This window comes from Emydura macquarii, unplaced genomic scaffold (genome assembly GCF_026122565.2).
Source record: "Emydura macquarii macquarii isolate MOO-44397 ecotype Brisbane River unplaced genomic scaffold, CSIRO-AGI_Emac_v2 contig_1253, whole genome shotgun sequence".
NCBI classification, from domain to species: Eukaryota; Metazoa; Chordata; order Testudines; family Chelidae; genus Emydura; species Emydura macquarii.
This window is the reverse complement of record NW_027131390.1, coordinates 8723087-8865978: the sequence shown is the minus strand read 5'-3', so window position 1 is coordinate 8865978 and position 142892 is coordinate 8723087. Positions and strand designations below refer to the sequence as shown.

The 142892-nt window shown below is 40.7% G+C and overlaps 2 protein-coding genes and 1 long non-coding RNA gene across 6 annotated transcripts; all 3 read right to left on the bottom strand.

The window, feature by feature from the left end:
• Positions 1 to 23614: 23614 nt before the first annotated feature.
• Positions 23615 to 36813, bottom strand: FMR1NB (FMR1 neighbor). The gene is made up of 7 exons (XM_067549673.1): positions 36763 to 36813; positions 35608 to 35685; positions 33509 to 33622; positions 30918 to 31058; positions 28652 to 28748; positions 24505 to 24647; positions 23615 to 23673 (listed from the first exon to the last, which is right to left on the bottom strand). Exons 2-7 carry the CDS (start codon positions 35681 to 35683, stop codon positions 23615 to 23617), a joined length of 630 nt encoding a protein of 209 aa, XP_067405774.1. The 5' UTR covers positions 35684 to 35685; positions 36763 to 36813.
• Positions 36814 to 39825: 3012 nt separating this feature from the next.
• Positions 39826 to 88670, bottom strand: FMR1 (fragile X messenger ribonucleoprotein 1). Of its 4 annotated transcripts, none has more exons than XM_067548094.1 (16): positions 88255 to 88669; positions 76662 to 76714; positions 74995 to 75088; positions 73181 to 73252; positions 72749 to 72897; positions 72131 to 72224; positions 71924 to 72040; positions 67738 to 67908; positions 67558 to 67636; positions 64449 to 64558; positions 62917 to 62979; positions 60228 to 60314; positions 58374 to 58569; positions 55068 to 55247; positions 49128 to 49210; positions 39826 to 41746 (listed from the first exon to the last, which is right to left on the bottom strand). In XM_067548094.1, the coding sequence occupies exons 1-16, from the start codon at positions 88303 to 88305 to the stop codon at positions 41585 to 41587; spliced, it is 1761 nt and encodes a 586-aa protein (XP_067404195.1). In that variant the 5' UTR covers positions 88306 to 88669; the 3' UTR covers positions 39826 to 41584. The 4 variants fall into 4 exon arrangements, with proteins under 4 accessions (XP_067404195.1, XP_067404198.1, XP_067404196.1 ...); XM_067548096.1 differs by having other exon boundaries at positions 41610 to 41741; positions 88255 to 88670; XM_067548097.1 differs by lacking the exon at positions 55068 to 55247 and having other exon boundaries at positions 88255 to 88670.
• A 6714-nt stretch (positions 88671 to 95384) lies between these two features.
• LOC137153066 (uncharacterized) lies at positions 95385 to 98345 on the bottom strand. The gene is made up of 3 exons (XR_010919685.1): positions 98229 to 98345; positions 97451 to 97633; positions 95385 to 97088 (listed from the first exon to the last, which is right to left on the bottom strand). It is a non-coding gene; the product is annotated as an uncharacterized lncRNA (long non-coding RNA).
• Positions 98346 to 142892: the final 44547 nt, after the last annotated feature.

Sequence of the window (142892 nt, the reverse complement as noted above, 5' to 3'; positions counted from 1 at the left end):
GTCTCTCTTTGTACTGGCTTGACTTTCCAACCACTGAAAGCCAAGGAAGTAGTGATTTATTCTCTCTCTCACACACACACACAGCCATCAGCTACAAGACAATACACCAATTTGGTTCCACCCTTGGACACTTTAACAGATTATTCTGCAGTATTGGCAAGTAGCAGCGTAACCCTACAACATAGCAATTAAACAAGGTGTTCTAGCACTGCCATTTTTCTTCTTTTCCACACAGCAGCTTTGTAGTATGCTTAGTAACCACTGTATACTATGCTGCTCATCAGCCTGACCTGGCTTTCACTGAAGTCTGTGGCAAAACTCTCACGCCCTTCAATGGGAAATGCCAGGCAGCCAGCTGAACAGGAGCAGATGCAGGCTAGAGTAGGGGCTGGCTAGAATAGGAACAGTCTGTCTGAACAACTAGGCAACAGAAACATTACCTGCCAGAGAGTGCTGTTGAGCAGACTGGAAAGACAAGATGACGTCCCTTTAGGGGTTTATATCATTACTTTGGGACTAGCTGGGTGAGTCCTCACCTCTGGATTGGCTGAACCCTGGTTGAATGGCATGGAGCCTATCAAAAGATCTGCAAGTAATTGCACACTCCCAGGCTCAGGGATGATTACTCAGGTGTAGCCAGGCTCAGAGGTAACTCAGGGATGACTCATCACACTGAAAAAAAAAATCAGGTCACTTATTTAGGTGCCTAACTTCAGGCATTTTACCTTTGAAAATTGGGTCCCAATTTCTAGCCTTGTTTTTCAAGAGATGTCAGACTTTAAAGTGGTCTCTGGTCCACCAAATCAGGCAAAAATACAGACCACACAGCCAGGCTGATTTTCTGTCTCTGTTCCTAGATCAGACTCTAATCCCCTGGTTCAACCATCTTCTAGCCTTTTTCCTTTGGCTCTCCTTGCTCACTTAGCTGTTTCATCATCTCTTTTCATTCCTACTCAAAGGTTTCCTCCTCCCACCCATTTGCCACTTCATTTTCAATACACTCTTCAATCATTCATCAGACATACCTCTGACCCATGCCCATCTTCCTGACATAGCTAAGTGGCCTAACTTTTTTTGCCCTATTATTCTTTTCACACTTCTTTCACACTACCTTAGCCAATTCAATTATTTCAAAAATGGGTCTGAACCGATTTCAAATCATTTAAAAAATATGATCTGGGATGAAAAACAGCGAACAGTAAATTTAGGATCAAACTGAATTAAAGGCAGAGAATAAATAACTCACAATCAAGGTTATAATAGAAGTGCTGATAGATTCTTATTTGCTGCCCCTCTTATCATTGCTGTCAATACACCAAATTAATCTGCTGCATTAATTGCTTGTCAACAAATGGCTCCCAGAAGACCTAAACATTTCTTAAGTTCTCATACTGCAAAGGGGACCACCTACATGGACCTCTTACTTTCCCTGAATTAAACTCAGTGGTGAGACTCTCTGTCACACCTTTCAGAGAGCTCTCCATCCAGGGGTGGGGCTGTGGTTGCTTTATGTGTGGGCTGCTCCATGGTCCTTTTGTAATTAAGACAGCTCTAGGGACCTGTCCAAATTATGGCAGCCTGTCCAAGCCTAGCAACAGCACTGCACGCTCCACCTCCACACACCATCTCCCATCCACATTCTGCTCGGCAGGCCACCCAAGCCGGGGCTTATAAAGGGGTCCTGAAAGGCAGACTTACCAATTGCCTTCCTCAATTCCTATGCCAGGGGCATCTTCCCCAGGTGCATACAGGACTTTTAGAGCTGCTTTATTGTACTCTGGCCCTTTTGGGTGTAGGAAAAGCGACATAGCAGGGTGAAGGCCTCACCCCTTAAGTTCAATGAGATATGGTCCACACTTATAGATCCCTTTGCAGGCTTATACGCCTCCCAACCATCAGTCCTTCTCAATCGATGAATTTCACCACCCTCCAACTTGCAAAGGGCCAGATCTCAAGTCAGAATTGCTCCCTGGAAGTTCATGGAACGAGTGTGATCTGGCCCTCACACGGTTAAGGCAGTCTTGTTTCCAAATGCTTCTACCTCATGGAACCACTGGATTCCTTTTGAAACCAATATAGGTGTTTTAAACTTCTCAGGCAATATATTATTTTGCAGGCAGCTGTCTAAATGCCATTCAGAAAACCTGACAATGTGTAACTAAACATCAGTCACTCAACCACCCCCGGCGCTACCAGCAGGTGGGACGTGATAGATTGTCTGGGAAATTTAAAACACATTAAAAAGCAGGCATTGTTCCTACTACCAGGAAAACAATTCAGGTTGGGGAATTTACTGCCCAATTATTATGCGTCCAATTACTGGATAGAGTTGACAAATATTTCCTTCACTTTCTGCCGCTCTTCCATTGGCACAGTTACCCGGCGTTTGGAGAAGTTGGAATTCCTGCCAGGCTACTTGGCACTTCTTTAATTGACAATTTAGGGCAGTAAATTAGCAGGGTTTTTCATGTTGTTTTACCTCTAATTTTGTCAGACATACAGCCACTTGGCAAATTCAGCCGCACTCTCTCTTCCATGCAAGTTCACAGTGCCTCCATAAAAATGCCCTCATTGAAATGTAACTTAACTTTAAAAGAGTTACATAAAGCAATGTGCTGACTAAATGTGCTAGTGCGGCGCATTCAGAGACTGTGAATTGCAATTTCAGCCATGCCAGTCATCTGGCATTAAAATATGCACCAGCTGTGAGTGTTTGGATCTCGATAAGTCAGAGAGTGCTGGAAAGCTGACAAGATACTGCTGTGAAAATGTTTTCAGCCTCCTAATCTCTGCTCCGTCTCTCCTTTTTCATATTTTGCTACCCAGGTTGGTGTATAATGTATGAAGAAATAAATGCAAAATCCCAGGAGGATGTGCATGAGGTGACACGGAGTATTTATAGGGCTTGTAAGATAGAGTCCAGAACTGTGTGAGCAGCAACATTGCTTTGATGGGTTCTCTATGGCCATCCTTTATAAATTGCAAATTTATTTTTTCACAAGAGAGACACTTCCTATTAGCAAAACTGGGAGACATAACAATGTCAAGGGAGGCAGAAGTGAAATTCCAAGCAGGGTCCTGAAGATTGGACCACAGAGCTACGGTTGCAATTAGAGGGTCTGTAGGAATTCGTTCATACAGAAAAGGATTTATCAGTAAAACAAATAATTCTGTAAACTCTGTTTTGAGTACTCTCTCTCTCTCTCTCATTTATTCATATCCACATTAATGCTCCTACCCAAGCAGCCAGATTCTAACCTGCTGAGGAGGGCAGAGCTATATGCTTTCCATCTGTTCTACTTAGCCAACAAGATGCTCTGAGCCTTACCCTGCATTTTTAGAATCAAATCTTCCTTTCCTATGGCAACCGTCTTCCTAGCTACGCGATGGGGTTCAGAGAGAGGGGAAAGCCTGCAACTGCAACTCCACAGCACAGTCTGAGCCTTCTGTAGTAGAAAGCCAAATAGAGACTGTTTATATGGAGTGTACCACTGTGATCTTCATGGTGTTTTATGCTGTTTTGGGGTTTAATCTCATCTCAGTGCAGAGGGCCCATACAAGGCTGTCCACACCATTTACCCGTTATGGTTAAATTCTGTGCATTCCTCTGCCAGTATGGAGAGCAGGACATATATGGTCCCACTGGGCTGAAAGGAGGCAGCATTCCTTGAGTCCATCCCAGGAACACATCTTCTTTCCAGCTGCCCAGGTAATCTTTGCAAGCCAGCATGCACAGGAGATGCACAGGAGCTGGGCAATAGAGGATCCCAGGATATTGGTGACTACGTGGGTTATTCCATCCTTCTCTCAGCAATGGGAAAGAATGATGTAGACAGACCAGGTGGCTGGAATAGCTGATGTGGGATCACTTCCATGGCATTTTGCAGCCAAGGAATTGAAGACAGTGGCAGAGTTCCTTAGCATCCAGATGAGTTTCTTGGGGTGAACATTGCAGAGAGGATTTTGGCCATAATACAGGGCTCATTGGATCTTTAGGGATGTGGAAAACCTTATGGGGAACCCCTGTACTGGAGAGAATGCCGTCCTTTAATGTGAACTAATGTAAGGATAAAAAATATGAGTGTATCCCAAAGGAGCAGCCATACACCCACTTATTTATAACAACTCCATGTTATTTCCATGATTGCAGATTTGGCTAGCAAAACACTATTTTGATACAATATTAACTGATATTAAGTAGTAGGAGGATACTAATTACAGACCCTGGCATGAAAGAGAAGCTGTCACAGTATGTCCTTGTTCCCAAATGAGCTACCCTGGGTAAAGATACAAATAAATTAATAAATAAAAATATACCCAGAGAGAATTGTCTGTCAGCCAAAGCACTGTTTTTAAATCAAAGCACCATGCCACAAATGCAAAGATCATCTTACATAAAATTGTGAGCAAAACTAGAAAGTAGTTATTTTATACGTCACGAACAGGAAACAATTTTGTGTTTCAATGGAAGAAAAGAAAATGTCCGACAGCCACCATTTAGAAGCAAAAATGTAATAAATGGCCACAGTTAAATCCAAAGTAGTTTCAAGTCCATGTTGTGGAGCCTTCTATGGAAATCAGAGCAAACTAATGATGATGTAAATCCACAACGAAGGATGCTGATGTAGTGCACAATGGAAACAATAATTTGGGCATTTCCTGTTTATATCAGCAGTGATCTGTTTTATAAATGCCAGAAGTATGAAATTCAGAAATGATAACTTTGATATTCATGAGAAACCTTCACCTGTTAATCAGAGAATAAATTACAGCATTTTCAGACGCATGCCAGCCTCATTAATTAGTCCTATTAAAATGTAATAGATGAGTACGTACATTTGCCTCTTACTTTGGGATGTCATTCCTCTACCTAAAAAATTATTATATATATCGTAGGTGAGGCTGGCAGCACCACCTACTATTAATGTTGCCTGACACTTGCCCATTCTAAGTCCCTGTTTTCAATAGCTTAGAATTTTGCCACACTCACTTTTTGGGGTTAAATTTTCCAAGCTGGATGTCTGCCTCAGGCTAAATTGTTTTGGAAAATTTCAGCCCTTGGAAACTGCTGCCTTTTCAGCTGAGGAGGATTTACCCTGCAAATGCAGCTCTGTGCTGCTGCAGGGCAAGTTGGGTCTGGGTTTGAGCACTGGAACTGTGTGAAGGGAGCCTGTCTTTCCTGCTCTTCACATCCCCTGTGCTGGGCCAAAGCGGCATGGAGGAGGAAGCGGCCTAAATAGAAAGCAGAGGAGATGAGAGATGGACCTTGGGTAGGAGACTGGGGGAACAGGACCCTCACATGGGGTGGAGAAAGGGTACACTTTATCAGGGCCCGGAGGTCCTGGGGGGCCCGGACCATGGGTATGTGTGTGGGAGGGGATCCGTGTTACAAGTTTGTACTGGGTCCAAAAAAATTATGCTTGGGCCCTGTGCGGGAATAATTGAGACAAGAAGTCTGGGGAGATACTGGGACTGGAAGCTGGGAGGAGTGGGGAGAAGGAAGCTGAAACTGGAAGAAGTAGGGAGAGAGAGAGACTGGGAGCTGGGGAGTGGGATGATACTGAGAACCAGTACGATGTAGGAAGGAAATGCGGGGAAGGAGAAAGCAGATCTGATGGGGAGTCAGGATGCATGGGGAGAACTGGGACTGAGTGGGCAAAGAGATGGGACAAGGAGCTGGGCTTTTGGTGTGGGGGACTGAGACTGGATGAGAAGCCTGGGGGACTGGGAGCCAGTGGGGATGAGGAATTTGGAGGAGGGGGAAGAGAAGACATAGACAGATTGGGTGAGAACCTGGGACAGTGGGGACTGGTGCTGACTGGGCAAGGACAGTGGGATTGGGATGAGAAGCCTGAGGAGCAGAGAAGGAGGAACCAGAGGTGGAGAAGACACAGGTCTGGAACAGGGACACATTGGACAGGATGGCGCAGAAGGGGTCAAATTTGAGGGGGGAAAATGGACATACTGTGCCCCCTAGAGAACACTCCCTTCTGGCGTATGAAATGGAGCCCAGGATTCCTGAGTCTCACCATTCCTCTGCTGACAGCAAGCAGGTATGCTCTGTGTACACCTCTAGCAAGGTGTCCCATCCCTCTCTAGTGCAGGTCCAAATAGAGGATGTCAACCTACTACTGCTATCAGATACCATTAGCACAAGTGGCAGACATCTCTCCAGTGGAGCTAAAGGTTCCAACCAGGCTGATGATCCATGTGGGTGTCAATATGAAGCCACATGATGAAGTGTCTGATTTTTCAATTTTTGTTTTTTTTTTTAACCTAGAAAATGATATACAAATAATTGCATTAACAGAACATTATTAAAGTTGCAAAGTGATGCATTTAACACTTAGGAAATGCCAGAACTAAGTTTACGTATGCAACTTTTATTCAGTCCCCTTGGGTGTATGCATTGTGAGACAGTCTTTAATTACACCATCACATCCTATTTTTCCACTAATGTAGGATTTTTTGTGTGTATTATTATATATTAAGGAAAGATGAAGCTTTACTTATAGTTAAAGCTGCATGAATATTGCAAATTGGACCTAAATGTCTAATGATTTGATTGCATTCACAATTCAGGGAGTTATATCAATATCTAAGTGTTACATTTGTACCCACAACAAACTGAAGTGCAAGAATATGGGTACAATTATTTGCAGGCACCAAATGACAATGAGACTTTTGTGCTGAGTCTAGAGGCCTGATGTTTAAACCCCAGCTACCGCCTCAGTGTACCCAAGTTTGTCTGCACACAGTCTTTTATAGCACCAATGCCTATAAATGCCGGACAAGTGCTTGTGCAAGTGCTGCTCCTGTAACAGGGCATGCAAAGTGGAATGTGCACAAATGCAGCCTGAAAGACAGACGTTTATCTGCGTACATGCATGCACGGGGCGAGATCCTCAGCTAAGCTATGCTGATTGACACCAGCTGAGAATCTGGCCCAGTGGCAGCTCTAGGTGAAAATGTTGGGTGTGTTGCTTCAGTTCCATATGTACATAATTAATTCAGGATACTTTTGAAAGTGCCACTCCTGAGTTCTCCAGGGCTGCCGGGTTTTAAATGAAATCTTGCCATTGCTTTGGAGCCCCCTTGTGGATGGTGAGGACGTGCATGCTACAGACAAGTGCTGGAGCAGCTGTCCTTTCCATGAGGAAAGGCAATTCCACTGAACTAACAGCTGTGAATGGTGCAGAGAATTTACTTTTCTCTGACTTTATTTTATGTGACTTTATCCACTTATCTTTATTGAATACGTTTATTTTACTTTGATTTTATTGTCTTGCTCTGAGAGGGAGGCAGTTCCAGGAGGACTCAGTGGTAAGAGTCCTCATTCTATGTATATGTCTCAGATATTCATGAAAACCGAAGATTCAGGCATAGATTTCTTGGTTCTAAATCAATCAGGGGAGTTCTTCTGGAGGGATAAACCATCAGAGCAAGGACCAGTTAGTTTGTAATAACATTAGCAACATAGATTAACTGACAACAGTGATAACCCCAATCCATTGTTAATATACACTGCACATACAAACATTCAGCATGGAAAAGTCAGAATGCTGAGCACACTGCTGTGATATAATGCACTGGCTCCTTGTAGGCTGTCAACACTGTCCCACTTACTACCTGCTGACAAGGGAGTAGCAACTGTAACACTGTGACATAGGAGTGTCAAGATCACTGAAATTAATACTAGCAGGTATAGCATTTAGCTGGTTGACTCAGGTGTGTGTTATAAGATCAGTGTAGTAATAGAATATGGCCAGTATTATTTACCATCAAAGAGAAGATGGGTTTATTTGGTAAGGTCTCAGGCTTTTATATAAGTGTATATACTTTACACTTGCCTTTCATCTGACAATCTCAACTTCCTTTACAAAAGGTTTGCCTGTTACTATTCCTGTTTTTACAGATGGGGAAGAATGTGACAAAGAGAGGTGAGGTGACATTAACCAAGGTCACACTGGGGAAAGTTGCTGATTTCGGAGCACACCTGAGGATTCTTGACTTCCATTCGCCCGCCCTAGCCACTATACATCAAGCCTCCCAAAACAAAACCATTTTAAACCTGTAACAAACCTGTGGCCAGTTAGGACTTCACGGTTGTCACTCTGCTGGATAACATGACCACTCAGAACAGGACTGCGAGGTAGGGGATAGATTCCACATCCTCCTGCACCAAAATACATGCCTGTCTTGCTTAATTGAAAGTAAGACTCTTCAGTAGCCATTGTAAGATTTGTGACACAGCTGAGGAGTTCTGAGTCCATCCAGGAGAGGACAGTAATAGCTACAGATACGCTCCTGTTCTTTACAATACTTTCACCTGCCAGCTTGCTATGGCTTCTTTTGGCAAACACAGAGGTGGTCTATATACGCTATAAAGGCACTGGTATAAGCAGGTGGACGTGAATAAATAAGATGATACTCTAGTCAAATCATTTTAAAAAATAAAATCACATCACTTAACCTGATATACAAAATTACTCGGGTATCCACAGGCCAGTAAGTATACAGAGGTGACAGAGCCACTACATCACTACAGATCAAATCATCCTTACTCAAATTACTCCTATCTTGGGGAGAATACCTCAGAAAGTCTTGACTTGGAGTTTTTAAGTTGATGATTTCCAAGGGAGCCTGGTCTCCCACCTCCCCACAGAACTGTCCCAGGATTTGCCTCACAAAACTCATTCTGAGACTGTGGTGGATCTTGGGAAGTCTGCACTAAGGCAGGGCCATCAGCACAAATACTGTCTGTCTCTTGCAGAAGCTCTGCTCCCATGGTGAGTGGTGTCCCAGACATCACCCTGCGGGAGGTCACAGACACGGGGAAACTGGAATAAGTTAATTCTGACAGGGTCAGCATTCATTTATTCCAAGATTCTCTATGAGGCCGGAGGCAGGTTATTATGCAACAGAGAGTAACCAAACCCTTTTGCCCCATCCCGGTCTCCCTCCTTCCCTGCACAGCACCCATAGAGAGGTTTCCACAAGGGCAGAAGGAAAGGGTGCAGCTTGCAACTGGGTTATCATTAGTCCCTTCTAACACGATAGGCTGCAGGTTCTCATGGAAGCAGAAACCCCTGACAACTCAAAACTGTGTGTCTGGGCCTTAGGGCTCAGTTATTGATCTCAGGTGCTTATATGGCACAGCATCTGAGTGTCTCACTGTCGCTGAATGGATTTATGCTCTCAGCACCCATGTGAGGTACAGCAGAAGGGGAACTGAGGCAGAGAGAGACTAAGTGACTTGCCCAAGGTCACGGTGGAGCAGGGCTTTGCACCCAAGTCCTAGGCTAGTGCCTTAACCACCGAATCACCCATTCCAAGAGCCTGACCCACTCTCTTGGAGTTTGGGTGTGTACGTGGGTGGCTGGGTGGAATACCCAAGAGAGTGTCTGAAGGCATTCAGTGCAGGAAGCTTCCAAGTGGTGCTGGAAGAAGCAGACTCAGCAGCAGCTACCTCTCCGCAGAGCCCTGCAGTTGCTTGCCTAGGAAAAGAAATATACCCACACTCCATCCCTCCAAGACAATCACCCACTGCTGCCAATGAGAGTCACCCCTCTCTGTGACTCAGCAGGCCTCATCCAAAGCTCATTGGACTCAAGGGCAGGCTTTCCCTTGGTTGATGGACAATGGGAGCGCATTACAACTGTCTTCTGTGCAGAAGCATTAACAAGGGCTACTTAACCCTAGCACATCCACGCTGGGGCAGTCATAACCTGACCTGTACAGCCTGATCTGCCTGCTTTGGAGCCAGAGGCAAAACTGCCGTTGCCTCCAGTGAGTGCACGATGGAGTTCCTGAAGCACATGGGAAGTGGTGGACTCAGTTCTGTGATCGTAATCTCACTAAGCTGCAATAGGATTTAAGTGGGACAACTTGACTAAATGCTACAGAAGCACTGGCCATAAGACATATACCTGATTGCCGTTAAAGAAACCAAGGGATAGTGGCACCGATGAACTGATTCATGCTAAATTGTAAGCATGTTTGTTTTTACTCCCAAGAAGAATTCAGAGTGCAAGGTTTTCAGATCTGCCACTGCTGTTGCTTGTCGTTTGGGGAAAATCTGTTCCACTCAAAAACTCCATTTTTGTTGTTGCTTAGAACGGTCTCAAAAACTTTGCCCATGGCATTAAAATTTCTTATGTCCAGCCTGAGCCAAAAAGTTATACCCATTATATATACCCATATACCATACCAGTTATACTGCAATACCCATTCTTATCCTGGGCAGTACCTTACTCCCATTAAAAACAATGGGAAATAAACCTGGTGTAAGAAACTGCTTGTGACCAAAATATCAGAATCCTGTCCACAGGGTTTGTTAAATAAAATCCCAGTGCAGCCATTTTTAAGTTAACCAGACATAGAAGAAATACAAAGTATTTTTCACTTGGTAGGGAATTGATTCATTGTTTCTTTCTTGCATGGATAAAGATCAGGATTTTTTTTTCTAGTTTCATCCTGGATTTCCCTCCCTGCTTTTTCTACCACAAATGATAGAGCAGTGGGATTTTTTTAAAAGGAAAAATGCTGAAGCTTCTTGAGTATTCCAGACAGACAAGACTAGGCTCACGTATTAGCCTTATCCTAGCATGTGTTTATATTTGAAGCGCCAGAAAAGCCATGTTTTAGTTTTAAAGATGTCTCTCTCATAGGGACAAAAGAATCTGAGGTTGTCAGTTATTGTACATTCATGCTACCTGAACATCTTGCTTTTTGCTAAAGTTCTGATGCACAAGCAATATCAACATCTGTTTCAAGGATCTCTGCTGGAATTGCAGCTTCACGCAGCCAAATTGCTTATGCTTCCACTGAGGAAATGGCTATTTATTTTATGCTGCCATCTGGGCTCTAAATAGTATGTTTTGTCATTTGGTGGTCTTGTTTTCAAAGCTTTTTTTAAAGTATAAAATTTGATGCCTTCATAAGTAATTTCTTCTGTAAATGGCATACGGGTTTTTTATAATCAAACTTGTGGATAAATGTTCCAGCAGTGGTTTTCAATGTCAGAGTCAAGTCATAAATATTTTGGAACTAAATTCAACCCTCTAATTGCAGCAGTTTGGATGTTTCACATTTACACTTTGCTGAAAAGCAACTTAAAGTCTGCATGGGCCATACGTAGTTGCCTACATGCTTATTGCAAGAATTTACTTCCATAAAGAGAAAGTTCCCAAATATGCTACTATAGTGATGGCCCTGGTCAGGTCATCAGCAGAACTGAACCCAGGATCTCTGGATCTTAAAATAACAACCCAACACAAGCTGGTACTTCTCAAGCTAAAGGGACAACTTCAGAGCCAAGAAAGCAGTAGCAGGCTCAAATCTTCCTGCATAGCCCAGCCACTAGAGAGGAGGGGAGGGGGCTCACACTCTTAGTTTGAGTCCCACTAGCAGCATGGACACCCTCTAGGCCAACACCACACAATTATTCAGCGCATCAAATCTGCTCACCAAATTGCTTCCAAAAATATTATGTCTTCAGAGTTAAATATCCCAATTCTGGAAGCACCGGGAATCTTTCAAGGCCGTTTACAGATGGCAGGAAGTGCGAAGTTACAAATGAGAAGGGAGGAACCCCCCCCCTCCCCCAGTCCCTTCTCGTGCACACTCATAAATCCCATCATGGTATTTCATACAGCCGGCAGCCGCGCCAAAGAGGCCAAAGATTGGAACCCTCTGTGTCCTCCAACCCAGTCCCCATTCCTCACCGCTGAGTTCCTGCACCCCTGTTGTTGTGTGTGTGTGTGTGGGGGAGGGGAGTGGGGGGAGGAGTGTCTCTTCTTACCACAACCCTCCCCTCCTCTCTATCTCCAGTGTGTGTACGTGGGAGAGCATCTGTCCTCACCCCACGCCACACCCACCGTTCCCCTGGAGAAACTCACTCGCTTCCCCCCTCTCAGTTGGGGCTGCGTCTCTCTCCATATTTACCTCCTCCGTCGGTGACTCCCTGGGGGAGAGGAGGCCAGTCAGGGGTCAGCCAGTGCGGGACAGGCCAGCTCCTCTCTGTTTAATGTGGGATGGGGCAAGCAGCTGGTTAGAGAAGAACCTATGGAGGGAGGAGGCACTGGGTGAGCTGCCCAGCTACCTGGAGCTGTGCAGTGTGTGGGGGGCTGTGGTGGCAGCTTTTCCTGCCCCACCCCCTCCCCCCACACAGCCCAATGACAGACAGCCGGAGCCGTGGTAGCCTTGTTCTGGCTTCTCTTCCCCAGCACGGGCTGTTCCCAGCTGGGCCGCCTCACAAGCATGGGCCCGCAGCGTGGTGGGGAGGCAGGGCCACGGTATGACCACATCCATCCCTCTGCCAAGGCCCTTTATCACTCTTGCTTTTTACCTCAGATTCAAGCTGTCTGTCCTCACTGACAAGCTCTGCTCTGCTCAGCTCAGCACCCCCCCAACTCTGTTCTTGCCCCTTGCTCGCAGCTCCCCCCAATCCGCATGCCTTCACCCAGGCAGCCCCCAGCACCTCGAACTCCCTTTCTGACCTCCACGACCTTCCTCAAAACACACTTCGTCCATGAAAACCTTAAGCCCTGGCCTGCCGCCCCCCCCAGCAATAATTTGAAAACCCCAATCCTACACCCCCCAGTCACTTTGCTTCCGGCTGCCTGAGCTTGGTCTGGACTTCGCCTGTTCAGACAACATTTCTCAGAGCACGGGGTCGTTCCTTCATCCATGTCGGCAATGTACCAAGCACGTAGCGTCAGGCCAGAGTATCTAAAAAATCCCTCATGTGGCAGCACCTGCCTCCTCTACTGCTGGCAACGGGTGGCTTCCACCTCATGCCCTCCATCCTTTATTTCAATTTCCATTCCCCCCCCCCCACCCAGCATCTCTCAAACAACACCCACCTGAAACCCAGCTAGTGGGGGAGGACGAACCCACTACAAACTTTCAGGGCAGTAATGACGAGGTCAGGACCTGGTAGTGCGTTGACGGTGCTGCATTGAGGGGTCCGTGTGAGGCCTCCTGCAGATCTCCACACTGAAGCATGAGTCGTTAGCCCAGTGGTCCCCAAACATTTTCAGTTATGCCGCCCCATACCCAGTCTGCGCCCCCCACCAGGAGCTATGGAGCAAGGCCGGGAGCCAGGGGCTGAGGGTGGGGCTGGAGCAGAGCTGGGGGCAGAGTGGGGCTGGGTGGCGCTCCTTCCCCGCCTGTGGCATAGCTACTGGTGGGCCTGGGTGGCCACTTTGAAAGCAGGCCCACCCAATCAGATTTTAAGCAATTCATCCCGTGTTTTTATCAGCCTCTGTTTCGTTTGTGACACAAGGCTTGTGCCCACCCATGTCAACCACAGGTCCTGCCAAAAAAATCTGTTCTGGCTATGCCTCTGCTCCTCACCCTCTGTGGGGGCTTGCCCGGGCCCTGGCATGCCCCCCCCCCAATGTTCCTCCATGCCCCTTCAGCGGGGCGCACCCCCACAGTTTGGGGACCACTGTGTTAGCCCTTCTTTCATTTTCATGAAAACTAAATTCACTATGAAATGTCAAAAATTCCCTGAAAAAAGAAGTACAAAAGAATGGAAGGTCACATGATTGGGTTCTTCCTCATCAATCAATCACCTTTGTAACTGCCACAGAATCCGATGGCCCCTTCACTAATCTCCAGTGACGAGGAAAACAAGGTTTCATTATTGATTAGACAATGTTTATAAAGCCCGCTGATGAGGTAATGTGCCAGAGAAGGGCTAAGTATTGTTACGATCCACCCATCCTGTTCTTCCTTCTGATCAAGCTGCTGTACTCGTGATAGGCCTGATAATGAGACTGGCTGTGAATTTGCTTCCACAGTTTTTTATGGAAGAGAAAAAGAAGTGAATCATATCCTCAACTGATAGGAGACAGCTAATGACTCACCAGAAAGCAATATGACCAGGATGTCTACAGTGGTCAGATTCCTTGCTGCCTAGAGATGCTATTAAACTACAGAAGACTACATCATTAAAGTAGCTGTAAGGGTCCTGATTTAAACCCATAAAAAGGAAATTCTGAGTTCTAGGTTAACCTCGCTGTATACCCTTTAAATGACACCAGCTGATATGTGGAAATCCCATGTACCGTAAATACCTTGGCACAATATGGTGAATATGGTTTTAGAGCCAACTTTGAATTTTCTGATTTGTGTGGTCTTGACAGACTCTTAATATAGCTGTAAGTAACCGTTGTAGTTTACTTTAATTTTTTTAACTGAATAAAAGAGGGGGGGGAAGGAGTTTTTGTTTTTTTGTTGTTAAATGTACACTATTCTGTTGAAGTAACGGAACATGAGAATTGCCACCATAGATCAAAGAAACTCCTTTGGGTTTTCACTGTGCATGCTTTACTATGCATATACTTTCCCCAATAGACCATAACAGCTCATTTAGACCATTAGGACTGTTGTGTACATAGCTGGGGAAGGGCTCTTTAATGTGTATGTTGTTGACACTATAGACCATAATGGCTGCTTTGAAGCTATTAGTCTCTTTTGTCACAACCTAATTGAGAGATTTTAATTTGCAAAGTCCTAACTATTTTGAGGGCACTTTTTGAACCCAGTAGGCTGCTAGGCTGCTTGAGCCTATGGTTTAGGGGTACTTGGGCATTGCTTAATATAGCATTTGCAACATCATAGACCATAAAGAACAAGACGCCAGGATCTTAAGAACTATAATAGTTCGGGGACCAGATTTTCAAAGTGAATTACCAAGACACCAGTCACATATATAGGGGCAACCGGGCTAGAGGGCAGATGTGCAGGGTTAGGATGAGAAGAGAGAAAAGGATGTCTAGTCAGCCTTGTAAACTCTCTACTCAGCCCATCTAAAACACCTGCAGGATGCACCGGAAAAAAGTCACGCCTTCTAATCATCTCTGCCTGTGAAGACCAAAATCTGGAGTGCTTGGGTGGTGCTCTCCACCAGGAAGACTGACAAATTCTGCCCATGTGGGCATCTCAAGAGAAGAGTGGTTCCCTGATTGGAATGCACAAGTGTGGGTAATTTGCAGACAGGCCCCCTTTTCTGTAGACTCATCCACTGCAACCCATTTAAAAATGAGCCCATTCCTGTAAGATACTGCATGCCCTCCTCCCGCAATGAGCAGGGCAACTTATCACAACTCTCATTAAACTCTGATGCCAGGAAGAGCTCAGCCCTCCACAGGCTAGGGCCCCAATTGTTTCCCTACAGAACAGCCAGATTGCTAATCCTTGTTATGCAGGAGCAACCTACACATTTTTTTTTAACGTTTGTTTTAGCTGGTCCAAAAGGGCTCCGATATCCTTAACTTAACGATAGCCTTGAGAAACATGAGCTTGCCTGGGACGCATGGCAAAGGATGCCAGCCACTGCACGTTTTCCAAGTCATTGCTCTGAGTTAGGTGGAAGTTCTCTGCTGCGATTTTACCCTTACAACTCTACTAACAGTAATGGGGGTTGACTGGCAGACTTCACTTATTTCCAAGAACTTGGGGTAATTGAGAGAAATGCTCAGAAACATCAACTTTCTATGCCCTTACCCCTCTCCTTTCTCAGAATATAATTCCCCTCTCCTTGGCATTCAACTTTTTCCTTAGTAGATGGGGAAAAGTGGCTGGAGTGGGTGGGGGGGGGGGGGGGGGGGGGGGGAGGGCGGAGAGAGAATTTCCTGTTATTGGAAAACTATCCTTCACTTTAAAATATTGCAAAAGGCACCAAGGCTCCCAGAATGATTGTACTGTGTTCCTAAGAGAGTCGGATCAGGCCAGGATTTATTTTGCATGATGCCCTGAAATCAAAAGCAGTTTTTATGTATAATCTCACACTTCCTGATGCAGTTTTGCAAAATTCTACCCACCCACCTGCCCAGAGAAAATAATAAACAAACACATGTGAAGACTTTGCTGGGGAAGGAAGGGGGGGGGGGTCTTGGCTATTTCTCAAACAGAGGAAGGCTTCCCTCCCCCAGGCAAGAAGATAGCTCTTTCAGGGTAAGACCTTTAAACTGATGATTTCAAAAGTTTTTCCTCCTGCCATGCTGCTCTGCTCTCGCATTCCTGCGGTGCGGACAGATGAAGCTGTAAACCTGCTTGCCTCCCTGCATCTAATCTTGATACTACTCAGCAGCAGGGAAGGTGGGCAAATGTTCACTAGCAGTTGCTGGCAAAGAAACGCAGCTTGATCAGAACTGGATGACGCCATTGCATGTGTAAAACAACCATTTGAGCAACTGCTCGTGTGGTAGGATTTTGAGTTGCTGTTAACCTTTTGCTAGCTAACTCTAGCTCCAATGCCTGGCTGAGACGCCTTCTGTGTTTCTGATGTTTGACCAGTCCATTGATAGGAATGATCAGCTCTATCCTGTAGCTTATTGCAAGTTAGCAGGTGACGACGGCCTTTTGAATGTGACCTTAACAAATAAGCAGAGTTCTGCCTCACTTGGCATGATCATTAAATATCTCCTGACATTTTTTGATAAGAGTAAGGATTTCTCCCAGGAGACTGCCTTATACTAAGGCTATCAGCTCCTTATATCATCAGACTAAGATACAGTTTCTTAGGGCCTGTCTGCATTAGGGAAAATTGCATTGGGGTAGCCACACTAACGTAGATACAATGATTTAAACTCCTGATGCAGACAAGGCTTGCAGCACCATAGTTTACTCCAGTAACCATTTTACATCAGTGCAACATGTTCAACATCTCTGGTGCAGATTTCTCAACTCTGAACAGGCCCTTAGTACAGAATATTATCTACACTTCTGGAGTCTTGCCTTGCTTATTCTGCATTTAGGTCTTATGTGCAAGTGCTAGGTCTGGTGCATTGAATAAGAAAATGGAAAAATCTCCAAGAGTCAGTAAGAATTGGCACTGGAATCTGGGTGAGGCTGCAGTGTTAAGTGGCCGGGCAGAGAGATGTATCAAACCAAATTCCTTTTTAAAAGTCTGATTGTTTTATTCATTTCATTTCATCTCAGCTGATGGTCTACAGCAGGTAGAATATTGAATATCTCCAGCCTTATAGACTTAAAATCAGATACCTGGAAATCAAGAAAAAGGCCCGCAGCAGAACTTTTTATCAGAATTGTAGCAACCCCCTCATTTGGAGAGCAGTCAGGAGAGCTGCCACCAACATAACTTGAGTGCCTTGGGTCGCTACAGAATCAAGCTCTTGCTGTAGGAGGCGGAGAAAGGCCACTGAGAAAGCACTGGTTGGACAATTATTGCAGAATGCTGCTCCACTCTGCATAGCTTCCTTTCCATACAACACCTGCAAAAAATCCACGGGGCTTGTCAGACACATGGAAAAAGTAAGCAGGGCGAGGGACAAGTGTTTGTGTTGGAAGCACACTAATCAGGAAGCTCCTACTGAAGAGCTCCTACTGGAAGATCTGCAATAAAACTCAGATAGCATGGCAGTGGGCTGAGAACCAATGGCTGCATGCCTACTAGCCGTGTCCTGCTACTACGGTGAGAGGGTGAGGTGTTGCAGGGGAGCATTCTCTGGTCCCAGCCCTTGGCGCATCAGAACCCCCAAAGGCACCATGGACTGAGGAGAAAGAATGTACAGAACCTGCAGCTGTATTAAGTCTGGGAGCTGTTTGTGTCCCTGGCTATACAGAAGGGAGCATAGCAGTCTATTTCTTCTCTTGGGCTATGATTATTGGGTGGCTTGCCTTGCCAGGGTCGGATTGTTAGTAGCATTGATTGAGGTCCTGGATAAAAAAACATGACATCTCAGGAGAACATATGTCAATGTTCACAAGCAACGTTGCTGGACAACAAAAGTCTAGGGTGTGCTATCAAGGAGGTGGCAGGCTAAATCAGATTTTATAATCTGTGGCTTCTGGAACTGCCCAGGAGGGAGATGGGGGGATAAAGAAGTCGGTCCTATGGAAGTAAGAAAATATCACAGGTCTTAATATTAGTGCTGGCTGAACACGGCAAACATTTTTTACCCATTAATATTTACTTGGGTTTTTTAATGACTTTGCTTTGGCATGCTCCTCTTGTGTTTGCTTCATGGAAACATTCAGGCAATCAAGTTTCACTACCACAAATGATCAGGAAAAAGCAAATTTTAGGTTTGCATACTTACAGTCTTTCTGTGGATGTGCACAAAAGGAACATGATTGCATGTTATGCTCACTCACTTAGGCAACAGAAACAATATCATGTGATTTAAGTGACCAATCACAACCAAGCAACACATCTCCTCTGCTAAATAGTGAGTCATAGAATTAATAAAAAAATTAGGAAAAGTTTAATCAAAGTAATAACCTTGAGACAATTGGAGTCTTTGGAAAAACAGACACATTGAAATAAATTGTAATGAATTATTGTTTATCCTCTAGTTAATAAAAATGAAGGGCCCCATCCTGAAAGGTGAGGAAAACCTGCAATTCCCATGGGATCAATATTTTGTTTGAGATCAGTAGGAGCTGCAGGAACTCAGCCCCTCTTCAGATTTAGCACTAATACGAAGATAATCCAATCAGATTAGCAACTTGTAAAATGGAGAGTCTTGTCTTTTTGAAATAATGTTATCTTCTTTTAAAGAGATACTCATAGACTCATAGACTTTAAGGTCAGAAGGGACTATTATGATCATCTAGTCTGACCTCCTGCACAATGCAGGCCACAGAATCTCACCCACCCACTCCTGTAATAAACCTCTAACCTATGACTGAGTTATTAAAGTCCTCAAATCATGGTTTAAAGACTTTAAGGTACAGAGAATCCACCAGAGAATCTACCAACAAGTGACCCATGCCCCATGCTGCAGAGGAAGATGAAAAAACCCCACTGCACAGCTTTGGTAATTATATTTTAATAAGCTCTTTCTAAGATACCACAGCAGCCACAGAACACACACTGACAAATCCATTTACATTCTCAGATTAGTTGACTCTGAATCAACATACAATATCAATGCATAATTCTGATATCAGGAAATGGGGAAGATTGAAACATGAAAATGTTATGTTGGATCAAATTATGAGTCCATTTTTGGACTCCAGTTTTGTAAATAAGACTGAGGTTTGTTTTTTATAAACCATATTTTGTCATAGATTGAACTCAACGGGCTACTAATTAGACAGGTAGACACAATTTACGTTTACAAAAAGTGATTGTGGGAGCAAACAGAAGTAGTTATGGCAAAGAACGATACTGTTACTCAATTAGCCTTTTACTTTAATATCTTCCCCATCCCACCACAGTTCTCCAAGCTCCACAGGAACCCTGAGAATACCCACCTTTCCCCATATTTCTCCACCTACCCATACAGGCGTAGGGCATGATGACAGTCTGCTCATTGTAGCCCACAAGAGCTCAGCACGCCTGCCCCTAGAAATTAATATCATTCTGGAACCTGCCAGCAGGGTTTTTGTAGAGGAACATTAAGCACTTTGTTCCCACGGGGGCCAGCCATCCCACCTCAGCCTTGCTCCCAGTTTGTGTCAGAAAAGGATCAAAGGGTGGATGGCATTTCAACCTTGTACCCCTTGCTTGGTAACAAGATGGAAATAATTATTTACTGTGTCTTTATGTTGTGCCACTAATTATGTTCTTCTGCCTTATCTGCTCTTTCTGAATTCACATGCACTCCCGTTAGGTGAAATGAACTAAGAAAAACATTCTTTTCTCAGTATTGCCAACCTCAAGCTTTCAAAAACATCAGAAATCAGTCTCCAAAAACCATGAGATTGGCTTAAAAATCATGAGATTGTTTATTTAAAATTGGGTCTTATTTGCCTTTGAGTTAGTGCCTTTTTGGGTTTATGTCTTCCATGTTTTCTCTGCAAGTCTTAGGGCTATGAGTTAGCCCTCATTTTTAAAAGAATGAAATGCTCATGACTCCAGGAGCTGAGCCCTTAAGAAAAGCATCAAACATTGTGAGAGTTGGCATCAGTGCATTAGAAAGTGATAACTTGACTTTGCTCTTAACACTCTTTTTAACAAATTACTTGCAAAATCTTTTCGATTCTCTACACTAACATCAAAAAAATGAGGGGGTGATTGAGTAGACTTGGTTATTGTAAAGTCAGGCAGCTGGCTTGGATGTATATTTATATAAGTTTTGTGAAGACAAGAGGAAATGCTATTGAGAGATGTTTTGTTTTGTTTTGGTTCACCTACGTAGAACAGACAGACGACTTGAAGGCACAAGCAGACATTTGCAAGTCTCCTAAAGCCTTGTCCTCATATGCTGTACTATGTTGTCTTTTTTACTGAGTGACTATTGCACTCCTGTACCCTTTGTGCCTTCTTATGATTTGATGAGCCACAGGGTAAAAGGTAAGAGATCAATAGAGAATGATTTTTTTTTAAGAGCAGCAGCAGCAGCAACTGCTCAAGACTCGCATCATATCCAGCAAAAGAAAAGCCCTTAGAGAAAATGTATTCCTGCAGTGCCATCTCGTGGCTCTTGGTTATTCTAACATCTGAGACTTTTTCTAATGCTTGTAAATTCACTTCATTGAAGCTCTGTGTTCTTGAGGACGACACACAAGATTGTATTTGGGGAACTGTGCACACAATGTTTTACAGCTTCCGTCGCATCCCATCACAGAGGTGTGATGGGGGAGTGAGTCTTGGATGCATGTAGAAAATATTTCCAATCAATAGACGTGCTTTGATTGCCTCCTAACCTGTGCCGTATGCCTTTCTTTGAGGATGTGGAAAGGAAGAACGGGATTCAAGGCTGGTTCATCCCTATGCAGTTTTCAACCTTCAGAATGGCTGGTATTGTTATGAAATAGACCTGCGTTGCACAGAGAGAGCCAAGGATACCAAGATGGCTTAGGGTACTAAGTGAAGTCAGAATTAGGCCCAGACAGTTTTACCATGCGCGCAGAAATGACCCTTACAAAACAGAGTTGTACATTTTGGATAGTCTGGATATTTAGCAAATGTGGGTGACATATAATCTTTGTGACACATAACAGCTGATCTGATTCTCTCTCTGAATGAGACTGAACTTGGTACAGGTATCATCACTGTCGTGGCTGTGAATGAATGTCCTGTAATGTAACATTCAAATGACAGTCCTGACTCTGAATAACAATAACACAGACACCATGACATTTTAGCTACCAATAGCAATTATCTAAAAACATTTAACATACCTGACAGCACAATATTGGGGCTGGATAACTATGATCTAATGTGGTCAAATTAATCTAAAACTTGTGATTCGCTTTTTGAGAATGTTTGTCTTCTCCATTTAGAAAGCCAGGGACCTTTTTAGAGCTAATTTGTAACAAAGTCTTAAACTACATGAAGGGGACAGAGAAACACTGTGTTTGTACAGCGCCTATCGCAATTGGGTGCAGGTCCGTGACTAAATGTGACTCCTCATGGTAGTAAGCGTTACACTGAGTAGGAAGTATTGTAGGATTGAGCCCTAAAAGAGGGGACACTTTGGAGGGCTATGCAATCTTAAAGTCTTTTAAAAATGTATTGCTAGTTACTAGGAGCTAGAACTCACCCATATTACAAAGCAAAGTTATGAACAAGAGAAAAAAATTCTTCTTCCAAACAAAGGCTTTGAGCTTGATGTCCCTTAAGCATGGCCAAGTCCCATGACTTTACTCTCATACATGAGATATTTGAGAGGAAGGAGATTTAAATATAAATTCCCTTGTAAATCTGCAGATATAATTTTACCTCCCATAAATTCACAAGATTAAAACATGAACTTTTAGAAAAGTTGCAAAGTGGACTCTGATAAAAGTAGAAGGTATTCAGCCAGTGCATGTCGGAAATGGTGAACCATCAACAAGCCAAAAATAAGTAGGCACCCCGCAACTCAAGAGGCTGTGAGAGCCTGACAAATCCAAGGGCCGTAGAACATATGAATGGCCATATTGACTCAGACTAATAGTCCCTCTAGCCCCGTATCTGTCTTCCAACAGTGGCTGGTGCCAGATGCTTCAGAGGGAATGAACAGAATAGGGCAATTATTGAGTAATCCATCTCCTGTCATCCAGTCCCAGCTTCTGACAGTCAGAGGTTTAGAGCTAAAACATAAAGAAGCAGGACTGACTTCTTTCTAAAGCTAGATAAAGAAGAAATAACAATGAAAATGACAGAGTGGATTAGAAGGAGTTGAAGAGACAAATTACATTTTTGCGGGGTGGAAATCAAAGAAGAATAGGGGATTTAGCCACACAACTCTTAATTTCAGTGGGAGTTGTGTAGCTAAATTCTCTAGTTGGCTTTGAAAATTCCAGCTCAGATATTTATGGACCCTCATGATGAGTGAAACGTTTGAAGCAATGAGGGAATACATTTACGTTGGCTGAAATGAGACAGCAGGAGCAATAGAGAATGTATGCAGACAATGTGCCATTCACAAGTTCTGCAGCATGTGACTCACGAATGTGACAACTCCACAAGTTGGAATGTCCATCTTTTCCTTGCACTTGCAGTCAATGCACTCTACACCAGCCTATAGTCAGGACAGGGAGAACATAAGCCCAACCGTACCACATTTCCATGCCTTGTAGTGTCTGCCAGTGGACTATATTTTTTGCTTACATTTGGTTTGGTTTGGTGCTGCCAGACATGGTTACTGCAGCTGTGCTGCCTGTTTACTGCTAAATAAAGTTGTTTAATCAGTGTCTCTCTCTTTGTCAAGATGTTATGTGATACTGAAAGCAGCCATACTGCCAATGATATGTAAACCAAAGGAATTTATTACACTTCAAATAAAAATCATGATGCACCAAATGAAAGCTAACTTTCTCCAAAGCATGGTTCTCTATCCCATAATCATCACCAGCCACCAGGGTATATTTGATCTGTCACATGCATATCTCTGCAGTGACAGTGACCCTAAGTTCATGTACAATGAAATTCTTCTTCATCTTAGTCAAAATGCATTTTACCATACATCATAATGCCTGAAAATAACATCTAGAACCAGCAATTACACCATATAGAAGTCAGCATAGATACAACAAAAGCTTGTTCCCACGATTGCACCTCTATATCTAACAACACCTGCACCTCAGGATACACACAGAGCTTAATTAATTAATTATGCTAATCAGAAACCCAGGCCTCATCAGCTAATTTGTCCTCCTAAATCTCCTGATTTCAGGGAAATTTTACATGCAGATTTTACACCTTCCAGTGCAGTCCAGTAAAGGATAATGCATTTAGCTGGCTGCAAAAGTGTAACCTGCTGGCATTATCATCACTGACCTACCATTTAATCAGGATGAGTTTAACTGGGATGTCACTCTGGCAACAAATTTAGTGAATGACAGCCACTGCTTTTTAATTTAACTGATCTCCTCCCTTAGTGGGGGCAGTTGCTTAATGAGAGCTTTTACTTGCCTTGCTCAGAGTTATCACAGTTAAGAGGACTCTACAAAATGATTAATGGAGGACTGGCTTTAACATTGAGTGAGGAACTGCCCCCAGTAGCTTACGCTTTCTTAGCCATGATGTTGCTCCTCCCAGGTGATATTTAAATGAACTGGAGGTGGAGAATGCGATAAAGATCTAAATTTATCAAATATTAAGAATTCCTGGTACAAATACTCAGCATCAGTTAACACAGGATGTTGACACTATACAAGTTTGATACCAAAAAAAACCACCTCGTCTTCATTTTCTGACATACGCTCAGGTTACACTGGCATCCTTGTCTTGCCCATGCTGTTCCAGAGCTGCTGGCATTTTCTCTATAAAGGAAAAAGAAATATCAAACACAGAGTAAAGGCAGATTTAGGGAAGTGTTTAAAATCCCCTTTGCTCTAAGCTACCTGCTCTTGCTTTTAGTGAGTGGTGGCCCTGTTCATGCCCTTCTTAAATGTTACTTCTTATGGGCCAGATGAGAGTGTCCTCACACAGGGGGAGCAGCACTTTACTCCACCATCAGTCCTGCTCATTTCAATGAGGCTACTTGTGAAGTAGAGTGCTCCTCAGTGCAAGACAGGGTGGTAAAATCTGACCCTATGCGATCATGCAAAGACCCCAGAGCTAAATCCTGCCTAGCCTCCTCTATACTCCTCTATACAGGAGAGGATTTCTCAGGCCTTGGCAATGGAGCCTCATGTCCTGTGAGCAGCTAAACCTGACTCCTCGATTGGTTCCTCCATGCACCTAACACCATAGAGTTTTTGCAGAGGAGGGGCTGACTGGGAGGAGGAGTGGGGGCAGGACCAGTGGCTCTACTAGTACAAAGATCCACCTGAAAAAGCAGTGGGGGCTAATGCAGACTCAGGACTGTGGTATTGGACATGGTGAGTCTTCAGTGTCATTTTTCATCCTAGGGAAGATGAGAGGATTTTTTCCTTCTGACAATGCAGATCCTTAGCTTCTCCCATGCCAAAAAATTGGGGTGCTACCTGATAAACTGGGCCTGTTAGCATAATTTATTGGTCTAGAGGCCAGCTGCTAGTGTTTATTACTATACAGGTATAAAATAGGTACTAAGGCAACAATACTAACTGAAACAGCGAGCTAATACTCTAACAATTAACAGTTGATTAACTTTTAAATCAAATTGGTACCTTTCTTCTTGCAGTTGTGGTCCTTAGCATCTTCCCTAAATACATCCAGTGAAGAGCCACCAGTGTTTTCACTTTTATTCGTTTGCTTCTGTACAATTTGCTCTACTTCTTTGTTTGCTCTTAGTAAAGGATTGGCACATGGACTGCAACACATTAAAACTGCAACTGAAATTGGGTGCTATCCACAGGAGGAAAGCTATCACAAAGACCTATGGTGAAATCCTGACTAGCAAAACTCTCATTGACTTGAGCAGGGCCAGGATTTCAGCCTTAGAACTTCAAGACGTTTCAGGCAAGGAAAAGCACCTGGACAAAGTGTTTGCCATCTCTGAGGTTTTCTGTCCATGGGCTTCTCTGCTTTTTCACCGTATATTCCAATCCCCCTTCCTAGTCTTCTCTAAGATCCATTTCCATCAACTACTTTAGGTATCATATTATCTTTGAACTAGAGATGGTCACATTTTATTTCGCATAATTTTGAACCAGTTGGACCAATATGAGTTCAGGAGTTTCACTCAAAAGTTATAGGCTTCATATTTTACTAAGCAGAGACTGAACAATGGAAGCAAAGAGGAAGAAAGAGAAAAAAATCTAATGAAAATGTAGATACTGCAAATACCTCTGCTATCCCAATGCTGAGCATCTCCTGAGTAGACAACCAATCATTTCTAACTATGTCCAAGTGTATGGTGGTTTGGAGATATGGCAGGAACTAGGAAGACAACCAGCAAATTAGTGACCTGAGCTAGAACTGGACCAGAGGTGAAGGTTAGTGTACAAAGAAAGAAATCCCACCCCTTTTTTCTGCCTGTAGATGTGAAGGTCCCTAGATGCAGAACTGGTGCTATGCAAAATAGCCTAATTTGTGTCTGCTGCACTGGATCCATGACCCCTGCATGATGAGCTTAGTTTTGCAGGGGCTCTCTACATACTCTTTTACTGGGAGGTTTGAGGTGGGCCTAGGAGAAGCATGGTGTTTCTGATGAATCCACTGCCTAGTGCTCCAAGAGCTTTGCCAGCAGTAACAGAAGCCAGTTTTTTGTAGCTCAAGAACATAATTATAACTTCCACCCCACCAGCTACATTACAAACAGTGTGAATGTTGCCTGCAGGATTCCACTGACAACCAGGGCCATATTATCCATTAGGCACAATAAGCACAGTGCCTAGGGCCTCCGAAACTTTCAGGGCCTACGAAAAAAAATTTTATATATAGTTTTTTATTTTTATTTAAAAAACTATTTATTAATAGCTTAAAATCAAATTAGTTATTTCGCTCAGGGGGCCTATGAAGGCAAGTGTGCCTACGGCCTACGAAGGTTTTAAAACGGCCCTGCTGACAGCTGTTCTGCCATGTCTCTGGGATGCTGATGAAGCCATCAGAAATTCCTCCCAGGTACCAGGGTTTGGCCCATAAGGAGAACATTTGTCAAGGCCCTCTCCTCTATCAGCAGCCTTCTTAAACTAGCAAACTCTATCAAAGTTACTGTGTTATAGGTTTGCTTCTTTCCTAGAATTCCAATATATGACGCTGGAAATTAAAACCATTTAGCATCTGGTTAATCACCGCATTACAAAAACCCTCTTAGCAAAAGAGCAATATTCCTAGCTAAACTGTATAATGAAAAAGTACAAAAATGAGCATTGAAACATTAACGCGAGTTCTCTCAAAGCAAACAAACATTAATTCATTTTCAATTTTTTGAAGATAATTTCATGCTAATACTTTGCCTCCTGTTTTCAGAGTCACTGACAGCTCAGCGTGGCTATCTGCATTCCGAACATCAGCTGTTGAGCACAGTGTAAGTTGTAATGTGGCAATTTGCACAACAGGATTTGTCTAAATGTGGAACTCCACAGCAAATAGCCATCTGGCGAGCCAGAGCATTAGCGGAGAGTGTGTGCATGTTTGTGTGCATGCAGTGTGTGTCTTTACACATACCCACACAGCCTACTGGTATCTTTTTGGTGCGGCAAATTTCACACTAGGAAAACACTCTTTATAAGAAAAAAATGGCAGTTCTGTCACCTTAACTGAGCTAGTAGTATTATATGAAGTGTTATCCATTCAATATGAATGTCCAGTTTAGGAGAATAAACCGGAATTATGCTAATACATTCCCTCTGAGTTTAACTACTTCAGTATTGCATAGCTTACACTTACCCCATTACCATAACAGCATATATATTCTGAATCACACCATAATATCAATACTGTAAACCGTTCACATAACACTCACTTCATGTTTCATACACATCAACAAAACATCTCACATTAGCAGCATTAGAGATATTCTTCATTCACTTGCTCCCCACAATATGCTCCTAGCCCTTCTCACTCTGCCTCACTTCCCTCACGTCTAACTGCTTTATTTTAGCTTTCCCTTCAATCCTGAAACTTATTATATCATTTCAGATTCATTCTTCCATGTTGTGCATTTCTATTCCTCCCCCGCCTTTCAAATCACTCTCTCTTTTGTTTTATCTCTTTCATGTGACTCCTGATCCACATCTGCATGTCACTGCCTGTGCAGTAGCCATTTTTCTACCCTAACTAACTTCACCATTTTGCAGAAATGTCCTTTAAGATCAGGGTGAAAGAAAAGGTTCTGCCTTCCTTCTACCAGTGACTGGAGAGAGAGGGCAAACGTGAGGCTGTTTTCTTAGTTCCTTCCACTTACCCTTATATTATAAAGAGAGATCAAGTGCTCTTACCACGGGGAGAGTATTTTTCTCCATCTTTGACTGCTGTTCTGAATTTTCTCTGGATCTAAGATACCTGCCATGTTGGACCACCACAGAGACACTGGCCCATGTTGGGCTGGGCAAGTACTGAGTGGGTGTAAGGGTTGGGTGGGCTGCCAGTGCTGCGATTCATGCCTTCACCCCAGCTGGTGCCAGACATGCAACGCTGCAGCGTCCTCTTGAAATAACCACGGCACTGCCAGACTAAAACCCAGATTGCCCAAGTTATTTAGGCACCTGACGCCACTGATTTCAATGGAAGTTAGAAGCCTACGTATCTTTGTGAATCTGGGCCTAAGCGGCCGTTTGGTTTGTTCTCATTTATGTTTGTCAGCTTTGTGTTCATGAACGGTGCTTGTTGGTGCCCCTTTACTCCTGGGTCAGGGAAGGATAACGGGGGCAAATTTATTTTAGTGGTTAAAACAATGGGGTTCTGGGCTGCGCGAGGTGGGTTGCCTGCCACTGCCTCCCCATGGCACTCTCAGCCCTGCCTATGTCCCAGAAGCGCCCCCATTGCTGTGCGCGCGCTTCTGCCGGGCGAGGCCGGCAGGCAGTGGTACAAGGGGCAGGCTCTGGGTAGCGGAAGTGTCTGGAGTCAGCAGGGAGGGGCCGGATGGAGCTGCAGGAGGGGGCAGGGCTGGGAGAGGAAGGGCAGTTGATGGAACCGAGTAGGGGCTGGAGAGCTGAGAACGCAAGGGCCCGGGGTGGGGCTGGGGAAGGCAAAGGGGAAAGCAGGGGCTGGAGTAGCTCCTGCTCCTCAGCCTGCTCCTAGCAAGCAATAGTAGTTTATACGTATATATAAAATGCCCTGGGTAGGCCAACTTAGTAAAACGTTTGGGACCCACTGGGTTAAAAGCTACATCCATATAAAAGTGGGAGGAAGGACTGATTCGCTGAAATGAAGGGGCAGGCGTGGTGCCCACTCAAAGTCGGTCTCCAACCTCTCAACAAATCTGATAAGGTTAGGAGTCAGTTCTGCTCAGAACTTAGCTTAGACCATGATCCAGACCCCGACCCTGCACTGAGATCCATGCAGGCAGACCACTGTGCCTCCTCAGAGCCCCCTTGAAGTAAATGGGTTTCTGCACTGGCGCATGGATCTCCCCAAGCAAAGCCAGTTGCAGGGTTAGACTGTAAGGCTACAAAACTGGGTCTTTGGAAGGGGTGACCGTGTCCATAGATATTACCTGGAATTCATTACCTGAACTTTTCCCAAGTCAAATTATTTTTGACTTTTTATGGAGGTTTTAAAATAAAAGCATTCTTTGTGGATGTCTCCACAATAGACTTTTGACTGCTTTCTGCCCTCTTTCCCCTTAATGGTTTTAAACAAGCCCAGACTTCCAAGCTACCGCGGTACTGTGATATGTATCTAGTTCAGTGTCACACAATATTTTCTTACCTCTTCTGTAAATATGTACAGCAGAAAAGTGGCAGACACCCCATAATAATCATCCCTCCTATTCCAAGTCCAAACAGTCGCAGCATCAGCTGAAGTCCTGTTCGTTCAATAGAAGTATGTATTAATTATGTGAGATCGAGAGAGCTAGATTCAAGCATACTTGATTGATGCAATAGAGAGAAAACATCTAAGAAAGCCAGATGTGTTTAAGTAGTCCTGTTCTATGAACAAAACAAGCAGATGTTAGAAATGAATCCAGATTTAAAAGATCAAATCTGGAATCTGATCTCAATCCAAACCTCACAGATACTTGATAGGTTCAGATGGAAGCCTCCATTTTTTAGAAGTAACTTGCGATTGTGTGTGCCCAGAGCCTGAAAATGAGGCTCCTTTAAAGGTATCTCAAGTTGAGCACCCAAAAATTAAGACACATAAAATCACCAGTCAGTCATGAAAATTTAGGCTGCGGTTCCAGTTCATAGCCACCTTTGCTTGAAAATATCTTTCACTGCTGCAGTATTGAGGTCCGTAGCTTTTGCAACATTTTCTTAAGGCTCGAGCCTGTTCCTATTAAAGTCAATGGCAAAACTCCCAAGATCAAGCCCTTGACTCCTCTATAGAAATGTGAGTGCTCTGAGTTTAATGTCTGCTCGGTGTTTATATTTTGTCAACAGATGGTTATGATGTACATCTTGGACTATTCACAGAGCTACTGAATCTACAAACAGATAACTAGGTAAAATATTAGGCCCTTGATGTTTACTTCCAAACAATAAAAGCTTAAGTTAAAGGAGGAATCAAGCAGTTGCAGCTGAATAAGCATATTTAATTTTAACGTTCACTTGAGTGCGTGTCCTAAACTGAGCTGGAGAGCTGTAATTCACTGTATATCTTTTCTCTCCACTATAGCGAATCATCTTTTTACATGTAATATAGCCAAATCGTAGAATGAATATTATTAAAGACTTTATGACTGTGTCACACTTCTTAGTAATGGGCAGATTCTGATAGCCTGACTCACGCTCAGTAGTACCTTACTCTATGAGTAGTTCCCCCCGGAAACCTGTGGAAGCATTCCTGGAATAAGGTGCTACTAAACTGGACTAAAGGTATCAGAATTTGATCTTTGGTTTGCTGTTTCCATTATTGTGTGCTCAAATAAATGGAAATTGAACAGTAAATATGTTAGCTTATGAACATTTCTTTGGGGTTTCATGGAAATATGAGGCCAGATCTTCCGCTCATGTAAATCAGTGTAGCGGTATTCAAGTCAATGGGGATATGCTAGTTTACATGAGATAAAGAGTTAGGCCAGTTTTCCATTCAGACCCACCTCAACTAGAAATTATCTTTCACTGTAATACTGATGTCTAAATTTTGCAGAGTTTTCTTAGAGCTTGATCCTATTCCCACTGAAGTCGATGGCAAATGTCCCAGAACCACTCTACTCTAGTATCTTGTCTTTGACAGTGCTCTGGATATAAAACCATCTCCATAAAAATGTCCAATCGTCTCTGAAGAAATAAGAGTATCCAATTTCCAGTAACTTTCATGTATAAGCAAAAATGAGATTGATGAAGACGAAAAGTAACAACAATTGATTTCAATAGGAGTTATGTACCTAATACCTTTGAGGCTCAGAGCCCTGGAGTCTTTCACTCTCAGGCCTGTTTTCCAATCTTTTCATCATTCTTGTGGCTTTTCTGTGAATCCTCTCCTTTTTTTCAACATCCTCCTTGAATTGTGGACACCAGAACTGGACACAATATTCCAGTAGTGGCCACACCAGTGACAAATACAGAGGGGCAATATAACCTCTCTACTCCTTCTCAATATTCCTCTGTTTATATAGAGTTAAGTGTTGATACATTAACTCTTTTGGCCACAGTGTCGTACTAAGAGCTCATATTCAGCTGATTATCCACCATGAACCCCCCATCTTTTTCAGAGTCACTGCTTCCCCCATCCTGCAAATATGGCCTGCATTTTTTGTTCTTAGATATATGATCTTACATTTGGTTATATTGAAACACACATTATTTCCTTGAGCTCAGCTTATGAAGCAAACCAGATAATTTTGTATCAGTGATCTGACCTCTCTATTACATAATATGCAACCATGATGACAATGAGCTATAAGCTTACCTGTCAGAGTGGCACACTGTAAAGTTAAGGGAATAAACAGAACAGAAGAACACAGAATCTGAGCAGATGATGCATTTGGCTAAGAGAATTCTGCAACAATTTACTGAACATGCTTACTTACTGTCTTTGAGTGGGGTATAGCACTTCAGTTCACTGCTTTTTTTTGAAGAGTGACAACATCTATTTTTCAGACAAGTGGTCTTGTTAATACTCTCTCCTGCGTGGCAAACAACTACTCTTTGATCTTCTTTGGGACGACATGCTTTCAAAAATTAAATAAAGCATGATGTTTCAGTTCTAAGAAAAATGCTCAATCAAATAATTACATACTAATGATCATTTTAGTTATTTAATAATGATATATTTCTATATATTTAACAATGTGATGATAATTATATATGTTCAGTATGTTTTGATGGGTACACATCCAAGGGAATGGTATAACTGATTTCCATAAATGATGAATTTTTGGATATGGAACAATCTCTCCATATTAGATTGTAAGCTCCTTGGGGGCAGGGACCATCTCTTTGTTCTGTGTTTGTACAGCACCTAGCACAATGGGGTATCGGTCCATGATTAGGATTCTTAGGCATTGTGGTAATAACAATAAATAATAAAAATAGTAACTAAAGCTTAAGGCAAGCTTAGATCATATAACTTAAGACACCTTGAAAGGGCTCTTGATGTTTCAGGGACAGAAACATTAATATTATATTTAAGAAAAGTATAATCTAAATAGCACAGTGTTGTGGTTTTCTAATTTTTAAAGTTTTGAAGAACAACTAGAAATGGAGATTTAGCTTTCTGACTGGAGATCTTCTCATAAAGAAAAAGCAACACAAAAACCCTATTCAGTTTTAATTCCAGCTTATGGTTTTCTGAAAGACCCACCACACTTTATGTTGCATCTACCTCTCTCTCAGGATTTAATTGTATGCACTTCCTGGGAAGTCATTTTCAGCTGGCAGGGACAAAAACCTAAGAAAATATCATCCAGATGGCTACAGTAAATTTGAAATATATTTAAAATTTGCTATTTAATAATGAATTTATTCCAAAATGCTGTGCAAAGCTCTAAATGTATAAAATATTTATGAATAATGGGATGTCTCCAACATTTTATCTGCAGTTTACTTGTCTGTAAAACTGGTATTTGCAGTATTTAAGAAAGTAACTGTATTTCCCAAACAAAACATATATACTTTCACATAAAACAGTTAGATACAAATATAAACATTAGAAATTGCTAAAGAGGGAGTGGGGAGAATAGGGCATTCAACAGAACTATGTGCCTTCCCTTGGTTATATGATGCTTACACAGCAATTGTGGGAGATCATATAGAATCATAGAAGATTAGGGTTGGAAGGGAGCTCAAGAGATCATCTATTCCAACTTCCTGCTTAATGCAGGACCAACCCCAACTAAATCATCCCAGCCAGGGCTTTGTCAAGCTGGGCCTTAAGGATGGAGATTCCACCACCTCCCTAGGTAGCTCATTCCAGTGCTTCACCATCCTCCTAGTGAAAAAGTTTTTCCTAATACCCAAGCTAGATCTCCCCCACTACAACTTGAGATCATTGTTCCTTGTTCTGTCATCTGCCACCATTGAGAACAGCTTAGTTCCATCTTTCCTGGAATCCTCCTTTCAGGTAGTTGAAGGCTGCTATCAAATCTCCCTTTTCTTTTGCAGACTAAGCAAGCCCAGTATCCTCAATCTCTCCTCATAAATTGTGTGCTCCAGCTCCCTAATAATTTTCGTTGCCCTCCCCGGACTTTCTCCAATTTGTCCACATCCTTCCTGTCATGGGGGGCCCAAAATTGGACACAATACTCCAAATGTGGCCTCACCAGTGCTGAATAGAGGGGAATAATCACTTTCTTCAATCTGCTGGCAATGCTCCTACTAATGCAGCCCAATATGCTGTTAGCCTTCTTGGCAATAAGGGCACACAGTTGACTTATATCCAGCTTATATATAGATATAGATCCTGCTAAATTCATTTTTACTGCATCCTTGATCCTGTACCCATTGAAGTCCATGGTAAATGTCCAGTTTCGTTAAGTAATGCAGGATCAGGCACTTAAACTAGTTACTCAGTTATCATGTCTATGGGGCTAGATCGTCAGCTGGTATAAACAGGTGTAGCTCCAGTGACTTCCAGTGAGGTTATGTATATTGACACCAGCTGAGGATCTGCATACCTATAGTGTTACCCATAGCTGTTTCCCTTTTCCTTATTGCTCTCAGATCTCATTATGGAACTACTCTTTTCCTTGCACATCTGAAAGTCCTATATTGAAATCAAAGGAGCACTGGGTGAGTGAAGAATGCAGAATCAGATCTTTCAGAATCAAGTACATGTAGTCAACATCTATAGCAATAGTTATGGATACGTCAGATCACTATGTCCTTTCACACATGGCTCGGCAAGTATCCAGCATTATATGGCATGAATATAACACTGCAAACATGAATATAACATGTCATTTAGAATGAAGGACCTTATAGCAGGCAATAATCATGCAACAATGGAAGCAAATCTACGTTCCAAATGTGGACATAATGTCACATGGATATAATGCCACTTTTAACGGGACCTGCTAAATGACATTTAACAAGGTTTTACAGATTGGGTTGAATGTTTCAAATACATTGAATGCTGCAAAAAGGAGAGAGATAACACTCCAATGATCTCAGCAACACTTACTCACTGGATTGAAGAACTTTAACAGCGCTTCTGATATATCTTCTAATTTTGTTTTAGGTTTGTTGGGTGCCACTCCACTTCTTTTTAAAACATGCTGAATTGATGAAGCCAATCCTGAAAGTTCAGAACGATTAGTTCATTACTATCAAAATATCCATAATTAATTACATGCAGTGACATTTGCATAGTGATTATCTTTCATTTCAAAAGCATTTCTCGTCATTATGAATTGTGCCTATGGATAGCTAGCAGGGTTAAGTATAAATGTCTTTTTGGCCTGTATTCAATTATATTACTTCAATTTGCTTCATGAACCAAGATGAGCAAAGAACTATTGCTATGAAATTTAAATTAAAGAATCCTTTTAGCCAGAAATTGTCAAGGTCTAAAGCTTTACTGTTCATATACAAGCTGTATATTGCTTAAAACCTGCACCATGTAACTGTATTTCATAACAGCAGCCCTTCAAGGCCTCACCTGAGATCAGGATCCCACTGTAATAGGCACTATACCAACACACCATAAGGCCCAGGCTCTACCCCACAGAGTTCACACTTTGAATAGCCAAGACCGACAAAGGTAGGGGAAAGGAAGTAATATCACGATCCACATTTGACAAGCAGGGAAATGAAGCATGGAGAGTTTGGGTGACTTGCCAAAGTCACACATGAAATTTGTGGCAAAGATAGGAGTTGACTCTAGACTTACCTATGTCTCAGGGCAGTGCCTTAACCACAAGACAGTCCTCTCTCTCTTGGTACAGCAAAGATGATAATAGAAAATGAAGAAATTCATTACACAATAAAGCTGAGGCAATATCAGCAACAGATGGTTTAAAAGGAGAGGAGGTGAAACCTGAGAAACAAATGTGATGAATCACCAGGACTCATGAGTCCACACGAGGTTGAATTCCACCATCTCATGGCTGAGATATTAGCGGCAGATATTGCTGAAATGTTGGCAGGCTAGCAGTCATCTTACTTCTTAATGAAATCTGTGGACATTACTTGGAAATACTGCGAAGTCACATGTTCCCCTCCAGAGGCTGGGCCACATAAGAGAAGATCTTACTATTGCTACCAGCTTATGGAGTTACTCCGTTAATCAAGTGACAGGGACAACTGCTTTTAGTGCTGATGGTCCTGGTCAAGCCCAGGTTTCCCCTTCATCTGGAGAGCAAGCCAGTCCTGTGAGCAGTACCAATGCTTCCCCCACACACAACTGAAGGAACATGCACATGGTTCCATACTAGGAACCGAGGGGGCTGCTAAGCTGGAATTACCCCACACACAAGCACAGCTTGTACTATGGGGATTCTGAATGTGCGTACATGTGGCTGGGTGTAAACGCTTCCTAGACTATTAGGAGTTGAAGGTCATTAAAAAGTAATTTATCCTCATGTTAGAGCAGCGGGATCTCCCAGATGCCTCTGAACCCTTTCAATATCACTCCTGAAAAATAGTCTCAGCAGAGCAACCAGTCGCTCTTCCTCTTTCCGTGGGCCAAGTGTGCTGCCGTTGTGGTGTGGCATCAAAGGGTCAAATGTGATCTTGGATCCCTTGTACATGTTGTTCTGTTATGCATGTTTGACACTACAGGGTCTGCTTCTATTCATACCACTTATTGCCTGATAACTTGCCTAGTCAAAAGTCCCCTTAACCCTTCTGTGCTACTGTACAAGGCCCAAATATCACTCAACGGGCTTTGTGGCTCTCCTGATTTCACCCTTGGACAGGTTGAGTCATATTGTAAAATGGGAACCCTATAATTGTTTCTTTAAGGTGGAAAAATCTATAAATAAGGTTAAAAAAAAAAAAGAGTGAGATTCAATACCAGGTAGAAGACAACAGACAGTGGTTTTCCATCTAAAGTCTGGACAGACAGGCAAAAGAAATGGGTTACAATTTGGGGAGAGAAATACTTAATTTTTTAAAATAAATCAATCTGCAGCATCCTGCACAATTTGAAACCCTGGAATTTCAGTAGCACTTGGTGTTTTGCAGGCAAAAATAACGTCGCTGAGCTGATACTTTACCAATATTATGTACCAAATTTACTTGCTACTTCTATTAAAATACTTTCCTCTTTGCAATACTCACTTGGACTGATGCTAGAAGACAACAGCAAAATCACATAGTTCCCCAAAAACTGAGTGCCAGTCGCCATCTGCATCATTACTGCAATAAATCAGAGTTATAGGTGCATTTAGATAACCATACCTAAAGAGCCTTTCTGGATTTTTCCTTTTGTTAAGTTTGTAAAAATACAGCACAAGGAGTTGGACAGAGAGCGGCAATAGAAGGAACTGTATCTTCTTCCATTAAAAAAACAGAAACAAAACAAACCACATCCAAAACCAGGTGGTCAGAGGTTTTCAAAAGCAACTAGTGATCTTGGGTGTCTGAAATTTTGGGTGCTCAATGAGAGACACATTAAAAGAGAACTGATTTTCAGAGGGAGGGCGCTCAGCACTTTTTGGAAAACAGGCCCCCTTTTATGGTGTCTTTTGTTGGAAGACTAAAACTGAGACACCTCCAATCTCTAGTCATTTTTTAAAATCTTGGCCAAGAGTTTTGGTCCAGGTTTGGAGGCCAGAGTTAGGATCAAGATGGAAAAACCTAAAGTCTTTAGGTCTTGAGATTCTATTCATAGCCATAGCTAAGTTCTTCATCCTTTCAGGCTTGGTAAATGCAGATCCAAATGTAGGCCAAACCAACAGTCAAAATGCTGAGATATTTTATGAGTAGGCAGGATAAACAGGGCCCAGATAGACAGTGGTTTTGAAACCCAGGAGCTACAGTTACAGACCAGTACCCTATAGTGCTGTACAAACTTATAGAAGTAAGATGGCATTTTATCCAGATAGTCCCCGTTAAAATGGTTTCTTCTGAGAAAGCAAGGAAGTCCAGCGAGAAGTGCTCTGCTGCTAACGGAGGAGGAGAACACCTGTTCAGTGGGATGGAGTTGTAACACTATAGAAATACTTAAAAAATACGTTGGTGGCCATTTTTTGGAAGCTCAGTAAAAAGGTCCCCCAAGATGTGTGTGTGAATTCCTTACTTGAGGAAGGCCTCAAAGGTGAATTGAGTGTTGTAACATATTCCTGAAAATATAACAGAAACTGCAGGACAGATGGGAAGGAATGAAAAGCATTTCCTGGGATTGGGGTCAGAGAACAGAAACAAAGAGCAAGAAGTCAGTGGAGGAAGAGTCCTGATTTCCCTTTTATAGACAGATCTCTGCTCCCTATCTACCTTCTCCGCAGTCATTATAGCAGAGACATGCAGCTGTATGAGCTTGTCTCAGCCAAGGAGTCCTTGGGCAGGTATAATCTCTGCAATGTCCATGACAATGGGAACCTCTGTTAACAATGGATAGGTCATAATAGAGAATGCACTGGTGATATCAGTGCCCCAGAGTGTTTTGTCAGAGATCTGGGGGGGAGGGGGGAGGAAGGAAGAGAAGTCAGATGTGGGATAGGGAACCTTCTTCTCCAGGAAGCCAGTACCAGCTAAAGCAGAAATTAAGTTATGGCCTTCTAATAACTTAAGACTGATTCTGGCCCTCCCTTTCCCTGTGCTAGACTTAGAGGCACAGGCCTCTCCGCCCTCCCCAGTCCTAACATGGGAATCAGAAAGACAGTCTGATATAGCTTCAACTTCATTGTAAAGAGACTATATCTGAGTGCTCCCAAACAATCCCATGTATCAGAGGGGAGCAGAAGGATGATGTTAGAGATGAATGGGTTGTACTAAAACTCAAATCCTTCTCCATTTTCTGAAGCAGTTTCACTAAAATTTATAGTTACTTACCATAACAACTGTGGTTCTCTGTGCCGATTTCCTGCATGGATCCATACTGTCTGTGACACACACATCTTGGGTGCATGAGTTTGGAACTTAAAGCAGTGGTTGTTGTAGCCTGATCTATCTGTTGTGTGTTAATTATATTGATTACTTGAAAATCCCCAATTAACAAATTAGACTTCTGAGGTTCGATAGGTCCTAGTCCCTAGGGCAGGCACAGTCTTATTAGAATTACTGTTTAGTAGGGAATCCTAATGTGCATTTATGCACCATTCACACTGAGGGAAAAGCTTTTGAATTTGAAATAATTTTATTAATGCAGTTAGTACAGTAGAACCTCAGAGTTATGAACACCTCGAGAATGGAGGTAACTCTGAAATGTTCATAACTCTGAACAAAACGTTATGGTGGTTCTTTCAAAAGTTTTCACCTGAACGTTGACTTAATACAGCTTTGAAACTTCACTATGCAGAAGAAAAATGCGGGCCCCCCCCCCTTTTTTTTTGGTAGTTTACATATAACACTGAACTGTACTTTATTTGCATTTATTTTTTATGGTCTCTGCTGCTGGCAGGCAAATCTTGGGTGTCAATCTCTGCCTGGGTCAGCTGTACACAGAGATAGGACACTTTGCTCCATCCAGGACAGAAGAATCATTATGTTTCAACTGATGGATGCTGTGCTCTTTCTGGCACCCAGTCCCTTATCACTGTTTGCCTTTCAATTCTCTGTACAAAACCCTAATCGGAAATTTTATCTTGGAAAAGAGAAGTGAATTTCCTTCTTCCCTAAAGTCAATATTATTGCTATCGTGATCCTGTACAGATGCTCTATGGGCACATGCAAGATCAAAAATTAATGATCAAAGTTGGGAAAATTAAAAAGGCTACCATTCATCCAGCTGCAAAGCATGAGACCTCTGAGGCTGGTAAACTGGGTATGCTTTGAAGACAAGCTTCATTTAGGAACTTATTTAGATGTTTCTGCTAGTTTCTGATTCTCAGAAGTTAGAAATAAGATTGGGATCAGATTGAAATGCTCTGATCTGAAGTAGATGATGGATGATTTAATTCATGTTGCAGCCTTTCCATGTTAAGCTGGGACTGGGACAAAGCTGTTCCTGAAATTCTTGCACAGCTCCAGAGGTACTCTCTCTGGACTATGTCCATGGACTTCATTTGATCAAAGCTACAGCCAGCCTGACACCAACCACAAGTTAACTCCAGCTCTGAGGCAACAGAGTGCAGCTACTGATTCCGTGTGCTAGCACCACATATAAAGACGTATTTTTTGTTGTTGCTCTTCTGAAGAGCAACATGTGCCAGCTCACCTCCATTCCTTTCTATAAAGTCTGGCAGGCGTCAGGACTATAAGTTGACTTTTCTGATGACTGAATGACCTCAGCTTTCCGTAAAGCTTCCCATAGTATCACTAAAATAGCTGGATTGATTTGCCAGAGCACTAGATCCCAAGAATCAAAGCCCCATATACTTACATGAATCAGAATTGAATCCCACTGCCCCCTCCCCCTTTCTCTTTAAGCCATGTGATCTTTTTTAGATGAGCAGAACAGTGTTCGTTTTATTATTCATTTGTTTTTCCTCTTTGGGAGTTTTCCCCTGTAATACTGCTGAATTGGAAGAAGGGGGAAGAAGAGAAATTTACTGTTTTACTAGGTTTAGTAAGAGCAATACATAGAAATCTATCTCCCTTGATGGGCTATACACTAACTCAGATAACTCTAACCTCCCTCCCAATAAAAAACAGCTGGAGAGAGAAGAAAGGAAAGGTGATTTTCTCCTTATTTTTGAAGGTATGTTTGTTATTTTAAGAGGTTTGTGTTTAAGCCTATTGAGTTTAAATCTTTGGCATAATTCACAAATACCTTTCACTGTTTAAAAAAAACTTTATTTTTTTAAAATAATTTTAATTCATTAGACCATACTTTATAAGTTACCAGTAGGATCTGAACCCAAGCATCAGACATGTTGCACTTTCAAGCTTTGTAACAATGCATGATTTTTCAAAATAAAATTTACATTTAGATTTACAATTTGTGTTTTTGAAATTTACTAACACTTAAAAACATTGGTATTTGAATTGAAAGGGATACATGTTTAACTTTAGCACACAGAAATACTGTAAAATATGCCATTACCCCAAAATGCATTTGAAAATGGAATGTGATTAACCTATCAAATTGAAGTTTTAGTAATTAGTAATTCACATATAACCTAGTTAGCACCTTATTGAACTCAGCCTTTGAGTGTAAAAAATATAGTGCATATTGTAATAGCTTAACATGTATTGTACCATTTCACCAATGAGGTTCCATTTTTTTGTTAGCATTGTCTGCCAATTTTTGAAAACTGGTAATGTTTCAGAAGCTTTCTACAACATATGGAACAATGGCTACAGTTAAACTTTAACAGAGAAATATAGGCTCTCTCTACTTGTTATAAGTTGACTGTTTTTAAAAGCAATCATTTATAAGGATTGCATCAACATCAATTAGCAGAGGAAGATCAAACTTTATTGAAACTGCTTGCATACAAAATATATTGCACTATAACCAAACAAATGTCAACATAAAATCCAATCTGTTGTAGCTAATATGTACAGAGAATATTGCCCAAGAGCAGTTACATTACAAGGTCAGTCTACCTTGGTTAATTATCTACAGTATTTTAAACCAAACAGTTTACAGATGATGTGTGCAAGGTACCAATTTCTGTTTTCAAATACTATACATTCCCAAAATAAATAACTAGAAATTAACAATAATGTTTGGCAATACTTTTTAAGACATTTTATTATTTGTTAAATCATGTGCAGTTTTTTGCCATTTTTATATGCGTACTTGTATGCAAGGAAAAACAGTGGAATGAAAAAAGCAAAGAAACAAAACTCACAAAATACATCAGAGGCAAGGTCATGTTTGTACAGTTCTGTACATAATCAGTGGCACTCCTACTGGAGTAATTTTAATAAAAATAAAAGATTAAAATGAAGGTCCTCACACAGTTTTACCCAATAAATTTAATTCATGATCAGAAATAAAAAGAAAAAACTTGCATTTAATCCCCCCCTTATGTACTTTACATCAAGTTCCCTAACTCCTTCCAAACTTGCTTGAGAATCAGACCTTATACCTCAAAAAATTATTAATTTGCCCTGCCTCCGATGTTAATTAGCTATACTACGCCCTGCACTTAACAGGGTATCACATGTGGGAATGTTCTTATCTCCCTTGAGATAAGCTCCAAATTCAAATTTTAAACAATTTCAAAACATTTGGGAGAATGAAGAAAGGTTATCATTTTTAATTGGTCATCTGGCCAAAAAGCAGGCACACATTACTAGATTGTGAACAAGTTACATTTGTTCCCTCAGTAACAATGAATTTTTAGTTTCCCAGAAATGGAAAGATTTTTTAAACTTCTTGTACTGTCTACAAAAAAATTACACCTTTGTCTCAATAACACTATTTGCCAAATCTTCAGTGCAAAAGAAATTTCCTATTCTTATAACTGCCTAACCTGATGCTTATGTAAGGAAAAAATTATGGAAAGCATGCATTCTTCTATAAAGTACTAATGTCTGACAAGGTTTGCTACATATATTTTACATTTAGTGTTTCCAACTCATCTTCCCTGATTTCTGCATCCAAATATAATATTCCTACCTGCCAAGATATAAAAAAGGCACAGATCATACAACTTTTTTTGCTAATGAAAATGACAATTGTTACATCACACATATTTCAGGGTCCACTAAAATACTGAAAAAGTGGACCAAAACGTGAACTGACACAGGACATAAAAAAACATAGCATTTCATGAAGAACTCGTAAGTTAGATTGAAAACAGAAGCCCAATTTGATTACTGCAAACACTATTTATTCTGAAATTGAATTGAGCAGTGATTTTGACCCAACGCATTAAAATGGTACAACTGAACAAAAAGTATACCAATGCACAGCTCAGTATTTTTAAAACAAACAAAAAGAATCTTTCATCGTTTGAAGTGCAAGATGTACTTGAAAGCATTTTTCAGAAGTTCAGATATTTTTATGCAAATATTTGTATAACTTCTTATTCTGAAAACAACTGCATACTGCTGATGTTAAAAAAGGCTAACAGAACTTTTATGTTCATTTCATGCCCTGCGCCATTTTGCCTACTATTTGTCTTTGGCCTAACAAGTTTCTCTAATGTGGAATAAGAATCACAGAAACAGTATAGGAAATATGACTTTAGAATTATGCAGTTTAGGGTACTCCATTCACCAATGGTTGCTGACCATCCCCGCTGTCTGATTTCTCTTTCTTCTGATTACGATCTTTACCCGTGCGCAGCCGACTACCTTCATTGGAGGTATTCTGTAATGTTTTAGCGTGGACACTCCTTTCATTATTGCAGTCAATTCTGATCTGAAACAAGTTACAGTTATATAAAGCATACCCTTTAAATAAATATTCCTTAAGTTAACAGTTAAGAGGGGGCACAGTCAAATAGGTTAGGTGCCATCTTTAAGATTTTATTTAAATAGAAAGCTAGCTTTACAAAAAGTATGAAACAAAATGGCTTTATGATTTAAAAAAATATTTCCATGAACACATTTTTTAAAACATGTACATTTAATTAAGTGTTGGAAAGCCAAACACCACAATACACTATTAGTGCAGAAAAATCAAAAAGTAAAATTGGTCAGTTTGCTATAGTTTTTTTTCATGCAGAACTAAAATATATATACATATATCAAAGACTTTAAACTTGTTTCAGTTTTAATAAATCAAGATATTCTTAGTCATACAGTTAAAGCAGCATTTTTGAAAATCAACATTGCAAAGCTGTGATGCAACAATACTACCAATAACAAAATCCACTCTGCCATGCTTTGCCAAGAATGAATTTAAATCTATCGAAGAGTTGTGGCTTTCTATGTGGGTAAGAAGAATTTTATATTTTAAATGCAAGATTTTTAGCTTGATAATAGTATACCTTGAAGTCCATTTTGGCATAATATTTATTTGAAACATTACCAGCTATTTACTTCCTGATTAGCCAGTAAGTACTGAAGATTCATCAACATTCTGAAGCATTTCTTTTATTAAAGAGTATAATCTCATATGGCTCTCGGAAGAGTAAGAATTCCTGATATACTGATAAAATGGAGACTACTTACCTAGAGGTAACTAGAGGTTCTTCAAGATGTGTGGTCCCTATCTGTATTCCACACCTGGGTACACATTTGCACAGCATGCCTGAATCTGGACATTATCTAGCAAGTAATGTCTGTTGGTCCACACATGCTCACTTGTTCTCTTCATGTTCCAGACTGAGGAAATAAAAGGCAGTGTGGACTGGTGTCCTCTAGTTTTTTCTTCTTACTGCAAATCCAGTCATGATCCACAGCAGAGGAGATGGAGGAAGAATTACCTTCCATTTCTTTGAGTGCCAGTCCCTATGTGTATTCTACATGTGGAAGATTGTTAAGCAGTAGTCAAACAGGAAGGGAGTGCGGATGCAATTTGTAGAGAGATCTGCAACACTGCCATCTCCACAGCTGCATCTACAAGAGGTCTGGACCAATGTGTGATGTTTTGTAAAAGCATGGCTAAACCTCCCGGTAACTGCCCTATATATACAGTATCCAGTAGAGGTATGTTTTGAAGAGATGCTGCAGAAGTTGCCTATGCTCTAGTGGAATGGACTCTAAAGCCCTTCCGGGGAGGAATGTGAGATAATTTATAGCAAAGGATGAGGCAACTGGAAATCCACTGAGAGTCTCAGAGGATGATGCTTGTCCTCCTGATCACTCTGCTAAAGTGACAAATAGTCTAGATATCTTCCTAATTGTTTTCATTCTCTGCAGATAGAATGCCAAAGCCCACCGGATGGTGAGAGAGGAGCCTTCTCTCTCCTTATTGGAAACATGAGATTCTGGAAAGAATACTATCAAGTGAACAGGCTGGTTATTTTGAATCTCAGAAATTAGGGATGAATTTCAGGGGTAGATGAAGAGAACCCTTTTCTTTATGAAATATGGTATATGGAGAATCTGACATAAGCACTCCCAGTTCACTCACCCTTCTGGCTAGTTTGTAATAGCACTGATGATAGAATGGTTGAGCGGGTGGTCTTGGTCAGTACACCTGTTTTTTGATGCTTCCTCTTTGGCACCAGAGTATAAATAACCAGAAAGTGGAGTGTTGTCCTTGAGTTTTTGAGGGAGTGAAGATACTTCTCAGTTTTTTCCATTGACCAAATTAACCTTATCAAAAGGGCAGGTCCTTCAGTGATATTTTGTACCTCCCTGTGAAACCCCAAAGAATGTAGCCAAAATTGCCACCTCATGACAACTGCTGTAACGACCCTTTGAAAGCAGTATCAGTAGCATCCACTGTGACCTGAAGAGATGGTTTTTACTTCTAGTTTGCCTTATCAATAAGGGCTTGAAATGGAGACCTGTCCTCCTGAGGGAGTTTGTCCTTGAAGTCTTAATATTTGGCATAGTTGATGAAATCATATTTTGCTAACAGGACCTGGCACTTAGAAATTGTAAACTGAAGACGTGCTGAAGAAAAAACTTGTCTCTCTAGAAAATCAAGGAGTTTGGTGTCCCTGTCTGAAGGTGTCGTCTTGGGATGTGGCAGCCTAGATCTCTGAGTGGCTGCTTTTACCACCAGGGAGTCAGGTGCTGGGTGAGAAAACAGGAACTTTTCAGCCTTTTTTTGTATGTGAAACTGGAGTATTCCAAATTACTATGGCTGGGTCCATGAAAGCTTCATTAACTGGGAGAGTGACCCAACGGGGACCTGAAGGTTGCAATATATCCAGCAGCTTATGCTGTGTCTCTTGGACTGCCTCAAACTGGATTGAAGCTCACACGCTAATCTCGGTAGGAGCTTTTGATATTGTTTGTGATCACCAGGAAGAGATGGTGAAGATGGAGCAACCATCTCATCTGGAGAGAACGATGAGCGCGCCACTGAGACTGTCAGATCTGGCTCAGCTTCTTCTTCCTCATGCGCAAATGGAGCTAGCTGATGTTGGCTAGGATAGTGTAAATAAAGTTCATGCATGGATCCCAGGAGCCCCAATAATGCTAGCATACAGGGTTGATTGGTTGGGGAGGATCCCAGGGCATTGGAAATTATTGGTTCACTGGAAAGTCATATCCATGGATAATGGATCCCAGAACTCCTGGAGCTTTTGTCCAGATGAGTTTTCCTATGTGGGGTTAATGGTTCATCTGGAACTAGTCCAGTGAGAAGAAAATTTCCCATTCAACTGGTGGAGCTGTCAGTCAAATGTCCTGGTTCATGGAGGGAACAGGGTGGTGACCCAGGGTCCTCGAACAGATTATTTAGGAATATTGACACACCAGAGGAATAAAGTCAGGCCAGAGAGGAGAGGAAACTGAGGACAGAATGAAGAACTTTGGGGTACTGGTGAATGAGATTCTTGGATCTGACATTTTCCTGGTTATAGCAGAAATCAGGTCCATTTGGGAATGGGCCTATACTGGCACAGAGTTTACTCTGGAGCTTGTAGACTTTGCCGGTGAGTGCTGATCCTTAGGTTTGTGTGTCTGAACTGAGGCTGGCACTCATGGATCCTTCCTTTTTCATGCCACACTCATGTTGAGGAAGTTTAAGCAGGCCTATGTGCTTAGGACTCACCTGCAAGGACTCACTGGACTTGGATGGAGTCAGGAAAGGATCTTTACTTCTGGGAGCAGATTCTGAAGAGGATAGTCCTTGCGCAAGTGCCCCTTACTCTCATGAGAAGCCCTGGAGAGGGATTCTTAAGGCTCAGAAGCTGCAGCCTCGCCTCCTGAGCTCGTGCTTGGAGGGGCACTTACTGTCTACTGAGATGGATGTATGGGGGGAGGGGGCGGGGGTGTTTCCCCAGCCAAGATCTGACTGGGGTTGTACAGCCTTAACCATGAGATGTTTACTCAGTTGGAGCTCTCGAACCTCACACATCTGGAGAGAGAAGGAGAGGCAGTTGCTGCACTCAGCTGACATATGAGTCTTGCCCAGGCAGTAAAGGCAGCACTGATGTTTGTTGCTTACTGAAAAGAACTGGGGCTGGCAGGAGATGCAGTGCTTAAATCCTGAGACTCTGGGGTTCTCGTCAACAGGGAAAAGCTTCCCAAGGTGGGGAAAAGCTAACTAAACTATACTTACTATGCTAAACAGTAAAAACAATCAAAACTAAGAACTATTTACAAGGTGTTGCGGATTACGTTGAAGAAACACCGAAGGAGCTGTGGACAGTGAAAATTCCGACTAAGGCCACATGCTGGTAATGAGGAACTGGAGAGATGTTGGTCTGCAGCACCCTTAACCCTCAGTTTAGAACAAGAGGAGAACAACTGCACATGTGGAGACCCACCGAGCCTACTTGCTAGAAATCCCTGAACTCAGATCATGGTGCACATGCATACCAATGTACAAAATATACAGAGGGGCCAGCACTTGAACAGGTTAGTTTCCTTCTTGACAGAAAATTTCTCAGTTTTATCTCATTCAAAAATATTTAGCAGAGAGAAAATTCACAGTTGTAAATCATGTGCCAGAGCTAAATTCTGGAAACAAAACTTTTATATCCTCATGTTTGGGGGGTGGGGGGAAAAGGCATGCTATCATCTACTCTACCAACTCCACTTCACCCCATCCAGGAGACAGCTTTTGGCCCCTGAAAACCTCTTCACCCCCTCTCAGAAGCGGGAACCTCTAAGAAATGTCTTTTTATCCCTTCAGGGGGGCCCCCTCCCAAGCAGAGTTGCCACAAACTCGCCAAGCAGAGACTTCACATATCACCATGCAGGAGGAAGTAGAAGCAGCTCACCTTTTCCTTCTGGGGAAGCTCTAACTAAGTGGCAGAAGACACTCTGCACATGCCTTAGGCCTGAAGCACACTGGAGGCGCTCCCATAAAGGACACTCTACATACACAAACATTCCCAGGTTGGTGTTTGTGTCAAACACCAGTATGGGAACATTTACTTGTCAAAAAAAGATTTGAAATAAAATGAACTGTAGAGATTTTCTTAAAGGATTTTCCAAAATACTAAATATGAATTCAATGTCCCTTTATGTGGATTTTAATTTGCTTTCTAAACAGTTACTCACTGCTTGACTAGTTCATTGGCAATGAAACATTACTATCACATTACATTTTTATAACTAAATTTCAAGATGTACCTTGTCCACTCTAGAAAGCTATGATAGTTTCTTACTAGAGGATACTCATTTTTCATGTATTAAATTTTTTTTTCTAATTTTTTGTAGTTATTTCTCTTCTCTCCCAGTTATAGTACTTGTGTTCTAAGTACATAAGACAAGAAAAGAAAAAGGTGTTGATGAAAACTTTGAAAAATAAAAATTAAAAATGAAGAATGAGTTGCAAAACAATTTTTAAGTACGTCAGAAACAGGAAGCCTGCCAAACAATCAGTAGGACAACTGGATGATAGAGGCACTCAAGGAAAACAAGCCATTGCGGAGAAGCTAAATAAATTCTTCTTAAATGAAGTCTTCACTACAAAAGATGTGAGGGAGATTCCCTCAGCCATTCTTTTTAGGTGACAAATCTGAGGCACTATCCCAGATTGAGGTTTCAACACAAGTGGTCATGGAAAAAACTGATAAATTAAACAGTAACAGTCACTAGGACCAGATGGTATTCACCAATGAGTTCTGAAGAAACTCAAGTATGAAACTACAGAATTACTAACCGTGGTATGTTACCCATCACTTAAATTAACTTCTGTACCAAATGACTGGAGCATAGCTAATGTGACACCGATTTTTTAAAAAAAGGCTCCAGAGGTGATCCTGGCAATTACAGGCCAGTAAGTCTAACTTCAGTACCAAGAAATGTGGTTGAAATTTATAGCAAGGAACAAAATGATCAGACACAGATTAACATGATTTGTTGAGGAAGAGGCAACACTGCTTTTATAAAAGGAAATCATGCCAAACCAGCCCACTAAAATTCTCTGAGGAGGTGAACAAACATGTGGACAAGGGTGATCCAACTGACATAGTGTACTTGGACTTTCAGAAAACCTTTGACAAGGTCCCTTACCAAAGGCTCTTAAGTAAACAAAGCAGTCACGGGACAAGAGATGAAGGTCCTTTCATGGATCAATAACATGTTAAAATACAGGAGACAAATGGTAGGTATAAATAGCCAGTTTTCACAATGGAGAGAAGTAAATAGCAGTGTCCCCCAAGGATGTGTACTTGGACCAGCGCTGTTTAACATATTCATAAGTGATCTTGAAAAGGGAGTTAACAGTGTGGTAGCAAAGTCTGCAGATGATGCAGAATTACTCAGGAGAGTTAAGTCCAAAGCCAAGAGCTATAAAGGGCTCTCACAAAACCGCGTGACTGCACAAGAAAATGGAAGATAAAATTCAGTGTTGATAAATGCAAAGTAATGTACACTGGAAAACATAATCCCAACTGTACATACAAAATGACGGGGTCTAAATTAACTATTACCACTCAAGAAAGAGATATTAGAGTCATAGCGGATAGTTCTCTAAAAACTAAAAAAAAAAATCCGCTCAATGTGCAGTGGAAGTCAAAGTTAACAGGATGTTAGGAACCATTATGAAAAAGATAGATAAGACAGTAAATATCATAATGTCACTATATAAATCCATGGTATGCCCACACGTTGAATACTGTGTGCTGTTCTGGTCACCCCATCTCAAAAAAGATATATTAGAAATGAAAAAGGTACAGAGAAGGGCAACAAAAATGATTAAAGCATTGGAAAAGCTTCCATATGAGCACAGATTAAAAAGACTTGGACTATTTAGCTCATAAAAGACGACTAAAGGGGATATGATAGAGGTCTATAAAATCATGAACGGTGTGGAAAAAGTGAATAAGAAAGTGTTATTTACCCCTTCACACAATACAAAAAAAAGTGGTCACCCAATGAAATTAATAGACAGCACATTTAATACAAAGAACAGGAAGTACTTTTTCCATATAACATGCAATCAACCTGTTGAACTCGTTCAGAGGATGTTGTGAAGGCCAGAAATATAACTATAGCTAGGTTCAAAAAAGAGTTAGATAAATTCACAGAAGATAGGTCCATCAATGGCTATTAGCCAAGAGCGTCAAGGATGCAACTCCATGCTCCAAGGGTCCTTAAGCCTCTGACTGCCAGATATTGGGACTGGATGACAAGGGATGGTTCATTTGGTAATTGCTCTGTTTGATTCATTCCCTCTGAAGCATCTGGCATTGGCCATCGTCGGACAGGATACTGGGTTAGACAGACCATTGGCTTGACTCAATATGGCCATTCTTATATTCTTGTTTTAGTGAAGGAACTAATACTCATTGATCACAGGGCTCTAACTAAAGTAATGGTTAGGGTTGGGCATCAGCTATGGTGACCACCAACACTGTAGTTAATTGGAGGTAAAATTCAGAAGGTAAGTAGATGAGGTTACTCACTCATTTTTAAAGATTCTATCAAATTTGTCAATACTCCCAACTATAAAAGGTTGTTAAAAGTTCCATATTTTATGTACTATGGAGTTATGAATTACACAGTGAGATAAACATATCAAGGCTCTTACATATCAAGACAAGATGATGAAGTATGCTGACATTTGTGTAAACTTGACTTGGTAATAGGGAATCAATTGAACATTCAGTAAAAGGGGACTGTATTACCCGCAGTTTGGAACAGGCTGATATATGTATGCTGGATTTAGGTATGTCTTGACATTATACAGAACTTATTCATACATTTAACAAAATAAAATTTACCTGAAGCGATCCATCTGCTGTTCTCCCTTTAGAATCTCTTGAGTTACGTTGACGGTTATCTGTTCGTGACTGTTCATCATTTCCTATAAAGAGAATGTAATATTCAGCAAAGTTGCTTCTCAGCATGGATTTTTTAAATTTCCCCCTCTGATTTTTCTCTAAGCAGTTAAATGTACACAGTCAGTATGGAGTTACTTTAATCTAATACAGCTAAATAGCATAAAAATATTTTTATTGCTTTAAGTAGAGCAGCAGTTCTCAAACTATGGCCCATCAGTGGTTCACAGAACTTTTTGTGGAGGTCTGTAGAATGAAACCAAGAACCATGCTGTGGACTGGGAGTTAAGGAGAGGAGATGGTCCATGGAAAGGGTTTGTAAGAGAAAGAGATTGTTACTCAACTTGTGCAGTAACTGAGGTTCTTCGAGATGTGTCCCCCCGTTGGTGCTCCACTCTAGGTCTTGGTGCACCCTCGATCAAAGATTTTTTATCAGCAGTGCTCATCCAGGTTGCACATGTGCCATGTGTGTCTCATGGCGCCATTGGCACCCTTTGAAGTGCATTCGACCTGACCCCCTCTATTCCTTCTCTACCGTGAAGCCATATATGTAGACTCCGAAGTAGAGGGGAAGAGGGTGGGCAGTAGAGCACCCACAGGGACACACATCTCAAAGAACCTCAGTTACTGCACAAGGTAACTGTCTCTTCTTCGAGTAGTGTCCCTGTGGGTGTTCCACTCTAGGTAACTCTCAAGCAGCGCCCTCATTAGGAGGAGGGAACTCTGAAGTTATTAGGTTGAATGGAAGAGAGTACCGATAGTCCAATTGCTGCATCAGCTCTTGATACTTGATGTAATGCTTTGGGAATGTGTGGGCTGAGACCCAGGTAGCTGCTTTACATATTTCTATAATTGGGACATTGCGCCAAAAAAAAAAAAAAAAAAAAAAAAGCTATGGACGTGGAGACCACCCTGGTGGAATGTGTTCTGATTCCTTGCGGTGGTGATACACCTGCTTGTGTGTAACATGAGTGAATGCATCCTGAAATCTAATTTGACAATCTTTGTGTGGATATGGCTTTCCTTTTGGAGAGTTCTGCCAGTGATATAAACCGTTTGGGTGATTTCCTAAATGTCTTCTTCTTTCTAGATAGAACAGTATAACTCGTCTAAAACTGAGCGTGTGGAGGGCAGCTTCCTGTGCATTGTTGTGAGGTTTTGGATAAAATGTGGGTAAGTGAATAGGTTGATTTATGTGGAATGATGATGAGACTTTGGGAATAAATTTCAGGTGGGGTCTAAGGATCATTTTATCTTTGTGAAAGATTGGATATGGCCGATGGGCCATGAGTGCTCAGAGTTTCCCTACACATCGCACCGATGTAATGGTGACTAGAAATGACACCTTCGTAATCATGTGGAGTAGGGAACAAGTCGCTAGTGGCTCAAAAGGTGGTTTAGTGATTTTTTTAGTACGAGGTTGAGATCCCATGGTACTGTGGTAGGGCAAATGTCTGGGTATACATTCAGCATACCTATCAGAAAACATTTCACTATGGCATGTGTAAAGATTGATTTATTGCTATTGGGTGTGGACAGTGCTGATGGCTGCTAGGTGTACCTTGAGAGATCTTAAGAGATCGAGAGACCTGTCTCTTTCAGATTGAGTCAAGTCAAGAATAGCTGGGATTTGTGCATCTATGGCGGAGATGTGTTTCATTTGGCACTATGTGGTGAACCAGTGCCATTTTTATAGGTAAGTCTTCCTTGTGGTGGGTTTCCTACTGTTTAGCAATGTGTTTTATGGGCTCTGAACATTGCAGTTCTGTTTGTCGGAACCAATTAGGAGCCAGGCTGTCAGAGGTAGTTTCTTTAGGTTAGGATGAAGAGTACCGCTGTCCTGAGATAGAAGATCCCTGAGGAGTGGAAGAAAGATAGGTTTGCATGCTGACATTTTCATCAGGTAAGTGAACCATGTTTGTCTGGGCCACAGTGTAGATATCAGAATTACTCTTGCTTTGTCCTTGTGCATTTTGTGCAGTTCTGGGTATCAGTGGTATGGGTGAGAATGCATACAGTAGGTCCGTATTCCAGTCTAGGAAGAATGCATCCCCCATTGATTCTTTCCCTAATCCTGCTCTTGAGCAGAAATACATTTGCGGTTCTGTGCTTAGGCAAATACGTTGATTTTGGGATAACCCCATTGTTGGAATACTTTTTTCAGGACTTCACTGTGTAACTCCGATTCGAGATTGCTGCCAAAATGCCTGCTTAGGATGTCTGCGGTGGTGTTCTGAACCCAGGACAAATAGGTGGCTGATACATTGATGTTGTGGTGTATACACCAATTCCAGTTGTATTGCTTCTGTGCAGAGAGTTGGATCTTGCTCCTCGTTGATTGATGTAGAACATGCATACGATATTGTGTGTCATGATTTTTATGGACCTGTTTCTTATCATAGGAAGGAAGCGGGAACACGTGCTGCGGACCATGCATAGTTCCAGCAGATTTATGTGAAGATTTGTTTCCTCTGTGGACCATCTGCCCTGTATGGTGTGTTCTTGAAGATGTGCTCCCCAGCCTAGTAGAGATGCATCCATAGTTATGATCGAGGGTGATTCCCATGTGAATGGGACACCTGATGTCAAGTTTGCATGCTGTGTCCACCATTTTAGAAATTGCTTGACTTTGTTTGGCACAGTTAGCGGTCTGTGAATTGAGTGCTTTTGTGGCCTGTAGACTGTTGAGAGCCATAACTGTAGGTCTTGTATATGCAGTCATGCGTGTTGCACTACAAAAGTGGTGGCTGCCATGTGCCCGAGCATTTGGAGACATGTGCAGACAGTTACGGGCTGTATTGTGCATTGCAGGTTTACTATGGCATCGAATCTGTAACTCGGGAGCAATGCCCTGGCTGTGCAGGAGTCTAGATATACCCCTATGAATTCTCTGCATTGTACAGGAATTAGGGTGGATTTCTTGTTGTTTAACATCAGCCCTAGTTTCCAAAAGTGGTCTTGTACTATGAGCAATGTGAACGGCCTGATATTGGGTGCATGCTCTTATAATGCAATCGTCCAAGTAAAGGAATATGGTTATGCCTTGTCTGCGTGGATATGCTGATATGACCGTAAGTACTTTGGAGAACACCAGTGGGGCAATGGATAGGCCAAAGGGTAGCACTGCATATTGATAATGATTGGCTCCTAGCGTGAACCTGAGGAATCTTCGATGTGCTGGATGAATAGCAACATGAAAATATGCTTCTTGGAGATCGAGCAGCCTGAGATGTTGACGGCTGCCAGTTTGATTGTCTGTGTCACTGGGGTCTTTGCCTATTTCGGGATGGATCATATCGTCTGTACCTGTGACTGATGCTGGTATCTGGAATTGTAAGGTTGGTACCTAAATGGCTTTCTTCTTGTCACAGGTGCGTATATCCCAAGGTTTTGGCGTGTGGCCTGAGAATCTTTCATTGTATGCATGACCTCATCTATTTTCTCTGCAAAAAGCTTCACCTTATCAAATGGCAGATCTGATTGTGGATTGAAGTTGCTTACTTAATGCTGCAGAGTGAACCCATGATGATCCGCATGACTACTGCGGTTGCGACTGTCCTGGCGGTGGTATCAGCAACATTGAGGGAGGCCTGAAATGCTGTCCTCGCAACCAATTGACCCTCCTTTATGCATGATTGAAATGGCTCTTTTTTATTCTCCAGGATCTATTCAATAAATTCTGTCATCTTTGTTCAGTTGTGATCGTAATTGGACAACAGGGCTGCATAATTAGCCATTTAATTATAGGGTAGCAAAGGTGTCGACTTTTCTGCCCAGTAAGTCCATTCGCTTATCTTTGTCTTGTGGGGAGGAATTATGGTGGTGGTGTTTAGATCTCTGGTTGGCTGCCTTCACAACTAGGGAGTTCGGCAGTGGGTGGGTAAAAAGAAAAAAAGAAAGAGGTCCTGAAACTGCTTGAAGTCGTCAACAATCATAGGAGGTGGAGGGATTACAGCCTCGTCTGGAGAAGAGGATGAGTTATTTGCAGATGGTGTAGTCTCCTATTGTGCACTGTCCTCCAAAAGTTGAGGTTCAACACCCATAGGAATGGATCTTGCTGGAGATCTATTCCTATGCCTGTGAGAAGTAGATGGTCTACTGTATGTGGAGTAGGTAGACCAGATATCCCAACCAGGCCACTGCATACGATAAGGAACTGGTGAACCAAACCAGCAGGATGCCATCCTTGGGTGTGTTGGAGGTCTGTGGTGCCGGTGTCTGGGTGTTCCTTCCTTAGGTGAGGAATGGTGGGGAGAAAAATGTTGCCTCTTTCCCCTCATAGTCCTCATCACTGGAGAATGAGATAGGGAAAATAGGTTCGTCCTGGTTTAAGTGCTCTGGGGAGGTATCAGTGCTGTATAATGGTGATATAAGGCAGGATGTTAAAAATCCCTCCTCTGACTCATGATGCCGACGTTTCTCTGAGCATTCTCTAAGTGACGGGGTTTTTGGTGCCAGTGCTGAAACTGGATCTGTACTCAGGGCAGTTGCCGGCACAGTTGTCGGCGGATATAGGTGCTGTAATATTTGTTGGTGCCAAGCTGGTGGTGGTTTTTGCCATTTTATGGACCATTGATTTGGATGGTGCAATGTCCGAGTGGGAATGGCATGATTTGGCTCTTGGCTCTATAGCAGAGTTATGTGGGTCACTTGGTATCTCAGTAGCCATTGTACCAGAGGAACCTACAGCCTCTTTGGTACGGTGCTGAAAAAGATCTCCGATCAAGGACGCGCCAAGACCTAGAGTGGAGTATCCACAGGGACACTACTCAAAGAATGACTACACCCATCAAAATGATCCACAGAATGAGAAATATGAAGAATCTATTTTGTAGGGTATTACATATTTAAATGTTTCTACTGACTGCTCATGTATTTTCCAAGCTCATCTTTATTGTTGCCAGAAAATATCACTCTATGTGGCTTGATTCCCTGCTCTTGATATTGCAAAATTAACAACAAAGTAGTATATGGAAAAGAAATATTTTTTAAAAAATCTCTATTTTAAAGATATCAAAGTTGTAAATTATGGTACATAAATAGATTTGATAAACTTAACATTCTGATTATAAGTGAGAATTGGAGTTAAGGTTTAGACTTCAAGCTCGGTTCTTCCACTTTACTCCTGTTAATTCTTTCCTACTGCATGTATACATTACAACACTAAGTTTTAGTCATATAATGATATAAGAAGGAAAGATGGGTGTAGGGAGATCTCAGGCAATTACTGTAAGAGTATGGTATGTATTAGTGTTATATGACCATGAATAGGACAAACACTGATTGACTGCTCTCTGCCTCATAAAAGGCCTGATCCAAATCCCACTGAAGTGAACTGGAATACTTCCATTAACTTCAAAGTGCTTTGGATCAGATTTATACTTGGAGGGTAAATGATATACAGTGGAGTCCCTACTCAACTGAGTGGTGGAGGGAAACCATGTGTTGATATGTGGAACGCCTGGGTCTAAGGTAATGTGGCATGTACTCCTTAATTAGTATGTGAGATTACAGCTTGTGAGCCAATATGTGGCATTCTTTTTGGGTAGCTGTATTCTGTGGGTCTCAAACAAGGTGTTACAACATGTGAGCTAAACTGTCAGTCAACATAGGAGAGCAACTATAATCCAAGCCATTTATGAATGGTGAGAATTAACTTCTAAAATCAAAGTATTGCTATCAGTAATTCTCATTTGTTTAGTAAAGCTAGTGCAATTAAATTAAAATTGACACTTATTTGGGAACCAGAATGTGTCATACTTCACAGTTCAGGAGTACTATACAAAAGAATGATGAAATGAAGTAGTCAGTGGAGCAGAATTCTTTATTCAATAATCTAATATTGAATTCCTTTTCTTTTTTCAAAACTAAATCTCAATTTACCTTTGAAACCTCCACGACCCCGCCCTCCTTGGCCTCGTGCACTACCTCCACGTCTTCGCCCATCTCCTCTGCGAAGGTAATTGTCTCGTTCGTCTTCTGCTGGGGCTAATGACCAATCACTAAGCTCATCTCTGTGATCAGATTCTGTTTCTGAAGCATTTGATGCTTCTGAGTTAGTCCCTATCAAGAATTAAAAAAAGTCCATTTTCATGAATGTACTATTTTAGAAAAACCAACCAATAAAACTAATAAAATAAACACTGCAACAAACTTCCTTTTATGAATAAATTTAAGATTCTCGCTCCACCATCAGTAGAAGTTGGTTGACTGAAATAAAGCTCTCAGAATTTATGTACCAATTCACTTAGGTAGCATGTATGTCAACTTCAGAAGAAAACCTTCCAGTTCCTGGGGGAAAAGTCATGTATTTTACGCACCAGGCAAGGATAATTAAATCTGACTGTCTTTAACTGTAAACTCATGAAGTTCAAAATTAAAGATCACACTCTGAATAGACAAAGCCAAGTTTGAATACAGCACATATTTTTATCAAAATGTTTTTGGGTTCCCAATATTTTGTATTTTATATTCATAATACATATAATATACTCCAGTGAAGTTCAGTGGCACACTGCAGTAGCCATATTATAAGTGACCTTGAAATGTAGAACTTTAGAGAAATACTAAAAACTAGCTCATTCACTTTTTACCTGATACTGTACTGCTGAAGCTAGATTATTTTCAAAACTTGACGAAAAGCAAATTATTGCTAAATAAAGACTCAAGTTAGTGGATGGATGGACATTACATAAATCCACTTCAACTTGACTATCTGGGACATCCCCCATTTAAAATGAACTTGAAATCAGTTGGAGCTGATGAGTGTTCTGCACTTCTGAAAAGCAGACCACTTTTTTAGATGTGGATTTTAGTAGCCTACCTTTAGTTCCTATTTTTGAACTTCTTGGCCTATTAATGGGTAAAGTAAAAAGAAGACAATGTGTGGTGGCTTGCTGTGGTAAGCAGAAGTGGGTCACAGATTAAAACGTAATCAAGTTTGCTCTTATTTTTTCCAACACCAAAACCCTGACTGTCCTGTATCAATCCCACCCGGAAAATACCAAAAGAAACCCAAAGAACCACCCAAGCCCAAAAGATAATATTAAATGAAAACATAATATACAATTCAGTTCACTAGCACGTTTATTCTTTAAATAAAAAAAGCACAAATTATCCAAAGTGAAAAGCTTGTAATTCTAAACACAACAGCAACATCAAGAGTATTGCTAGTTAAATCTACCACTTTTGGATAATATGCTTTTATCAATGTATTTGTTTTGTCCCCCAATCACCTAGGGCATTATGCAATTTTGACTAAACCATCTCAAATGTGCAAAGAACACACTCGACTGATGCTGAGATGGCTGGGCAAAAATGAGGGTCATGTATAAAAATGACAAAATTCTCAATTAAACTCTCCTATCTTCCATCACTGTACTTTCACTTTTCTGCCACTTTGAGGCAAACAGCCTTCTTTGAAAACAGATTGGGAGCAGAAATCTGGATCTTGGATTTTAAATGCTACAAGAGAAGGAACCAACTCCAGATAGCGGTCCAGCTGCTATGTTCCGTCTCTTCCTGTTCTGGGTTCAATATATGATCTCCATTTCCATTTAGGATTAGTTATGCTGGTGAAGCAACTGTAAAGTTTTATTAGAAAAGTGTTTTAATTCATATAAATGATCCCTGTGAGGTTATAGTTCTTTAATGAGATCAAGCCAAACTTCTACAGAGTCTACAACAGCAGCCACCAGCCTGGAATCTGTCTAATCACGGTGAACTTTCCTTTGGTTGCTTTTATCAATTTAGTACCTATCCATTCAATCAAGTGTCATTGGGAAACTGGGGCATCAATCCTCCCTTTTCAGTTAATTAATTACGAGGTTGAAGGTATGGAATATCTTTTTTCTCAAGGGCTTTTATAAGGAGCATGCTGAATTTCCATTATACCAAAAGTTTGGAATGATTTCACCTAAGAAGTTCTTTTTTATCCCATTCATTATCTGTTAATTGTTCAAGTAAATGGGCAAAGACCTTTGTTATATTTTTACTTGCATTTTTGGGTGGAATCTTACCTGGAATAATATTTTGCAGTTTTCTTTTCAGATGAAGAATCAGTATGAAGTAGGGAAAAGCTTTCCTTGTATGGATGCTTGTAGCTATCATGAGGTAATTTCTCATGTTAACTAACCATTTGCACTAGTGTCAATGTTGATTATTTTATTTATTCCCCCCCGCCACCATTTCTTCACTTGCAGCATATAGTAGTGGATCTGTGAGCATATGTCAGTCTAACATAATATTAACCAGGGCAAAGTGCTTCAGTAATTGATTTTAAAAGTTAATTTTGTGCTCCATTGAAGATGTTAGTATAATAAAAGAAGGCTGCAATGATCTTATTAAGTTCAAGCCTTCACCTTTCAGTTATGGCATAATCACTATATGCCATTTTCTGGGTATGAAATGAACAGACTGCTTCTGAATGAACAAGATATTAAAGAGATACTGGGAGGTGTGACACGTGAGCTTTAAGTATTAATGTGATTCCACTTTGAAGGCTACACTTTTCCACTGAAAACACAAAGGTTTCAGTCAGTGGCACATTTGATCTTGAACAATCTGAAGAAAACAATTTTCTGCACTTTTTGAGATAAGCACAAATTTGATACCTAATCTGATTAATATCTATATTATGATAGTGCCCAAAGCCCAAAATGAAAATTGGAGCCTCATTATCCTGGGTGCTGTACAAACACAAATACAAAGACAGTTCCTGCCCTGGAGAGTTTACAATCTAAAGGGCACAGACAATTGAAAGGTTAGGGATAGGAAAAACACATACAAGCAAATGAGCATGATGATGAATTGCACAATTGTTAGTTATATGTAAAATCTTAAAGTTTACATTTTACTTCGGAAGGAATCTGTTTTCAGTACGTCAGTCCATTTAATTGCTTATTTTCTATTACTACCCTTCAAGTGTTAAGACAGATAACACATATACAAGTTCTGAAATCACTGAACAATAATTACTTTTTTTCCACTTAAGATAATTGACAGTCTTCATATATTAGTACTTTTGATGAGTAACAATTTTAGTCCAATTTTAAAAACTCCATTACTAATCCCCTGGAACATCCAGTGCTCAAGCTCTATATTTTACTAGACTGGTCATTATTTTCTGAAACTGTCAAGTGGTTATCCAAAGATAAGTCTTAAGTTACAGATATACAGATAGTTACCTACCTGAAGCATAGCCTGGACCACGTCTGCTGTGCCCTCTGTTTCTGTAGGGTCGACTACCGCGGCCAAGTCCTGGACCATCATCAGCCATATATCCTTTTTCCTTGTCCGTACGATTTGGTGGTGGTCTAGAAGTAGCTCCAATCTGTCGGAGCTGTTCATCGATTTGCAATCTTTCCAAACGTAATTGATCTACCTCCTACATAAAATGAACGATTTTTCACATGTAACTACTACTGAATTACTACCCAAGTGCGGAAATGTATTAAAAATGTTTTCTAGTTTTTGAAAGTGAACCACACAGCAACAGTCATGAAAGAGGTATGTATTTTTTTTTTTAAAACTCACTACTGAGAAACAGAAAGCATTAAGGGATTAGTCACCTTTAAGTCAACACACTAGAAACACACCTTTTACTAATTAGTTGTTGCTAGGAAAATCTGCAAGGCTGCTACTTTTTCATTCTGGCCTAAACCATTTTACATTTAAGTTTAAGAGTCAAATGACCTGTTTCAATGGCAGAGGAAGTGAGGCACGTGCTTCCTCTAGCTTGGCGATTCTCATTTTTTCCTGTACCAACCCCAGAAACTGAGGAAGGGCAAAGTAGTCACAACCAGAAGCTGAGAAACAACTATTTAAATTATTTAAAGATAAGATTATGCATACTGTTCATGCTCTTCTTGCAAAAGGTCACCATAAAAAGGGTACTGGGAAAAGTCATCTGGGTTGAGTATCATCATCCCAAGTGTCTAAGAAATTCAATAGGATGCTTAACTGTTTCCTCAGATTTGTTGCTGCCCATTTAAGGAACTTAAGTAAAACTTAACTATTAATGTTTCCAAAAACAGTAAAGTCAGATTGTGTCTACATAACTATTAGGGATTTAACATTTGCTTCCACACTCTCCTTTTGTGAAGCAGCTAGTTGAAACCTGCTGTCCTGGTGCACCTCTGCTTTGGTCATTGCCAGCCCTGGGTGCTCCTTGTGCTCCGCTGAGGAGTCTAGGCTACTGAGTAAGTATATGGGCAGAAATCCCTCCTGCCTCTACTTCCTTGGGTTCATAAGAGAGTATGCCTTGTGCTGAGGTGCTTCTTTTCATATTCCACCATTCTGCTCAATAGGAAATAGTGAGAAGCACAAAAGAGAATAATCCAGTGATGATTCCCGCACTGGACAAATCAATTCCATCCTCAACTATTAGCTCAGTTACTTTATCAAATAATATCTGATTAATTAGCTCAGCTTTCTTAAAAAACCCTGTAATTTTGTCAAGTGAATGTAGAAGATATTGTTTCCCAATCTTCACTATTATAGTCTGGTTATTTGTTCCAAATACTTTACCCAGAAATTACAGCCATCTCTCATTCTCTTCCTCCCTTCTAATTTGTCTCCCTACCTTCTTCCTCAAACAATCCTGGTTAAATTTACAGAATAGCAGGCACATTTGGCAAAACACTTGAGATGAAAGAGAGGTAGTATCTCACTTTTGCTGCTGTGTCAGCTGCAACATAGCTATACAAATTAAAGAAGCAATCTGTGTGGTCAAGCAGCCTTTGAAGCAACTTGACAACTGATCTGTTCACTCCAAGCTATGATTAGCATACAGTTGCCCATCAAAGCCTGTTCCCTTGACTTGCATGAGATAGATGGTTAGTTAGAAACAACAAAAACTGAACACTCAAGAACTCCATGATACATATTTTATGTAAAAAATAAACAGAGTTTTTAAATCATCTTTAGTAGGAACCTAAGATTTTTTCATCATGTTCAAGTACTTAAGATTTTTTTAATTGTTAAAATTCCTTGTCAACTATTATCACAAAAGCTTTGGAAGTAGAGTAATATAATTTTCCTCACCTTTAAATAATTTAGGTGATAATCTAAAAGCACAGTTGCATTAGTGATGCTGTCCTTGGTTCCCACAAACACAAATGGTACCATTCCCTGAAAAGCAATTACATATTTTGTAAACCTTTGCTATGATATTTAGACATCAAATATTAAAGTGATCCTAATAATAAATATTAATGCATGACTACAAAATATAAGGACACCACCCTTCATAATGGGGACACTCATGAATCTCTACATTTCATAAACAAACAATTAACATATCATCTATAGTAACAGCAGTAAAAATATAATTACTTACATGTACCTACAGTAAACTTAGCCTCACAAAATTCCACTCATCCAAGGACAGTAATTTTAACTTGGAAGGGAAAAGTAAATTCAAATCTCATTTTGTTTGTTAACAGACATCACAATAAAGGTGAGGGAGTAGGTTCTGTGGCTGGGTAAGTAAATTCTGTGACAATGCAAGACCAAGTTATATTTAGGTAGTGTGCATCAGAAAGCCACATTTTTAGATCATACTTTCTGAACCATGTTAAAAAATCAATTAGCAAAACTGTTCAGCCATCTTCTCTTCCCTCAAACTCAATGTAAACAACATTTTTCCATACAGTACCAGCTTCTATGTGACAGGCTCTTTTAATCTACAACCTCAGGAAAGAAACCATTAACACACTTTAAAACATAAGCACAATCAATATCTGTGCATAATATAGCCCTTGCTTCTCATGGATCCTGTAAGTTAATTTGTAAAAGGCACACAAAAATCTTCATTAAGGTGAAGTTGGGACTCAGGCACACCACCAGTAGTTTGAATGTTCATTGCTTTTCAAGAATGTTAATAGTTTAAACAAACGATTCCTCAGAAACCCAGGAAATTCAGTGCTGAAGCTGAACACAAAGAAATTCCAGCATTTGAAAACACTGACATTTACAGGTAAGTTAATTAAAAGACCTTAACTCTGCACTTATAGCAATTTAAGCCTCCCATCTTCCCTTTTGTATCTTCTATAGTAATTTGTATGAGGTCTTATTTTTGCAACAAGGACTGTTTTTAAGGGCTTTAGGTACACATTCTTAGGCAAATCCTGAGATATGCTCAGGACCAGTAGTATTTCACAGGAACAGATATTGATGGGTAGGTGGTATGGTATTTATCTAAACAGAAGCATTCTTTTTCATGACAAAGCTGTCACAACTAGTGTAATCAAGAGTAAAAGATTCTAATTTTGGTGGTCACTGTTAAACTGAAGTTATGAATAGATAAAGTAATTGGAGATTACAATTTTCTTATCACTTCACCATGGGGCAGAGTTGAGAATATTGAAGTGTATTACCTGTGCATTCTTTTTTAATTTATTTAGGTTTCTTATAAATTTAATTTTAGCTATGCATTTCCCAAGTGTGCATGCATGTACACATTTTATGCAGGAGATGGTAGGCACAGCAGATGTGGGAATCCCCATTCTCACTCCCAGGCTCTCTGCAAGATGCGGGAAGGGAAACATTATGGTTCCTTCTGTTTTCCAACCTTGTCTCTGGAGGTACTGATGAAATAATTCATAGGCTTCTGACAAGCCATAGCAACGCTAATAAAAATGTTAACTTGCATATAATAAAGTCATCATTGGTGCTGTGCGCTAGAATTTAGCTGAGATATTTTCTTCTATGGACCACAGACCTCAGTTATAAAAAAAATTTTTTTCTTTGGAACAGAATTGATAATCTGATTCTGTTTTAGTAAGACATAAATGAGGGACTGTCAGCCTGGAGCATATACCCAATAAGTATCCCAATCTGTGCCAGCATTTGTGGGCCCATTGTGCAAAAACCAAACCTTGCTCCTGTTTTCTAGGCAGAAGCTACACACCCTATCGCAGGGGTGTCAAACTCATTTGCTATGGTGGGCCAGATCTGAATTAAATGTACTTCAAGTGGGCCATATATACTATAAATCGAAATACTAGGCACAACCATTTTTATGTAGTATTGTGTTTTATTTGCTAGATATCAGCGATATAAAAACTGCAGTAAATTCACTTCTACAACTGCTACTATTTTATGATTAAAAGAATCGATCAATGATTGAGAATTATAGTACTGCGCGATGCCCCACGACCGCACTGTCCCTCTCCTGCCTTTTGGAGCGCTGTGTCTCATGCACATAGCGCTCCATGCGCTGCCGCCAGAGCACACAGATCTCGTGGCAGCGTGTGATGCCGCCAGAGAGTATAACGCCGCGAGATGGCGCAGCCACTAGGGGCCAGACCAAAAAGGTTGGTGGGCTGTATCTGGCCCACGGGCGGATGTTTGACACCCTTGCCCTATCGGATCCTGCAGCAGGCAGACTTAAACCTACATTTTTTATCTAGGTATTTTAGGGAGGTCTCCAACATACCATATATGTACTACAATGCTAAGACACTTACAACACCACCACTTTAAAACACTCTTGTTTACATGGCAACATTTCATGACTCCTATGATTATATAGTTTGTGAACATCATTTTGGAATCACTGTATAAGAATGAGAACCCAAAGCTGCTTTTACAGCTTTAAATGAACTGAAATGCTTCCCTACAAAAAACAAATAAAAGCTATGGGATCCAAAATCTGACCAAGTATGCACATAGACTACATTACAAATACAGTTTAAAAACAAGAGAGCTTAGAAGATGAAATGATTCTTACCTGCCTAGATTTGACCTCAGGTTTCTGTGTTTCCCCTGTTACAGTTGATGACACAACTAACACCTAAAGCAGTGTAAGGAATGCAAGTGTTAGTGATGTCATTATCTATAAAACAGGAGATACACAGAACTCTGAACTCAGGACTTGGCAGGTAAAAGCCTTTCAATTCACCTTTAATTGCTGTATTTTGGATTTGAAAAGCATACCCAAATAAGCTTTTTCAAGCTGCAAACAGCCTCTGATGTACTAAATGTGGTCATAGCTACTCACTCTCTTGCTTGAATTTTGCAGCTCCAATGGGACCCTACTTTTGTATTTTATGCATCAGCTGCACAGTAATGCCATTAAAGGATGGAATTTTAGCCTGCAATAAAATATTGACCCTTTTGTTCATTCAAACAGTCCAAAACTTCACATTGTAAGAAGATTTAGTTACCAGGAGTAAAATGTGAAATACATACATTTAAAATTACAAGAACTTTTAATTCTAAATGCTGGAGGTGGCTACCTTGGGTTTCAGTCAGATGAAAAAGTGATATTGCATTTAAATACTTCCATTTCATTAAATAATTGTTCAAGCACTATTAAAGAAGTTTGTAAATTGGGCTACTGCTGCTTCCATAACAATCTTGCGGTACGCTAGTGTCAGAAATGGCTTAACTTTTCAGCAAGGATGTTCAAATTAAAAATATATATAATTTCACATCTTATTCTTAGTAGTAAAGGTTCTTTACCTGGTAAATTGTTAGATTGCTAGGTAAATAAACGAGGGTTTAAACTTTTAAAAAATATTTAACTATGCTTTTACTTTTCTTCTTATTTTTTAAATATGGGGTATTTTGTGGTGCAAATTTCCTTTGCCTGCCACCACCTTCTCTCCCCATAAGTCCAATTTTCAAGTTATGCAGTTCAAGGCTTCACTGAGATCCTATATCAGGTCAAAAATCTGTTTTAAATTGAAACAGAGTTTTATATATTCTTACAGCAGACCTGGCATACACCACCACACCAACTGTCCAAATATTTAAAAAAATTACAGATTAATATACACCCCTGGCTATTGTGAGCTCATAATAGAATACCTGCAGTAAAGGGTTTAGAATGAAAGTGCAGTCAGACTCTTAACTATAGCATAAAATTTACTAACATAAAAATGAGTATTGTGAACAAGTTTAAGATAGCAAATTTAAAGCAAATTATTGAGTGTGAAAATAAGTTTTGTATGTATGCTTCTGGGATATTATTACACTGTGAAACCAGTATTAACGCTTCTAACAGAAATAAAAAGTGATTTTAAAAAGGTGAATTTATACATCACCAACTTAAAAGACTTGCACAAAAGGTTATCAATATTGACATGTCATGCACCAGTATGTGAAAATTTCCCTTTCAACTCCAGTAAGGAAAAAAAGCTCCATCAGAAAAAAGACATTAATTGTACTCTCTTACCACCAAGAACTTATTTTACTGCTGGATATAGCAACATTACCACCAAACAACACAGACACACATCACATTTACTATAAACATACCTCTTCTTGTGGAATATTTTTATCATTTTCAGCCTCAATTCTCACTCTCACAACACCCGATTTGTCCACTATCTCCTGAATCAGTTTTCCATTTTTTCCTATCACTTTTCCTAAAGAAAGAATATACAGAACATTCCACCTTTAGGCTTTTTCCCCAAAATCTGAAACTACCACCATACGGTAATTTAGTAATAGACTGTATTACCAATACAGGGGGCTTGCCAACACTGAGTTAATGGTTTATAACGAAGTCAATGAGCCATGAATTAAAATGTACAAGTAACATAGGTATAAATTGTGGTAACCACTCCAAAGCAGTCATAATATCATATAGATAAATAGTATTTAATTAAGCAAGTACAAAAATATTTAAATAGTAGTATTTGATAAACAGAAAAACAAGGAAAACTAAGAGAACAAAGGAAATTCAATCACAAAAACCCTACATTTGTGTAATATGTCTATATTTTTTAATGATACAAATCAGTCAAAATGAAAGTTCACACTGTTTTACATTCTCATTTTTCTTGCTTTTGTGAACTTAAATTTAAAATTTTAAAATTACATGCAAATGTATGTTGGGGCTGACTGCAAATTTTCTCCTTTTACAATACAAGTTTACCAATGGCAAAAGCTGTTAAACAAGCAAAGAGCAAAGCCAATTTGATGTGCTTGGTCTTCAACATTTTTTTTAGTCTATATTACATTGCATTTTTTTTTTATACCAGAGATGAAGTTCAGAAGGCAAGACTGATCAAATCCTCAGAAGCAAGTTTTGTTATATGTTTGACAAGATATTTCTGTTATCAGAAAGTAATTGTTTAAAAAGACAGTTGAAAAGAACAACTCAGAATTAGTCTTACGTGAAAGCTTAATACCTAAAAAATTCTCTCTCAAATAAACTGGAGGAACAGAAATTTATCTAAGGAAATGGAAGTTCTAGTTTGAGGATACTTAAAGCTAAATAAAACAAATGGAAACAAATACTTGTTGCTGTTCTTTTAACTAAAATAAGAATAATAAACTAGATCTCCAAAAGCAAGCTGGTGATGCTGTTTTATACAAGTAATTAACAGGCTACCTACTGTTAATCAGAATATTTAAAATTTTAATTAAAAAAAGAATAATGCAAATGATAGTGTAACAAATAAAGAAGATGACAACCTTTTATCGTAAAACCACCTCAGAATTTAACCGTATTTGTTAAATACATTCAAGACATGAGTTTTTAAAATAAGGGGAAAAATATATTCAATTCAAGACAACTTTATTTGTATTGTTGGTCTGATTTAATCCAGCAAGAATATATTGATTAGAACCCACTTGTAATCACACAGGACATGGTTCATCTCTGATAACATAATGGAAATGTTGATAATATTTTCTTAAATTCCTAGATATTAACTAAGGTCAAGTTTTTACATTACATTCAAATTATATATCTATTTAATTCAACCCAAATGTTACTTATTAGTAATGATAATTTTAGGCTGATTTTCATATTCTCCATATTAATTTGAAAATATTTACAGAAAGCTTGAGACAAATATTTGTTCCTCTTGACTACAATGACTGCTTTAGGCCCCAAACCAGCAAAGTGAGTTAAGGGAATACTTTATTCAACAACCAATAAAATGCTAATCTCCCCCGCCCCCCTTTTTTTAAATTAAACAATATACATTATTAATCAATATGAAATATAGACTGGTGTGCTACCAAATGAAATCTATGCTTCAGGCTTTAGAATTCCAGAGTCAAGTGTGTTTGTATGTGGACTTAAACTTTTAAGAAAAAACAGTTGCTATTAAACTCAGTTTAAAATTGAATTTATAGTCCAAATAAAAGTTACAAAGACATTACTAGACAATTATATTTTACAAATAATTTGAGTGTTGAAAGCAGTGAGTTTTTTTAAACCTAGACTGAAAAATTTAGCTCTCTGTCAAGCTATGGGTAAGTGTGTACTTTGAAAGAGAACAAAAAGAGTGTTAGTGTTCCTTCAAATATCACTTATTTTGTATGTAAATTAATAGGTACATTAACAAATGTATATTCTTCCTGTGGGATCTAGGAAAATAAACAAGACATGAAATGAAAAGATTGCTCAAATAAAAAATGTAGTTTACTTTTTCAATCTTTTTATTTTTGAAGTCCTGAACACATGGGAACAGGAATCAATTAAAAAAAACAAATTAAATCTATCAGTCTACCACTTATGCTTATCATCAGTGAAAACTACAGGTGAGAGAAATTCACAGTAACATTTACTAAATTTAAATAAATTAAACAGACAAGTGCCACTCTGGCACTTGTCTGAAAGCTCACAAAATTCAGACCACACCACTACAGTATTGCTTCCAAAATCTGCTCAACATGCAATGAAGGCCTTATAAAGTTTGGTGCACATATGTATCTTCAAAAACATATACTCTTGGTTTGTTATCTACTACTTAAACTCATTCCAGCTAGCAAGCAAAGCTTGATGACATTTTCCTGTTGGTTTACAGCCCTGAATATTATTGAATTATTCTCAATAAACTATTTCTTAACTGGAAGCTGATGCATGTTTTAGAGTCCTTGACACTTTTTACTGGAAAACTTCCGTTAGGTGGTATCAAGGTCTTTTTGGTTCAGAATACCAGAACAAGTGACAAGGCATATTAAAGTCAGTAACTGAATGGGTAATTGAAAACAAAGACTGTATGCTAAATTTAAATATACAAAAAGGTTTGTTTTCTATTACAATGGATTTTCACAATTGCAATAAAAAAGTGAATATGAGAGAGTGACGTTCCCTTCTGACTCATTTGATTGTTTCCGCCAGCGTTTCTCAACGTAATTTCTAGTAAATTAATGTACATTGAGAGTAAGCCAATCAAGATTCAATTCCTCAGCAAAACCAATATATTTTAATACAAGTTTCTACAAGATTCTGCAGGAAGCTGAAAACTTCTCTGCAATAAGAGTAACCAAAACCCACTCACAAAACAATAAAGAAAGCATCTCCAAAATTTAGGTTGTCCTCCTTATATTGTTTCTAAAAGTTAAAACAATTCTCAACTAATAATATTTTTCTAACATTTCAGAGCTAACTCCAAAACTGACATACCTACTAAGTTTCTTGGGACTTGTATGACATCTTCAGCAAATTCAAGGTAGCTTCTTGCCTTTTTCACTGCATCTTGATCCTAAGAAATAGGAGAGAAAAAAAAAACCACAAGGAGTTCAGTGTTTTCCAAGAGCATGTTAGTTTTGTTATATTTGATCATTTATTTATCTGAAAGCTCACCTCTCCATAAATATGGAATGTGCAGGTGTCTTCATCAAGATCAATAGCAGTCACACCAGGTACTTTCCTGGCTTGCTGAATATTAGCGCCATGAGTGCCAATGGCCAGACCCATTAGGTCTTCACGTACAACAAACTGTTCATGAAATCGTGATGCAAGCTGCCTTGAGCTCTAAAGAAAGAAGGCATTCCTAGTCAACTTTGATTTGTAAAAGAGTATCAATTTACATTGATTTAGGTAACCAGACACACATGTAGGCTATCTCCCTATTTTCCAGGTCAGTTAATTTCTAAACTGGAAGGAGAAACTGCCAAACATGTATAATTAAAAAAAACCAGACAAACTGCGTGATGTCTTCACCATATTTGAGCTAAGAAGGGTGGGGATGGTAATTCCAAAGATAAGGAGATACATATTTAGAAAAGAAAAATGACAGTTAATTTTTTTCTCCAAAAACACACATCTCTGCAAGTATGGTTGCATCTATCAAACGTTTCACTCAGTAGCAGAAAGTAAAATCTATTTGCTTAATATGTCATCCTAAATGCAGGTAAGAAATCAAATTGAGAAGATGTTCTTACAGGACAGTAAAGTTGAAAAATCAGCTATTCAGATGTTGTAGGGAAGAAAAACAATCAAACAGAAAAAAGAACTCCCATGAAAATATATATGAAAAAACAGTAATTGCTCCAATAATCACCAGTTTCAAAGATACAACCATGACAAAATGAACTATAGGATACCTACTGTCCACAAAAATGAAGAATCAATTTTTATATGAGAATGAAAAAACAGACGAGTTTGCAGAAATAATAGGTTACCTGAACAAGAGTTCAACAGATGACACAAAAGCCCTAGGATTTGATACAATAATCGCCCACAGCACTTCCACAGGTATAGGAAGTCCAAACCAAGAGTAAAGAGCTGAGCAGATAGAGAATATGAATAGCTTTATTCTGACAATCATGTACCTTTAAATGTACCAGTCTCAGCAGAGCAGTAATAATGGTTCTGTAGACTAAATTGGGCCTTCAATTACACCTGTGCAACTCAAGTGTTTTCAGATTAACTACAGTTACATCTTTGCATATTCCATTAGTTTTAAATGCAGCTATACTGGCATAACTATTAGCATAAAATGGTGTGCAGAATTTTTTTTTTACTGGAGATGTTGCACAAAAATCAGACCTGAAGGCAAGTTTCCAGGACTAGGACTTGGAAAAATCATTTTGATTAGTAACTGAGCAAATCTGAGCTCAAATCATTGACACAATAACCCCAATGAAATTTATAAATCTCTTTCCAGGGCAGAACTGCACTTTAAAAGATTATATATTAGAAAACACTGTTTTGCTTTGTGAGTGTGGTAACAATACATTAAACATAATTAAGGAAACTTCAATGGAATTAGAAAACTGTCACAGGAAAATGGCCTCCTTCTTACAACGTCTTATTTTCAAAGGATGAAACACTGACTGACAACAATCCACTACAAAAACTCCTCATAACTTATAAAAAATATAAATGTAATTATGAGAGATCTTTGCTAAAGAGTGACAGTGAGTGGTACAATGACCAAGTCTTATATTACTGCAAGAGTAATTTTTAGGCATACCCAAAAAGTGTATATTTTTTGTCATGATTATTATGAGGAAAACATTCTGACTAGTGAAATTATCACATTTAAGTGTATTGATGTGAGTACTCAATTGAAGTTATGATGAACTAAATTTAAAATTTCAACAAAGAACAGTGAAAACAAGGCTGTTTCACAATAAGATTCAGCATTTAATTCAACCTACTGCTTTGAGGATAATTCTTTGGTAAAATTATGCACTATCCACAAATGCCTGGACATAACACAGCTAGTGAGAGTGGTAGATAGCCTTAATGAGAAAAATTCCTGTATTTGTTGACTGAAAACTGCACAGCAATTCTGCATTTTACTTCCTTTGTTCTCTTATGACAGAGTAAACAAACATAAAATACGTAAAAAAAACTTGCTAGCCCATGCAAGTATATGTAGGAAAGAAAAAATTCTCCCTTCACAATTTTTACTGATGTTCAATTGGATTTGTGATGACTTAGGACAGTGTACACTAAGAGGATCTCTTATGGTTCATTGAATTAGTAATATTAACATATGATGGATCTTTAAGACAAATACGAAGCAAATGAAACCATTATTCTTCTTTACACATCACAGTTTATTTTGAATTACTACCTTGCTAATGGTAGCGTACATAAGTAGCAATCCACAAAATGAAAAAATAAATTATTTTATTTCTACGATAAAAAAATAAAATACTGGCAAAAATGAATGGAAAAAGGCACATTCTGGTCACTGTAAATCATTTAAGCCATTTTAAAAAATAAACTACTGATAGATATCAAAGCCAAATTCCATCCCACTATACAACTACAGATTTAGCCCACTATTATAGTGGATTCTCAACTGTTTTCCACCAAGGACCCAAAATCCATTCATGGTTTCTTGTCAGGATCTACCCAAATTCCCCAATCCTTTGAGGTTGCAAAGAGCTTCAGAAGTGAAGTAACAGCATGAGCCAATGGCTGGTTTTGAGTGGAAGCTGAAGAATGCCAGTGACAGCTGGTGTGTGATTGAGGAGGAGAGAGAATTAAGTTTAGGAAGGAGATGTTTCTGCTTCCCACCCATATAGTTATTAGCTCTGGGGGAGTAGCACTTCAAGAGGTTGTGTCCTAAAATACCACTTCCCCAGGAAGTCACATTGTGTGGGCATGGGACAGAGGAAAAGAATTGAGCAGCAGAGATATAAAAAGGTCAGCAGGACAGAGGGAGTGAGTTGCTCTTTTCTTAACTCATGGCTGAATGCTAGTGCCCTCAAAATTGTACTACTCTTAGGCCACGTCTACACTACCACTTATGCCGGCAAAAATGTTACTCTGGTGGAGGGGTGGTGGTGAAAAAACACACCCCTGAACAACATAAGTTTTGCCGACATACATGGCAGCATACACAGCAGTACTTTTCCTACATAACTACCGTTGCTTGTTGAGGTGGTTTTATTATCCTCTCTCCCATCAGCATAGAGCGACTCCACAAGCGGTCTTACATCAGTACAGCTGTGCCACTGTAAGCTCACTAGTGTAGACAAGGCCTTAGTTTGTCAATCTGTGGGATGTAACGCAACAGGATCATTTGTGTAATTCACCTGTCAGTTGCACCCCACGAGTTGTGAAGTCCTGAACAATAATATGTTTCATGAGTGCTAAGTTTCTTCTCACTTTAAGCTAAAATGAGAAATTAAAACTTCTGAAAATATAGTCTCTAATATAATAGAACACAGATGTCATTTGCCAATATGAAATTTTAAATACTGATACTTGATACTTATAGTTCTTGTCAGTATATCTCAAAACTCTTTACAAATATGGGTATTATCTCTGATTTACATTTCTGAAAGCTAAGAAAAAGTTCATTCTACTTCATAGCGAAATAAGTATTTGCTTGCCCAATCTTTTCCCATTACAAACACAAGTCAGATTCCTGCCACTCAATATACTCTTGAATCAGAAGAATATATTATGTCTTTTACATGTTGTAAGTTGATCTGTGAACATTTTATCTACTTGCTACAAATACCATCCCCTCTGCTCTGCCAATAACGTCAGTCTTCCACTTCCTTCATTTTCTTCTCCCATTCATTGTTGTGCTTTCTTTTATGCCACACTCGAAAGCCCTTCATATTCCAGAGTTCCAGGATCCCACTGTCAACATTTTAAAACTACACATGGAATCTTGTTTTTTCTATGAGGGCTACAAACACTAACCCACAGCAATACCATGCTTTAACCCCTCCCATCTATATTTAAAAACAAACATTCTAAATTATCACAAATCTCTGGATTCCCCAGCGTAGTATTCTCAAATCTTGGTATTTCAGGATCCAGTCCTGTGAAGCAATTACTCACTCCTATACAAACTCCTGCTGACTCCCAGTGGGACTGCATGCAAGATTAGACCCTTAAATTGTAAATTCCTCTGTCAGGGGCCACATCTCTATGTACACCTTATACAACACTGAGAATATTGGTAATATTCAATTATAGTACCACCCATGTAAAAAACTCCTGCCAGCTATAAATGCACAAGTGTTCTCTGTATACTAGTCAGGTTATCTGGATGGACAAACAGATAACATACCTCTAGCTGTTTACTAGCTTCTTCATTCCTCAATATCAGAGATAACTTGGTGCGAAGACTTCGAAAGTGCATATCAATCAGCATATTTGCTCGCTTTGTTGTTACCTCATTGATCGACTACATTATTGATAAAAAAAAAAAAAAATTGATAAATCCACCATTCAAACAAACCCTTACAATAGGTATTGTTAGGGAAACAATACTTACCAAAATGATAAGCTGATAGTTTTCAGAATCATATATTACAGAAAATGCTCCAACTGCCTTTTTGAAGTCTTTATGTGCAGACTCTTTGGCACACCTAAGAATAAAAATGCTACACATTTACAGAATGTTTATTTGGTGCATTTGTGGTTTAACCATAAAATTTATCATTTTTTAAATTATTAATGGTAAAATATTTTCTTTGTAGAACAAAAGGGTAGCTCTGTAGGCATGCTAAGTTAATATCCAAATATTATAGTTCTGCTGGTACCAGTAGATATGGCAAGTTAGCACTTTTAAAGGAAAGATGTGAATAAAAAGTCAGTTCCGATCTGCTGTTTGAAAAGAATCTAAACTTAAGAACCTTTCTTCTATAAAGCATGTAGGCAATCTTTGGGGGAGGGGAGGTGGGAAACAAGGGGGAAGGCAGAACTTTCTTCCTGATTCAAATACAGAAAATGCTAAAAGGAGATATTTCAGCTGTCTTTTCAGGCTCTTTCATCTGATTAATGTTGAAAAATCTCATTTCAACTACTAATGACACTTTTCAACCAACCTCTTCTCAGAGTTCTCATTCAAGCAAAATTTCAAAATAAATTATGTATACAGATTTGTACTTACATTTGCCTTAAATCTTCTGGCACTTCCAGTTTGATCTTGTGAAAAGTATCTTTTGTTGCAGGTTTATTGGGATTCACAGATCTTAAACGCTCAATTGTGACAATTTCATTGTATGTAGCATCACAGGCTGCATATTCTATTACATAAAACTGATATAAAAAATAATAAAATCATCCAAGCCACATGTTTAACGACAAGAATAAGAATTATGCTATGACTGCATTGAGTCAGTGTGAAGTATTCTTTAATTGTGCAAGTAAAACTGCACTTTTTTATTTTTAGGTAAAAAGACACTTCTAATCAAATTTCCTAGTAATGGGATAGCCTAAAGTTAAAGTTAAAAAGAGAAACAGCTTCAAATCCAATGCCCAGACAGTTGAAAGAGAAAACAGTAATACAAGAAAATTAAAGTATGTGTATATATATTCCTACCTCACCCTTTATCATTCTCACTTTAGCCAGCCACCAGCAACATGGTTCTTTTTCATTTGCTCTGGAATAAACCTAAACAAAAAATTATAATGTACAACATTGCAGGATGAGAACTGCTTTATATTAATAAAGAAACTAGTGTAGAATTTGCATAAACCACATCACAAGTCATGACTGACTGACATTACTACTAAATCTGTCCTGTTACGTTTCTGCTTTTCAAACCAGAAATCTATATAGGATTCATAAAATGTAAACAAAGTGTCTAGTTCACACACCACACCAAATATAAAATTATAACCTAGATGTATCAGCAAAAGTCAGTACGGTCCTAAAGTACTCAAAAAAGCAAAGGAATTTAGACTTACAGGCCAGCTAATAATTCATTTTCATCTATAACTCTTCTGATTATGTGCAGGTATTGTACGGGTCACGCCAATGTACAATATTATATAGTCAGCAAACTGACATATAGTACCTTTCACACAATAGCAATAAAGCCGGGTCTAAACTAAAATGTTTTGCTGGCATAGCAATGTCAATTAGGGATGTGATTATTTTATTTTATGTTTTTTTAATACATCATAGTTATGCTGGTAAAAGCCCTAGGGCAGACATAGTTCTATCAGCAAAAAAGTGGTTTGGCTGGAATAGTTTACTTTGCTCGCTGAACCAGAATAAGCTATACTGCCATCTCAGCACAACTTTTAAATTTAGATAAACTTCTTACTCCTTTCTTGAGTGTTAAACTTGTAAAATAAGAAATTCAGATGGGTAATATTAGAATGATCGTAGTTTTGTATATTATATTTTCTTAGTTGTCTGTAAGACTGAAAAAAGCAGAAGTATATTTAATCAGCCAATTGTTAACTCTGGCATCAAAATACAAATTGGAGTCAGGTACCCAACTCCTATTGATTGTTGCTCTTTGTGCCTTTGAAAATTACCCCACCCCCAAGAATACCATGCTATATCCTATCACATCCCTGCCAAAATCCTGTGACAAAAACAATTTTTAATTTGCATATAATTACACAAATTTGCACAAAGTACTGCCCAATTGTGCAAATAGCTCCAGCTTCCACATAAACCCTGAAATGCATAATTTTGTGCCCCTCTAGCCGCATATTTGCCTATCCCCAGCAGTACATCAATGAGCTGGGCCAGGTCAATTAAATATGTGCTACATGGCCCACATCAATTAATTCTTGCTCTGTCAGCCACACAACTATTTTTGGGCCCCCTGCCCTACATATCAACTCTGCATCCCCAGTCAATCAGCTGGGGAAGACTGCTAAATCACAAACAGATGGTTTTCCTCAGAGACCTATAGAAATGTATGAAAACCCATCAAGTTGACAGGTCTGCTATCAATGGGCGCTGGTGCATTTTTAAATAGTATATATTACAAAGCTGCTGATTTACCTTGAGCTTTTGCTTTACATATAGGCCCTGTATACTACAGCTGAAACAGTTTTGGCGTCAAACCAAACATGATTCAAACCCTAGCACATGCTAACAGTTTCCTTAGTCAAAGAAGGCACGAGGAGGATCTAATCTACAGCACTGTTTGTAAGTCAATTGCTAACACAATTATGGAGGTCAGTGAAACAACTGTCGTATCCAAATCCCTCAATTGTCACTGATATGGTTTACAACTCTCAAAAGAAGCTCTTAAATAGACTCAACATTATCATCTATAATGTTTGATATCAATGAGATGGCATATGAAATAGTGTTGCAATTAGTCCCAATTACTTAGTTGACATTATTTCCTGTCACTAAACAAGTACTGTTTAAAACATAATACATACCTCTACTTCATCACTTTCATTTATATCTTTATTATAGCCTGCAGGTGGTGGAAACCTCACATCATGGAATGGAATTTGTCTCTCTGGCTGCCAGCTGAAAACAAAAATACAGTGAGAGAATGGCCCATGTACTTTCACTTTCTTTTTAAAAGGATGACCGGGTTTTGGACCTGTAAAGTTCACATCTTTACTTTTCATGCCCTTCCACACAAAAATTGCATGAAATTTAAACTAACAATCTACTGTAGAAATATTGCAGAACAAGTTTTTAAAATGTAGTTAAGCATCTTAAAACTAACAGAAGTATAAAAATTGGATCAGGGACCTTCTTAAAGTCTGGAGGTAGCAGAAAAACCTTTTGATTTCCTTACAACAAATAATTATTTTTAAAAAAATCAGTATTTTGCTTAGAACACTGTCAAACACCTAGAAGTTCTATTTTTATACTAAACAAATTTCAAAGTATTTTTGAATTTAAAAAATAACCCAAACTTTACAGAGTAGAACGTATCGGTAACACTCATCATTTAAAGGCATGCAGTAAAGGTATTGAAGATTTCATCAACTTAAGAAATGTGCGCCGAATGCAATTTGTAACCAGGTTAACATGGATATTCAAGCACAATAATAATTGGAAATCTAGCCAATTTTTAAAAGAAGTTAAGTTTCAGATTTTACATCTTCTCTGAATCTCATGTCAACTTATTTTGGTTTAACAATCACATTTTTATATATCTTTAAATAATGTGTTCTTCTCTTCCCTGTTGTCATTTGAAAGAACCAAACAGATTAATAGGGGAAGTTCACCGACTTTATAGGAGATACAGTAAAATGGACTATATACAGATTACTGTACAAACCAGAAATTAAAAAAAATAATTTTTCTGTATTTTCAATTAAAAGTGACAGAATGCCAATTTTTTTCAGACGTAAGTATAACTTAAATTAAAAACTTCCCTTCAAAATGTACTCTTTTCCTCAGATCCTATAACACCCATGCACTTAAACAGGAGCTAGCAAGCAATGTCCCAGCATACACTTCATGATGTCACCTCAACCACAAATATATGGTGGAGGTTTATAGGGATGCGCATTATTTTCCTCCCTAAAAAATCCCCAGACATATACACAGAATATTATAAAGATTTTCTCTTTTATATGCCTCAAAGTAGTGTATGTATTATTAAAAAAAAATTGAAAAGGGGTGGGTGGCTCATATGGATTTCTTGCAAGGGATGCTGCCATAAGGACTCAGAGTTGATACTGTTACATTCTAAAATCAACTCAGAATAACTTCTGTAATAATTTGGTGAGTCTAACATTTCTATTGACAAGACATACTGAAAGAACTCATGGAACTGCTTTTGAGCCATCCAAACATAATATGCATCATTAGTAATATAACAATATTTACCTTTACCAAAACAAACTTTGTTTATTTCATTACAGTTTTCCTAGGTAAAATTTTAAAATAAAATACAACAGTTTTTATTGTGAAGAGCAATAGCATAAGTGTTCACATTTTAAATGTTTTACAATAAACATTATAACATTCTGAATTATTGCAAAAGGCACTATTTATGTATTACTAAGTCAGATACGCATATTAAATAGACAGTATTAGATTTAAACTTGGTGCAAAACTGTAACAGCAGCAGTACACTTACTTGTTTTCAAATGCAACTGTTATTGAATCTTCATGTACATCCTTTACAAATGCCTGCATGAAAACATTAGTAAAATCATTTTACAAAACTGCCATCTTAAAGCCTGCCTTTTTCATTGACACCACAAACTCAAAAATTAAGTGTTTTCAAATCAGCTGGTCTCTTTAATTTTGCAATGTTTTTCTATAAGATGGGAAAATAGAGACAAATTTGCTGTTATCTTTGTACTCCCCTGGGTTACTGGGCAACAACTAGTATTTGATATGCTTATGCAGTACTCAGATCAGACATGCACTTTTTTTTTCACTACTTAAAAGGAACAGTGTGTGATACAAACAAAATATGTGAATGTTAAATGTGTTATGTATAGTTACTTATACCAGTACTCATCTCTCTCAGCTCCCTCCCCAGCTTCCTTCTCACCCCAAAACAAGATCCAGTAACATCAACAAGACCCAGTTATACCCAATTCACCCAAGCTCTGGCCAGATTGCCTTCTCCCATGCTGCCTGGTGCTCAGCAACTTCCTTTCTGGATTAATCCAAGTGAGACACAGTGCATCTTTCCCTCCATTTTCCTCTTGAAGTGGGGGCTGTGTAAGTTTCTCATCCCTAAGCTTCTCCTTTGGGATAAGAGGACGACTTTCATGGGCCTTTTGGACAGAGCACTGAACTAAGACTCAGAAACCTGAATTCTATTGCCAGCTCCATACCACTGGCCTGCTGGGTGACCATGGGCAAGTGTCTCGGCCCCCCTGTGCTTCACTGCACTTCAGTTTTCCCATCTGTAAAATTATGATATTGATACTCACCACTTTTGTAAAGCATTTTGAGATGTACTGATGAAAAGTGTTATATAAAAGCTAGATGGCATTATTCAGAGCCTCCAGATAATTGTGGTTATGTGTAAGGGAAAGGGGAAGACATTTTTAATTTTCTTCCACTAACTAAATGCCTATAAAAGAACTTTTGCAAATGGCTAAAATTTAAATAAATAAATGTAATTGTGTTGAAAAACCATGATAATTAACGATAGGTAGCATGGGTTTTCTGCTTGCACCTGTCCATATAACAAAGGCAATTGATTCATGTATGTGTTCAGGAGGATAGGTGAGGGAGAGGAATATGAAAGAAAGGCACTATGCTAGTTTGTTCTATCAACAGTGAATGTATTTTGCAAACACCACTAAAATGAAAATAATCTAGAAAAGTGACAGTGTTAAGGATTACTTACACCAAATATTATGTGGAACATTTAACCTTCCCTCAATTTTGAGACTTCTAGCTAAACAAGAGGACACTTCTATAATTCAGATTCCATAGTAACTTCATTTTTCTTCCAATATTTTTATTTTAGAAAATACTCCCAAGTAATTTCTCAAGTACAGTACCAACTAAGTATCTAACAAGAACATCAAGAGCGACTACTGCTAAAATGAGGAGTGACAGGTGCACATAAGTACAACTTTTGTTCTTCTATCAGGAAGTTCAATACTGACTTAACCCAAAATGAACTAATAATCTCTTTTGAGGTGAGGTCAAAGCAAAGTGAAAAAGAGCATAGCCATAGTTAGAGTCCCTGGAGCCTCCTTCACAGCATACCCATCCTTTAGAACAGGGGTGGGGAACGTCCGGCCTGCAGTGGGCCCTTCACAGAAAAAAGGTCCCCCCCCCCCCCCGCTTTAGAACATTAAAGGAAGCATTAAAGTTATTTATACTGAAGTACCTTCAGACAGGACACAAATTGGTTATAAAATTTGGCCATATCACTTACAAAGCCTCCCTTTCCATACATAAAAACAATACAGTTAATATTTTTCTCTGGCATGATTCAAAAAATCTAACAGCACAGCTCAGCATCTCATATATGGTGAGATAGATATAGAAAAAGTATTTACATAAGACAACGGAACTTTAAGAATACATAGACCTACGCAGATGTATGCAAATTTTGCATATATCTCATATCCATCTTTCCTCTGACTTGACTTATGATGAGTCTAGGATAGCACCAATTAAGGATATGCTTTTGACAAATATTAGGGTAGATGTGCCCCATACTGAAATAGTGAACACATTTTCAAATGTTTGTCATGTGCAGGCCTGAACCAGCTATTGATGTAGATATTAGCAGACATGCCTTGACACCTGAATTATACTGCAATCACTACCACACATTTTGTATAAATCCATCAGGCTGCAGAAAGACTATGTACTATTTGTAGCAGTCACCTACGCAAAAGCAAAGATAATTTTGGTAAGCTTACCTGATTGCACTGTGAAAAAATACATCTTAAATCAAGAACCCCAAACTAGTCTTGAGGGAAAAGGGTAAGAGTGATAGATGCCAGTGTCAGCAGGAAGAACTTGAATTCTTGATTAACCTTTTTAGTTTTCTTTGAACCATAATAGCGTGATTGCTGTGTGTCTTTGTCAGTATGAGGAAACACTTTGTGTAGAAGACTTTCCCTTTACAGTGCTGAGTACTTCACCATCTTTAAGGACTCCTGAAGCTATTTTAAGCACTGAAAAGGGTACCTAAATGGTACCTAAAAATACGAGCTGCATATCATGGAGTGGAACTGGATGATTGGGTAGATAGCATAGAGAGCACTTAGATCTGATATCCAAACTCAGTAACTTCCAGCACAATGTGCTACTTCCACCACGTCCCATAAGGAAATGGCCCAAATGGCCCTAGAAAGGGAGTCACGGAAAGAAGGGTAGTCAAATTGAAGACAAGTTCTGGGTTCTTAAAACAATCCATCAAATGTTTTGCCTGAAAAAAGTGAAGGTCACATGAGCAGCTTATTAGGATAATAACCTTTGGTGGAATGTTTTTCCTAATTGCTTGTTTCTTCTTGTAGCTTTTAGTCTGAAGTTCAGGAAGATTGAATGGTAACTCCCTGCTTCAGTTACTGCCTTTATAGTACCTTGAAGTCTTTAAACCATGATTTGAGGACTTCAACAACTCAGTCATAGGATAGCGGTCTATTACATGAGTGGGTGGGTGAGGTTCTGTGGCCTGTGTTGTGCAGGTCAGAATACATGTTCATAGTGGTCCCTTCTGACCTTAAAGTCTATGAGGAGGTTGTTGAACTTTTCTAACTAGGCTGAAGATGACCCAGAGATTGTGCAGAGGATTTAGTGTCCATTATTTTATCAGGGTCTCATCTGTTTTCTTACCATATACATTTTCCACAGAAAGGAAGTGGCTTGAACATCAACCAAGAGACATGAAAACTTAAGCCAGGAGCACTGACAAAGAGCAACACCTGATGCAACTGCTCTAGCTGTGATGGTTAAGGAGCATGAAGAGTATGTGTGCGTGTGTGCCACATCTCTCTCTAATGTCTTTTAGTGTTTTTATAGACATAAAGACTATAAAGTCATGAGGGACCATTATGATCATCTAGTCTGACCTCCTGTACAATGCAGGCCACAGAACTTCAGCCACTCACTCCTGTAATGGACTCCTAACCTAAGACTGAGTTATTGAAGTCCTCAAATCATAGTTTAAAGACTTCAAGGTAAAGAGAATCCACCAGCAAGAGACCCATGCCCCATGCTGCAGAGGAAGGCAAAAAACCTCCAGGGCCTATGACAATCTGCCCTGGGGGAAAATTCCTTCCTGACCACAAATATGGTGATCAGTTAAACCCTGAGCACATAGGCAAGACTCGCCAGCCAGACACCCATGAAAGAATTCTCTGTAGTAACTCAGAACTCACCCCATCTAACATCCCATCATAGGCCGCTGGGCATATTTACCGCTAGTAGTCAAAGATCAGTCCAATTGCCAAATTAGGCTGTCCCATCATACCATCCCCTCCATAAACTTATCAAGCTCAGTCTTGAAGCCAGCTAGGTTTCTTGCTCCCACTGCTCCCCTTGGAAGGCTGTTCCAGAACTTCACTCTCCTGATGATTAGAAACTTTTGTCTAATTTCAAGTCTAAACTTCCTGATGTCCAGTTTATATCCATTTGTTTTTGTGTCCACATTTGTGCTGAATTTAAATAATTCCACTCCCTCGCTGGCATTTATCCCTCTGATGTATTTATAGAGAGCAATCATATCTCCCCTCAGCCTTCTTTTCGTTAGGCTAAACAAGTCAAGCTCTGAGTCTCCTCTCATCAGGCAGGTTTTCCATTTCTCAGATCATCCTAGTAGCCCTTCTCCGAACCTGTTCCAGTTTGAATTCATCTTTCTTAAACATGGGAGACCAAAATTGCTCCCAGTATTCCAGATGATTCCAGATTCCTCCTCTGTTTCTCTAATAGATGGTCCAGAGGAAAAAACACCTAGTCCCAAAGCTGATATAAAGTTAGATGTTGAGTGTACCTGCACAACAGCAGACACTGCTGAAAATTATATGAATCGGTATGAACCAATTCAGTTCATACTGAATTTAAAAGAGTTAGCAATCGGAATAAATTCAACTTAAAAAATAGGTTTTGCTACAGCATAAACAAGCAGTTCCAGCTAAATTACAATAGTCTGGAAAATTTCTTTTATTTTTCATTATTATAGAACTTATAAAAGAAAAAGATGCTTGGCAAAATACTTTAGCTGGAACCACAAAACCTCCGCCCAAGCACAGAATGGCAGGGTTTCTTAAAATGCATGTCAGCTTAAACACAGCTGTATGATATATAGCAGCGGTTCTCAACCTTTTTTCCCCCCCCCGAGTACCACTCGGGCCAGGTACAGTCAGGTCAAGTACCACTTGACCTGACTGTACCCGACCCGAGTACCACTCGGGAAAAAAAGGGAGGGGACCTGCGGCGGGGTTTCGCGGCGGTGGCGGGAGGGATTTGCGGCGGGGTTTTGCGGCAGCGGGGAGAGACTTGCAGCGGCTTACATGGGAGAAACAATACCCGCCGCCGAAACCCTTCCGCCGTTTGCCCATTTTCGGCGGCAAAGTTTCGCAAGGGCGGGAGGAAGGGCACTTCCGGCGGTGGATTCGGCGGCGCGGTACAGCTCGCGTACCACCCAGCCTTCTCGTAAGTACCACCGGTGGTACGCGTACCACCGGTTCAGAACCGCTGATATATAGGGTACATTTACTGATAAAACTATACCATTTTTATATATATTAGTACATGGCAAATCCAATCCCAAATTTCAGTGGAGGTGGGGCCATGGAGGAGAATAAGTGATGCAGTCTATCCCAAGGAACTAATACAACTCATTCCCATTGAAACTAGAGTAGGTGGGCCTTGGGAGAACAGTATATATCTCAGGCTCACAGGTGTATGGGTAAGGAAGGATGGAAGACTAGCTCAAGCAAATGAGCATGACAGATAGTAGTGTGTGAAACATACTAAAAGTAGGGGGGACTAGGATGAGGAAAAACAGGGAGAAGATAAAAGGTTGGAGTAGGTATAATTCCTGGATATAAAGCCAACAGGAATAATGTTTAGAAAGAAATCAGGGGAAGAAGGAACAGAGTATGAGAAAAACATTTAGAGGCCATATCAAATAATTTTTTGTAAGGAACTCAGGAGCAGAAAGGTTTGCCCTTACTGCTATAGAGCATAAAAGCAGAAAGCACATGATAAAGAGCAGCCTCCAAAAAATTTTACAACAACTAAAGTTGTTCACTCTCCCCTATATAAAAAACTAAATATGGTTCATTTTCATCATGCCAAATGAACACTAAATACCAATGCTTCATATTAGCAACATCAAAAATAAAACCTCTCCCTGCAACATATTGTGTGATGTTACTTGATGTCTCAAATTCACATTAACATTCACAAACTCTGTAAAATAAAGTTTTACTTTCAGTGTTCCAAATGGTATGTATTAAATTTCATTATTAGTCATTTTACAAATGTAAAAGGTATGGTACCAAAACACCAATATATTTATTATTTCAGTGCCCAAGAGTGTGCTAGGTACATCTCATGAACAAATAAAGATATGATACCTGCCCCAAGAAGTTTAAAGTCTAAAATCAGATGTAGTAACAGGGGGGGGGGGGGGGAGGGAGGGGAGGGGAAGGGAGAGAAGAGGAGAACAAAGATAAAGGTTATAGTAAGAAAAATGTTCGGTTACTCAGTGTGGCATATGCACATATTGACCATACTATTAAATTAAGCATTGTGGGGGGTTGGTTAAATTTATCATTTAACCAGTTGCCCATGGATGGCTGAAGCAATCTTTTCCTCCAAAGGAATCATAAAGAGAAAAGTGAACTGGTTTGGCTAACAAGCCTAGGAAAGGCATTCCACGTACAGTAGCAGAATAGAAAAAAGTTACAAAGGAGCAGCAGGGGAAGGAAACAAAGGGAATATCCAGGCTGGCACCATTAGAAGGATGGAGTGGATGGGAATGGATGTAAAAGGAGACAAAGTTGGAGATATCTGTTGGTGATGAATTATGTAGGACCTTGAAAGAAGGGACAAAGAACTTGATATGGAGTACAACGGGGAGCCTAGTTTTTCAGAAGAGCTCTGGGAGGGAATTCTGCATGATGTGACAGAATTAAAACAACAAATGACAAAGATGAATGATATTAGCATTAGCAGTTTGGATGGAGACAAGTTAAATATCCAGAAATTCAAAGAAAAATTGTAGTTATTAAGGCAATGGACAAGCATTTTAGTCACTGGGAAATAAAGGGGCAGATTTTAGCAATGTTATGGAAGAAGAAATGGCAAGATTTGGCCACAGACAGAAAGTGGATAGAGAGGTCAAAAATGGCTCTCATGTTACTGACTTACAGGATGCTAACAGTATATCAATAGCAAGAGATAATGGAGGTAGTGGTATGTCTTTCAGGAAAATGCAGCTAGTATATTCCAACCCCATTGGCACAGGATGGATCCCATTATACAGCTGTATACAATATTTTCTTATCTAATTAAAATAACTCAATATGCTCACAGTATATCCTAAGTGGTTTTTTAGATGACTTCTTTGGTTACTTGCAACAATAGTCCCAAAGACATACCTACTTCAAGAGAAAAAGATACCCAGTTTTAATCGGCATATTATGTTGGCATCAATTTTAAATGTGAGACTGGTATTATAGAAGAAGAGATTAAGCTATATATATTTTTATAATGCATTTAAAGACTAGGAACACAGTAAAAAACCCAATGCTGGTAATTTTCAGTAAAGCTAAATAAACCTGGAACAAGTACATTACTGAATGTTTTACTTCTGATAATATATTGTGCCTTCTACTGCATTTGTATTTATTACAGAAAAATACTTATAGATAGGCATTATGGTTTTGAAGATTGAACAGATAGCTGGAAGCCAAGAACTCCTAAGTTCTAAATCATATTTCCATCAATAACTCAGTGAGCAGCCTTCAACAAGTCACTTAACCTATCTATTTCAATTTCTTCATCTGCAAAATTGGGATAATAAAAATGATCTATCTACTTTGTGGAGATGTTAGAGAGAGTTAATTAATATTTGTATGATACTTTGAAAATATAAAGTACTAAAATATTATACATTAATCAATTCTCCAATATACTGTAAAAAATAAACTACAGTTATATTAGTAGCAGCACGCTTTATATTTTCTCTATGTAACTGAAATGAACACTTAAAAAAAAAAAAAAAACAAACAAACTACTTCACCCTCCTGAAATGCAATTTTACTTCTTAAAGTACATTGACAGGCAAGGTCAATAAAACATCACCAATTATTTTGCAGAACAAAATAGGTTGCAGAACAAGTGGTTTTAAATCTGCTTATCAATGTTCCCTAGTGTTAACATTAGATGTAAATTTTGTACCATGACAACCCACACTGAAACAGAGACCATTCAAAAACTAAGTGTACTTAAGTAGTCCTCTCTGAAAGGTTTAGATTTAAAAATAAAACAACACTGTACAGCACACATATATTAGTGATGTCCAGGTAATGAAATGAATTTATCTTGCATCTTTGACTATTTTACCTGCACTATGCTCATAAATACCATCACTGCCATCAGCCAGCACTTAAAATGTTTAACTTTCCAAACTGATTCAGGTCCAAGCCACAAAAGTGAGGTTGATTTAAAATATGCCTAAAGTTCATAGATTTTTAAAATCTGAGGTTTTGGGCCAGGCCCTTCTCCAGCTACAAACCTCTGAACAGCTTTAAAATAGCCAATAGGAAATTATTCTCTCTCTCTCTCTCTCTCTCTCACTCACACACACACACACGAGAATACTCTAGTGTAAAAATGCTTTCTATCCTCAAACATGGAATTTCCACCCACAATTGAAGTGGACTGAGTGACTGTATTTGATCGGGACCAGAAACTGTTCTAAGTCCAACATCTCATGCAAACAAGGAGAGCTAGAAATAAGCATCCTAACCTTGCAGATGTGCTGAGCACTCAGCTCACATTGTAATGTGAATTACAGCATAGAGTGCTCAGCACTTCTGAAAAACTTGGCCAGAGAGCTTTACCCATTGGAATCCCACCATTTAAATATGATTGGGTACTTGTTTCTAGCTATGAGTCTGTGAGATTATCAATCCCTAAATTTGTGACAGTAAGATTTATAAAAGCTATTTTAGAACATTAAATAACATTTATACTGCAGTAAAAACTAGATGCCAACAAGATCAAGGACCCACTGTAATAGACACTGTACAAACAAAAGTTTCCTCAATTTTAAGTTACATTCCCCCCTCCACTAGTACAACTAAACTTACATTATTAAAAACAACCATGGCTTCTGGTAAAGAGATTAAAAAAAAATACCAATTTTTTTTAAAAGCTCTCCTGAATATTACTAAAACATTTTATTTTAAAATATATGGCATAAAAGTGGTATTACTGATAGTTGGTATTATTGATATGATGGTACTACTGACCTTCATTTGGGATGACCTAAATAATTCTTTGTAGCTTTGCCACTCATAAATAACATGGCCATTACCTAACTCATGCCAGTAAATATCTTTATCCTTCATCTTGTACTCCAGATACGTATTAGTATGTACCTTGATGTAATGTACTTATAGTATTTTTGCAATCACAGTGAATTAAGGTGGTTTTATAGTACTAACTATAGGATGAGCACTAGATATTAACATACCATCAAATGAAATGGGATGAACAGTCTTAAAATATGATGACTCTAGCGGGATCCATCAAGAGATTGTCTGAAGAAATTTCTTATTTTTTCATTTTGATGGTTTTGTGTTTAAGCTGTTCTGTTCCTAGCCCGCATCACAAAGTTTGTATGATGTTAGGCAAACCAATTCATTCTGTGCCAAGGTTTCAACATCTGGAATACGGGGATAATACTGACATCTCACAGGACAGCATGAGGATTAATTAATAAGTGCAAGGTGCTCAGATATTATGAGCACTAGAGAAAACATAAAAATTATATCATTAGAATGGATAAAGTATGACTTTTCTGTTAAATACTGATCCATAAACATTTAAGAACAACTTTTTATGTAAGAACTGGTTTCTGCATTTATAATGAATGTGATATTTCCTCTAAGTAACCTTTGGGTCAGAGCTGATCATTTTGTTTGTCCTTTTAAACCTTTCCTATTTATCCTTCTGATCTGCTAAAAAAGGGCTAATATGAATTCTAAAACATATGAAAAATATAATGTCCTGCTCAGAAAAATGTTTATAAAATATGTTTATAAAATAGTCTGGATGTATTAATGATGCTCACATTTAGTAAACAAACTTTCAGTTTATGGAACAACTTGAGTGACTCATCCTGAATCAATGAAACTGTTCATTCATCATACACCTAAATTGTTCTGGGATACAGATTAATCAGAAATGTTGGTATTTAAAAAATAAATAAATCAGGAGATCAAGTAGCCCAGCACATTTTATTTTATTTGTCTACTGTCAAAAAAACTGAAGGGGATATGAAATTTACAAGATTTTTCAAGCAAATAATTTTCTGTACTGATGTTAGTCATTAAAATAAAGTTCGTTAAATTTGTTTTATATCTTCTCAGTAATCTTCTCACAGCGATATATATTTTTACACAGTTATCAACCAGACAGAATATGCATTTTAAATTACATCTTTATATAAAGTCTACCTACTATAATTAATGCACTTAATTAATAGTGCACAATTTGATAAAAACTAGTCATTTAAAAACCCTACATCTTTAATACCTAAAATGCATACTTTATATTTTCAGTTATCATCTATATATCACTATACGAAAAAAAAAGAAAAGAAAAGAAAAAAGGAACTTTTATGAGTGCTCAATATTTTATTTCCTGGTACCTACATACAGATCTGGGATTTCAACTGGAACACTGCAGACACAAGAGAGGCTCTATTTAGCACTCAACCTCATATTCTCCTCTTACTATGAAAACACACAAGATGTTACCAAATAGTAAACACTTCCCTCAGGTATTTTAAGATTTTTTTTTTAAATGAACTTTTAAAACTTTGTTATATACCGCTATCATCTTAGACCACTAGAACTCAGTTATCATCTAGGGACTTGACCCTCCTTCCTACCACTCTCATGCCATAGTACAGGATGTACTATTCAGTTCTATCCATCTAGTTTGTTAACATAAACACAGGCCCACTGCTGAATATTAGGCCCAATTCTTGAAGGCGCTAAGAACACTCAATACCCATATGACTGGAGTGCTCAGCACATTGCAGGAACAGTTACATTACAGTTAACTGTATTTTGACAAAAGGTCTGTCTCTACTCCCACTGATTTCAATGAGAGTAGGCCCCAGCCTATGTTTTACTAATGGAATTTTGTTTTTTTTTAAATCTTCTGGCCCACAGAAGAAGATCACTGCAACCGAAATGATGCTCCACTGGATGCTGACTGAGGCTCCTGATTTCATGCAACACCCGTGGCAATCCTACCTGCTATATACACAATAAACACGAATAACTGGCAGCGTATGTGTTTCCACGCTCAGGGAAGGCTGGCTCTCCCCACTACCAGGCCACCCACCAACACATGGAAGAGGCTAAACCATATTTTCAATCGGAGACGTATTGGCCGGTAACGTTTCCAGGACCTCGGAGCAGGCCCTGAAGGCCAGGCGATGCTGCCATCCATGTCGGTGCGCGGGCAGCCCTGCCCACCGCATTCGCCGCACCGCTGAGTGGGGCATCGTTTCCTCCCGCGGGGCTGTTTGACGAGCTCCCCCACCCCGACTGCGGCTCGGCCGGCTGGGGCGCCCCTCCCCGGGGTGCAACTCCCCGGGGTGCAACGCCCAGCCCCTCGCCTTCCACTCCGCCCGACCCCCGCGCTGGGAGGGGAGAGGCCCAGCCCAGCCCTGCCCTTCCCTTTTCACCGTCTCTCGCGCGCCGGGAGCGGCGAGCCCAGGCCCTCCCCACCCCCCACGGAGCGAAGGTCTCATGGGCCCACAGCCACCGGGGACCGTAGCTCCCAACGGCCTCCGAGCTCCCTCTGTCGTCAGCGGCCTCCGTTCCCTCCCCTCAGACACTGGGGGAGGGGCGCGGCTCTCCCAGGCCGCCGCCGCCGCCTGGCCCAGGCCTCTCTCCTCTCCTCAGAGGCGGGAGGAGCCGCCGCCGCCGCCGCCTGCCCCAGGCCCCGCTCCCTCGCCTGAGGCCCGGCCCGGCCCCGGCGCGCGGTACCTTGTAGAAGGCCCCATTGGAGCCCCGCACCTCCACCACCAGCTCCTCCATGTTGCGCCGCGGCGGCTCGGTGCGGGATGCCCAGGCCCGGCACCGCCTCTCTCGCTCTCCAGGGGCGGGTGGGGAGGAGGGAAACCTCGATGCGCTCCGTGCCCGGAGGGCCGGGGGCGGGTCGGCTCGGTTCCTCGCCCGCGGCTCGCCCGGAAATGAAAGCGAAACGGTCACCACCCGGCGGCGCGCGGGGGGGAGGGAAGAGGGGCGCCCGCTTCGAATGTAAACATTAAACCCGCATCACGTGAGGGGCCCCGATGGGGGAGGGGCAGGAGGGGAATTAACTCGCGCGAGCACGCCCCGCTCGCGGCCGCCTAACAGCCCGCCGGCCGCATTACCCCTCCCTCGCACGCTCACGCAGCCGCGCTAGCGGCGGCGCGCAACCTAACTTAACCTCACGCGGCGCTACGGCGCCCCATCCCTTCCGCTGGCAGGCCCCCTCCCCCCTCCAGCGCCTCTGCTGCTCCGCCACCCAATGGCGGCACGCCGTTGACGCACGTGTGCGGCAGCCAATGGGAATGCCCGCTTCAGGAGGACCCGCCCCCACCCCCCCTGTGAGCCGGCAATTACGGCGCGGGTAAGGGGTTCATTAATAGCAGGTCCTACGCCTCCAGCCCCATAGCTTTCAAGGAGCCCGCTGGGGAGGGGCCTGGTGAGGTGATCAGCGCGGCCTGCTCCCGCCAGGAGGGGGCCTTGGGTGAGGGGGGGGGGCACGAGGAGAGATCGAGCCGTGCGGGGGTCGGAGGGGACAGGACGGGAGGGGGTGCTGGTGCGGGGCCCGTGGGAGGGAACGGTGGGACGGGACGGGGGGGCTGGTGCGGGGCCCGTGGGGGGGAGGCGGGGTTGGGGGGCACGGTGCGGGGCCCTGTGGGGGGAAGGTTGGGGGGGAGGGGTACTGGTGCGGGGGGTGCCGGGGAGGCGGCGGCTAGTGGGAAAGGAGTCTGAGGAAGGAGCTTTCACTGTAAAGCAGCCTGCGGGCTGCGGTTGAGTTTTCTGTGCTGTGGCGCCGGAGGCTAGGTTTGTATATGCAACTGAAGAAAGCCCTTTGCAGCTGAGTGGTAAAACAGGTAATTACTTGACACGTGTGGATTAATAAAGGGTTTTGCACTTAGTATTTGGCTTAAATTAAAACCTTGCTGTTGGGAAGGCCCTTATTCCTGGGGGGGCTAACCCAATCTCCATTTCCCCTGCTGAGAGTGACTGGGGGAGATACCAGTAACCTTGGGTCTGGTTTCTGCCATTTCTCATTAGCTGTTTCTCTTCTGGAATATTTTAAATCTTAAGAAGATCAAATCTGCATCAGATTTCAGGAGCCAGTGTTACATATAGGTGGCATTGTTGGGAACAAAACGTTAGTTGTATTAAGTAATTTTGACTTTCTTTTCTTGGGCATTTCTTGAAAGTACCCTGCAGTACAACAAGTAGATATGTTTAATACAAACTGTATCCCAAAGTAGTATATTAAAATGTGTACATATGATTCAAGTAATGTGTATTGCTTCTGCAAAGCTTGACTGTACACAGATGATCTGGATGAGTCTTCACTTATAGTATATGGTCCTGACACTATTCCGTGATCCTATATCAAGACAATTGGTCTTATTAGAACAGAAATCTCATGTTTGCAAATGTTCCTTTAGGTTCAATGTCTTCATTTGAGAGTTACAGAAATACCATCTCCATATCTGTCTTAGTATCTGAGTTCACAGGATTTATTTAGAAGTGTGTAGGGTGTTCTGTTTAAACGCATTATGTATCCCAGATCTGCATGAATAATAAGGCCTGAAATTTGACTTATAAATATTAAATAAGACACTCCATGCACAGATAACAGGGGCAGTAGGGAGAATCAGCAGGGAGCTAATAATTTTTTTTTTTTTTTTTTTTTTTTTTTAGCAATTTATGGCTTGTGGATTTAGTTTTAGAGTAGGTTCTGAAAGGCACCTGCTTGCAATTTGGACATAATAGTAACAAGCATCTAGTATTTAAAAAATAGGCTTTTAAGGATTAGTAAATCAGAGCTGCTAATATTAGCCTCCAGATACCATGATGATATAGGTGAACTATAAATAAATTATATAAAACTATATTAAAAGCACATTAGGATTGCAGTGTAAAGCATTCAAAAGCTAGGAAATGCCAGAAGTAAGGTTGTGTGTGCATAGGCACTATGATGCAGTCTTATTACATGATCACATGCTATTTTGGGGCATACTGTTCTTTTTTGCTAATTAAAAAAAAACACAAGATGAAAAGGAAGAAAAAGCCAACTGTTTTGACAAGGGTTTTTTTCCCAAAAGTTATTAGGTGTATATTTGTCTTGGCCATGACTTCTGTGACCACCTCTGACTAAGCTTTTGCACAGAAGTCATGTTGAAATCCTGGCCCCTTTGAAATCAGTAATAAAATTCTTGACTTCAGTAGGTTCAGGATTTCACCCATTGTCTTTCATCTCAACCAGTCTGTTCTTGAACATAAATTTGTAAACATTCACAGAAGTGTTGTGTGTATATACATAATGTAGCATGCAGGCAGGGAGTGGCTGTTGGGTGTTAAGCTTTTAAGTATTAAAAGTTTTAAACAATTTTTTATGTAAAAATGTTTGTCTCACAAGACACAATGTTTACTAGGACTTGTCCTTTAAACTAATTTGTTTTGTCATGCTGTGATGGACTTGAAATTGACTGTAATTTATGAATATTACATTGTGACTTTGTTACTGTAATGTTTACTGTATGCTTATATTGAAGAAGCACCTGAAGAAGAGCTCTGTGGTAACTCTCTCTCTCCAATAGAAGTTGGTACAAGAAAAGATATTACCTCATCCACTTTGTCTCTGCACATAATGAGTTATTTCCCTATGAGTAACTCAATACCTTTCTGGAGATGGGGTATCAAATGATATAGGTGAGTTGAAAGGGTGTGCATGGGGGGTTAGACCCATCCAGAGGTGGTTAGACTCCAGATAAGATAGACATCATGTAGACTGTTTGGTATAAAACCCTTTTCCCCTTATGCTATGCTTTGTTCCTAGGGTTAATTAATAAGACTTCTGTTTTAAGAAGACTAGTTTGGGTCACTAAACCACTGATTGTGGGCTCCTGAAAGGGAGAAATGCAGGTGTCTGAATCCATTCAGATCTGCTTGAGTAAGCACTGTGGGTATGCAGTATATTGTAACCTGGGGCCTGGTCTGAGGAAAAATGTGATTCCACTCCTTGTAAGGTAAAGGCAGAAAGTCTGACACTTAAGCAGAAGCACTCAGAGATTAGAGAGGGGTAAGAGGAGCAGCTAACCCTGTAGCCATGACACATGGATTTTCTCATCTCTGTCCTTGACAAACAATCCGCTTCAATAATTAAGGGATAAATTCTGGGCCCATAAATAAGACTTGTCATTTCAGTAGGACAAATATTTGACCTTTTTCTGTAACCCTTGTACTGTAATTGTTATAAAGACATTCTAAAATAAAGATTTTTTTTCAGTGTGGCCTAGGTAGAATACTGTATATATTTTGTGGTGCCTTAACATCAGAATTTCATGGGAAAAGAGTGTCCTTGACATCCAAATTCAAGTAAACGTTCTTATGACATGTATTTTACCAACCAATTTACCTCACATGTTTGGAATATAGTTTAAAATGGCTGCAGGCAAGTTTACTGAATGATGTCCTTTTCACTGCTGGCTTTTAATGGTGCCAGTCTGTTCATAAAAGTGGACTGAAATACAAAGCATGCATGATTGGGAATAATTCTTATTGGGTATGTTAACTTTTTTGAATTCAGCTAAGCATTACTTACAAAGGAGAAGGGGAAGGCTATGAAGACAAACTGTTTGTATTCACTTACAGTTGCATTACTAATTTGTAGTTGAGAATTGGAATAAAATAGCCACACTTACAGTTGGGAAATAGAATTTTTTTTGCATTAATACATTTTCTGAATTGGAATTGTGATTTGATCTGACTACATTATTTGCTTTTCCACTAAAATTTGTGACTTTCCTTCACATGTTACGGGAGGAATCTTTATTTGTGAGAGTATTGGTATTCATGAGTGAATGTTTATGTGCAAACAGCAAATTTTTGGCATGAATGAGTTTTTTTGCACTAGAAGTGCTGAGTCCATCCTTCTGTATATACCTAGGTCTCCCATCTGAGATTACAGTACTTATTACATGGTAGGACTTTAAGAGAAAGTTGAAGCAAATACAACTGGCTTCTCTTTCTCCTTTTGTTCAGGAAGGAGTCCAGCTATTTGGACTATGAAGTCAATATCCAATACTTGTAGTAAAGAGGACAGGAAAAGATTTTAAAAAGTCTTAAATTTCTAATGTAGTTGATCTCCACCCACACTCAGGCACTTCCCAACTGTCTACCAGAAATTCTTCCTTAATACATGGTAGACTATGAATTTATCCTCTTGCCTTTTGAGAGACTCTGGAAATAAATTTATGCTTTTTACTTCCTTTTCCTTAGAGAAAAGAAATGCTCCCTGTAGTTTGCAGAACATGAGGAGCCAACCATTATTCCTATCTACCACAGGATGGTAGAGATTGCATTGTTCTATCCCTTCTGCAATGGTGGGCCTCCCATTGTCATGGAACAGTCTAGTTCCATGAATTTCCATCCCTTGTTAAATGGATATTCCCTAAAACAGTCTAGTGGTTCCTTTACAGTGTGGATGTCACCCACTAATTAAACTTAAAGTAAATCATGTACATTAGCATATGAAATTATGCCTTTAAAAAAAGTAAACATTTGTCTAGGTATCCAAAGATCTTTAAAGCTACCCTGGCCATGCACTCTTATGCTGCATGTTTTAATTCCTATTCTCAATATTGGGATCTCAAGTGAGACATTTAAAAAAAAAAAAAATAGACCTAAAGAAATGAAATGGTATAAGCCTTCTAGGTGGAAGGACATCCTAATGGTTATTTAAAATTTCTGAAAGACTGCAGGAAGTGATTCTCACTGACACTAGTCCATGCAGGAGCAGGTGGCAGGAGCAAAGGAGGATGTGATATAATAATTACTTCAAGGACCTAAACATAGGTAATTTTTCAGAAAGCCTTCTGGCACCAAGTATGAGCAAAGGAAGGAAGAGTAATAGATATCACACCACCACTTTCCTGTGTCTTTTAGGCCCTTAATTTAAAAACCCAAACACTGTTAGTTACAATGATTGTTGAAAGTAGCCGTCATCTATGGTTGAGATTTACACAGTTCATGTTTTGCCCCTGTAGCACCTGGTTTAAAACAAAAGTTCCACCACAGTTTTTTGCTTTAAGAAGCTGAATCACAATATAAAAATGTTTGTGCACATAGTTGTCAGATACTCCTTTTCCTTGAAAGAAAAGAAAGACACTACCATTTCGATTCCAAATAGTGATTCTAGAGCACAGGGTAAACTGAAACAGTAATTGACTCCAAAACAGCTGGTTTCCTAAAGAAACACATGTTTAATTGTGGGAGGGACTTTCTCCACACTTGTATGGCATCAATTGCATTGTCAGTGCTTAATAATTCCTTTGAGTTCATGCTTCTAATTCATTGTTTCAGCCTGTGAACTCTCAAAGATAATTGCATTTGGTTACAGGTGGTTCACATATTTTCTTTGCAAACAGGACTGAGAAGCCTATTTTTAAAACATTTAGATTTTGTACAAGCTGTTTGTCACATGATCCATGTAAATACATCATGTAGGCTAGGTTTGACAGCCACATTTAGAACAATGCTGATTGAAGCCTTTAAGTGTAACTATTATTACTGCTAGCTATAACCTATTATCTCACTTTACCCTGGCAGTATTGATTTTATTGTTTTTTAAAGCATGCAGAATAGACATTTAATTTAGACAAGTGGTTTCTCCTCAAGGCAAAGCTTCCAAAAGCTGAGTTCTTGCATAGCTGCAATATATCTATCTGGGGAGATTTCCTAAGAAATCTACTTAACTTTAAAAGTTTACATAGTGTTAAATACTTCCTAGAGTTAATACTTTCCTCAAGTTTATTAGTCATATCTTCCCCCCACCAGAGAAGTTATGTAGAATCTCACAATAATACATAAACATCTGCATTTTTTAATACACTGAACTCTAAGACAACTTAATTCAGTAAGGTTTGTCTAGAATATTGCAGAAAATTGCTATATCTGTCACAGGGAGCATCTGCTCCTCAACCCTCTGCTTGGAGGCCATAAAATTCCAGATTCAGAGCTATCAGAATGGGGTAATCCTTCTGGCCCTTTGTCTCCTGGGAGTCAGCAACAGCACAGCAAACTTCCTGAGCAGGTAATCCATGATCTTGTACAGATCAACCACAGGACAGATATTTGGTTATTGGGGAATCACCCATAATAGACTTGTGTGTCAAAACTTTTGCTCCTCAGTGTGGGATTGTCAGAGGCCTGTTCTGTCCCTGTCCCTGGATTCCTAGAGTAATATCTAAGTTCAAAAGGGGCAAAGTCACAATCATTCTACCACCTGTGTGTTGGCAGACAATTTTGGCAGACAGCTGCTGCAGAAGTGTATTCAGCCTCTGGCCTAGCTGCCAGCCCTGATCTCAGCACTATGGCCAGATATTCTATCCAAAGCCACTGCACTTGATGGCATGATTGGTAGCTGGTTAAGTACCATAGGTAGAGACTGCTCCCTATAGGTCCAGGAAATCCTGATGCAGAGCAGGAGAACATCTGTCAGAAACCTATATTCATCTAAATGGAAGAGATTCTCATATGGATGGCCCAACAGAGGCTGATCCTGGTCCAGGCCTTGATACTAAAGAGCCTGGACTATTTGTTAAACTTAAGGCTGGCCTTTTGTTCAGTTCATTATAATCATATTGTCTTCTCTAACCCCACAGTATCCCAGTTGCACAAAGGGCTGTTACATATTGAACCAGTCAGAGCCATCCTCATGCTAGTCCTCCTGAATCTCATGAAGCCTCTCCTTGAACTTCTCTCAGAATGTCCTTACACCACCTCACTCACTCTGAAGCCAGTCTTCCTAGCAGCTGTCACTTTAGCCAGAAGAGTGAGCAAGTATTAGGAACTCATGGACAACTCCCTCCATTTGTCATGACTTAGGGACCACATGATGCTCACACCTCACCCAAAATTCATTCCTAAAATGGTTTCAGATTTACTCCTAAACTAGTCAATCAACCTGCCTGTCAACTTCTCCAAGCCACACTGGGTGAAAAGAAAGTGTACACACTAAATGTGTCCAGGACTTTGCTTTGTTACACTAATAGAACCAAGCTGTTCAGACAGTTTATGTTGACCCAGAGTCAGGTGTTCTAAAGGTCAGACAGTCTGCTCCCAAAGAACATTGAAATGGATAACAATGTATCTCACTGTTTGTCAGCAGGCTGCCATACTTCTACCTTCAAGTATTAAAGGGGATCTTTAATGGCCAGATGCAGTCAGGAGCTGGCTTTTACAGTTCTTCCACAATCCCTTACCACCATCATGGGGAATTAGCTGAGAAATGACTGAGAAGGCAGTTTACCACCTTTGGATTCAAGCATCATTTCCTGAAGCACGCAGGTGTTCCTCATCTAAGTAATGACCCTGTCAGACAATGTTCATCTCCGCTTTTTGGTTTTAGATTTATAATCCATTTTTTAAAAATGCCCACCCTGAGCTTTAGTCATCTTTGACATGGTTAAAAATACAGTGCAAAGAGATAAAACTAGTTGTTTCCCCTCATGAAACCAAATGCCAACAATACCCTGTCTCACTCATAAATACCATCCCTCATCACATCTCTCCATGGGTATAGAGATTAACTTTGCAGTGTTCCCTGAAAGTCAACAAATTGAGATGATTTTAGACCAAGGTGGAGAGTAGGTTCCAAAACTGAAGGCTCTTCATAGAAGGGTCCCTTCCAGCAGTTCCCTCTGTCATACCAGCAGAGCTCTACGTGGAATGTTTCTACTGACCACAATTATGAAGAGATACCCCAGGTGATACAAGACTTGCTATACTCTGCACCAACTTCAGATACTTTGCTTATTTGAAATATGGTCCCAAACAGTGTTTTGTAATAGTTTCATCTTGATGTGAAAAAGACTATGGTACCAAGGTCAGCAACTAAACAACTAGAGTCTACAGTGCATATAAAATGTAGGGGTGGGAGAGAGAGTCTTCTTAGACAGGATTATCCAATAATAGCGGGTGGTTCAACAGTACTGCATGTTCCAGTAACACAACCTTACAGATAGCTAGGAAGGACACGGGTCTAAATCACAGGTTATGGAACAAAACATTCCCACACAGAGGCACTAAAGTAGGGAAGACTTCCAAATGTTGCCCTGTATGCACAGAATCAGACCCTTCCATCCATCTCTGTTCAATTTTATTCACCAGCTAGGAAACTTAAAGCCTTTTGATATAGTACCTGACAAAATCCTAGTACAAGGACAAAGAGAGCAAAGGAAAGTTGCTAAAGTTAATTCTAACAAAAATATCTAAACCAAAAGTCCCACATACTCTGTTTGACACGTCGAAGATGATTGTGTTATCATTGCTCTCGGTACTCTGAGTCTGATGCTTCTCTTGGGTGCAACTCCGCTTCCACCTCTCACCCATTTCATCCAGTTGCTCCTACAATAAACTGGGATTGGTGTGCATAGGCTTTATTTTGCCACAGATCCTTTTGTTGTATAAACACGTCTTCCCACCAACTGTTTTTAGTCTTCTTCAGTACGCTGTATCTTCCTGATCCAGGTGGCTTAAAAAATGGCTTTGGATTTAAAATCACTTTGCAGCTGCAACTCAGGAGACTTAGTTTCAGAAAGAGAGAGAAAAGGAAGTGACAGTACATGTCTAAGCTTCACCAGATTATTGAACTCAGCAATTTATGGAAACATTTTAAAAAATACCCTGGAAAATACCTTGACTGTTGCTTAATTAAAGTTTTAACTCCTAGGCTGTTAAAAATAATTCTGTCAAGTTTTCTTCTGAAAATAATCATCCTGTTATGTTCCCACCTTTCCATTTCCTCCCCATGTGTTAGAATAAGTCTTAATAGTTATTTTCAGATTCTCAAACAGTTTTAATGTACTACTTTGTTGATTCATTAACTGATTTCCTTTTTTTAATGTTGGCAAGAAGTATAAAATTTAATTTTAAAAATATCACATACCATTTAACTGTTTCCTCATTATTTGGCATCATCTCCCACTCATGAAACTTTACTCATTTCTCCTGTAGTGGTATAAATCCTTCCATTTTTTGGAGCATTAATACATTGACTGTTATTTCAGCAGCAAGAGAAGCATGTTGCGGTCACAAACTGAAGCCCTCTTTATACTAACAGCTAGTGTTCCTGCATTAAAATACAAACCTATGAGTTAATTATTCAGTTAATATTTATTATTCATTAACCAAATGGCAATGATGATATAGAAGTGAAAATAGTTCACTTAGTTGTGTAGCATTTATTCAACCCAAAGTTTACTTTTCTTTCCAGAAGAAATTAATTCCTCAGGTAGTCTTCATAGCAAAGATACACACTGAACAGTGATGAGAATTACACTACAACTAAATACAACAGTGTGATGGGGGTGCTGCACTCACTGCAGAATGGCACCTCCTGGCTGTACTGGGGCATAGCTCTGCACAGCCAACACTCCTTACAGTTTAACTCCATCTCTTTCTCCTTCTGTGGCCCCTCTTTTGCACCAGAAACTGTAGCCTCTGCCTTGTGACTCAGTCCTTCAGCCAGGTCACTGGGGTTTTCCCTTCTCGGGATGTGTATTAAAATCCCTGCTCACATCTCTGAGGTGCCATTCCCTCTGTGGCTGGTAGGGGAACCCAGGCCTGCTCTCTACTCTGGATTTTGGCTCAGGAATCCTCTAAACAGGAGCCATGGGGTGGTTCTTTCCTACACTCTGCTGCCTTTCCCTGAGCCTCTTCCTTACCTCCTGCCTCACCCCACTCCTCTGAGTTTACCAGTCTCTCAACTCCCTTCTCCCAGGGCGTAAGTGTAACTATTTATCTTTATAGCACCCAAACACCTCTCCTTCCTTCCTACAGCCTCCTCTGCTTCTATTTTCCTGTCTTTATATAAACCTCACCTCTTCCCACACAGGTGAGCTTCCCCTAATTAGGCCTCTCTTCCCAGGAATATTCCCAAATTGCAGCCTAACTGGCTGATTGGGCCCACTTGGCCCAATGCAGCTCTTGCAGGACCAGTGTGGGGAGCAAACCACCATCACAGACAGGTTAACATTTCAGTTCCTGTTAAAAGCACATAGAATCAGGAAGATTTGTACTTCTGCGGTAAAATTGTTGCAAGAAACAAAGTTGTGATCTTATATTGTACCTGTAGATAGATAGTATAGAGTAAATAAAGAACAAAAGAAGTAATCAAACTATATAGGGTGTTTATAGTCGTGCTTTCAGTTTTATTTTCAGATACATCTAACATTTAGCTCAACACAATCCCATTTTCACGTAGCTCAATGCAACCCTTGACCTTTCAGTTACATACTTTTATGCTGTACATGTTTTGATCTATTTTGACCCTTTGGTGCTTTTGTGGTTTTCTGAATCTACTTTATATGAACTTTTATTTTCTGTAACTTTACAAACTACACAGGAGAGGGTTTGGAAAATGGAATACTTCCAGAAAATCCATCCAGATTTTAAATGCAATAGTTGAGTCTTACCACAAGAGGACACCCAAAGACAGTTTGTCTTGTAATGTACTCACTATATTATGATATTAAAATGAAAGATAAATATGGAAAAATGAGGAAATACATATTTGGCTTCAGAGTGCCAATGGTTCCCATAAACTTCATTATGATGCCATAAATGGTAGCTATAGACTTGTTTAGGATTAATGACGTTTGAGGCAAACCTCAAGTAATCTATAATCACTCCTAATGCCCTCTCCAGGAAATCTTTTCCCTATTACACTGTGCTGGTGTATTTATAAACTATTTATCATATTTGAATAATGGGAACTGTCCCAGAAACCAGGATCCAGATGGCTCTTTCATAGTATTCTTCAAGTCAGGCAAAGAATCAGAAAAACCGTAAGTATATAAACACATGTATTGAATCTTTAAGGTGACTTATTAACCCTTTAACTAAACAATACTCATGCTACTCTAATGATAGTGACTCTTTCACTCATATAGATTTCTTTGTAATTCCCACAGAATTTCAAGACAGAGTCATATATAGTGAAAGTGGAACATAGTGTCACTTTCTCTTATCCTAGTGAAAATGAGATTTACTGTCCCTTTTCCAGAAGATTGGCATTGATTTTATAATCCCTTACTTCTTAAAATGCCTCACTTAATTCACATCATTCTCAAATCAGACTATATTTTCAACAAAATTATCTGACACCAATTGTGACATTAGATGGGAAGTTTTCAAAGCGGCTGTCTGGAATAATTTAACTTTGTACACATCATTAATAATAGATTCATAGCATATAAGGCCAAAAGTGACCTACCTTGATCACCTGCAGAACACAGGCCATGGGACTTCCATGAATTAGAATCTTGTGTTCCAGGTGAGACTTGCACTTACAGCTTTAAGTATTGCTCCACCCAGTACTGCTTTATAAGTTCATGGGCTAACTGCTTGTGCCACTGGAGCAGCCAGAAAGCATAGAGTAGTATAGAGTTGCCCTAAACACTCAGTCTTCATGTTGGAACTGGAACAAGCCTATCTTTCCTCACAAATACCAGAAAACACAGAGGCCAAGATTTTAAAAACACAAGTTGCTTAGTACCTAGCGCTTTTGAAAATCAGGCAACTTATTTAGGTGCCTGAATATAGATTTAGGAGTCTAACTTTAGGAAACAATTTTTAAAAAATCACCATGCAAAAATATGAGCTATACTTGGGGTCCCCCAGTGGCCAAGTGCAGCACTGCAGTTGAACCCTGCCTTATTTTTCCCAATTGAGCATCAATCAGTTACCTTCACAGATCAATGAGGAACCAAAACAAAGCAATCAAAATAATCATCTCTCTTTTAATAAACCCTCAGGGAAGGAGAACTTGGAATAACAGTTCAAAGGCCCTTCCCTCAGGATCCTGGTTCAGAACTCCCAAACTTAAGTCCAAAATCAAAGTCTCTACACCTGGTCAGGTTAGTCATGAGGAGCAGGTGAATGATCACCACCCTTGCAGCCCGGCTGATTTCTTACTCCTGCTTCCTCCCCTGTCCTCTTCCTGTTTAAATAGCCCAGCACTAAAGCAGAGCCAGAAGCCCTCTTAATTGCATCTAGGCTGTTTTGGTTGTGAGTCCCAGGCTATCTTTCAAAGGGGTAGGACACTCCTTCACCAGCCTAACTTAGAACTTGGTTTCACAAGAACTAAATCTAGCTGCATCTTAAGGGCCAGGTTATAAGTGGGCAAACAAAACTGGGACCTCTTACTAGGACTTCTCAGGCAGCACAAAAGTGTATGTACTATATATACAGTTCCTGAGATATCACTGAATGATGTTTCAACCAAATATAATTCCATAGAAATTAACAAAATATATTTTGAGACTATAAAAAATGCCAACAATCTGTTCAAATTTACAGCAATGATCAAGATAAAAAGGATTTAACTAACATTAGTTTCACTGCTGCTCTAGGCCTGGTGACTTACTGGTGGAAATATACAAGCAATATTCTCATGAATTTTGCAAACAATTTTTAACTATTATCTATGTATTTGCCAAAAGTACCTCCCCCAAATATTTTGATCTGGACATTAAAATGTTAGGAAAATATCCTTGCAGCTAGAATGGAATGATCTCTTAAAGCATTCAGTTTGACCAATGACACAAAAATACAATTAGCTAGATTATTCAGTATTAGTCCTTAACCATTCAGTAATGAGGACCATGAACGATTATCAGTAACCTCACTGTTATTTTCTACAGCGAGAAATAACCATTGCAATATGAAAGCAGATTCTTATGTATATAGAACTGGAAAACGCAGTTGACCCACTGAATTATCCTTCCTTTTTGCCATTTTGAAAAGTGAGAGAACCAGAATGAGAGAATTGCGGGAGCCAATTTAAATTTAATCAAACTAACAACTTCCTTCATTAATTATAATTAAGGATAAGATGATGTCACAGGGATCACGGAAGTCACAGATTCCGTGACTTTCAGAGAGTTCTGTGGCATTTTCCACTTCAGCTAAGGGGTGGCAGGCCAGAATGCCGAGCCGCTGTGGGCAGTGGGGGAACCTTCCTCAGTGGGGCTCAGACTCTCATTCCACCTTTCCTCCCCACTGAAGCTTTGGTCTTCCCCCCATCATTCCCATTTTGTCATGGTTATTTTTTGTAAAATCAGAGGTTACTGCATGTTATAGCAAAACTTGTTTGTCTCTCTTCTTTACCAAATAATTTTTGCTTTTTGTTAAAATCATTGTCAAAACATCCAGTCCTGCACTGGAGTTAGATTAGCGATTCACACCTTTGTAAAAGGCTGGGCAAGACTCTAGTGTTTTAATGTCAGACGTTACCATTGATTTTCATTTGAAAGAAGTGTCACTTAGAAAATCATTTTTCCCTTTGTATTTAACATTCTTCTGTACATTTACCTTTCTGTACTTAACAGAGGTGTATGTGTGGGAATCTGAACACCTAGATTTATTTGATGAATATTCTTTTATTATTGTAGACTATCTTCATAAACATTCCTGTCTCTCAGGAAAATCAATGTGAGGTCACTTCCAATTTCTTCCAACAAGGGTGGGTGAATGTGATAAATGAACCATGGGAAGGAAAAGCAGGTGGTTTAGTCCCGCAAACTTATGGATTTCAGGGGATCTGTTGGACATACAAGGACAGAGATCCTGTGCCTCTGCACCAGCTCCATGCTGCCTCACCTCTTCTGCCCTCCAGGCAGCTTGGCTCTATTTGACATTGCCCACCCTGAATGCACTGTGCGATGATATTGGAGAAGACAGTGCAGTAACTAGAACTAGACATACTCTAAGGCCTGGTCCTGCATTGTGATCACGTGAGCAGACTTCTGCACCTGTACAAAGATTTCAAGACTTCCACCTTTCCTTATGCGTCTCAGATTATAACAATCATAATGCTAAAATTAATATCTGCGTAGCAGTTACAATGCTGGGCTGAAGTTCTGGCTCCATTGAAGTAAATCGGACTTTTGCCATTGATTTCAGTGGAGCCAGGATTTCAGCCCAGGTGTCTATCACTTCTGTGATGCAATCATGCTTCAGAGCATATTCACGTTCACAAGTGTGCACCATTTGATGGGTCAAAAAGTAATCCCCTAAAGGCCATCGCTGCAGTAAAGAGAGTTAGGTGACAATCCTTGCTCTCTTTATTGAATCTTTAGCCCAGGAAACAGAGCTGCTGGAGAATCAATTACAATACATCACTGGATTAGAAACCATGTCACCTGGAAGTAGGAAGATTGTGAAAAAGGTCATAAGGTCCTACCACACTGACATTAAACAAGAAGGAAGGTATCGATGAAAGGTAGCTGATGAACAGCAAGGAACGAGAAGGATGCAGTTAAGCAGAAGGAAGTAACTTTAACTTCAGAGAAAAAGCTCCTTTCAGTGATAGGAAGAAAATGTATGTGCAGCTACTGTATAAAATTTCCAAGGAAAAGACAGGTGTATCAGTCAGACTCGTAGGAGGCCAATTGTTCTTATGTGACATTATGGTAGGCATTTTCACTCCTGAAAGAATCTGTTCTCAGTGAAATAGACTGCCACTTTCATGTACAGTAACTTCCATACTATATAAGTAAAGTACATTCTATAAATTCACATGAGCTGAAACTCCATTGGACTTGCTTTGTGCTTTATGCAGCAAAATAGTTGGAAAGATTATCAGTTACTCTAATTATATCACCTTATGTAAAAGGTCCCCTGTTGTGGGTCGGGCAGTGGCCCTCCCTCGCCGTCAGTCTCCGAGGAAGGTCACACTTCCTGAGGCCTGCACCCTGTGGGGAGTCCTAACCAAAAAGGGGACAGTCTCCAGTCCTTAGCAGGGTGAGCCCTGGTTCCAGGCCCGCCCCTTAGGCAGGGTGGACCATGCAAATGGGGAAGTAGCCCCTAGCCCTTGGTAGGGCAAGCAAGCAGTTTAAAGCCCTGGCCCTTAGGAAGGGTGGGCCAAGCGGATGGGGACAGTCTCTAGCCTTCTGTAGGGCGAGTAAGCAGTTCTGAGCCCCAGCCCTTAGGCAGGGCAGGGCAGGCAGAAAGGAAGCAGTCTCTAGCCCTCAGCAGGGCGAGGGGATAGTCCAAAGCCCGGCCCTCAGGCAGGGCGGGCAGGCAGCGGGGAACAAGCTCTGGCCCTTAGCGGGTGATCACCCCTAGGTCGGGGTAGGAATGGGGGAGAGGGATGCAGGCCCACCCGACTCCACTGTGTCCCAGCCCAGGGCCCTGGCAGTGATGGGTTGTCCTGTCACTGGATCAGCTGGGCTCCAGCCGAAACGCGATGACTCAGCTACAGGCCATAACACAGCCAGATGGATGTCTGGCTTCCTTGGGCTTCTTCCTTCCCTTCTTTCCCTAGAGTACCTGGTCCCTCGAGTCGCTCCCAGATCCCTCGGTGCTCTGCCCGAGGGAAGTTCCGGAATCCCTTGGTCTCGTTGCTTGACAGCAGGTCCAGGAACTCTGGAGCCGTCTGCGGAGGGCAGTTCTTTTAGGTCGCAGGGTCCTGGGGTCTCTTCTGGCTCGCAGGGGGCTGGCAGCTCGGGTAGCTCTTCCAGGTCGCAAGATCCAGGGGTCTCCTCCGGCTAACTGGCCTCAGGTAGCTCTTCCAGGTCCTCAGGGCCCGAGGCAGTGGGCAACTCTGGGTAGCGGTCTGGTGCGGGTTCGGGCGCGGGCACCAAGGGAGAGACATCCTTCTTCCTTGGGCGCCTTCCAGTTACTGAGCAGGGAGTTCTGCCTTTTATACTGCCCAGCCTACCTGCTTCCGGTTAGGTGGTTCTGTATTCCCGGGCTCTGCCCCCCAGAGAGGGTTTGGCTCTCCCTTGCCGTCAATCTCCGAGGGAGGCCACACCTCCCGGCTACACCTTAACGAAGAGAAAATTAGTCAATGTGTGAGCCAGGAGGCTCAAAGAGGTTGTCTGCTTACCTTCTGGGCTGGAGGAAGAAGGGGGAGATTGTAGCTATCTGCAAACAGGAAAGGTTTTAACTGAGGTAAAAATGATATTGCTAATCAGCTCCTCACTTATTTATGCCATTTGAGCGGAGTCAAAAATAACTTTGAGATTGTGGGCCCAAGGGATGGAGAGGATGGTACCATTGCTGACAATAATAGTGAAGGAGTTACACACAGAACATTTGAGAAGAAAGATAAAGACTTCTGCTCTGGACAGGTTAAGAGTAAAACGATGACATGACGTCCAAGATGACATGTAATAGACACAGGTTATGGTGGATAGATAGATTTATGAGTCATCAATATACAGAGGATAGCTGAAGCGGTATAAGCTGATGAGGCATCCCCTCTTTCCTTTCCACCCTGAGACAGGTTGTAAAGTTGGAAGAGCAAACGGGCAAAGGACTGGACCCTGGAAAACCTCACAGAGAGTGAGAGAGAAGAAGAGGAAGACCCACTGAAAGATTCTGAAGGGCAGGACAGAGAGATAACAGAAGAACCAGGATAGGACAGTATCTCTAATCTCAGTGAGAATAAGATGCCAAGAAGAGGAGAATGCTCTTCAGTATGAAAAGCAACAGAGTTATACTGGAAGATTCTATTAGAATTCTTTGAGGGTGCCAACAATCATGTAGACAAGGATGATCCAGTTGATATAGTGTTCTTGGACTTTCAGAAAGCCTTTGACAAGACCCCACACCAAAGGCTTCTAAGCAAATTAAGCAGTCATGAGTTAAGAGGAAAGGTCCTCACATGGATCAATAACTGATTAAAAGCTAGGAAACAAAATATAGGAATAAATGGTCAGTTTTCACAATGGAAAGTGATAAATAGCAGGATCCCCAAAGCACCTAGCACTGGCCACTGTCAGAAGACAGAGTACTGGGCTAGTTGGACCATTGGTCTAATCCAGTATGGCCATTCTTTTGCTCTTATTATGTTTTTAAGATGAGGCTGGAGTAGATGCCTTTAGATTTGGCCAGGAAGAAGTCATTAGAGACCTAGTGAAAGCAGTTTCGCTAGTGTGGAAATGTCAGAAGCCAGATTGGAAAGGATATGAAGTCAAAGCATTGGTTGTAAACTGCATATTCAGTGGGTAAATTCCTGATCTCCATTGATATCAAAACAGCATTGGCTTCAATGGGGCCAGGATTTCACCCAGTGAATTTTGATAGGCAGAGGAGGGAGATGGGACAATAATGGGAGAGGCAGGTAGGACTGAGGGATGGCTTTCTGAGGATAGAAAATATCAGGACATAAATATTTTTTTTATAAACATTTTCTTAGAGGACAATGAAAGGTTGAAAAGGAAGGTGAAGAAGAGGGTAAATGCAGGAGAATTTGAAACAAGGAGTCAGGAACAAATGTGATCGGTGGGACAGATGGAAGGGTTGGAGGTGAAGAGGAAACAAAAGACCTGAAGGTTCATGATGAGGAAAAAGAGAAGAGTAAGATTGTCACAAAATTAAGGAGATTGGAAGTTGAGGCTAACACTCTGCTCTGAATTTGTTCTGTCTGCATCTTTAGTTTGTCCTGTTGTGTTTGGAAACTGCAATGTGCATGTGGCCTTTTTAACCAGTGTGCTTTTTGTAACAAGGACTATAGCCTGTTCTACACTGCTGGCGAAATTTGGTGGCAGTCAACGAGAGTTATGCAAGTCACGCGGAGTAGCTTGCGAAACTCCCATCGATTTCGTAACTTCTGTTTAGCACGCTTTTCCCACTGCGCTTACCCGTCGACGCAGCGCTATGCTTTTTGGGAAGATGGTTTCATTAGATCAGCTTCAGATTGATTGATCGTATCTTCACTGCCACTCAATCGAACCGGAAAAAATTGATCTGACAGTGGTGAATTTGCCTCCGTCAGTGTAGACATAGCCTCTGTCTTCATATATTTTTGTGCAAGACCTAGTACAATGGACCAATTATTCAAATTAGGTGCTACTATAATATTAATACCAAATAATAGTAATTATGTCCTCAAAGGGGAATTTTGCCTCTGACTTCAGCGGGAGCAGGATGGTGCCAATAGTACATCAAATAGGCCTCTTAAGCCCGTGCTATATCTGGGCACATAGTGGTCGGCTGTGATCGATGTGTAGTCTTGACTTTGAATTTGTTTGATTTTTTTATTAAAGCACAAGTTTAATATTTTGAGACAAGCAATCATGAAAACATTATGATATTTACTGGAAATATGATAGAAAGGCTATATGCACTCTATGGATGAAGAAATAATATATCTGAGCGGAAATCAAAAATTCTCTTAGGGGATATATTTTAGAATTAAAATGATTTATGAAGGTAGAATGACAAGCAAAGAACTGCTATTGATGGGTCCACTTTCATATCTTATCCTCTGTAGCAGATTGTAAGAACCAACCTCACAATTTTCAGTTTAAATGAGAAGTGTATGGTTAGTGAAAAAGTGCTTTTCCAGATCTGCCCATTACTAATAGAAATACTCATTGCCCTTCTCTATTTGTTACTCACTCAATAATTAGCAAAACTGAAGCACAGGATTTGCAAGTAGGTTAGAGTAATCAACACTTAAATCACCATGGGGCCACTCTTGCTCCCATTGAAATCAGTGGTAATTTTGCAACTGATTTCAAGGTAAGTAAGAAAAACAGCACAAAACAAGTTGGAGAACCTTTGAGTTTCTACAAATCAAATATTATGACTTGCCCTAAAAATATTTGTACCCTAATTTACTGATCTGATAACCTATTCATAAAAGGGAAAGTCATATGCATGCCTTTTAATAGCTATTATCAACTAGGTTAAAGCTATGCCAACTTCAAATGAAGTATGTGAGAAAGAAATATATAGAGTGGAAATAATAATATTTCCACAATAAGAGAACTATCAACACTAGTGAGATCAAAGTAATTAAAAATGAAAATGAAGTACGTTAATTAATGAGAACCAGATTAAGGAATGAAGGACAAGTTACTTTGAATGGCTTATGAATGAAGAGAATCCAAGAGAACCATGCTATATGACAAAAACAAACCAGGGTCTGGTAGCACCAGTCCTAGAAAAACTTGAAGGAGCATGGGGCAACATGAAAAATAAGAAAGCTCTGAGCCCCATTGTTACCTGGGGTTCTTTCAACGCAAAACTCTTGGTAACTTTACTCTGTGTGAGGTGGTGCCAGGAAATAAATCAATGGAGACACAGCTGTTCAACCGATAGATGGCTGGCACAAACAGTACAACACAAGAGTGCTCTCACTTAAAGCCATACTTTACTTAGTCTCAAGCACTTACATGTCAACAACAGGTTAGTAAAACACCCCCAACCACAATAATTACCAAAGTTTGGTGTGGCTCTTGAGTGGTACAGCAGCAGTCTTTCGATTGGGCCATCTTCTGCTTACAAGTGGGGACCCTAAGATGCATCCATGAAAAGATCCTGCTAGTCCAAACCTCTCTCCCCTTATTTATCCTTGTTAGTAGATAATGACACGTCAAACAAAAAATTTGTTGGGCCAGCAAATTCAAAAGCTAAGCAAGGGGATTCATCAGATTACTAATGTTTGTGCAGAATCTGCATGCTTTGTGCAGAATCTGCATGCTTTGAGGCCCTAATAGACACATCCCAGAGAGTAAATATAGATAAGCTGCTTGTTTTTCTCCTGAAACACAAAGCCCAGCATGTTCAACAAAGACTTCATCATTGGGGGTGCAGGTTTAGATAAAAGTTGAGCAAAAGGCTCCCCTCACCTCCTGACTTAGTCATGCTAAGGCTGCACAGGCCTGCAAAAAGGCCTACCGATTTTGTCTGCTGTTAGCAACAAGTATGATAATTAATATTACACTATAGGTAGTGGTCCCTGGCCCTTTTACTATTCCATCAAAATCTCCCCATACACTGTTGGCATATCTGCAGAAGCATGAAAGTGCCTGGGGCAAAGTGGAGTGAATAACATATTGACACAACTGTTTAATTTCATTGTGATGGCTGATGCCTGGAGAAAGAACACACAACTACCAGTATTTAAGAGAAAAGGAGAAATACAAGGTTGTGGTAACTACTGCATCATTAAACTCATGAGCCACACAATGAAGATATGGGAGAAAGTTATTTATAAGAGACCACAAAGAGAAGTAAAGGTCAATGACAATCAGTTTGAATTCATGCCAGACACATCAACAATGGATGCTATCTCTGCATTAAGGTTTCTTGTAGAAAAATATAAAGAAAAGAGGAAATCCCAGCACAAAGTATTCTTCACTCTTTAAAAGGCTTATGACCATGTGCTGAGAGAAGTCACCCGGTAGTGTTTGAGCATGAAATAGATACCTGAAGACTTTATCAGACTTGTGTAGGGCATGCTCAAGGGGGCTGTTATCATAGTCAGAAGGCCATATGGAGAAAATGAAGTTTCTAGTAAGAGTCAGAATACATCAAGGCTTGGCAATCAGCCCCTTTTTGTTCATGTCGGCATTTAATACACTTTTAGAAAACATCTGGAGAGTGATGCATGTTTTTTGCAGATGACTTAGTGCTGATAGGGGAGAGCAAAGACAAAGTGGAAGAAGATTTAGAGAGATGGAAGTGCATACTTGAAAAAAATGGCAGGAAAATCAGCAGAAATAAAACAGACTATGTGGTTTGTATGTTTGATGATACCTTTCAGGAAGACAAAAGGACTGTAAGTCTGAGGGGCCAGTCATTACCAAAGGTACTGAAGTTCAAGTACCTAAGTTCAGTAGGATAATGGAGAACTCAACAAACTTATAAGCAGAATGGGAAAAGCATGAACTAAGTGGAGAGAAGTAAGCAAAGCGATCTGCAATAAGAGAATGCCTAACAAATTGATAAGTAAGATCTACAAGCTGGTAATTAGGCCTGCGCTTTGTATGGCTCCAAATGCTGGGCATTGAAGAGACAGGAGTAAATCTTGAATACAGTGGAAATGAAAATGTTAAAATGGAAGCTTGGAGTTACATGGATGGACCATGTTTGGAACTGTGATGGTGTAGTGGAAGGGGTTAATGGAGGCCAGATGGACCAATTAACTTAATAGATAGAATGCTGAGAGGGAAGAGCCCTAATTAGAGGAACAGACTCACCAATGCCAGAACAGGTGGGCCTGCACAAAGCCAAGTAGATGGCTGCAGATAGGTGGTTGGTGTGGCTGGAAAAAGATGCTGCCAAAGGGTAGTCACTCCGTGGGAAGCTTGGGAACTGGTAGACCCAGGAATAAAAGGGAAACCAGTAGTAGTAAGCAGCCCAGAGATAGAGCAGTGAGGCTAAAGAGAGAAGGCCCAGATTGCTAAAATGAGGGATCCTGGCCTAGGGCCTGGAGAAGAGGGTAGGCCCAGGTTCCCCTACCAGCCACTGGGTGAGTGGCACTGAGGCAGTCAGTGGGAAGACTGCCTAGGATTATTGGGGAGCTAAATCTCCCCCGGAAAGTGGGAACTTCAAGTGACCTAGCCGGAGGGCTGAGTCACAGACAGGATGCTGCAGCTCTTGAGGTAGAGAAAGGAGCTGCCGGTCAGACAGGGAGTTGGAACAAAAGCATGCAAACTGCAGATGGGGGCATTGGCCATGAGCTAATCCCCTGAGTGACCAAGAGGAGGCACCAGCCCAGTGGTGAGTGGAGCATCCTATGACAGGAATGAACAAATTAGGGGAAGTGAAGGTGGTATGAATTATAGAAAAGCTGAGGGAATCTAGGCATAGATGATTTGGGTATGTGAAAGGAGATCAGAAGAATATATAGGAAATGGTGTTAAACCTGGAAGTGGAGGGTAAGCAAAGAGTTGGAAGACCAGATGGATGGATGTCATCCAAAAGGATTTTATTAGCTGCAGAGTTTGAGGAACTGCTTGAGGACAGCCTGTAATGAAGAAAAAAAGGACTTGAAGAGCTGATTCCCTATCAATGGACTAGGCAGAAGTGGAGGAGAAGGAGAACAACAACTAGGTGTCTCCATGATTTGAGATCCCCACAACTGTAATGCTAATTGATCTATGTTAAATTAATCTTCATTAACATTTTTATCTGAATTGGATGAAATTTAGCAGCTGACTGCTGAAACTGATGGCACTTAAAGCATGAACCTTTCATTCTAAACTCTATATCCTGACCACTTGAACAAAGGAAGAATCTCTATCAGATGACAGCCTAAGTGAACAAACAACAGATATTCTTTTTTAACTCTCCATTGTAAAGGAAAGATCATAAAGTAGTTTTCCTGATGATTTATAGCCTTTTTTGTGGGTGTTTGTCTCCTAAGAATGGTTGTTTGCCCAACTTTTGTTGGACAAAGATTTTAAAAAGGCTGATTTTGTGTCCTCTGAAAAAGTCCAGGTTAAATTTCTTTTTCTTTTATCAGGCCATAAAGTAGTACAATTTTATAACCTTACTAGCATTAACAAGTTTTCTTTCTTCATCAACACCATGGTTTCAGATGAAGTCATAATGCTGAAACACTGATTTTCCTGTCATCTTTGTGAAAACGTAATTCACAAGTGATTATTCAATTTGTTTTTGCATTTTCCACAAAACCATATCATGATCACTCCAATCTTTAACTCAAGTCAAACAAACTAATTATACCTTTTAGTCGACGCAATGTTGAAGATGCGTTTGCCCTCTTTGATAAGCTAAGGATGATTGATGCTTGAAGGTATTGCTATAGGGATGGCAGATTGACTTATGCAATTAATTTAAGATTTATATGGAAAATTGCAATATTCAGTGCATCTAGGCATTTTTCATTGTGTCTCTATGAGCTTTGGAAATAGAGGTTAGTGGAAAGTTTTTAACCCTGTTAGGCTAATACAAAACATGTAAAAAAAAGGATCCGTTTCTTTCCAGTAAATGGTGATTTTGGCTTCATTCTGAACACAAGCTATAATGATTATAACAAGGTAGATAATTGGGTATTGCATCATCTGTAGGAAATGTAATGAAATAGCTACTAGAGGAAATGTGTTTGAAATTATCGTATTGAACATTTTATCTGAGATATGTTAGAGATTAGAAACAATAACATCTTGTCTCCTGTGATAAAATATGCTAATAAGGATGGTAATAACATTAATGGCATTGTTGTAGCCAATCTTTGTTGCTGGAGTAGAGCATGTACTGCAAAGAAACAGCAAAACTGGAAATTTCTCTTAAATCTAAAATCAAGATTCTCTCTTTTCACCATAGGTTTACATGACAGTATTTGTTTGGTCATCAGGAGACTTCGATGCTGTGGTCCTCGAGATGGTATTTCGCACATTTGCAGACTACAGCTGGGATAGTTGTGGTCATGCTTGTGGGGTTCTTCTCTTTGCGAGGTTTCAGAATGTGTTATTGGGTAATCGATTGTTCTTATAAGAGGTGTTGTAGGATTGAGATGTGCTACCTGCCCTCTTCAGTATACATAAGAGACCATGAGGGGAGAGAGTGATTGGATTTGTGTTGAAGTGCCATGAGTATGCTGATAACACTAAGCTCTATGGGCTTGATTTACAAAGGGGACTGAATTCACAATCCCAAGTTAGTTGCCCAGGCTCCCCATACAGTGCACAGGGAAAGTGCCTAAAAAGGGATTCACGGAAGTTGGAACACTGAGTGAGGAGCCACTTAAGCCAGCCAATAGGAAATGCCAAGGAGAGAGATGGGGCCTAAGCCCTGACCCCTCAAAAAGAATTAGGTACTTACACTGGGCTTGCACCTGCTTCCACTCGGGATTCCCTGACATGAACCCTCTCTTGGAGTTAGGCGGTTAAGCCAGGTTAGTGTTTTTTCACAATGGTGTCAGTGGTAGTGCCCTTTTACTCAACAGTCCAGTGGTTAGAACACTCACTTTGGTGCTGAGTCCCTGCTCCCCATGAGGTAGAGTGGAAATTTCAACCTGGGTCTCCCACATGCTGCTTGAGTGCTCTAACCACTGGGCTGTTGGATAAAAGATAGGGTGAACCACCATTGCCTTCTTCTCCAGCTATGTTTTGTGGGGCCGAATCCTGTAGACATGCTCTAAGGCAGCCTCTCAGCACATCTGCCTGATCAGGCCCCAAAGGGAAGATAGGCAGGGCAATGCCTAGTTGTGAATCCCTCTGGGTTTTAGGCACATGCCCAGCTGCTGAAATTTAGACACCATGGGGACTTTAAGGGTGGAAACATTGGGACATACAGAATTTAGGGGCCTACAGGGTTAGGAGACAACTGAATGGTGATTTTGTGAATGCTAGTGGTGCCTAAATGTTGGAGATAGGCACCTATGTTCCCCTTGTGAATTTAGCCCTTTGTCTGTTTTATTTCACCATATCTGGATGAGACTGCAGCTTGGATGAGAGTAAGCTGACTGAAGCTGAGTATAGAACAAACAGTTTTGGGTTCTGCTCGGTTGGGGGAAGCAGCCAGAGGAGACGACAAAGCCTTTTGATTGAGGAAGTATGTCTCTCTTTGTTAGTAGACTACATGCTCTGGGGTCCTATTGAAACTTTGGATGCTTATGGATGTCCAGAAAACTGCAAAGGCCAAGAATATTTTTCCCCAGTCAGCACTTGACTAGGGCTATTACAGCCATTTCTTTCGGTTGCAAGCCTTGCTTCAATTATCCATGCTCTCCAGAATGAACATATGACCATAAAATGGCATACTGGGTCAGACCAATGGTCCATCTAGCCCAGTATCCCGTCTTCTGATAGTGGTAATCTAATTGGCTTCTGAAGTGTTAATGTCTGTATTTTGGGGCTCCCAACCTTAGAGACCTACGTTTTGGAGAGCAAGTGATGTTTGTGGTGCAAATTAGGTCGACATCTACATGACTGATCTGTATGGGCAAATATCATTTGTATTTCAAAATCCTTTTTTGAGCATTAAAAATGTGGGTGACTAAAATTAAAATGAGAAAAATATGTTTCATGAAGTCCTAAGGCGGGATTGCTGTGTAATAGAGCAGCTAGCTGAGCTTAGCTAAGTACCATGCACAGATGCCTCTAATTCACTCTGTGGTCACTGGTAAGTCACCTAAGATCCATATTTTCTAAAATGCCCACTAATTTTGTAATATACAAAGAAATGTTCAATTGTTCATATATTCCTTGTTTGTTTGAATCTTCTTAGGTGAACATAAATTAAATATGCATTTGATTAACTGTGTCGCTTTCATGCTATATACAAATCACATTTAAAAATCTGGCCTCAATAGTTACCTTTTTGTTGAAAGAAAGATTAAGGACAAGCATTATACGTTGTCTTTTCTGGCAGTTTTGTTGGAAGACAGATTGCAGTTTCTATTTCCATTTTCAAAAAAAAAGAACCGTAATTACAATAAATAGGAATTATCAGTGATGGATTAAGTCTGGAACATCTGTGGGGAGTCTCAAATTTAAAACAAATATGTTGATTTTATGATGCGGCATTTCTTTTCTTTTTTTTCATTTCCCATATAAGTTTCTTTTGAACTCCTTAGTGAAAGTGCTGTGCAGCTGTAATTTCTATTGCTGCCTTTGGCCCTCCCTTCCACCTATTACTTTCTTTTCTTTTAAAGAAAGAAGTGCATCCAAGACTCCTTTCAGTCTTGTGCCCAAATAACTTGAGTTATTCTTCCCTTTTAATTTCAGTTTTGCAGCAATCAGTTTCTTTGTGTCTCTCACTTTGGGCTATGATTAGTATTAATCATGTTTATTATGGTTGTGCTCAGGGACCATCCATGAATGGCGCCCCATTGTGCCATGCACAGTACAGAATAGTAGACCATACTTTCCCCGAAGAACTTACAGTCTGAATTGACAAGACAGAAACAGGGGAAAGGGGTAGAACACATAAGAGTGACCAGTGTGATGGCAGGAAAATGCATGTTAGCTCTACATCGTTTGGTGTGTGAGGTGCATTTGAGTTGAGAGGGGATAAGCTAAATGGAAAGAAGAGTGAAGGGAGAGGGGATATTGGAGGGCTAAAGCTACTTCATACTACCTCTTTTTCAGCAAATTGCTCCTAGAGGTGGGGGGCAACTCTGTAGCAATCCCAAGCACAGGGGCAATAATTCTAGATGGCCCTTATGTGAGTTGTGCATGGTGGGAGATGAGCCATCTTGCTACCTCTTTCTGCTGCTTTATATCAGAACTGGCCATGATTTTGCCCTTAATATGTTTTAATAATTTATCTCCTCTTTTCTAATGACCACAGTATGGTTTTCTAATCCCTCCATGTGCCTACATTATACAATAGGCCCCAGAACTCTTATGCATCCCACTTCCACTCTTTCATATCCCTTCATCAACATTCTTTCTGCAATGTGAACCAAATATGCATGCAAAATTCCAGGCACTTCCTCACCAGCCTTTTACACAGAGCATATCCACATGAGACTGGAGGATAAATGTGATTTCCAGGTAATAGAATACTTCATTTCCCTAAAACAGGAATTTTTTTTTGTAGCAAGGATGATTATTAAAGGGTTAATAATAGGCTGAAGCTGATATCAAGACTGGAAAAAGCCATATTTTAGAGAGAGTATTGGTGTGGCATTCAAGGAACAAAGACCTTGCACCTCTGAGGAGAGATTAATAAGACTGGGACTTTTCGGCTTGGATAGGGGAGATATGACAGATTTCTATAAAATCATGACTGGTGTGGAGAAAGTAAATTAAAGAAAGTGTTGTTATTTACTCCTTCGCATAAGACAAGAACTAGGGGTCACCAAATGAAATTAATAGGCAGCAGGTTTAAAACAAAGAAAAGGAAGTATTTTTTCACAGAATACGCAGTCAGCCTTTGAAACTCTTTGCCAGAAGATGCTGTGAAGGCCAAGACTATAGCAGGGTTCAAGAAAGAACTAGATAAGTTTATGGAGGATTAGCCAGGATGGGCAGAGATGGAAAACCGTGCTCTGAAGTGTCCCTAGCCTCTCTTTGCCAGACACTGGGAATGGGTGACAGTGGATGGATCACTTGATGTTACACGTTGTTTATTCTCTCTGAAGCAACTGGCCACTGTCAGAAGATAGGATACTGGGCTAGATGGACCATTGGTCTGACCCTATATGGCCATTCTTACGTTCTAACCAACACAGGGAATATTTTCTCACTATTTATTACTTCAGTAGATATTATCAAAGGGAATAATGAAAATACTTTGAATATTTATATAAACACCTTCCATTTACAGATCTCAGCATTTACTAAATAATTAAATAACATTTGCTGCATAATAGAATGACAGAGGGAATTACTAATTACCTTCATTTTACAGTCAGGGAAATTAAGACACAGATAGGCTAAAAGCTGTATTTTCAGACATGGCCACTGATTTTGGGTGCCCACCTTGAGACATTTAGGGCAGTGTGACACAGCTCCACTCATTACGCTGGTGCCTCCTGCTTGTGGTCTTGGGGGTTAGGTTTGTAGGTCTGTACACCCTCTTCTGATGGTGTCTTGCCCACTATCATTTCTGCTCCCAGACCCAGCCTCACTCCCACGACTGCAGCAGTTTTTATGCTACAGCCCTCCAACCATGTCATGATCTTTGCTACCCACTTCCGGGGCCCTATGGTTAACTGTCTGGCCACTTTCCCAGTGGCAACTTCACCTTCCTTGACCTTACCTCAGGGCCTCAGCATGGCAGTCATAGCAGCCAGCCGGTAGCTCCCTCTCCTTCCCCAGCACTGCTCTGTCCAGGATGCTAGCTTCCTTCCACCTGCAAGACACCCAGTCCTCCCTCCTTGAGCTCCAGGGAGTAACTGACCTTGTTCTGCCCTGCAGCTCTTCTTGTATGGGCTGCTGGGTCCTGATTAGCTGCTCTTCACAGCCCCTCTCTAATAGCCTGCTTCCTGCACATCCTCCCTAGGGCTCTGTTACAGGACAGTGAGGGGCCAACACCCCATCACAGCCCGATTTTCAGGGGTTCTGAGCACCTGCAGCTCCTACTTCAAATAGGGAGTGGTGCTCAACATCTCTAAAGATCACAAACTATGTGTCTCAAGTTGAAGCCCAACAACTGAGGTAACCGTAATCAATAAATCCTTTGGAATATTTTGTAGAATTTTGTCCAAGGTCACACAGGAAGTCTGAAGCATCACTAGGAAGAGAACCCGTGACTCATGACTCCTATATGTGAATTTGATCACCAGACCATCCTTCCCTCTGTTTCCCTCTTCACCTCTAGTTAAAACATATATGCTTTCTGTTAAATATCACTAATTAGAGGCAGTATAGTATTCCATGAGATATAATAAGAGTGGCAGCAAAAATGTTTCAGCCTTGTTGCTAAATTTATCTCAGAACTGGAAGCCACAAGGTGGCATAACAAATTAGGAAGTCTGTTAGATTCTCTTCTCATGAAGATCCAGATTCAAATAGAACTAGTCAAATTGGCAGCTTGTTTCTGGTGCTGAGTGACATGTTTTGAAATTTTCATCGTGTTGGGATAGAAGTAAAGAAAAAGAAGCTGACTGAAGTGTTCCCACTAACCTATAATGCAACAAAGATTTCAAGCACTGAATACCTTGCTGATTTGAGAATCTGCAAGCTCTCCTTCTGGGTGGAATTTTATGTGAGCTCCAAAGGGCAGACTGGAGCAGCTGTCCAGCTGCACGTTTATCAATCGGTGTCAATGTGATTGACTATCATTTGCTATCACAATAACTCTATCAGGCCAAATTAGGATAAAAAACAGTAAGGGTGAGATCCTCAGAAATCAGATATTGAAGCCAAAGGAGCCATACTGATTTATACCAGCTGAAGATCTGGCCCTATCTATGCAATTGATATATGGAAGAACTGTATTCTGTATCAGTATATTTTGATTTTCTGCCTGAAAATGTATTTAATGCATATCATTTTCTGTGTCGAAAATTTTGTTTTTAAGTCCTTAAACACTGACGTTCTTCAACACAAGAGCCATAAGACATGATTCAACAGTCACCAGATAAACTCAGGAAATGGACAAACAGGAACATACGTACATACATCCAGGAGAAACTCTACAGCCTCATTTCCCAGGAACCCACCCCAGGGACCTTCTACATGCTTCCCAAGATACGCAAACAAGGGAACCCAAGCAGATCTATCATATCTGGCCATGGTACTCTTACTGAAGGAATATCAGGACTCATACAAACCATCTTCAAACCACTCACCACAGAAAGCGCCAGCTTCCTCCAGGACTCAACTGACTTTATCCAGAAATTCTGCAACATTAACAAACTCCCTCAGAATACCATCTTTGCATCCATGGATGACATCTTCCTATACACCAACATTCCTCACAATGATGGCATCGCTCCCTGCCTCAAATATCTACAAGACAATGGACAACAGATATCCGCCCCAAACACATCACCAAACTCATCCATTTCATCCTCATCCATAACAATTTACATTCAACAACAAACAACTTGTCCAAACTATGTGACCAGCATGGATACTAGGATGTTTTCCCAATATGCCAATCTCTTCATGGGCCATCTTGAGGAAGACTCTCTGGACAAATGCACCACAAAATCAATGATATACCTGAGATATATCAATATTTTTATCCTCTGGACAGATGACCTAAACTCCCTTATAGATTTCCACCACAACTCCAACAACTACCACCCATCCATCAAACTCTTTCTAGAACATTTCCACACCATCATCAACTTCCTGGACACATAGTCAACTTCAACAATGGAACCTCACAGACAACTATATACAAGAAACCACAGATCACCACACTCACTTTCACAGATCTTGAAACCACACGTCAAGAAATCTGTTATCGATAGCCAGACACTCAGATACCACAGAACATGCTCTGAGGAAAATGTCCAGGATACACACCTTGATACACAAGGATACTCCACTAGAGAAGTAGATTGCATCATGGAACAGGCCACCCAAATACCCTGAGAGAAACTGCTTCAAAACAGAAAAAAAAACCTCTGACCACACAGCTCTAGTTGTCACCTACCACACCCCACTAGAACCTATAGAGTATCATTAAACAGTTACAACCCATACTCAATGGGGATCCCACATCCTGAAATATATCTTTCCCCAAACTCCTCTTCTGGCATTGAAACAACACCCCAACCTTGCTCAGCTCATCATGAGAATCAAGCTTCCCATCAACCAGGATCCACCAACTCAAAGTGGCACCAGACCCTGCCATAACAACAGATGCAAAACCTGCAGGCATACCTCCACTGGTACAATAATCAATACCTCCCACAATACACCTTTCAAGATCCATGGGCCCTATACATGCCAATCAAAACATGTGGTGTATCTCATCCACCGCACTAAAAGCCCCAATAACAACTATGTGGGTGAAACCAGACAATCACTACACGCTTGAATGAACGAACACAGCAAAATGATAAAAACCAAAAACACAATGTCACTTATGGGTGAACACTTTTCACAAAATGATCACTCCATATCTGACCTCTCAGTCCTTGTACTCAAAGGAAACCTGCACAACGCCTTCAAAAGATGAGCTGGGAGCTTAAACTCATCACATTAAAAATCATGGTCTTAATAAAGACACTGGGTCTATGGATTATTTAAGCAATCTGTCACCCACTAGCCGCACCTTTTTTGTCCTATGACTGCAGAGGTGTTGATCGGTCATTTCACCTGATATGATTTCTTAGAATATGTGTTAACTCTTTATGCTAAACAATCGGCTCCACCTTGTATTTAGCTGTGAACTCTGAGTACGTTTCTCAGACCTGAGGAAGAGCCCTGTGTTGCTCCAAAGCTTGTCTCTTTCACCAGCAGGAGTTAGTCCAATAAAGGATATTACCTCATCCACTTTGTCTCTCTAAACAGGCCATTTCTCTGCCCTGTTCCCTGTTTCACAGCCCATCATAGCTCCGCCCTATTCCATTGCCATGGAGCAACTCCAAGTGGTGCACCAGGCAGGTCTGACTGAGTTTCGGTGTTCTCCAAGCAGAGTGGGTAGAACCACTAAGGCTATTGGCTTTGGCATTGTCTCTTAGGCTACGTCTACACGGTGATAAAACACGCGCAGCATTACCTGGGTCAGCTGACTCGGGCGCATGGGGCTCAGGCTGAGGGGCTAAAAGTAGCAGTGCAGACGTTTGGACACAGGCTGGAGCCTGGGTTCCGAGACCTTCTCCCATTGCGGAGTCTCAGAGCCCAGGCTGCAGCCCAAACATCTTCACTGCAATTTTATAGATCTGCAGTCTGAGCCCCATGAGATAGCTCCTTTGGGCCAGCTGTGGCCGAGCCACGGGTCTTTTATTGCAGTGTAGACAAACCCTTAATGCTTCTTCAGTGTTAGTGGTTAAGCGACTAATAGGATGGGCTTTCTCCCTCTTTTCCTAGATGGGCAGGCTCTGCTATGCAGTCAGAACCCTAGGGTTGACTATCCATTCTGATGTATGGTACAGAAACATCATGCTAATGACAGATCCATCACTGTATTAATCATTAAAGAGGAACCCTACATTTATCATAAGGATTAGCAACACCCTGATTGTATTAAATATTAATTCTTCATGTAACACACGTAACCGTGAACACACACTGGTGCACACAGGGAATACATTAAATGTTTCATTTTATGTTAAACACCCAGACCGTTTCCTGTTCTCCCCAGAAAACACCATTATTCACACTAAAGTGATTTTCAGTTTAAGATGTGCCAGAACCGAATCATTAGTTCTTTCTTTACACTGATCTAACTTCATGATCCCACAGATCCTTTATTGACATTCTTATATCAGTTCAACATTGAACCTCATGGGGGTGCTCTCTCTCCTTAAATAAATTGTATAACATATTTGTAAGTGCCTCTGTAGAGTAGAATAAAGTTGTGACATATATTGTAAGAAGAAATTTGCTTTCCTCTTTTTTTCTTTCTTTCCAGCATTTCTGTTACTTTATTTCCCATAGGATCTTATGAACATCCTATAAGAAACTTCACAACTGAGGATGTCTTCTACCAAAGAAATCCTTCAAATGAAAAATAGATTTTTTGGCAGAATAATTTGGGACCTTCACTTGCTGCATATTCAAAGTAAAGAAGACTATGATTTTGGTGCATATATAGATTTTATGCCAGAAAGCTTTTTAAAAATATATGTTTTGAGTAGCAAAGTCTGAGTGTTGCAAATACAGATTCATATAAATGATTCAGGCTTCTTCAGATTTTATTAAAAGAAAACACAAAAAATACACACCGCAAGGACCAGAGTTACACCTGCATGAATCCAGAGTGCACTGATTTCAATTCGGTTACTACAGATTTACACTTACCTGGGCAACTGAGATCAGCAACTGCCTCCAAGAGCTCATGGTGAGGCTTCCTGTTTCCGAAAGCTGACTTCCATGGTGTCTGACTAAGGCAGTGTTACCTGTATGAAGTCCTTTTACTGATTTTTACATTTACTCCACAGGCTCAATTTCCCATTTTTTCCAATCAGCTTCTAAATATGGAGACCCATGAAATAACCATCATAACAACTCTTAGGGCACTTAATACGTTTTCAAAATACTCTAAAGACAGAGTGAGGATAAATATCTGAGTTATTTCCAAGTTTTCCTTCACCTTTCTCACTATCCAGGAAAGAATTTAAGCACATTGTTACTTAAGCATGCCTGTAGCCTCATTTACTTCAATATTTATGTATCTTCTTTGTTTCTCTATGCAGCTTCAGCGGGAGTACTTGTGTGGTTAAAGGTGACCATGTGCTTAAGTACTGTCTTGGACTGGGACCTATCATTTTTGTTTATTGAAAGCTATACTGAAGCTTATGTGCACATATCTATTAGCACCCTCCATGCTTTCTCAAAAATGTTCCTTTTGGGATGAAACTTACAACGCCTGAAGATGAATTTGTTTTAAAAGGGATGAGGCAAGTTAATTTAGTTACTTTGGAACCATGGGAAAGTTAAAAGGAAACATGGTAGTGATGGCGGAGGATGGAAAGGAGAAGATTATGTTTTGCAGCTGTTACAAAACTGAAGATTTGTTTTCATTCACTGGAAACACCAAAATAGCTGACGAAAAAGATTCCAAAACAACTTCCGAAGTTGGCATGTGGTTAAGAGTCTCTTTGCTAAGTTAGAAAAAGAAAATGTGTTTGAAGTGTCATTTCAAAGCATGATCAGTGGCATCTGCTAAGATTTTAGCAGAAACTAGTATACGCCTGCTTTCTCTATCATGTCACTAGGGGCTCCTTCGTATTCTCTCTCACTAGCCTGACAGAAACAAGGGTTGCTAAGTTACAGGCTGCTACTGTGACAATTGGAAAATATCTTAGTCAAACACACAGAGCAAAATCCTTCAAAAGTGCCTGAGCATCACTGTGAGGAGAAAACTGCAGGTAGAAAAACAAAGAAAAACCTGCAGCTCCAACAGGGCTTAGGCCTCTTTCTGCAACTTGCACAGCAATAGGCAAGTTTTACAATTTCTAAATTTCAGTTTACAAAGTTAAAGGCTATTCATGTCAACAGAGCTGCAGTGATTCACACCAGTTAAAGATCTAGGGTCAACTTTGCAAAAGCACCTAAGTGACTTAGACACCTAAGTCTCACTGAAAGCCAATGGGATTTAGGCTCACAAGAGCATATGGTACTTATGAAAATTTTAGACATGGCCTTAAGTTTTTCTGTGGGGGATACACTGAAAAAGCCCTACTCTCTTCCCCTTTCTCAAGTGGAGGTTTCCCCGGTTTCCAATATGTTAGAAAACACAAACTGGCACTGGTTGAAAATCCCAGCCTTTCACACAGAGAGGTGACCCCACTGGTCAGGGTTTAGATACACTGGGTGGGGACAGACTATGGAAAATTGTGCTACCACTGCCCATGCCATAATTATTCTGTGGTTAAACAGAGTACTTCATTCTTCACACAGCACACAGTTAGCCTGTGGAATTTGTTGCCCTCGAATATTGTGAAGGCCAAAAGTATAACAGGGTTAAAAAAAAAATTAGATAAGTTAATGGAGGATAGGTCCATCAATGGTTATTAGCCAAGGTGATCAGGGACACAACCCCTTGCTCCACGTATCCCTTAACCTCTGTCTGTCAGAAGCTGGGATTGAATGACGGGATGGATCACTCAAAATTGCCCTGTACTGTTCGCTTCCTCTGAAATATCTGGCACTGGCCACTGTCAGAAGATAGGATACTGGGCTAGCTGGACCATTGGTCTGACACAGTATGGCCATTCTTATGTTCTTATTCTCTAGGTCTCTGAATCTGATGCTTTTCCAAAGTAATAAAAGCTGTCCATCTGCCTCTCTGTCATGGACCCACACATTAGGTTTTTAAAACGTGCATCATGAGCCAGAGACACAGCTGGTGTAAGTCAGCATTGACTTCAATGCAGCTACTGTAATTTACGCCAGTCAAGAATCTGGCTGCATCAAATGCCAGTTCTTCAATAGCCTGATACCAGTTTATCCAATTCATTCTGCACACAGTAATATTTACCAGTGTTATTGGCTTTTCTGTAACAGGATGGTTAGAAAAGGAACAAAAAATACCAGATGACACTCCCATCAAGTGTATCCAATACATCCAGTTCTACATTTTCACTTTGGCCCCAGCTATATGAGCTTAATCCTAAGAGGAAAAAAGAATATGTAATGATTCTGGTCCAGCAAAGTTCAAATACAGTAGTTATGTCTGGAAGAAAGGAAAGAGAAAGTTACCTCTCAGAGAAACAAGAAAGAATTCAAATTAGTTTTAATAAGTCTACCTCAGCAATTATTGCCCTCTAAAATGGCACCAGGACCATCACTCTAATTATAAATATAGTCACATAAATATAAATATAGTTACATAAAAGACTGCAGAAACTCCAGAGAGTTCCTCCAGAAGTTACTGGAAAGTATTTGGATTTCACCCCAAAAATCCTTGACATTTGCAAGACACATTGATGCAAATTAAATATCCTTTTTTATGAAGTTTTTCCCTTCACTCTCTTGTAAATCCTGCACGCCTGTAACAAAGCCAAGGGGGAGTGATAGGGAAAAATATGTCTTCTTTATATTTCACATGTGGCAATGTCCCTGCAGCCTTGATGAGTTAATTTATTTTCTGATCATTAATCATCCTCAGAAATATATGGTGGCTCTTCTGAGCATTGGTACTAATATCCAAAGGGCTCTGGGGATCACTACACATCAGCCCAATTTTCAAAAATGGTCTTATGCACATGCAGATGCACATTTCTGAAAACTCTATTAGTTGCTTGCCTTCATCTACCTAAGAAAGCAATGGTGGTATTGGATTTTTGTTATCTGCTTCTTTCTTTCCCAGTCTTCTGCTCTGTTTTAAAAAAAAATTGGATCTCCTCCTTCATTGGAGTCTTACATATATATAAAAACCAACATTTTTTCCAGGGTGTAGCTGCACAGAATGTGGAATGTTATGCATTCCATCACTTCTCTTCAGAGACCAGTTTTGTCAATGGAGTTTGTGCTGGTTTCCATGCTCAACCGTTGTCACACTTTTAATCATCTCTCTCCTTTTCCCATAAAAGCACGAGGTTGGGGGAGGCTATAGCAGTTAGGATGATACTGTTCAGTTTTATCCCTTTTTGCATACTGGTTAGGAACATAGGATTTGATATACTGGATAAGACCATTTGTCCATCAAGTCTTGTACCCTGCCTGTGGCAGTGTGAATACTCTCCTTCAGAGGAATACAAAGCTCTTCCCACCATAGTTCACCTAACTAAGTGGGCTACGCTATAGGTAGGGAGGAAGAAAACCTCTTTTTGACCCCTATATGATGAGTTTATTCCCGGAAGCACAAGCTTCTGTGAAGAATGGAATCACAGTTCATCCAGAAAGTTTACCAGGCAGATTGATTATGTGTTAATGTGTACAGAGCTTTGGTATTGCTAGAGATGGGTTTGAGCTGCCAAGTTTGGATCAGGTTCCAGATTTGGCCTCTTTCAAAGAAAGAAGAATTCAGATCCTGGGTTCTGGTTAGGGGTCTTTAAATAGAAAGACACAGGTTGTGAAGTTTGAGTGCAGCTACTGGAAAAGTTGAGCAGTAGAGTTGGGTTTGGGTTATTGATGGCTGGTTCTTATCCATTTCTAATTATCGTTAGACATAAACTTGAGGCAAAACATTCATATCTGGATTTCTACCGGTTCAGCTTTTGGTGTGTATTGAGTTCCAGTGATTTGGTGCTGTCCTTTATAAAGAGAGTGGCTCTTCTCAAAATGCAGATCCAAATCCAGGTCGATTTGAACAATTCAAAGATAGGGTACATTGGGGCCTGGGGTTTTGATTCTAGTTCATCTAATTATTCCCATTTTATGTTCAGCAGATTCAGAAATGGAGCTCACTACAACATGCTTTACCCCCGGCATGTTCTCATGTGCAGGCTTCCCATCTCCGCTCATTTTAACACAGCCCTGCTCTTGCACTGAAATTCTTTTGGAGAAACCTGCTTAGCGGGTTCAAATGCTAGGGTGGTTCAAACGCCACCTTTCTAAATCTGCTCCCCTGTAACTCTGCAAGAAGAAAGTGGAATTCCTGAAGCAGTTTTACCTCTGGGAAATCTTACAGCTCAATAGAGGCACCTGTTCTGTTAACTCTCCTCCCACCCACCATATGGTCTTGAGAGAAGACTGCAGCGAGGAGCCAGTCAGAGAAGCAGGTGAAGCAGGGACTTGAGGACATTCAGAGAGCATTCTACACTTTTGAATGGACTTCCTCTGTCCTGTGCTGATTGGCTGTTTGCTCCAACCCTCCCCTTACCTCTTCATCACAGCTTCACTCCACACCTGTCCCTCTTACCCTCACCTCCTCTGCCCTGTGCCCCCCTTTTCTTTCCATTTAGCTGAGCCCGTCTCAAGTAAACCCAATTCTCTCCCCCCACAAATAAAACTGAAACTGACATGACGTTTGCTACTGTCACATGGTTCACAATGGATGCTCTACCCCCTCCCTTGTAATATGTCAGTCTTGTCTATTTAGATTGTGAGATCTTCAGGGCCAGCTACTCTGTGTTTGCACAATGCCTAGTACAGTGGGGACCCATTCCTGGTTGGCCCTTAGGCACTATTGTAATAAACACGATTAATAATAACCAGCCACATGGTAGCCCGCAAAAAGTATTAGGCAGTTTAATCTGAAGTTTTACTACTATACAGGGGACATCAAAGTCAGCATATTTCTTCCCTTCTCCCCTGGCATGGCAGTTTCCGTGCTTTTTAAGGTCTCAATCCTGAAAATGCTTACTCACATCCTTAATTTTACTTGCGTGAGTAGTTCTGTTATGATCAATGGCACTGCTCATGGTGACAAAGTTCAGCACATGTATACTTGCAGGACTGGGACCCAGGTACCTGTTGGAAAGTCAGTCCAGCATGTCATGAAACTAGATAGGGCTTAATCCAGCTCACACAGAGTTGCTCCTTAGCACTTAGAAAGCAGAAGAAGGTGCTTGAGTCTGCAGTTTGGTGAGAGGAATATACATTGTCACTAAAATCTTTAGTGCCTTGGGGTTATTTCTGACCACATGCTTTCTTTTACTCAGCATATGGCAGCTACACTTGGTCAGCTTTTTATCATCTAAAAAATATTGCCAGCAAAAAAAGGGATTCACTCAGCATAGCTGATTCTGCAACTCTCATCCAGGGTTAATTATCACAATCTTTGCCTTCCTACATATGCTCTGTGCCCATGTCAGCCAGACTTCTGCCTAGGCAGGGGCGTGTGCAGGAATTTAAATTCCAGCACTTTTGGAGAGGCACTTTCTGTGTCCCCGCCAGCATTCCGGGGGCTGGAGGAGCTGTCAGTTCCCGTTGGGGACCCAGGGACTGGAGGAGTGTGCGCCCTTCCTGCCAGGACCCCAGGGCCAGAGGAGCTCTGTGCCCCTCCCCCGATTATTGGGCAGGCCCATGCCACTGCTTCTCCCCCCATTCATGCCCCTGTGCCCTTAGGTGTGCGTACGGGGTGTGCCTAGGCACACCCTAATGCAGAGGTTTCAAACATACGGCCCGCGGGCCGGATTCAGTCCGCAAACCTTTTGTATCCGGCCCGCGAACCTTTTTGGATGTGTCACTTGGCGCCATCTCGCTGTGTTTCAAGCTGATGCTGGAGGTTAGAGCTGCCACCGAAAGAGCGGAGGGCATGCGATTTCTCAGCGGACAGCAAGACACAGTGAGCTGCCGTCAAAAAAGAAGGAGCTGCGAGATTTTGCGGCGGATGGGAACACGCCGTGATCTGCCCCCGAAATACCATTTCTCGCGACATTTCTCGGTGGAGACTAAAGCACGGCGAGAATTCCGCCAAAGGGTAATTCAAACGTGGCCTGTCGGTGGAATTGAGTTTGACGCCCCGATAAAGATCATGAAAATTCCCTGGGTGCACACCCTAATGAAATGTGCTGCGCACGCCTATGCCTAAGACTAAACCACGTTAGATATGTTCAGCTCTCTCTGCACTAACTCCCAGTTCACAAACACATTATGTTTCAAATCTTGATCCATTACTACCAGTATGTTATGAAATGAACTGTGATCTCTCAACCATGAGCAATACCCCCCCACAACACAGCTCTTACGATCCAGGGGTCCTGCACATTCATATCAGAACACGGGGGTGCCGCATCCAGAGCATGAAAGCTCCGGTAACAACTGTGTGGGTGAAACCAGACTATCACTACGTTCTTGAATGATCTTACACAGAAAAATGATAAAAAAAACCACCCTGTCACCTGTGGGTGAACATTTTTCACAAAGCGGTCACTCCATGTCTGGTGTTTCAATACTTGTTCTCAAGGGAAACCTGCACGATACTTTCAAAAGGCGAGTGTGGGAATTTAAGTTTGTAACTCTGCTAGACACCAAAACCCATGGACTTAACAGGAAAACCGGTTTCCTGGCTCATTACAACAATTTGTAACACACCGCTCAGCCTGCTACCCTTAACTGCCCACTTCTAACCCTTTATGCATAACAATCTAACCCTCAGTTGCCCACTTCAGGTGACCGCCTCAGACATGTGTTACCCCTATTGCTAAACAATCTGTCTCCACTTGTATTTAGCTCAGACTCTCTGCTTCCTTCCCCAGACCTGAAGAAGAGCTCTGTGTAGCTCAAAAGCTTGTACCTTCCACCAACAGAAGTTGGTCCAATAAAACATATTACCTCACCCACCTTGTCTTTCTCATATCCACAGACCAACATGTCAACAACAACACTGCAAACAACACCCTATTTATCAGTCCTATACCTTTATGACAGACCCTTTAGATCCTATCTGTGTCTGGGTTCCTACATGTTCCAGTGTTCTGGCTTTGCTTAACCAACACCTTGGGGATTTGCTCATTATTGGCCTGATCCTGTCAGCGTCTAGTCTTGCTATGGACTATTTACACGAATAAGAACTAATTTAAATAGGATTGAGATCTGCACCACACCATCCAGAATCCTCTGCCCTTGGAACCTGGGAGAGGCGTTGCAGTATAGACCACATGTTGCTGTAGTTTAACTTGTAGGCCAAAGCTGGGTGTTCAGTTTAGCTTATTTCTTCTGCAAAGTTTTGTTGACATGCCAACGTATGCGGGTGGCTTTAAGATGGAAATCCTAAATGAAGCTTTTGATTTTAAAAAATATTTCAAAGGGAAATATTGTTCCAATTTGCATATCACTATATCTAATTGAAGCTGGGCGAGTAATCATGAGACAACCCATTGGAACAATATTAATATGTGCTAGGTACCTTTTAGAGCACACCAGAATGGTCTACACAGAGCAGTCAGAGTGCAACACAATAGAATTTCTCATAAACAAAAATCTGCTTTTTGTCAAAAAGGTTCAAGTTTTTGTTGAAAAACCGTAAAGCATATCTAAGCTCTGGTAGTTGTAGTGTGCAGGATGATTGCAGCTGCCCTGGTGAGTCCTGGAAGGAGACATGATCCTGGACACCCCAGGGTTTTATCTGTTAAAGGCTTGTACCAGAACCTTGTCAGGGATCAGATTATGGTTGAAGAGCCAGAGAAGGTTGCCGGGCACTGGTGTATTCTCCTTGGCTTGTCCTACATGGGAAGTGAGGTGCCATCTCATGTAGGCAGGATGGTCCAGTGGTTACTAGTTTAGGACTTGAAACCTAGGCTCAATTCCCAGATCTACCACAGCCTTCCCATGTGACTTTGGACAAGACTCTTAGTCTCTATGTGCCTCAGTTCCACATCTGTAAAATGGGGACAATAGCATTGCCCTAACTCACTTACTTGTGAGGCTAAATACATTAAAGACCTTGAAATAGATTAAGGATTGTGAGGTGCTCAGATCCAATGGTGATGGGGGCCCTGTAAGTATTTAAGATAGCTAGACGTATCTGTCATCTTATTTATGACTCAGGTCCAGGTAGAGTAAATTAAAATAATCCAGGCACGAGGTAACAGACACATGGACTGCTGCAGCCTGGCTCTATAGGAGAGGAAAGGGGAGAATCTCCAAGTCTCAGATGGAAGACACTTTCTTTTCTTCTTTTAAAGAACTTTTAAAATAAATTTGCTGCTCCTGAGAGATGTGGCGCTGATGGCTGTGGAATAGAGGATATCCTCTGTCACAATACAGGTATCTGCATGGTGCAGTCCCAGCCTGCCCTCCTCTGGGGGAGAATCTCCCTGGGGGGCAGCAACCACAGCTGGTGCAGAGGGGTGTAATTTGCGCTGCCCCAAACTAGGAACAATGACTTGAGCCCGCCATATGTCGACACGAGTGGAGGGAAACCTTGTGAAATCAGAGTCTTGTTTATTTTTTGTATTCTGAACACAAACAAAAAGAATTTAACGTGTGAATAAGAATGACCTTTGGAAATGTCCTGAAGCTGCATTTGCACAAGGCTGAATTGTGCTGACTCCTGCTGAACAGAATGACCATCAGAAACAGGTAACAGCTGGAGAACATGTGCTCATTTATCTCCACTGCTAAAAAGTCAAGCCTATGCATTATGTACCAGGGACAAGTGATGGAATCAAGTGTTGTGAGACAATAAATATTCAGATGAAATTATCTAAATCCTTAGAGACAGCAGGTTAGATAACTGCGGTCTCTCTCTCTCTTTATTGGAACAAAGTGAGCAGTTAAGAATGGAATCAAAGGGCCTAGACATGCACTTTTATAGATTGATGCATTTTACTGTTACCGAGTCTAAAGCAAGGAAGTGAGAGAACCATGTGGAAAGAGGGCAAGAGAACTTTGATCCCACCCAAGTCAATATAAGAACTGTCACAGGTTGCAATGACATTAGTATAACTCCTGCTAACACAGTGTGGCCCTTTATTCCCTCTGGTATCTAGGCCATGTGGAGAGGCTTATGAGTTTGCTGCTGCCTTCAAGCTAATGGAGCTGGTCTTTAAGCTCAGGTCATAAAGGCTGAGGTGTTCAGTTTCAGGGGTTAGGAGTTCATTATCCCCACATGTACCAGCAAGGGGCACTGTTATAAATGGGTGTTGTGTCTGTAGGTCATAGCAGGATTTAATCTGCTGTTTTGAGCCATTTTACAATTATAAGAATTTTTACTATTTTTTATTGTTTTATTTTTACTATTTTTCTGTGATCACATCAGCCATCGATAACTGGAGCTGAGAGCAGTGCCACTCAAGGAGCCTGTAGTTTTCACACTCTTCAGGGCGTAGGCTAATGTCAATGAAGTGACAACAGAGGTAGACCCCTAAGCAAAGAAGTGGGATGTAGTATTACTTAGCATTTATGTCGTTCTCAAGTCATTTTGCAAACATTTGAGTCCAACAGCACCATGATGAAGTATGTATTTCTGTGTCCATTTTACAGTTAAACTAAGCAAGCCACAGATATTTTAAGACTAGGATTATCAAAGAATCTTAAGGGAATTACGTCCAGCTCCCTCTGAAATTCAGAACAGATAGATGAAAAGGAGAACTTCTCCTTCACTGGATACTTGACTCCTTTAGGCTTCAGGTCACACAACGAGTCAATAGGAGAAGCATACACAGAACACAGAAGTCCTGACTCCCAGTTATGTCTTCTAACCAAGAGACCACAGCACTCTCCCTTGCCCCGCATTGCCCCCCCACCATAATACTTTGTATCTGGTGAGATTTCTCTCTCACCTTCTGTACAGTTCTCGTGGCCCACATGTCACTTTCCATCTCCTACTTCTTCCCCCTAAAACAAAACCAGAAACTATTTAGCACGGCATGGGCCTGATTTTCAAGTAAGTCCAACAGTCCCATTGTTGCATCGTGGGAGCTGCTGGGTGCTGAGAGCTTTAGGAAAAGTGTTGCTACTTCTTTTAGGTGCTTTCATGGCTGCTGAGGACTTCTGAAAATCTGGCCCCCAACAGTTTATTTTTGCTCTCAGCAAAATCTGCTAAAAACCCCACAAGGTAAGGACTGAACAATAAGTGCAGAGGACTGATCATACAGTAAACTGAAAAACACCTACTCTTTCCATTAGCTCCTGTGGCAATGGCTGGCCACAGGCATTAAGATACATGCAGAGCTGTGATCGAGAGGGCATTCATTTTTTCACGAGCCTTTTAATGAAGCTACAGTGGAAGATTTGCTGGCTTTATTTTTGTGAAGATACCCACAGAAACACTGTTTATTCATAGTGCTAAAATCTTGTGTGGTTGGATCCGCAGTGGTGGGAAGGGAGAAGGGAGAGCAATGGAGCAACCTCACGGCTTGGAGGGCTCAGGATTAGCCAAAGCAAGGCTGCCCAGGAGGGCTAACCCAACTGGGAGTTGTGCTGATTCAGTGTCTACCTCTGGCATGTGCAGAGCCTGAACAGGATTTCTTTCCTCTCTTCCCCACCCCGATGTAGTGTTGAATCCCTTCTCCAGCACAGCTGCTCCCAAAGGTGCAGGGGAGGGCAGATCATAGAATCATAGAAGATTAGAGTTGGAAGGGACCTCAGAGGTCATGTAGTCCAACCCCCTGCTCAAAGCAGGACTAACCTTAGCTAAATCATCCCAGCCAGGGCTTTGTCAAACTGCAGCTTAAAAACCTCTAAGGATGGAGATTCCACCACCTCCCTAGGTAACCCATTCCAGTGCTTCACCACCCTCCTAGTGAAAAACTTTTTCCTAATGTCCAACCTAGACCTTCCTCACTGCAATTTGAGACCATTGCTCCTTGTTCTGTCATCTACTACCATTGAGAACAGCCTACCTCCATCCTCCCTGGAACTCTCTTTCAGGTAGTTAAAGGCTGCTATCAAATCCCCCCTCATTCTTCTCTTCTGCAGACTAAACAAGCCTAGTTCCCTCAGCCTCTCCTCATAAGTCTTGTGCTCCAGCCCCCTAATCGTTTTTGTTGCCCTCCGCTGGACTTTCTCCAACTTGTCCACACCATGCTGCCCCTGCAGACGGTGGATCTAACCCCTAAAATGAGCATCCAAAAACTCAGCCAGTTTAGATTATATTCATTCACTGTCAGTGGTAAAAGCTTTATTACTTTACTCACAGCCAGAGGACTTGCCAAAATATTAAAGTAGAACATAATACATCTGCAGCAAAGCTTTCCAACATTAACATAAAATGTATTGGCATTGACAGAACAATTAGATTGATTCACCTCTTACAGGTAGGCTGTCTGAGCATACTCAGCTCAAAGGGTGTTAAACTATTCAGCGAAACCATTAATCTCTAAAGGCCCGACATAAGACCTTAGATTCACTTTTACATTGGTCATTGTGTTTGAACATTATTAAAGTACAAAACGAAGGCAATCCTCATAAAAAGAATTTATAATAATCTAAGCCCATCATTCACAATCACATCCTTAAACTTACAAGGCTGCTTTAACAGCATTAAGAGACATCATTTCTATAATGTGATCTGCTAAGACTTGCGTTGCCAAGGTATGTAGCATATAGAAAGTTGCTGTTACCAGATAGTCTTTTAGTACAAAAAACGCATGATGCCTGCCTTTTTTTTCATAAACTAATCTAACAATCTGAGTTTCTATTGGGGCTATACAACAAAGTTTGAGGCACTGATCAAGTATAATGTGGATTATGGTAGGTGTTCAGTTTAACTCAGCCTTTTTTGGGAAGGTTTTTCCAGATGATGCTTTGTGAATATAGATGACGCTTTGTCAAATAATAAAAATCCTTCATGATTGGCTAAAATACAGTATTTAAAAAAATCATGACTTTGGCTTGTGACTGAGGATTTCCCAATGTGAATGCACTAAAGCAAAATGCATTGGAGCACATGAGTGAGCATCTCTCCAAGCCTGCCAAAGCCAAGGGTTTTTAAAGTGTCACTTTATCCTTCTAAACTGGCTCCAAGTCTGATACCTACCTTCAAAGTCACCCACCTGTACACAGATGGTTTTATTCATCCTCCCCAGTTTGTCAAAAAAGTATATCTAAAACTCGAGCTTTGAAGACTGCAGAGTACTATGGCCACATAGAAACAAGTAGTATTGGGCTTAGGGAATTGAGCCTCAGTGAAAATCAACACACTGAAGAGTATTGGACCAAGGTAACACAGCTGGTTAGTGTTTTATATTTTAAGAGCCATAAAATGATTAAGATGCAAGTGAAAAAGCGTTTAGTAGTCTCATTTTAATTCCCCCAGTGGCCATTGTTTCACATCTTTATACTTCTGCACAATGAAAGTTTGCTATGTGTGCCGGTCCCTGCTCATCAGTCACTCAGAACTTGGTATGTCAGAGGAGCTCAAAGTCAGGAGTGAGAGGCACTAGCAGAGCTTTTTCACAGCAATCCCGTTGTCCACGGCGCATGCCCTCATTATGATTCCCTCCTGCCAGTGCTTTTTGTTTCACACCTTTAAAAAAGCAACACATTCATATGCCAGGGAGAAGGAGAAATGAAGAAAAGATTGAGAAATTCCTGTATGTTACGGCTTGCCTATGGGGGCTGCACAGATTCTCCCGCAGCATGGGTAAGTGCACTAAACTGAGGCATAGGAATGACAGCGCAGATCGTGCCTGGCCATAACAGGATCATGCATAAAAACAAGGGGAGTAAGGACCGCCTAGGTCCCCAAAGTGAATGCATTAGCACTGCCTGGAACTTGGGGCTAGGCATGAGAGAGAGAGAAGGGATTTGGCGCTAGCTTCTTTTCTAGAGGTGTGCACAGAGGGGATGGTAGAGGGCCTGTTGCCCATCCTTGTGGTATCTAAGCACCTAGCAAAAAAGAAGACTGTCCAGTAGTGCAAGGAACTATGTCTGGTTCTTTCTTCTTCCCCTGGGCAGTGGGAGGTTCAATATATGCTTATTATGGAGGCAGAGATTGAGTCTGAGGGGTTGAGGCTCCACTTTTTTTTTCAAAGGGGCAGAGTCAGAAGCAGGAAGGTGATGTTTACTAGCGGTAAATATGCGCAGTGGCCTGTGATGGGATGTTAGATGGGGTGAGTTCTGAGTTACTACAGAGAATTCGTTCCGGGTGTCTGGCTGGGGAATCTTGCCCACATGCTCAGGGTTTACCTAATTGCCATATTTGGGGTCGAGAAGGAATTTTCCCCCAGGGCAGATTGCCAGAGGCCCTGGGGGTTTTTTGCCTTCCTTTCCAGCATGGGACATGGGTCACTTGCTGGTGGATTCGCTGTACCTTGAAGTCTTTAAACCGTGATTTGAGGACTTCAATAACTCAGTCATAGGTCAGGGGTCTATTACAATAGTGGGTGGGTGAAGTTCTGTGGCCTGTGTTGTGCAGGAGGTCAGATTAGATGATCATAATGGTCCCTTCTGACCTTAAAGACTTGAGTCTATGAGAAGCAGGAATAATAAATGATCAATTAAATCTTCTCCCAGAAGTATTAACTCTTAGTCCTTTCTTCAGCTTCCAATATTCAGCTGTGTGGAGAGAGACGTATCCTAGAGCTGGTTCATTGTCTGGAGCCCCTCCAGCACTGCAGAAAAGCAGCACACCCACGTGGGAGTGCCAAAGTCACAGGGATGGGAACAGAGTTTGGGGAGGACCTGTACAATTCCTGGGTTACTCTGTAGCTCCTCTCCCTGAGGACCGCACCAAACAGAAGCTCTGAGGGCTTGTATAGACTGGGAAAACGAGCAGTGCTTTAAAACATATTAGTCAGTTAACCTTAAAGGGGACACTGTGATCGACCCCAATCAGTTAACGTGTTTTTATACATCACTATCTTTGTCTACACCAGGTGTTATGTGGTATTTAGAAACTTGAAAACACAACCTATTTTTCTAGCCTAAACATGCCCTGAGAGGTCTATTTCCTTGATCCTCTGCACGACACCCCCTGGTTTTCTTCAAGACTGACGTGTCATTACTCTGCATCATTTTTTTATTCCATGATGAATATATACATCAAACAAACCAATTAGTCACTGCTTCTTTTCACTATAAGTGCTATGGAGAACAAAAAGTAATGCATTTGTGGCTTTATATTCTATATGTGTTCTCTTACAATAAATTCACCCCGTGCAGAGAGCCAGCATACACCTATGCACCATTTAAGACCAGTTTAAATCTCCAAACTAAGGCTGAGTGATATATACATCTTGTGCAGGCCCTCTGCAAAGGGGTGAGTTTCACCCTTATTGACTATCCAAGAGAAAGTTATTTTGACCCTATTAGTACTAATGTAAAAATATCTAAAATGCCAAGTCATTTTCTATAAATATTTAATACAAGACCTATAGCTGGAATATCTATGATTAGTGTTTTACTCAAGCATGTGAAATGTTTTGGCACTTTCCCTTTATAAAATTTAAATTTAAATCACCTTCAGGGTATATGACCAAAACAAAAACAACTGTCGAAAAACCAAGTACCATTCCAAAAAACTAAACACCATGCACAGTTGTCCCTACAACTAGAAGAAAGAAGAAAGGAAAGTATATTTTAGCATGTTAAGCAACTATATTTGCCTTTAAAATGTGGGCTCTTACTAAAAATATTAGTTTTTACACATTATGCCATTTTATTTTCCAAACAACTCACCTAAATAAACATAGTGAGTAGTAATAAAGGTGCCAAAGAAATTAAAATCAACTTGCACTTTTTAAATCAGAAATTGGATGATTTCTATTATAAAATTTCAATTTAAGAAACTGAGGATTTTGTAAGCTTTAACCAAATAGGTCTTGTTTTTTATAATGCAAGTGAAGGTCCTGATGCTGCAGTGCTTTTATCATGTGAGGAGTCCCATTAATCACAAAAATTAGGGTTTGCAAAGCTACAGACAAGCTATTTTAGCTATTGTGTGTTATTCTACAATTGAAATACAAGATGCCAGTTTACCCATAGTCATTTGATTCATGGAACAGTTAGGGGATGTGGGGTGAATCCTTACTAAACTCTAACAGACTGTGTTGCAGACATATGTCAGTGGAATGGAAGATCTAATTTAAAAGGTCCAAATCCTACTTGCCTTATCAGTTGAGTGGAATTATACAGGTGATTAAGGTAAGCAGGACTTGGCCCTTCCATGGAAATCACATTGGTTCCCAAGGAGAACTCTAGCAGTGGGCCAAATTCTGCCCTCGGTTACCCTAATGCCACTTCATTGACTACATTTTATTTTGCCTGGGTGTAACTGAGGGCAACATATGTTCCAGTAAAAACAACGAGAGTCCTTTAGGGACTTGGAATGGTTATCTCATTACAAGAAATAATTGTCACTGTTCACATATTCTCACCCTCTAATCAACGGTCATGAATAGGCCTCATCTACTTTAACTGAATTGACTTTGTCAGCACTTGCCCTCCCCATTGTTGTTTCTTACCCTTGGATGTATATATATATACCTCCTATCTGTGATTTCCATTTCATGCATCTGACGAAGTGGGTTGCAGCCCACAAAAGCTTATGCCTGCAGAAATTTGTTAGTCTTTAAGGTGCTACAGGACTCTCATTGTTTTTGCTGTATACAGACTAACACAGCTACCCCTCTGGAAATATGTCCCATTGTTAGAGATACTTATCTCCCTATCAGCGGTATAAAGTGAAAAGGCATACGTTTGAATTTCATTCAGACGCCAAACAGAACATTCATAAAGATGACAAAAGGTTTTAACTTGAAGCGACCAGGAAGTAAAGTCTGACTTTCGGCAACCTGAGCACTGCTGTCTAAGTTCAGAGCAACTGCCCTTGTATTTCCCTTCAATGGTCCAGCAAAGACACCCACTCTCAGGGTTCCAACTCCCTAGCCAGTGCCTCTCTTGGCTGGAGACCTGCATCTCACTCCTTTCCGACTGGGGTATCTCCAGGCTGCACCGTGCCTGCTTTCCCTGTGTTATTCCCAAGGCTGCCCAAGCAGAACTGCTTGCTTTATCTTCAGAGCTGGCTACCAGTGTGGCTGCCCCCAGTTACATCACACACAGCAATTTTTATGCTAGCTGTTTTACTCTTACACTACAGAGAAAGAATATTGACAGCAGTAAAAGAACCTACACACATGCTAATAAGCTCACCAGAGGTCACCCCAACCCTAACATGGGCTGTGGCAGGAGCTGTCCTTCACAATTCTACAAAGGGGTCTCTTCTATGGTCACGAGTTCGTAACAGCCTCAGCTCAGAACAAACACACAGTCTTATGGGGCCTCAGTAGGCTCAATCCTTCCCTAAGGAATGGATTCCTCCATGGACCAGTGATCCTGTCCATTTGCTGGGTCAGGAAGAAAGGCCCTGGGCCTGCATAAGATCAAGCTATTTATCCAAAAATCCTTTCTTGGTCTGTAGGTCTCTGGAGAATCTAGTTTCAACTGGTATATGCGCACCTCTCCAGAGGTGTGGCTTTCAGGAGCTGATAACCGGAGGAATTACATTATCATCCCCCTCCTACTAGAGGAGTTACATACAGTTCCACAATAACAAATGCACAATTGCCTTTTTAATACAATGGATTCCCAAAGGTATCAAACTTACTCAATAAGATTTAACTTAATTCAGTGAAGCTTTTCTTAAATCCATAAGGTTTGTCCAGGATGTTGCAGGATATTGTCAATCTATCACAAATCATCTTGTTGTGGGCAAGTCTTCTAGGAACCCCCAGAGATTTAAAGTGACAGTCAGACTAGCCCTGTCCCACTGAAGTCAATGGGAGCTTTGTTGTTGACTTAAATGGGAATGGAACATGGACCTGGATGTTGCACAAGTTTTGCCGTTTGCTAACAGTCTAACTCCAGAGGAAGAATGCAGTGGAATCTTATAGATACAACCGTGTAGTGAATGATCTGGCCTATTAACTTAAGGAAATGTTTCAACACTGAACTAGGTATGATCCTGCAGATCCTTACGCACATGCTTAACTTTATACACGTGAGCAGTCCTATTGAGTTTAATGCTGTAAGACTGGGGTCAGAGAGAGAAGATTGCCACCTATTGAATCCCCAGCTCTTCTTACAGCTCCTAGCAGAAGCTTCCGTAAGCATGAGCGTTGGACAATGGTGTAGCTATTCAGTTATAAATGGATCTCCCAGTTTTATATGTGACAGATTTCAATGTTTATTTCTCGCTCAATTGTTTTTAACACTAAGCTAAACAGAATTTTCAGCTAATTGGAACATTAAGGAAAACCAATATCAACAAAACGTATTTGTTCATGTAAAGTCTTTGGCACAAACTAACAGTTTTTCAAGTGGGTTTTATAAAATGCTCCTGGCAACTGTTATTAAAACAGGGTTAAAAAAGTCTCGAGCACAAAATTTGGCAGCTCACCCGGAATCAAATTGCTGTGACTGTGTCATCTCCTGCCTTTAGGGAGCCTTTGTAAAATCTTGGTCGCAATGTGATGATAATTTTGGCAGTAAAAGCAAAAAGGGTTAGGTGGTAGGAAATCATGTGATTTTTTTTTAAAAGCGGCTGCTGTCCAAAGAGAAGCATGAAACCATTATAATGAATGATAACAACTGCCATGCTCCAAGGCTTCCCCAGGGTGCTGACAGGAAGGGTATCAAAGCATTGTGTTTTAATGGGAATGCTATGATATCTTCCTGGCACAAAGTAGCAGGAGCCTGGTGGCATTATAATCATGCACAGCAAAACATCACTTCCAGCTTTTTTCCCCCACTTACAACCATTTTTTCTATTTTTTGCTCTATTGGTGTGTCATAATTTATTATTCATTGAAACACAAAACTCTAATACAAAATTGATATAGGTCAAATGTGTGCTAAACGTAGGCAGGAAGGGTCATCTAGTGAACAGCGAAGAGTGGGATTGGTAGCCAGGATGCCAGTTCTGATCATGCCATTGTTTTACTATGTGACCTTTGGTAATTCACTGAGCCTCTGTGTGCTGTAGTTTTCTCATCTGTAAAATGGGGAGAATAATTTCTACTTTGTACAGGTATTGTGACACGTAATTCATTTTTTTTATAAAGAAAAACTCTCATTTATGTCAAATGGAGCCAGGATTTCACCCTCCGAGTTCTTTGACTGAAGGCACTATTACTAAAGTGTTTTGCAAAACATTCACTCTCTGCCACCAGCTCCTGAGGGTCTGCAAAACCAAAACCACTCCTTGGTTTTGCTCAGCATAAAACAGCAGAAATGAGGAATTGTGTAAAAAAGGCAGTGATAGGAAAATCAGAGCACAAAGCAGTCAGGATGAAGCGGTGGAGAATCTTTTTCAAGGTCCTAATCTAGGTCTTTGCTTTGGGAATGAGCTTCCACTGGATGATCCGCAGTGTGCCCCACTGCAGTGCTTCACTGCGGCATGTAGGCATGAACCATCTGAGGGGTTTTGTTGCTCCCTAGCTTTCTCCTGAAACCCACAGAGCAGGATGCTGAAGATTGCCCTCTTTCCCCAAGTCTGATGATTCAGCTGTCAGGTGCAAGGGAGGAAGGGCAGAGTGTAAAAAATGAGATGGGGACAGGAGAATGTGACAACAGGAAAAAGAAGACCTCCTAAAATCCACCAGACAACTGGAGAATCCATTAAAAGCTAGAATATCCTCAGCCAAGCCAAGTCACCCAGTTAGCTAACCCTCACCCACAGTCTATCCTGGACCCAAGAAACCAGATACTATATCATAATGTTAAAGATGGGATTAACTTTGATTTTTTAAATTCACTTTTTTCCCGAGACTCCATCTCCTCCCCCACTTGATTCTTAGCCTCTCCTGCTGCTGCAGCCTGGTACCAATTTTGAAGTTCCTTTATATAAAGTTACTTTAGTTCATTATTGAGTATTATGTTACTTTAATAAATAGGGCTCATCTCCCCCGCCTCCCTCCATTATTTTCCCTCAGGCCGTTAGGTGCAATTGTTCCTGCGGCACTGGAGCTTTGTTTTGCGACTCTTATTTATTCTGCAGACACAAATAAAACAAGAGAACAAGAGGTGGGTCACAGGCACTAACTGAACCACACACCTGCCAAGAGCCCATGGTCTACACTGCAAGTTCACAGTCATCCTGACTTTCCCTGTTAAACCCGCTGGCAGGCTAAGGATGAATAAAACTTTATACAACCCCTTCCGAATAGGAGAAGGCTCACAAGGGTGTCTCAACTAGTAGGACCAGTTCCCCTTGTGCCACCTTAGTAAGTTCTTTCTATCCAGAAGTTTTCCATGCAGCTTCTTCTGCCTATCAAGGCGGTACTTAACCTTGTCCTGCCCACTCCATGCCCAATTGTGCACCACTTTCTCATCACAGAAGTCCCATTCATGTTAGCACAACTACGTGTGTGACTGAGGTGTGCCCGCCAGCAGCACACCGTTCAGCCCTGCTGAAAGGTGATTCTGAGCTTTTTTGGAGAGTTAAAAAGGAGCGTTAGCAGGGCATCTGCTCACCTACAGCAGCTGAGCCAAAAAAAATGCCCTTGGAAAGGAGTTGAGACGATTATTAATAGACAGCAAAAGCTGAAAATGCAAGGAAACTTTGCATGTGTATGCTCGCAAAGATCCTACATCAACGCTCAGAGCCAGGAGGTTTGTCAACCCAAAAGAGTCATCATTCCCTAGGGCTCTAGGTAAGTGTATTCATTCTCTTTTTCTTGTGAAATGTTTTATTCCTTTGCAGTATCTTACTGGAGGACAAACAAGACAAAAAAAGAGGTTAGCTCCCACCCACTTTTCTCTGGAATCTCATGAGGGCCCGGTAAAAAGAAAAGACTTTCTAACCCCTACGAATGAAAAGTGTCTCATACCTCAACAAATCTTAGGAGTTGGTACTTTTCTCATTTGACAAGTGTCCGAAACGAGGGGATAGTCAGCCTGTTTCTCCCATACCCATATGATCCTCTTTGGTTTCTGCTGTTGTACTCTGTTCCCTGTTCTGCTTCTTGTCGTTAAACTTTGAAAACAGTGCAAACAGGACAGAAATTAAACCAGCTATTGTGAGTGACACCGTCTATGATTTTGATTCATGTATGTATTGTATAGCACATAATAACAATCGTATTGTGTGTGTGTGTGCGTGAGCGTGTGCACATGCGGGGGATTGTTTTTATCTTGTTCTGCTATTATACCATAGAAGTGAGAGAACCGAGAGCAGGGAAACAGACATTTGCAAATGAGTAAAAAGCTTTCGCTGAATACTAAAAATACCCTTGTGACTCAGCTGTGTTTAGAACCTAATTCAGCTTATTTGCAAGAGCACATCTATGAACAGGTTTGACGAAACAGCCTGTGTATATACGTGATCACAGTTGGCACTAACCGAACCATTACAGAAATTGCCAGAAATTTAGAAAAGGAAAGCAACAACATCAGGTGCCAGTACACATTTGATATCTCCTGGGATTTTAGTTGGGCTCATGGTTATGTTTCTATTGAAAACACCAGTTAATTGCTCTAGGGTTTCTTTAGAGAACCAATTGGAGTCTAATGGCGATTCTTAGTCAATATCATTAGGCTCCAGTAGCATTCCTTTCTACTTATAACATTTATACCCATTCTGTAATGGTAGCTACAGTGGATGCTGATGTCTAAACATAACCAGGCAGAACACCGGTTCTCTGATTCTTGGGAACTCAGTGCGATGTGGAACACGGCCATTCAGCCACTTACAATGGAAAACACAAGAAGAAGCAAACAAATTCCAGGTGGCAGATCCACATCAGCAGCTGAAGAGGCCACTGAAGAACTAACTATTTTGTGACCAAGCAACAGTTGGGTGATGAGAAAGCCAGTGGGGATTAGAGATAATAGTTACTGACAGCTGTGCAATGAGAGACAGAATAATCTTCTCAACCTGACCTGTCTTCAGGTCACCTATCCTGGCTATCACTACCTATAATTCTTTTTGTGTGCTTTACTAATTGACTGTATTGGTTTGTGCTTTTTATTTCTAGTTGATTTCATTGTGTGTTTTCATTGGCTTTAAAAAAAAACATAAAAGGAAGATGTAACAGTAGCCAATGCCAGCTGTGTGACAAGGTTTATGGAGCTATTGTAACACTGCCCCATGTCACATGATAGAGATGAGGCAATAAAATCCATACTCTTTCCAGCACTCTTGGGTGTCACACCTTTATTACACAGACTAGAAGCTTTATTTTTTGTACAATGCAATCGAACAACAGTTTTTAAGGCAGCTCAATATATGTCACTAAGTCAAGGCAGCAAAGAAAACAGATTGTACATCTTTGACAGAGTTTATCTCACTGAATTAGAAGTCTCCCAACTCATAGAAATATTTCTGTTCACAGGTAATTTCTAATCTGTTGCTTATATAATGGTTCAATAACTATGCCACAGCTGTTCAAAAACAATTTTAACTGGAAAAAACCCATTACATATCACCTCAAGCCAATTTTGTTGTTTAATACAGTCTATCAACTGTGACAGATGTGGATAGCTGGTAGATTTCATTGCAGTAAGTGGTGACCCATGATGATCTAATGCTGGCTGCTACTCCTTTTATGCCATTTCCAGTTGGCAAATGATTTCTCTCCAGTGCTTTTTGATATATTTACCCCCCAGCTTCTTTAGGATATCACATCTTAAAGGCAACATTTGAGTTTCCATGATACTGCAGTGGCATGCATTCTTGACATACTTCACAGACAAATGGACCTTGTTTGGAAAGAACTCCTCAGAATGCTGACTCCACTTGTGGGATTTCAGGATGGATAAATGTGTTATGCTTGAGTACGCTGACTTATTCCTCCAATATGCTGCTCATTAGTGAGCATTAGTACAACACACCATCAAATACTAAAACTAACTTTTTACAGTTTAATGGAAGAGCATTGCCAGTACAGTTACAGCAGGCTTATGGCATGCAGTACAAAAATCCACATTCCTAGCTCTGTAACCAGCTAGCTTATCTCTTTGTACAAACCTCTCAACTGGTCTTCCTTTGTCAGAGCTGAGGTATACTGGAAAATTGTGTTGGAATTTGTAGGCTGCCATTTTAATTGTAAGGGGTTTCCTGTTCCTGCTTGCAGGCTTGGGGCATGCTTCGGGAAAGCATTCTATCAGAGTCAATCTGGAATGAACCAGCCTGGAACAGGGTGGGGCGAGTTGTGCCTCTCTGCCTTAGGGAGAAGGCTGCTTTGTCTCTCTCAGTTTTTAGTTTCTAAGTTTTGTGTTATCATTCTGGATTCTACTAATAAAAGTCATGTTACGCTGCAACCTTCCAGCAAG

What these genes read in the sequence shown, in the direction of transcription:
- FMR1NB (XM_067549673.1), bottom strand. Translation starts at nt 35,683, where the DNA reads ATGATGCAGATGGCGACTGGCACTCAGTTTTTGGGGAACTATGTGATT. An exon ending in CTATACCCCACTCAAAGACA is followed by an intron (nt 28,749 to 30,917) that starts GTAAGTAAGCAT and finishes TTGAACGAACAG; the next exon opens with GACTTCAGCTGATGCTGCGA. An exon ending in TGTACATATTTACAGAAGAG is followed by an intron (nt 24,648 to 28,651) that starts GTAAGAAAATAT and finishes AATGTGTTGCAG; the next exon opens with TCCATGTGCCAATCCTTTAC.
- FMR1 (XM_067548094.1), bottom strand. Translation starts at nt 88,305, where the DNA reads ATGGAGGAGCTGGTGGTGGAGGTGCGGGGCTCCAATGGGGCCTTCTAC. An exon ending in TGAGAATGATAAAGGGTGAG is followed by an intron (nt 72,898 to 73,180) that starts GTAGGAATATAT and finishes TTTTTATATCAG; the next exon opens with TTTTATGTAATAGAATATGC. An exon ending in CATTCCATATTTATGGAGAG is followed by an intron (nt 67,637 to 67,737) that starts GTGAGCTTTCAG and finishes CCTATTTCTTAG; the next exon opens with GATCAAGATGCAGTGAAAAA.